Source organism: Crassostrea angulata, chromosome 3 (genome assembly GCF_025612915.1).
Source record: "Crassostrea angulata isolate pt1a10 chromosome 3, ASM2561291v2, whole genome shotgun sequence".
NCBI lineage: Eukaryota > Metazoa > Mollusca > Bivalvia > Ostreida > Ostreidae > Magallana > Magallana angulata.
Window position 1 is genome coordinate 50940972 of NC_069113.1, and position 144179 is coordinate 51085150.

Genomic DNA, 144179 nt, shown 5'->3' on the forward strand with positions numbered 1-144179 from the left:
GGATAATGTCAGTTTAAAAATTTGTCAAAAGGGTGTAGTTTTGATTTAAACACAATTTCTTAGACAGTCCTTCCAGCAACAAGGGATTAGGCACCAATAACATTTGTTAAAACTCTTTAGAGCAAAAAGAATTACATACTTGAGCCAATCAAAACAGCGGATTGAGTTAGCTCCGCCCCCTTTATTACCATTTTGCCAAACTTGTCATCCGCTGTAATATTTATTGCATAATATGCCTTCAGATCATGTGATTAAACAAACAAACATACTTTAATATTTTATGCGCTTTCTTTTCATACCGTTAAGAACATGATTTTTTAAAATGATAACATTCCGATCAGAACCGTGATAATGAGACGGGTAGGTATTTTGAGATCTTCTGAAATATGATCGTGTGTAGAAATATTACGAAAAAGTAATGAAAAAATTGAATAATATCGCTATAAAAATATGGAGGAACCGAGATTCCCCAATTATAATTATTATGGGTAAAAGGGAATTTGAATGCGTGTGTGAAATAAAAAAATCCGTAAAAGAATTGTGCAGTTGTAATAAATATTCAAGTTTCTTGTCATTGAATTGAGAAACATTAATGAGTGATCTTTATTTGTTTTTCTTGTCAATAATTCAAATAATATTTACAAATTAAGATGTTTACGGGTACAAATCCATGAATGTAATCAAATAAGAATTTACTTCAAATTTTTAGTTTTATGTTTAAATATGCATAAATAATAAATATGTTTAAATAATAAATATGTTTAAATAATAAATATGTTTAAATAATAAAAATAAAATAAATATCTTAACATGATAGCAGAATAATTTAAAAAAAAGAAATATAAAATAAAGCAGATTTGAAACTCTTCTTTAATAAATTATATTTACTTAACCTTTACAGTTGTATTGCAGAATTCTTTCCCTCTTTCAATCGAATTTATGAAATATCCATGGTTTTTCCTCCTTAATTGAAAATATAATAATGAAGGGGTGTATTAACCCTATGATTTTGCACTTAATGTTACAGAAATATTTCAAGATTTGATTTAAAATTTAGATTATTTTTTTTTATTCATTTATGTGATATGCAGTTTGAAACTAAAAATGCCATTATATTGGAAAAAAATGTCTTTTCAGAAAAAAAAAATATATCAAACTTTTTAGTTTAACCATTTTACATAGGAATTTAGAATGAATACGTAAGGTAACGGATGAACAAATTAAATCGGGTATTTAGCCCGAACATTGACCAACTATCGCCTATTAACGATGTTGTGACATGGTTAAGAAAACAAAATTGACCACACCGCCTTGACACGTCAATCGGAAGGTAAATCCTGCAAACACTTCAATCTGTAGGTAATTAAGATATCTCTATTCGAATGCCAGGTAGTTTGTTTATTTTCACCTGAAGAGGTGTAAAAGAGCACCTTGTCGCTATCATTTCTTATCACATAAGTCAAAACAAATAAACATTCAAATAATTTATTTATCAACCTTCCAATCAGGTGTTTTAGAAATATTTTGACTGTGATTTTAGTTGACGGTTCATTTGTGTGCTGTACAAATACACTTGCCACAATGTACACACAATCACATTTTAACGAGGCTCTGACAATTTCACTTTGTTAAATAGTCCATTATCTACACCCCTAGCGCTCGGGAGTCAATGAGTTAATCCGAACAATTAGAAAATGACATTAATCCAATCCACTAGAAATCTCAAAAGATGCTCAGAGTTAAGATTTAAGTAACTCAAGCAAATTTTTCTACTTAATTCGCAAAACGCAAAAAGAAAGTTAAGTTTATTCAACATAGCAAAACGCAGAAAATATCGCAGCAGCTGACAAAATAACAGGATTTAATGTTCATCAACAAACTATATTTACCCTTTTAAAAATCATATTTTGAAACAAAGCTCACAGAACGTCAAATGCATTTTTATTTGGTTTCATGGGCACAATTAGAAACAAATAGGAATGGGAAGAGGCTTAGAAGATCCCGCCGCTATTCCATCTTTCTCTCTCTCTCTCTCTCTCTCTCTCTCTCTCTCTCTCTCTCTCTCTCTCTCTCTCTCTCTCTCTCTCTTACATTTTTGTACAAAATACTAAATTGTTATCACGTAATGCATTGAAGTAACAAAAACATATGTGTCATCCAAGCAAACAAATATTTACAGCTGGTATGTATTTATATACCTTCTAAAAATCTTTAATATGCGTTTGCGATGTGGTTTATAAATTTATTTCATTTTTTAAATCAATTATATTGATAAAAGTGCTCTTTCGGATATTATCATTTCTTTTCATTTCTAGAATTTTGCACTGCAAAAAAATATACATTGGACCATATATTTCATGTTTCGTGTACTTGACATATTAAGGGTTTGTGACACGCCCGAGTCAAATTTCCTGGAGAAGCAAGTGAGCGGACAGGTCGCTTCAATCTATTACCCATTGACCGCCTGGGAGCTCGACATAGTTTCCTAGACATTAACTTACCGTTGTAAAACACCAATAATCCGCAGTCGTTGGAGCGGTATTACAGCATCACTATTACAAAAGCGGAAGTCATCAATATTGAAAAGTAAAGATAATCACTAAAAATGGATCGAAAAATTATCTTAAGAATTGGTAACTGTGAGAAAAGCAATAAAACGCAAAGATTGTCAAGTTTAAAAAAGCTTTGGCTCTATATCAAAGGGATATTCCTTTGAAGTAGTAATTGAATATCAGTGTAGTAGCGGCCTTTAATAATTATTGCAGCAATGACATTAAAAATAACAGGAACTTTCGTTGACGCGGATTTCGGATTTGCATGCACACCACGAAGGGTCATATAGCTTCGATATTGACTGATAAATATATGATTTATGTATACTGGGTATCGTTAAGGGACATCCTTTTTCCTATCTTTTTTCTCTCTTTCTGTCTTTCGTCTTCTGTTTCTTAATTCTTCATTACAGGTTACATATACACGCGTGTTAATGAAAAAAGGTTATTTTCTATAATCGTCACATCTATGCGATAAAGGAATAAACTTGACTGTTTTGCTTGTTTTTTAATGGTCCTAGATTTTGATTAAAAAAAAACAAGATTAAAAAATTACTCTTTAAAATATGAAATGATTATAACTGCAACAATTGTTTATTAATCAGAATAATCTCTGCCTCGTTATAATGAACGTACACTAACTTGTAATCTTGCAGCTTTATGAAAACATAGAGTTTTAATACCATTGATCTCAAATATAAAGAAAATTAGGTTCTGCTTTTGATAAAACAGCAAATAATTCATTGTATTCAGTGCCTTTTCTGTGCATAAGTCAAAGATCATGTCTTAATTCCGTTGAAACAATTTAACATAAAATATCTTGTTTGCCATCCTAAAATTAATTCTTTCACCCTCTTATTCTTTCTCTCCTTTTCAGAATATATTTGCATAAATCTCATTTCCTTAGCTGAACTCATCTGATATTGCCCAGTAATCCCCGTGTTTGAATAATTAATGAATATATTAAACATAAAAAACAAAGAGATCTTCCGGGTTTTGTTTTCGTTAATCGCATTTGTCAATTTCTCGTCCTCTAAATCTCACTCGGAGATCGCTTAGATAACATGTACATCAATTGATTCGTTTGCCTAACGGTAGAGATAACAGTTTACAAGATGGACGAGAATGATAACGTGTCGGCACACCTTGAGCGCTAAACACATTTCTCTCATAACGGCTTCATTTGTAAGATTAAGTCCCCAGGTAAAAAGGTTTTATTTACTTTTAATGAAGGTGTTAGTATGTAATAAGTATGTAACAGGGTTTGGGAAGAGCCCGTATCAATATACAAACGCAGCCGATCGGAGTTATGTGAATTCCTATAATGTAATAAAAATAAATAATCGTATAGTTACCTTTATCAAATTAACATTAGATCATCGTAATTCATCAGTTCCTTGATCAAATTTACAAGTTTTAAGATAGAATTTACTTTAGAAATCAAAGAACCGGAATTTATCTGATACATAAATCTCGGGACTTGGTCATTGTAACAAGATTGTGCCTTATTTAGCTCATGGGATTGACGTATGTTTTATATAATCGATTGCCGATTTACAGAAAATGAGATGTATGCAAAGACAAATAAATGACAAATTCAAAGTTGATGCATTTTGACAGCCATTTCATTACCAACTCTCGAGTAATTTCACATCGCGCCAAAAAAAACACCAAGAAATACCGAGTCATGATTGAGGAACCTGTGAATTATAAATACATGTATGTATTCAGGTATGTATCCAGGTGACTCAATAGCTTGTATAATGAAGGATGCGGTCTGTAAGTTTTACAAAGAAAAGTTTCAAATAAAAAAATACCGTGAGAGCGCATTAGCGACATACAGTATATTGTTATTTTGAAATCACGTGACAAAAACTTTGACAGTTGTTGAACAAAGAAAATTTCCCAAAATTTTTACATTTGAAGTGTTTGAAACAAACCTTTTTTTAACTGTGTATTTCATATAGTTTTGTAAAAAGGACGTATATATTTTCTTACATACAAAAGACAATTAATTGCTTTACACAACAAGGAGACATTCAATATGCCAAATCATGGGAATAACCAATTTGATAAGACATATAGACTGAAATACGTAAACAGGCAAACCTCTTCTTGAATGCATGAAATTATTACACTATGTTTTAATTTTGTTTGCCTATCAAATACTTTTCTCTTGAATAATTATGCAAATAAGAAAAACTTGAAAAAGTGGTATTGTACATTTTACATTGTTGTTATGGTGTAAATTAATGAACACATTAGTAATTACAAAAAAAAAACAAACAAGAAATTGTGTTTGTCAATTAGAACTAACTGGTTTGGTATATTATGTACTCTAATTAAATAAACTACGTTCTGGTAGAGGCATAAGCTAAATGTGGCATAGATTAATATAAAAAAACCCACCAACAATATTAAGTCTGAAACATTCATAAACTTCATAAAGGAGAATTTAGTGTAAATGCTTACGGAACAATGCAATATAAAGCGATTTCAATATTCTTAAATTACAAGAAAATCTATGCAAATTGTAAGCACGCAAATATTTTGATTCATTGTATAAAAAACAATTTCATCAAATTATAACATTGATATATCGCTTATTGATATTCATTCTAATTTCAATAAAAGGGTCAAATTATCTTTGTTTAAGAAATTTATGCATAAATATTTTTAAGAGTTCGTTTCTTATAAAACCAACGACGTTTTTATTTAATAATTTCGTTTTTTCCTAAAAATATATGAAAAATATACCAGCATATGCATAATTATGTATTTGTTAAATAAACATAAATACTAAGTAAATTACATTACTTAACGATATTTTACTACTGGATTAATTGCATGTATTTATTATCTGATTTACTTTAATGAAGCAAATTCTTATATACATGTATATTCTTATTCTTTCTAATAACCAGAGAGAAATTTATAACAAAGAAACACTAGCAAAATAAAAGTGTCATAGTGCTTTTAAATTTCCTTTTCTAGATGGTTGAAATACTGTGATTTTGATGGTATTTTTCATAACAGATTTCAAAAGAAATCAAAATTGGAACGTGAGAAAAAAAAGTATTTTTCATTTGTGAAATCTTTCTCTTATCTCATCATTTAATGACTGTGTACACAAACACATCTTGTATTTTCAAAAGAAAAGTAAAAAAAATCACTACATCGTTTTATCTTGAGGGTTACAATCCCTAAAAGTTTTGAAAAAAATCACAAAAAATGAATTTATCATATTTGTATCATTAAACATGAAATTATAAACTACGGCGATGGTAAAATCAGATATACTCAAATGGCTTAACATTACATCTGGCTAGTGTTTCCGGTGTGTTGTGGAATCTTTTATGAGGATTAAGGAGAATCGCTGTATGATCCTGTAATAAGACGACCCGAGTAAATGTGACCGCGATACGATCAGACCATCTTTGTAAGGACCTCCGTAATACCTGTCAACGTATCGTATAACGAGTCTCATGATGACGGCTTAATATCAAATTATGCTCATATTTAAGCAGAGGGGACCAAATTTTAATATCCACCCTTTTACTACTTTTCTTTTGAATTGTTATGATCAGTATTTATACATTTTATTTATTTTCAAACACGTTAATAGAGTATATGTTAAATGAATTGGGGTTCTTATTCATGATATGGTTAATATGATTTTGTTGGTACATGTATGCAATTACAGAGACGAAAATGAGGGGTAAATATTTTTGTAATTTTGGTTTACATTTTTCAGTTTAAGTTACTTGAATTTGATGGTATATATTTACAATAAAAATATTACAGATTATATTTAGATCGATGACATGAAATAATTAATACTTTTTGTTCTTTATTGTAGAGCAACTTTGATTAATCATTTGAATATATCACACAACTGATAAAAGTAAACTTCTGTTTAAGTAATATATGAATGAGAAATGAAACAAAAGATATGTTTTCTTAGATGTCTTCTATTCATGTATAAATACAAAATAACTACAGAGATCATTTTCGCTGCTGCCTCAGAAACAATCTAGCCAGTAGTCACCATTGTTTGCATTACATCATAAATTGTCCACGTCGGTCACCTTATTTTGAAGCATTCCAAAACTTGGTGTAAGAGCAACATACAATCCAAAAAAACCGACCTACCATTCTCAAAACCATGCATAATGGAACAATTCATGACGTCATATCGAAACAATCAAACTGATACAGTATTGTAACTAACCGTTAAATAATTCGCAACAATTACTACTACTTTGGTAGAAGATAACGCAAAGATTTTTTTGTCTCAAATTCTTTTTTTCTATTCATTAAAACAATAATTCTTTAGACTTGTACGATTTATTTTTCTAATATGCACAATGATTTAAAAAAAACAAAACAAAACAAAAACAAAACAAGAAAATAATGATCAGACTATGCAAATTGATTGTAAAAATATACTTTTGATAAAAAAAAAAGGAAAAAACCAACACAATAAGAAGTTCTTTTCAGTTTTCAAGCATTAGTTGCCAATAGATTGCATGACTGTGCGGGGGAAACAATGGAACATGGTGGGGGGAATGACACAAAACCCCGCCAAAATGTCACAGCATTGCAACAGAATAATGCAGCCGGACACATAAGTCCATCAATTAATTTCTTTTTATCTGTTCCATGATGAACTAAAGGTCTTGGCATTTGAATTAGAAACTTACGACAGAACATCATGCATATCGCCATTATGCTTGACATTATAAATAAATTAAATCTTAAAGTTAAAAAAAGCGTACAATGTACATTTAAAAACAATATGAAGTATAGATTTAACAACAATAACAAATGAACATCCTACTAAAGCTTTATGTATATATTTCCATAAGAAATGTCGATGAATGCAATGTAATATTTGCAATATTTTCATTCAATTTTTTATAGCAATCCGTAGAATGCGATTTATAGAATTGCACGTTCCTTAATCTTATTCTTGACAAACAACTGTACCATCTCGTCAGGACCAATTATTTTGCTCTATCGAAAACATTAGGTCAACATGAATTCCAAATAACAGGAAAAGAAATAGAGAAAGAGATTGATGTTTTGCTGTCAATTGCAAGAACCGCTCATACGATCAATCTAGCAAGGTCATATGGTATTTTGTAATAATGATCATTATATGTTATTAATATAACCATATTCTGGGAATACCTTATCAGATTTTGTCCACAGCTCTATCGCTAATGTGATCTTTGTCTGAAACTTAGCCATAAATCAATGCAGTCTTAAGAAAATGGAATATAAAACAATTCGATGTGTTTTCTGTAAGATTGCAATAAGCGTTTTCGAGATAAGCAGTACTCGTGTATCGAAATTGTCAGAGGTATTTATTGTCAAGGGAACAGGGTGTATCACTGACAGATAGTCATCGCTGCTGGTTATGTAACTAGCTTTGGTTGTTTCATTGGGAAAACAAATCAATTGTACCGTTGCCTTATCCACAGAATTACTTGTACATGTACTCTGATAGTTTATACAGAAGTAAAACGTTGCAATTTCTCATGCAATTTTTGTTTACATTTTTGCTTATTTCATAATTTGGATCTGAAACATTTTGATGCTTATGCTCATAAATGTGTATCGATTAATACACATCTCTGCTTGCAGATACTTGTATATCGAATATCTGAAGAACAATCCATATCAAAACTCGAAACATATTTTGACATTAAACCAATTTTCTTTTTGGAGCATTCCATAGTAGCAAAAACACAAACAGATGATTGCAATTCAGCTGTAGCAAAAAACACAAAAAGATGATTGCAATTCTGCTATAGCAAAAGCACAAAAAGATGATTGCAATTCTGCTATAGCAAAAGCACAAAAAGATGATTGTAATTTCAAAAAGATACATATGAATTCACTCAGCAAAATTATCGCAAATAAATTTTATGTTATAAATGTATCTCTCGAAAAAAATATGATCATGAAAAAGTGTCATCGAGTGGGCGTATGGTACAGAGTTTCTGGCACCTCAGGGGAAAAGTAAGAGCATATTTTGTAGTTTTATAACGCCCAGTCATTATTTGGTTAAACTCTTCATTGACTTGAAAGTGGACCCTAAAATATTATTTGTGGTTAAATTGTAGAACTGACAATAGATGGCCAAATCATTGCCTGAATAAGAGGTCCAGCCATCTGCCCCAGTGAATGTAAACTCAAAATCTAACAAGACAGGGGTCGTAAATTTCACAAGCATAAAAATTACATTGCATTCGTCAGACTCTGCGATAGATGACCAACATCAAAACACCTAATCACGCAGTATCAAACACACTGATAACATCTGATAAAAGCAACCACCTGCGTATAACTTGGTTTATGCAAAAATAAGGAAAACCATCGTTTCTCATTATTAATGATATTAAGATTTCATCAATTGTGATTCATATCAAAATGGCATCCATAAAAATTAAAATGTACTCGATGGAAATCCACAAGATTTTTAATCTCCTCATCATTGTCAGGTGTTTATATAAGATCAGCAGAGATAGGGCGAGGAAGGGGTCAGCAAATGTTAAATTTCAAACCCGACTTAAAAGGAAAAATTAACACCCCTTATTGTGTGTCAGAAGCATTCGTGGAAAATATGCGATTTGTGGATAAATTCAAAATGTAATTTCTAGTTATATCTGATAATTATCTGGTGTAATCTCTGCTAGCATCTAACTCCCACTTAAAACTGTTCATTTCAGCGACTCTCAATGGCAAGAGTCACTTTTGACAATTACACCAGCTACAAAAGTAACACATCAGATATTTTAACAATTTTAAGTTTTGATCTCAATCTTCAATTTTATTTATAATGCATTTTCTTGTTTTTTTTTTGTTAAAGATTTTGACACCAAAACCAGAAAATACATGATAAATAGCATTTTCTATCATGCTTTGTAACAGGCAAGATAATTTCACATGAAAACTTGATAAAAACATGTTACGGATTTAAAAAAATTGGAATATGCAGTTAAGTAATGTAGTTAACACGTTAAGATAAAGAATCTTATACTGAAAATATTGAATAATTGACGAAGAGAAGAAATTAAGTTAATGAAGTGGAGGAAGCAAAAAGGTAAAATAATTAACAAAGATGTGCCATTTGAAATCATTACAAATTGGTATTCAATACACACTTTCAGCACCCTGAGATAAAAGGTGATACATTTACATTTTATGCACACCTCTTGTGATTCAGTTTTCTAAAGGTGAGCATTGCACAACAGCGAGGTTGACTCCATTAACTTGCTATCGTTAAACTTGCTGGGCTCAATGGACGCGCGTGTTTATGTCATAAATAATACAGTCTTGTAAAGTTAGCTATATCAGGTTAAGCAAAATTATTAATTATAACGATTTTTCTAACCCTTCATTTTATATTTTAACAACTTATACACGTGCAAACGTGCAAATGCTTGAACAGTTTACAACAGTCGAGGGATATTGATCGGCGTTTTGACGTCATAGTCATTGAATGTGAATGCTTAACAAATGTTTTTTACTAAAATAAAATTTACTAAAGTAATAATATTTTTAAATTTAATTTTAAAACATAGCAAATAAGGAAAAAAAATATAAAATACAAATAATAAAATACCAATACAATTATTGTAGGTATTTGTTTTAAAGGTTTAAATGAAATTCTATTCGTGGGGAGATATTATGTAGTCTTCTTTGACAATTATTTCATTTAAAAGATATAATTAAAAGAAAAGGTAAGAAATAAATAAAGACTAATTAAAAATAATTTTAAAAATATCTTTAAAAAATTATTTGGGCAAAAGAAATTCCATGAATCAATATCTGCATACATCCAAATTTACAGTTATATTATAGAGCACAACCTTTACTGTTATAGAAGGAAGTACATAAATTCCTATTAATTTACATTAATCAATAATCTCAGTTTTTAACATGTAATACTTTGTATTAATTTATTATTGTAAATAATTCTTATTTATTTTTTATTTGAATTATAATGAAATTTATATAAAATGGTATTTTTCTTATATTTATATTGGATAAACAAAATACATTTCAAATAAAGTGAAAAAATTAATCAAAACAAATTGCTAAAATAAAAAAGTTAGAATAGATATACATTTATAAAATCTACTGAGTATTCTATTATTATGAATATAAATATTACATTTATATTAGCAATTAGATGAATTGCAATTTAGTACATGTTCATTTTATAAGATACATTTATTGGTGGCTGAATAAAAAAAAAATACATGCATCTTTAGTACATTAATTTAACAAAAATAAATGTATGCTGGTAGCTGATTAGAATACCTTTTATATATATATAAAAAAAAATTAAATAGCAAGTAAGTGTACACGTATTTAATAAACATAATATGCATATGTACAGTATATAAATTTTTTATTCCAATTAGTATCCATTTCACACACAAATAAAACCCCGAATTAAATTTTTCAGACGTTTTCATTAACGAGTGAGACCACATAGTTCTCTGGATTGATCGGTCTGTCACAGACAGCTGAGGTCAAAAGGTCAATGAAATTCTAAACATACCGATTATTATTGTGTATTCATCGGTACAAGAATGGCTGGTTCTGTATTTATTTGAGTTTTTCTAAAGAGAAAATAATATTTTGCTTAAAATTGAAATATTTCTTCCATTTAATTTTAGAATTTTATTTCAAAAAATTAAGTATTTGCTACTGGGGGATCTTCAGAATTACTCTATTGAAATAAAAAAGGGATAAACTTTTAAAGCTATACCAAAATTGTGCAAAATCAACATTGCTGTTTAAACATATTTTACCTAAATAAAATCAAAATTAATAGTAAAATTATTTTGAGAAACGGTAAAAAGAATTCTCTTTCAAAAATATTGCAAATGTAATCCCTTTTCAAAGAAATTCATCTATATTCTTTTTCATAAAAAATTTTCATTAATATATATACTAAAATTATCTTTGAGCTTAGACAACCAAATTTTGAGTCTAAAAAAAATTATAATTGATAAATATTTCTATTTCAGTTTAATTTTACATTTATGACAAATTTGTATACATCATTAATAAAAATCGGATGAGCTATTCTAAATATATTTTTCCATTTTCTGAAGATTAGAAAGTAAGTTTCATGTTGTCATTTGTTATTTTTTTTTATAATCAGTAATATATTCAATATCATTTACAATATTCAGACGTAATTAAACGATAAAGTGATAAACGATCAAATTAACGATAAAGTGTTTACTTTTAGCGACCAATGTAACATGTAAAGTTTACACAATAAATGCAAATTTATGAGATTTCAATTTCTATAAATTTTTACATTCAACATAATCGTGACAATTTTTACCAAAATGAAAAATAAAATGGCATTGTTTAATATTTGAATATCAATATTTTTCTATGATGCAATAAATGAATAAAGGAATAATAATAAAAAAATATATACAAATATTGTTTGAAACACCGCATCATGTCGCGAATTAAAATTTAAAAAAAAATTAAATCTTGTTTAATATTCTTAGAAACAATATCTTTTCATATATCTTATCATATTCTTTTGTACTCTGAAAAAATATTGTGTTATTAGGGTTAAATCAAAACTAAATAGAGAAGCTAATACTGGGGAATAAAGTTCATTCTTTTGTCGGGTTACAAGTAAAAGTTACAAAGTTATATAATCACATTTCAATACTTTGTTTCCATCTATGATCACAATCTCTCATAAGCCTTTGATGTAGTTCACAAATAGAAATTTACTCTCATTTTAAGTGAAAATCTGCGGCTTCTTTCCTAACTGAACAGATTGTGTTTAGATCTTAAAGAAAACTTGTCTCAGAAATTATAATTTCTTTGAACATCGCCTGATATAAAAGAGTCCGTCGTTTATTAAAAGCCCTCATCGCATCTTTATCGATTTGAACACAAAATTAAAGAATGAAAGATTTAGTGGAACATATGCTCCTGAGTTGGTCTTTTTTCCACCTGTCTATTGGTATTGGTTTGGAAGGAGTCCCGTCAATGCGTTATGCACAATTACCTATTAAGTTGTACCGCTTATCAGCAGTATATATCTAAAATAATCTTGTCTTGTATTCAGCAAACTGTACCTATACAAGATCAGATAAGATCTTTCATAACATCAAACACATTCGAGAGGTTATTAAGGTATTGTAAAGAAAAATGGCTTTGACTAAATTTGTTGGACGCTTTAGTGATTGTAAAAAGCACAAAAGAGATTTCTAGATGCGAATCTCCACGTTGCGATACTAAAAACGTTTAATTTCTGTTAACCCCTCTCTTTTTGTATCGCTACCAATTACTTTTCCCCGATCTGATCGCTCGCCCAACCATATCCGGAATGTATTTATCAGACATAGGAAATGTACATAAAATGCTAACTTCTAAGAGCAAAGCACAAGAGCAACCGATACCCATTGCTAATCAGCAAAGATGGTACAGAGCAACTGCTTTCAAATATTTAAATCTTATCAACAAATCCACGCTTGAAATCATATCGAACCACGAATCTTTCAATGCAAGAACAATTAATTCTTTTAAATCTTTGGAAATTCAAATTAAATATTTTTTGGCTAGAAAGTCATTTCTATCGGACACCGGTTTCAGTTAAATTAATTCGCGTTTCCTTTTAACAAAAGACGTGTAAAAGTATCAACAATGAAGCCGCAAAACTAAAAATATGGTTTCTTTATCGTCTAATTACATTCAAAAATGAATTTGTTTCAGATGCACATCAGATTAAATCTTGCTATCTAATTTGCATCTCTTTGCAAGTGTCGTTTATGCTTGGCAAAGTATCAGAAAATTCCATATGTGTGAAAAAAATGATAAACAAATGCACCATGTAAAATATTTTTATCGCACTGAAAATTTGAAACTAATTCTGGCCACATTCAATAATAACTTTAACTGCTTTGGTGTCATGTGATGAAGCGGTTTCGAAGGCTTTAACAGAATCAGGCAGAGAGAAACGGTGGGATATTAGGGGCTTAACATCCACCACGCCCTTTGAGACAAGTTCTAAGGCAGTTGGGTAACTGAAAAAATTAAATAAATATTTCAGTCTTTGGATGCATCTTGCACTGAATTTCTGGTTATCTTTGGTATTTTATCAAACTTTATTTTTCTACAAATATGGCAACATGTTTACGATAAGAATTAGTCAAAACAGTCGTTTGCCCGGCTAATTAAGTGGTCATATAGGTTTCTAAAATTTCTATAAATATATATCACAATAGAACTATATTTCCACGAAACGACCTGAAATGATAATACTGATTTTTGAGAATGTCCACAATTTCATGGAGTGATGCTATAAGAGACCCTCGTTTTACTTTTGGCTTCTCGGGTACAATAACCGGATGGCAAATAAAGAAAAACTTTTCATGTTAAACTAAAATCATTAATAGATGAAAATTTATTTCAGTAGGGGAGAAAGTTATTATTATTATTAAAGTGCCAGGTGCAAGATTTTTATAAAATCAAGATATAAGTTGCTACAGGCTCATAGGACCTATACAAACCACGGGAAGCTATACAATTATAAACTTCTAAATATTTACATATTAGAATAGAAATAAGCGTACCATAATAAACATATCAAGTAAAAATTGTATACTTATCTTGAAAACTTAACATGTTAAAACTAAACATAAAAATGATTCTGTAACGATAATATACAGTCATTATCAAAAAATCTATCTATATCACATCAACTTTTTCAAAAATACTCGCTAATTGATAATATTTACTGGCGTTTACTGCTTCTCTGTGTAATAAACGGAACAGAAACTAATTTGTAGGATTAAAGACTACAACATGCTAAACTATTTAAGCGATAGAATAATTTTTGTCGGAACATTAAAAATGTACATAAATTTAGAAGACTGAAAACCTGAAAATCAAAGGAAACCGACGGTATCCACCTTATCTAAATCGTTAGACGATTAAATCCCAGAAAGGAAATATAAACAGGTAATTTGATTTTCTTCATATTACAAGATGTTTACTACAGATAAGTACTCTATCCGTCAATACATCTCTCTGTTTATGCAAATAAAACGCAACAATGACTTTGGGTGAGTGAAATTTAACAAATCGCTTACCAATTAGCATATCTAAATACTCCGGTGATATCTATCTCTTTCGTGAACGCCAAATTAAGGGGGAACTCTGCGTCGCCAGGGACCCTACCAACCATGACCAGGCAGCCACCGGGGAGCGTTGCCTGACAACACAAGTAAGACCAGATCTCACTTCAAAAACAACCAACCGAGAGAAAAATATATTAGAAAAGACAGGATTCAAATTTGATCATCCAGATCGCCTAGATTGGCGCGATATAAAGGGAGAACGCGCACTGAAACATGCTTTTTGGACTTTTATGTTTGCTGCTTTATGCCCATTGTTGGTGGAAGTTTTGACGCATTTTGCAGCAAACAACGTTAAAAATTATGCCACTGCTTCTCATTCTTTTCATAATTTCGTTTGTGAACAAATTATATAAAGATTAGTAGATTCTAAAACTAAAGAGTATTTATTATATGAATTCGATTGATTATTTATTTTTTCATAGGATAAAATTATGATATCTTGAAATTAAGCCCTGAATTTGAAATTATATGGTTCATCTTGAAATATGGCAAGACGCGTACGCGTAGAGGTTTTGATATCGTAAAATTAAATATAGAAAACAAAATAAAGAATCTGAATATCGCTGAATTTGTTTTAACTAATAAAAAATAATATTAGTACTATTTCAATATGCTAATGCAATCATAGGATATGATGTTTCAATAAATTTATAGTATTTACATTCATATAAATTAAATGAGTGAAATCTATATAACATGGTAATTTCTCCGTTCAGTTAACTTAGGCATAGATAAATTTGTAATGAAATTAATATTGATAATGCTGGAAAACAGTAAAACATTTACAATCAGTATTTGCAAAAAATGTATTTATATGCAGGATAACTATATCAATAAGATAAAAAGATTTAAAAATCTACACCAAAAATTTTAAGAATTTTTTTCATCTTAGTTTTTGAAGAAATTCGGACAGCTTATCGCGTTTTTGTATGAATCCGTCCTTACTAAAGAATGGAATTTCAGCGAACAAAGATAACGCATGCTTCAGTGACAGTCTTATTTTGTAAAGAACGAAAATTTCATTGTTAATATATTATGTAGGTGACATTCCTCAAGTTTTTTCTGATGTGGCTATTTAACGTATAGATGTTATTTCACGTAAAAAAAAGGTTGTATGTAGCATCTTTGTAAAATATTATGAAATATCATTGACTAATTGTTTCACATCTTACGTATATTCCTGTTGAAAATCCAAAGTTAGTACCACTGCACTCAATAGTTACGTCAGGATGATCACCGAGGATTTCCGATATATTTGTGGCCAGTTGTTCGGGTTTCTCGGAGGACACCCTGATTGTAAAGTCAGCCCCAAGAGACTTTGCTAAGGCCAGTCTTGTCTCGTCGATATCTTTGAAATATGCAGAATATTTCAACAAACAAAACAATATATAAGACTTGGAAATACTTGGAATTATTAAATAAAAGTAAAAATCACATATGACATAAAAACATATTATCAAATAAAGGACTAGAAGTTATATTTTCTGCTGTTTAATTCGCTGAAATGTTTAAAAAAGAAAATGGTTCAAAAAACAAAACAGGGGCTAATTTATTACTATCCTTTTTACAGAGTCGGTCCCCTTTTAGACATGTTATTTGATTTAGTACATATACCTGTGATTACGTGTTATTAGTACATGTACCTATAATGACTTGTTATTAGTGCAATACCTGTGATGTCTTGTTATTAGTACATGTACCCTTGATGTCTTGTTATTAGTACATGTACCTGTGATGACGTATTATTAGTTAATGTTCATGTGATGTAAGGGGCTATTTTATTACTATCTTTTTACAGAGTCGGTCCCTTTTTTGACATGTTACTTTATTTAGTACAGGTACCTGTGATGACGTGTTAATACACGTACCCGTGATGACGTGTTAGTACAGGTACCCGTGATGACGTGTTAGTACAGGTACCCGTGATGACGTGTTAGTACATGTACCTGTGATGACGTGTTATTAGTACATATAACTGTGATGACGTGTTTTTAGTTCATGTACCTGTGATGATGTACATGTACATTTCATGGCGTGCAATAAATACATGTACATGTATCTGTGATGACGTACCTTTGTTGGTGTGTTACAAGTACCTGTTTCTGTGATGACGTATTAATAGTACCTGTACCTGAAATGACGTGTTATTAGTACATAAACATGTAATTATGTGTTAGTAGTACATGTACCTGTGATGACGAGTTATTAGTACATGTACCTGTGATGATGAGTTATTAGTACATACACCTGTGATGACGTGTTATTAGTACATGTACCTGTGATGACGTGTCATTAGTACATGAACATGTAATGGCGTGTTATTAGTACATGAACATGTAATGGCGTGTTATTAGTACATGTACCTGTGATGACGTGTTATTAGCACATATACCTGTAATGACGTGTTATTAGTACATGTACCTGTGATGACCTGTTATTAGTACATGAACATGTAATGGCATGTTATTAGTACATGTACCTGTGATGACGTGTTATTAGCACATATACCTGTGATGACGTGTTATTAGTACATATACCTGTGATGACGTGTTATTAGTACATGTACCTGTGATGACGTGTTATTAGTACATGTACCTGTGATGACGTGTTATTAGTAAATGAACATGTAATGATGGGTTATTAGTACATGAACAGGTGATGACGTATTAATAGTACATATACTTGTGATGACGTGTAATAAGTACATATACCTGGGATGACGTTTAATAAGTACATGTAACTGTAATCACGTGTTATTAGTACATATACAAGTACCTGTGATGACGTATTTTTAGTTTATTTACCTGTGATGACGTGTAATTAGTACATATACCTGTGATTCCGTGTTTTAGTTCATGTACCTGTGATGACGTGTTATTAGTACATGTACCTGTGATGACGTGTTAGTACATGTACCTGTGATGACGTGTTATTAGTACATTTTTTTGTGTAATGTGTTATTAGTACATGTACCTGTGATGACGTGTTAATAGTTCATGTGCCTATGATGACGTGTTATTAGTACATTTTTTTGTGTAACATGTATTAGTACATGTACCTGTACCTGTGATGACGTGTCATTAGTACATGATCCTGTGATGACGTGTTATTAGTACATGTACCTTTAATGACGTGTCATTAGTACATCAACATGTAATGACGTGTTATTAGTACTTTTTTTGTGTAACGTGTTATTAGTACATTTTTTGGTGTAACGTGTTATTAGTACATGTACCTGTGATGACGTGTTACTACATGTGTAACTGTGATGACGTGTTATTAGTACATGTTATTAGTACATGTACCTGTGATGACGTGTTATAAGTACATGTACCTGTGATGATATGTTATTAGTACATGTTATTAGTACATGTACATGTGATGACGTGTTATTAGTACATGTACCTGTGATGACGTGTTATTAGTACATGTACCTGTGATCACTACAGTTGTGGCACCGTTTTGTTTCGCCACCATTAGTGTTAGAATTCCGACTGGACCTGTAGAAGAACAACCAAAGAGGGTGCATGGTCCCTGAATTTTACAATTACACTGTATATGTATTATCAGCTTTAATTAAAGCGATTTCATTCTTTATTTCAATCAAACCTGATCCACAGATAAGGAGTTTGGTTCCCAGCCCGACTTTGCCTTTACGACAACTGTAAACGGCCACAGCTAGAGGTTCCAGCATCGCACCTTCGTCATCAGTCACGTGATCCGGCAACCTGAAGAGTATAAAATTATCTAATTTTCTAACATATTTAGATCACGTCTCTCATTTTAGGATGGATCCACGTCGCAAAATGTAGTCACTGGATAAATGTTAAATGTTTGAACAAATTAAAGACAAAATGTGTCACCCTACCCTTTCGGGTTAAATGTAAAGGTGAGGCCACCAGTGCACGTGGACATATAAATGTGTAACAAATCCGAGTAAAACTGGGAAATTACAGTAAAATGTCTCCAGATTTACGCTTAATTTAACTGGCAAGTTACCATGATACCGATTTTCAAAAACCGTGTTCTTTATAACTAATATTGCAACATAACCTGCTTTTTTCAAGATTTAAGACGAAATATTTTAATAAAACCTTTAGTTAAAATTTGAAGACTGATATTTTCTTTTTAATAAAGTTTGTGAAATAAAGTTTTGCCGCTTTTAAACTGTAAAGACCCACATGAGTGTCTTTATGTTATAAATTTAGAACAACATAGGTCTACTAAAAGTTTGCGACGTTTTTAGTTCTAATTTTAATTCGTAATCAAGATGTGCTAAAACCAAGAATACTAGTAATCAAATGTGAATACAGTATACTTATTTTGAAATATGAAAAGGATTATTTTGACGATTTTATCTCTAATAATTTATCTAGAAATTACCTGAAACAAAAAAATCGCCATATTACAGAAAAAATTAAAACAAAACATATCTTTTCCTTGACGTCATATTGGCATTGACATACAAGGGTGACCAACTGTCAAATGCCGATGCCACCTTTAACCATTGAAATCATTTGATGATACATTTTGTATTTACATATCATGTTTTACCGGAAACAGAATTGTGCGGAATGCTTGTAAAGCCGACATAGGTTCCCGTCATCCGGCGGCGTTGCGCAGAAGAAGATGCGCGGACAAAGATTATAGCGCCCCGTCTTACACAGACGACATACTCCACAGGAAACGCCCGGCTCTATCGCCACTCGGTCCCCTGAAATGTAAACAATAAAAAATAACACTTAGGACAAGCCATAAAAAACCTAGGATTTTGAAAAATAAAAAAACGGTGTACATGTATTATAACTTCGATGAAATGAAAAGCATAGTCGTTCTTAATTTTTCGTCTGCTTTACATAAAACAACGTCTGATATACACAAAGTCTACATACATATATATTTTCATTAAAATTCCTACAAGTTTTTACCTTCGTTTACTTTTGATTTCCCATGTTTTGTACAACTTGTAGAATTACGCGGTGTGCAGAAACTATGGCATAATACGCATAAAACTGGGGGGGGGGGGGGGGGGGTCCTGGTTAAACGTACTCGTATACGTACACGTTTAAAAACTTAATCTCTCCAACAAGACTTTTTATGTGATAATTTTACTTTTTTCAAAATTTTAAAAGGATTCATTTGCCTTATTTACCCAAATTGTTCTAAACTGATACAATGTGTCAATGTAACATGAATTGCTACCTGGGATCTCATATCAAGTGTTATACTAGTATTAACCTTATGATAAGGAAAACTACACGGACGAAATAAGCGGTCGTTCGGAAATAATAATTTATTCGTTATTGATTTTATCTGAAAACCATGCAGGATTTTACATTGAATGTACACATATACAAGTTTGTACAAAGTAATATTCCCATTGCTGGAAAGCTGTGAAAAGAACCAAAATTAACGTGTTAATGGGTTATTAACCTTCTCAGAGTATAAAAATATTTTTTTAAAAATACTAAATTTCAATAACTTGAATGCTTTCATCACAATTGAAAATACGAAATTGTAAGGAAAAAAAGGGAGTTGATTTCTGTAGGAGTATCTTTTTAACCAATGGTTTTTACCCGTTTTTTTAACCTGTACGAAACAAAGTAATTGCCGACAGATTTATGTAAGTATGGAATTAAGAAAAAAGGAAAAATTAGCATACATTTTACCCCCCTCCCAGAATTAGATTACACTATTTTCAAACATTGGTTAACTGAGCCTGCATGCAAATTTGGTCTGATGCATATCTGTCAATAATTTGCAAAAGTTTGTTTTTAAAATGCTACAAGACCTATATGGTCTTGTTATGAATTTTAAAGCCTGTTAAATATTTTGATTTACATTCATTTTATGAATATCATTTGGTTTTTTTTTTTTCAAATATAAACTTCAAATACAAGTTATGCTTTCAGTAAAAACAGCAACAATCCAATTTTTTTTCTTCAAAGAACTATTTTATGTTGTGGATTTATTAATCAAATGAGTGCACAGATCCTCACCAACTCCAGTGCGAGTGATTGTTTAAATCAGTTGATTTAAAGATACAACTCCAATGGATTAGGATAAATCTACATATAATGCGATTGACTTTCGCGTTGGATACGCGCATGTGCATCAACCCAATAGGATCTTGGGTAGAAATCATGTCTAAAATAAGTAGGTACGCTGTATATGGTATCAAATAATGCAAAATGTGGCGTTTACTATATGATTGCTACATGTAGTATATACAAAATATAGGAATATTGTTGAAAACTTTTGAATGTGATTGATTTAACTCTACAATTTGCAACACTTTTTTTCAATTAATATATAAGTCTCTCAAGGCATATCGCTTTCACAAGAATAAAAAACATCTAACAAAGTAATTAAATATTTTCAATCCATTAAATAGATTTATTTAAATCATCAATTTATAAATCTCCCCCATACTTTAAAAAAACCCGATGCTACATTCCTGTTCTACCATTTTTTATGCAAGTATAGTACATTTACTTCTGGTATTCGTTATACATGCAGAAAAAAATCAATATAAAGCCCGAAATATGCTTGTGATATTTTCATGAATATTGTTCTAAATTAAAAAAAAAAAACAAGAAAAAAACCTTGAGAAACCACACTAGGGGTGAAAAATCTGCAGTAACTATCATGTTTAATTTATAGTTGCAGTTTCACTATACCTAGAGAATGGGTTTTATTCTCAATTATTTGTAAAAAAAAAAAAATGTCGGAGGGTAGGGGTCTATTATTGAAAAAAAGCTACGAGACAACACATGTTCCCTCGTCCCACACGGGGATTCGAACTCCAGACCCAGTTTTCCCTTCAACTATGATTAACAACGAGACCTAACGCCTCATAATTATATTATGACGTAATGGCTAAAAATGTCTATACTTTGTGGTTGGTTATCAATGATGTCAAAGTTTTCATTTATTTAATTGGTTGAAATGCAAATCAACGTAAGGGACATAACTCAATCTTTAAAAAGAGACAAACACCATCAACAGATATGCTGTTAATTTTCTATAGGGGTTTTTAAAGATTTTTTTTCTTCATAATGTTATCATTTTTAGATCATTTTTTTGTTTGCACATGTTGCAGAAATACGTTTTGAATTTGTTTTTAGAAACTGTTGAAAATTCTCTATATACATGTATTTCTATCATTTACATATATTTTCCAGCATATTTTGAAGAGCTTAGAAGACTGAATTTACAAAGATGGCATAACTTTTTAAAGTTTAAGCTTAACTTGTCCTAAATAATTTAAATATTTCACAAATATTTACGATTTCATACCTATAACATTTACAGTTTTTTTTCCAAAAATAATTAATTCTTGAACAACGCAAATATTGCATCCCCGATTTGAGCCACGTCACGGTATGTTCTTGGATTGTCAGTTCTCCACGGTCATAATTAATCTCTGATCTTAACGACTGTAAATATGTACACATTACATAAGTTGCTTCAAGTTTTTAGGTGAATTTATAGATGAATGTAAATTAATTGAATTATAATATCATTTTTTCTTATTAAAACCTAGCTTAGACTGTGTTGATTCAGCTGATAATAATCAGTCTGGTATCTAACCACCCCCCCCCTTCATAAAAACAATAAAAAAAAAAACAACAAAAACCAGATGGATGAATATATCATCTTTTTTCAACGTCACACCCAAAGGGGCATAACTCTAGGAATGTGACAAAACACGTGCCAGTTTAAGTTAGGTATTCAGGTCAATAGGACGGACGTCCCCTGGACTCCGTGTATGTTGATTAATAACCCTGCTAGTGTGGTATGCTCTTTAAGCATATTATGAACTTTTATATGTTTGCTAGTCGAAATGTTTTGGTCAACAGTTTAAAAATGAAGGAAAATAATACTGCTTTTACAACTAATTCTTTTTTTATCCGGAAGGGTAACGACACCGACACGTCGCCAGTTCAATGTACACGTGCTGTACACGTACATAGCTTGGCTAATCAGTTATTGAGAACTAGGCAGCATTTGTTTTTCAAAGTGAAATAATTATATACGAATCAAGAATACTGTATACCTATATATATATACGCATGTATTTTGAAATTCATAATATGTGCAAGAGTTTATACCGTGTTGAATTATTCATTTCAGTACAGATCATTTCTTCTGCATTCACCTTTTACAAGGTTCACCTAGTTGTGTCAAATGCGTTTGAAAAAAGATTAAATATTCTACACACCAATCATCGAAACACTCTCACGGTTTTGCAGGGTTTTCCCTGTATAATCTTAATACACTGCCACCACCCCCACCCCTACTACCCCAACCCCCACGATCAACCCCTCCTATCAGTTATTGTTTTCTTTTCCATCTCCAACCGCACCCTCGATTCAATAATTTAATTTTTTTATTTTCTGGTTAGAAAAAAACCCCCACAGGATTTATCCAGATTTGCCAAAGTCACATCTTCGACACATGCATCCCCATAACTGGGGAGCGGAGTGGACCGAAACCATTGGCTATGCCAAAGCCCTTGCGTCATAATAACCATACAAATCATGTGGAATAAATGAAATTGTGTTCTGTAGATGAAAAAGAAAAAAATATCCTTATTCATGAGAAAGTGAGATTTCGCAAATGCGGAAAAAAAGGTTTTCCATTTTACATTTATTACTAACAGCGTGCCAGTTTGCTTGTCAGGCCGTGTTAAAATTTTGTATGCTGATTATTATATTAATCACCCATTGGTTGTTCGATTTCTTTGATGTGAATGCTAATTTGAAAATCAAACAGAGAACCCAGAAACGCACTGACCAATGACATTACATGATGTTTTGGTAGTGAATATCAACACGTGGACAGTCCGCGACGTTCGTTAAACAAGTTAAAACGGCGGAGGACGTCTATTTCATTTGAATACATTGTCCATCTTCCCCTTTCTAGCTTTTTGTTACCGATATGAAAATGGATGAAACAGTATGTAACTGTTAGTACTCTATGCAGAAGACCCCGTCAAGGAGGTCCGAGTAAAATGGTGTAGGCATACTACTATAAATCACTTATTTCTAGGCATATATATTTAATACATTTAACAAACAACAAGTTTTGGACTGTCCACGTGTTGATATTCACTTCCAAAAAAAACCATGTAATGTCATTGGTCAGTGCGTTTCTGAGTTCTGTGCTTCATATGCAAATTAGTATTAACTTCAATGAAATCGAACAGTCAATCGATGAGTGATATGATAATCAGCGTACAAAATTTTAGCACGGCTCGACAAGCAAACTGACACGCTGTTAGTAACACGATAATACTAGCTCTTGGTAGCGACTGTAAATAAAGATTTCTGTTTGTCGATCTTATTATTGATATTATGACGTCCTTTTGTAATTTTAAATTATTTAAAGCATGTGTATTCTATGCAGGGAACGTTTAAAAAAAGAGAATGATTTAAACAAATGATTCAGACAGATGATTTACTGTTACAGCTTGCAACAACCGGAGTTTGGTGGCAGATTGATGGTTTAAATATCTTAAACTGTGACTTTTATAAAGTTATCAAAATCACTAAGCCGTTCATATTAATGCCCTCACACGATTGGTTGAATTATTGCCGTCTTTGTTTTCAGCTTACTGTTTTTTCATGCATTTAGAGTACACTCATAAACTAATCACTTCATGACATGCATGGCTGTACCTATTTTTAGATGTTTGACCCCGGATCCGACCTTGACGACCTTTCCGCTTCCCTCGTGGCCCATTATCATGGGCTTTTCCAGGCTGAACTTTCCACATTTTCCGTACTTCCAGTACTTTAGGTCTGACCCACAAATCCCCACCGAGCACATGGACAGCAGGACCTCTGGAAAGGAAAAACTCAGGAAGTTGTATAAACAAATATATGTAGATCTGATGAACCAATCCTAATTATTCATTCAATAAATTCGTAAATGTACACAATTATGCTTTAAATATGTTCTTACGATAAGATAATAAACATGTTGTTTTAAATATTTCCCCGTTTCTGGCATGGTTCATGACCATAAACATGTAATATATTGATTTGCGTTGAAAGAATAGGGTAGTTTTCTCTATCCTACATTCGATTTACTTTGACTTAAGGATTCTTGATTCCCTTGAATGCACTGCATGTACAAATATAAGAAGTACTTTTAACAGATAATCATAATTATAATCAATTTACCATTGTCTTTAATTTCAGGCACAGGAATCGATTCCTGAAAACAAAATTATGAATAATAGATATGATCAATAAGATAATTTAATATATAGATAACCATCATCATTATTTAACATTGTATCAAAATGACCCGGCCAAGATGATATGGAAACGAATTGTCCTATCACCGTACAACTACACCTGATACTGCACAATGGGATATCCCATTCTTTTAACGCCACAAGATAACTGATCTACGGGTAAAGCTCGGCGAAAACAAATTAATAAGGCGTTTTTTGGCTCAATGTCTCAAAGAAAAATGAAATTAATTGTTTTAAAATCTTACGACTCGCAAATCATTCGGCCCATGCAGTACAACAGCAATGTTCGCCATGACAGAAAAGATAATGAATTTAATGTCCTATATAGTTGACACCTTACCATCATATCAAATGTTAACGTTCAAATCTTCAAAGGGCCAAACGATGCTTTATAATTAACTAAAATGTACAGAATATTTACACGAGAAAATCAATAAAAAATATTAAATTGTTAATTTTAAAATTAAACTCTTAATCATTTCTTTTACTAAACGAATATAATACACTTAAACTGAGGCATGTACTATAAATAGATAAATGCATTGCATAATATATGTGTTCAAATGAATCGAAATGGACGAATATGATCTCTAAAGATAAACAGCGCCACACGCGTGCATGTAGTCGCTGAAATGTCGTGCATGAAGTTCCACGATGTCAATCTTCTCTGCTACAGTGCATGTATTACGTCATCAGAGGAATATTAAGCTAGCTCTCCATCATGTATTTTTTTAAAAATCCGTTTTTCATATGCAAAGTACAAACTATTTTTTACATGATTTGTTTTTCCATTCTAGGCCGCGAGTAATTTTGAATGTGTTTATAGCTAAATGCATGTTCACAATATGTATACTGAAGAGGGAAATTGTATAGATGTTGGAAGTCCCATTCTCAATGTCATGAAATAATCAAAAAGACCAGACGTATTTAGATGTAATGATGTGGTGTTAAAAATGATTTTTATAATTGCAGAAACGTGTTTTCTTAAATCATCAGGGTATATGTATAACCTGATCTGACGTGGAATCAGCAAATTTCTAATACGGTTTCTTTAAAATTGCGATAGAATTAGGGGGAACAAATGATAATCAAACATCCCTTTTACAGCGGGATAGTTAACAATATATCTGTCAGATTTACATTCTTTATAATTTAAAGATATGATAGTTTTAGTCGGTTAAAAAAGAAAAATTGAATTTTTAGCGTTGAAATTTGAATGTTATTCTACGTTATAGCTCTTCTTCACAAGGAGATTCATTTAGTCTAAAAATGACAATATACCATCATGCGCGGATCCAGAAAATTTTTCCAGGGGGGGTCCGAAGGATAATTGTGTTTGCCAGGGGGGGTCCGAGGCATATTTTCGTGATAATTTTACTATGTAAATTCAATAAATTTTCATTTTCCAGGGGGGGTCGGGACCCCCCCCCCCCGACCCCCCCCTCTAGATCCGCGCATGACCATCGAACCGTCTTAATTCATCAAAGCATCAATGTAAACTACAGTAGAAGAATCATTAACTTTGCTCCTGATGAAGTGCACAGCCTATAAAGTAATGGTCCCTGAGTGAGACAACGCTTACTTGTTAAAGTCACGTGGGAGATACATACCAGTCTGGTTACTCTTTTTGGACAAAGACAAGTCGTTACTAGAATTGCAGTGGCTGGACGCGATTTGAACCGACGACCTTTCGCACACAGATTAAGCAATTTATGTATACCCACGCCTACAATACACAGCATGATATATACATTGTGAACAATAGACAGACTGTGAGTCAGATATCTGAAACAGCTAGATTTTTATGAATGTAAGCAATTACTTGAAACTAGACTCATTGAGGTAAACTCCCTTCCCAGGGGACATTTTGATTCACTACCATACGGTTGAGTGGAACAACGGAATATCGGCATTCATAAAATTGCATCATATTTTAGTCGTGACGTTCAAATGTTTGATTAATCTACGTCACAGAATAGACAATTTTTCTAGTTCCCCCTTTAAAAAAGTAGCCAAAGTTAACTTGAGAGATCAAGTTATTGAGGGGGATTCTTTGGCAGTCTCGTCAATATTATAATGTTGATCGCAATGTATGTGGAAATTAATTGAAATAAATAAATAACATGTATGTTATGTTTATGCAAAAGGCTAAAGAATAATCTTGTTCTTTGTGAATCGAAGATAAAACATGGTCATTGAGGGACATATTATTCAATTTGACCATACAGTGTGAGATTTTGTTCGGAGAGTTGAAATAAATCAATCTATTTCCTCCGGAAATATTTTATTCATCCGTTACATGACACAATCATAAAGATTTAAGAAATTAACTTGTTTAAAAGAAAGTGAATTATGTTTCACGGGAGATCAAAGACGTCGGTTGTTGACATACCCCTGTGCAGTGCGCGACCTGTGTAGTGACGTTTGACCGTTGAGGTGGTTGGGCAGAAATTGATTACCCTCCACCGACCCAACACCTTCAGAGACGTTTACGGCAGGTCGGAAACAAATGGCGTAACATCACCGACAGGGATTTCTGACCCCAAAAAAGGACCTCGGCCATTGTATAAAGAAACCTTATACCCTGCAGTTGCTTAGCTTTGCCTTTGTAATTATCTTCCTTTATTTTGCAAATTTATTTAAATATCGTCTGTTTCCGATGATTGCACAAAGCCGCTGTCTTCCATCATGCAGTGTACGTGTACGCTTTGGATTTCGGTTGTCGTGATAATTTGCGGCATTCCTTGGGTTTGCGGACATGGATATCTGATGGAACCACCCCAGAGATCCTCTCTTTGGAGGCACGGATTTGGGGGTCAGGAGAATTATAACGACAACGGACTGAACTGTGGTGGAATGAAGGTAATTGGACTTTAAAAATAGAAGTACGTACAAGACTTATTACTACTAGTGGACATATGTAATTAGGTAATTACAAAGGTAATTGGTACAGAATATTTCCTCATGCACTCTGGGTTTAAAACGCATGATAGTAATTTTAGTAAGTGTTAATTTTTTCTTGTGTATTGGAGCCAACGCGATAGAGTTTATATGAAATTTAGAATTTTGTCTTGTGCATTGGAGATAAGCGTTTATAATATCAAGAATTTAAAGATAAGTGTTAATTATAACAAAAACTGTATTTTTTACTTACATGTACATGTGGGGTATTGAGTTAACCATTAGTAAGAGAACAAGTCATGATTACCATTTTTCCTCCACTACATATATAGCCATAATAAGCAGTATTATTCATCTTACTTTCGTGTATTAGAGAAACACTAAATTTAAAGTTGTATTTATACATGTTATAAGATTGTATGTATTAGTTGTGTGTAACTTGTAACCTTAGATAAAGGCTTACATAGGCTCCCCAATCCAATTATGTGTAATACATGTATGTTCAAATCGAATCATTATTATTTGTTACAGACGAACTCAAGTGTAAAACCTACAGTGTTTGTGTTTTTGAAATAAAATGCAATATAACCGTTACATGTATAAGGCAAATGGAAAAAAATATGAAGTCATCAATTGATTTGAGTTATCATTCAATGCTTAATGTATCAAGTCGTCGATTTCATTTAGTTTTCTCTCTATTAATCTGCAGTCTTGATAATCCTAAACTTGATATTTTACTTCGATTACACTTAAAATTCGTTTTTGCTACAATTCACATACGTGTAGAATTGTGTGACGGTCAATAATTGTCAGTCTTTCGTTAATTCCTGATAGGTGTAATTACTTATTACTTTTCGAAAACGTGAGAAATAATGTATGTGTACCAATTAGTAAAAACATCGCACATTTTATGAAAGCAATATCGATTAAAAAAATAAAATAGCACCATTACCCCTACCCCCCCCCCTCCTCCGGACTTTTTCTCTCAAATACAAGGGTAGTATAGATGAACATACCAAATGAAGTCCATTTTCTAGTTAATTTATTGGCTTTGGTGAGGATATAAATAAAGATAAATAGAATTAATACAAAAAGAAGAAGTCCACGGAATATAAAGTACCTCCATGACCGTGCCTATAGTTTACTTCTATACCGTGGAATTAACCCCGTGCCTTCTGAATTAATTATCTTCATGTTGTTGATTGATGTATACATTAGATGCTCTGTCAAACCGTCCACTAAATGCGCTCCAGGAAAGACGCACAATGGACTATTTTTATTTGACCAGTTATATATAGTGTGTGAACATGTAAATTGAAGAAGGAAGATGAAATGTAGTTACCACTCCCATCTGTTTATATAGAAATTGTTACTCCCATTAGCTATCGTTTAGCTTGGGCAAACAGTTAATGATTATTACATCTTATAATTTTCTTAAAGAGGACTAATTATAAATGGCATTTATAAATTACGGCTTTAATTGAGATATTTTAATTCAAGGCTGCTTTAAGGGATAACTTGACCGACAAACAGTTTCTATCGAAGTTAATTGCGTGTGAAAATCTGTCAAATTTGTACCCCGAGTATTTTTACCCTTCGTGCATTACATTAATATGCCTTATAAAACTTGATTGATTGAACATTGAGAAAGCAATTATAAAATTTGACTTAAGACTATTGTTTTCGTAGTCTTTGGATAGAACAAGATCAGTTTAAGCTGCTTGGTCAGATTTTATATCAAATCTTTAAACGATGAATTTTCTTAGTATGTTTATGATAATAGGCATTGCAGTAATTTTCCCGACCGGTCAATTAATCATCAATCTGGGGGCGAAACCAAACGATTCCCTTTCCTAAACATGCCCATGATGCATTTGCTTTAAAAAAAATTGGAGTTTTTTTTGTGTGTTCCAATAACAGAAATTATTTTCATTTCCTCTGAATACGACTATTTTAAAAGAAGACCGTTTCTGCTGGTGTAACTAGGTGAAAGTCTATAACTTTGTAAGATAGCTGTTTTTATGGAAAATTATTTAATACTGATATTTAGCAAAAAAATTGACCAAGCAGCTTTAACTAGATCTTTATTGATCTACTATAGTTACATGTACAGCTGTACATAAAAGGACCAAAGCCACATTTGAAAAAACAGGAGAAAGGACTAGTCACGAACTGGTTTGGTTCCTCTGGAATGCCAATAATTTGCACCTTAAGCATGCACACACAACATGATGTAATCCTATTTGAATTCATTTGATTTGAGAGCTGCGCAATTAAAGCAAAAATGAATCCTTCATAATTAGATAAAACCAACAAAATTAAACCCATACACACTACAAAAGATCAAAAACGTACAGGCTACCGAGAAAAGCAGAAGAATCAAATATTGTTTATTTTAACCTTCTTTTTTACTTTTTAATAGACGTTTTCACATATTTTGTCTTTAAAAATCAGAAATCGTGGCAAGTTCCTTTCTTGGTTGCCTAGTTGTGGTTAGATCCATCAGTCATGGCAGGCGATCAGATAGTTGATGGTTTATTATAGTACATTCTCCACGGTTTATCCTGTGTGGTTAAAATGAAATTGAATGTACACTAGACTACATTTTGATTGGTCAAAATAATCTAACTTAACATTGTATAGCAAAATGCATAAACATATTACCTTAAACTAAACTTTAAAATGTAGCAAAAGCTGAAAGCATTATTCCTAGATGGTACATCATATAATGTTTGTAGCTAAGATAAGAGAATATCTGCTAGAAAAATAATATCCAAACTTTGCCTTAACTTTGCATGAGCTATCTGAAAAGAATCAAATCAACAAGTTAACGTTTTCTGTTGACATACATGTACATTTTTACGCATGTCGTGCAGCTTAAATATAACGCTTTCTGTGTGGTTTAGTGAGAATTTAACAAGAGAATTATAATTATACAGTAATATAGTAAATTTTACATGCCATAGAAAGAATACTTCATGTTTGTAATAGCAACCGTCTGAAGACTTTATTTATAGTCAAAATTTATCTTATAGTATGGTCTACCAGTAAAATTGTTAACGACTTGCCTGCATGTATGCATGTCTCTAAATGTCTCCATTTTAATAAAGGACCAAGAGTGTGTGGGGGGGGGGGGGGGCGGACCCTTACCCCCAGAAACTTCATTCCTATAAAATTAATCAAAAATAGGCATCGGACACCCCTCCCAATTATTCCGCCCATGTTGTACATGTATGTTTGACTACTTCGAATTCGACATTTTTTACAACACAATGCGTTTTGGGACAGTTGCCTTGTGTTTTAAATTACCAGTATTCGTAATTTATTTTTTACAGTATTAATTATTAAAATTTTCCGAAACAAACACTGTTTGTAGATTATTCAATGTGGACTTCTATTTTCAGAGACAGTGGACTCAAAACGGAGGAAAGTGTGGCATCTGCGGGGACGCCTACGATCTACCCCCACCCCGTCCAAACGAGGACGGAGGGGTATACGGTAGAGGGATTATCATGAGGACATATCGCTCCGGTGACGTCATAGACGCCGTTGTAAACCTGACGGCCAATCATTTGGGGTGGATTGAATTCAGACTTTGTCCCCATGATAAGTATGACCAAACCGTTACTCAAGAGTGTCTAGATAAAAATGTGTTACGGATTATGCGCAGCAGTATAAGCAAGAAAAGTACCAAAAGACTGTATGTTAAAAAGTCGCATCTTATTTCAATGAAACTAAAATTACCACACAACCTTTCCTGCAGAAAATGTGTCCTTCAGTGGAAATATAATGCAGGTAATATATTCTGTATGTTTAAAAATTTGTACTGATTTCATTGTCCTATTTATTACATAAAAAATTTGTTACAAATTTCAATATTAAATTGGCCTCTCCAACTACGAAACCACAAAGTTATCATTTGCAAAGAATTGTGCATTGAATTTAAATCAGTTTTTTTGTTTGTGAAAAATTCGACAGCCTTGTTCAGACTTAACAAAATTTTGGAAATGATTTTATCTTCATGACAATGTGTTAATAACTTTATTTGATATTTAGGTAACAGTTGGGGCTGTGACGACAGTGGTTGTGGCATTGGGTTTGGTCAACAGGAGCAATTCTATAACTGTGCCGACATTAGCATCTTACAAAATGTCAAAATCATTCAGAGAGACTCTTCTGAAGAATCGTCGGAAGAAACAACGCCAACCAGGGGTAAAGCATCGAAAAAAGAAATCAGTGAGTCGTCAGATGACGACAAAAGCTTCATTGCGAAATACGAACTAAAAGGTGAAGCCGGAAGTGTATTGGAAGTGGTTACAGAAAAAACTGAACTAAAGTGTAAGCCAACCAAGCGTTGGCGCACTGTTTCAGGAATGAAAAAGTGGTGTTTACAAACTTGTCCAAAATGTCCGTCAACTCATTGTATATGTAAATAAGAAATATTTGTAGCAGATGCATGTGACTACAATGTAAACATATGTAGCAGATACATGCAAATTAATGTAAGGCTTAAATTAAAGTTATTATTCCAATATGTATGCAATAAAAATCAAACTATATGTGTAAACGAGACATTCATTTGGTTTTTTTAGACTGTGCGTGCAACTAGAGAGTATCGATACGTTTTTCAGTCCATTTTGTAATTAATGTTTTCATTTTTTTAAATTAAATTCATTGATAAAGAATTTAAAAATTATCAAAAGGTAAATCACTCTAAACTGTCATTCATTGGCCCATTCATCATATTTATACACGATACGTTAAAAATAAAAAATTGTTACTCGTATCAGAAAACACAGGCGTTGAAAACAGGTTGTGATTTTAGAAATCTATGGTTAATTTTAACTCAAAATTAAAATTCCGAGCTAATAATAATTACAAAACCATCATGATTTTTTATTCATAAACATTTACGTACATTAAAATTCATTAAAACATTATTAAGGATTCAGGTCAAATGATCACTTTTCTTAAGAATTGCCTGTAATGCCAATCAAAATCTAAAAACAGAGTCTCTCGAGATCTTTCATCTCAGTTTTCCTCCCTCTAATAATATCTAATTATGGCAAATAAGAATTAATTAGCTTAACCAATAATGATCTGACCACAAACAGAAAGCTTTCCTTCTGGCCTCATTAGTATGTAAGTCAGCTGTCAGGCAGGGAATTTGAACCAGTGACAATCGCAGTCAGGAGGATTTGTTGATCTGACTGCAGACTCTGCTGACCGTTCCAGGATGCCGAGCGACAAGGTATGTACTACTCTATACATCCCCAAAAAATTGTCTTAGAAATATTTCTTTCATTCGTCTAATGGAATTTGAATCGTTTACGCAGAAGTGAGTATTGCAAACCGTTCTCTTGGATTTATTATTATCAATTTATTATAAAGTGCTACTAATTTGAATTGTGATCTGTGTGCTTCTTTTTTTTTTGGTTAAACAATGTTTGTTCATCGAATGGTCTACGGTGATAAATTGATCCATATCTACATCAAACTTATTTGAACAAAATGTAAAACTAGTTTTTGAGTAAAAATTTAAAGAAACAACGCCACACACTTTGTAAAATTAGTAATAATGATATTTTGTATTCCTTATTTATTAAAAATGAACAACAAATTATGAGTTTAAAAAAGAATCTAGACAACGTTATTAATTAAATTGTGAAGTTCTAATTAATCTTCTCGACATTTTACTTACATTTGTATGAAATTCAGTCTGAGATATCATAATTATAACAATATAATCAGATTTAGTAGATTTAGTCTTAACAGATTTTAAGACTGTAAATTTCTTTTTATGACTGTAAAATATACCCGTCATCTAAGTGAGTAAATAAAACTTTCATTTTAATTTTTCACTTTATTAACCTCGTTTAAAAAAAATGTACAAGAAACCGTTTTCTTTCATTCTTAAATAATTTAGGTTTTTGACACAAGTTTTACCCTCCATCACCTGCTCTTGTGTGTATGAGTGGAGATTTTAAGGATACGCGCATGTACATGCAAGGGCTCAAGTGATGCTAATAAAATTAAATCTGGATTTTTAAAACGCAGTTTTAAAACGAATTTTACATAAATAGGATACTGTAGTACCATTTATTAATTTTTAAAAGCGTTTAGTTGCATTTATATTCTATATAAAAGTTAAAAAATGGTAATCTTAAATATTAGTATGGAAGTTAACAATGATCACGTCGATCACTAAACTTAAGGCAGTTCATTTCAGGTGCACAATACCCCAAAACATTTTTTTTCAAATTAAGTTTAAAAACTATTAAAAATAATTCCATGGTTTATTACACATGCAAATTATTATCCATGCAAAAATAATCATCTGTTACTAAGAATAGGTCTTTATATCGGATTTATATTCAAGATATGACAATCAATTGTCAGAGAGGTCAAGCACTCCTGTCAGTGTGATTAAAGGCTTTAAATCATTCAATATAATTAACTTGTTTTAATTAAAAGAGTCATAATTTGATCGACTCTAAGAAAATTAAGATATACACCCACATGCTTTTCAACAATGAACAATTTCGGTGAGAAAACATCACTTAATATTCATCCAATGTATTAAAAGATGTTGTTTCCACTCATATACGTTAATTAATTTTTAGACACTTACATTATACATTTTTTTTTACATTTGTAGATGAGCGCCCTGGTAACCTTTGTCTTGCTGGTCTCAGTCTTCATAAATGGCGTCTCGACAAAATCACCAGTGACGTCATCAGACAACGACACAGCTGTAGATGATTCTACAGTCCAAGAAAACAAAACTTCAATCGATATACATATAAAGGAGTTGCCAATTCCTGAACAACACTCAGAAAACAGTTCCGTAAACATTGAAAATTCATCGATTCTCAACGTTTCGAAGTCATTCATTGTCAATGAAAGCAGGGATAAGTTAGACACTGAGGATATGATTGATAACGAACTGCTTGTAGGAAGGATTAAAAGCAAAGATGACATGAAAAAGAGGACTCTCCGACTGAAACAAATACGGAAAATTCTAAAACATATTTCCAAATCAACAAATATTTTACAGAAAAATAACACAAATGGACATGAAAATATGACTGCAGAAGAAAATATCATGGATGTTTCAAAAGCTATTTTGCGTAATATTCTTACAAAATACGTACAATATAAGGAGCTTGAAAACAATGCGACGGAAACGAATAATGAGACATTAACAATGGAGAATTATGATGATAATTCTACAGTCCGAACTGAAGGCAAAAACACTTCTAATGTGTTAGTAAATTTCATTCGTTTATTTGAGTCCGACAACCCAGTAGTCCGCGAAAGAATAGGTAACTACGATGATGATGCAGACGACGATAATGATGATGATACCGATGACGACGATGATGATGATACCGATGATATCATTCAACTTGTTGAAAAGATAGAAACTGTAGAGAATAGAGAGGACAACGACTATGATATATCGGATTTTATAATCAATATGTTGGGAGGAGCTCATAACAACGATTGGGACCTTAACCCGGACAATGACTTAGAATCAAGGATAGATTATCCTCTTGATGGTATAACAAATTTTAACAACGAAAAACAGGCCCTGACCACTGATGTGGTACAAGATCACATACATAGTCCTAATTATGTTCCCCATATTGAACATCCAAACACTGATGCTAGTGCCGGGAACTTAGCAAACGGCAAGATGGAAAACTTACTCTGGAAGGACTTTTTCAGTTTTGAAATTCCAGACAAAGTTACCAAAAAACCGAACAATGTTCCAGATGGGAATAGCCCTAAGATGGTAGCTAACACGCACTTTCACAAAAAACCTGCCATTGATGGTAAATACGATTACGAAGAAGAGGATGATAGCTGGGAAAGTTATGAGGACTACAATTACCCCGAGGAAACATACACCGATTACATTGATGAATATGACGTTCAAGTCCCAAAGATTGGAAAAAGTAAAACAGTTGTACCCCACGTAATTGAAACAAACAAACTTTATCCCGCTCACTCCTCGCTTAGTGGTAACCTATTTGATCATAACATAAATCAAAGGAATTTTCACCGCCAGCAAGTTTATGATTATGTCGATGAAAGCAGAGAAACACCGTTGACAAGTGCATGGAATAACAATTACATCGGCCTAGGAAATGGGAAGCAAAATGGTCACACGAATTCACACCAGAAAACCTTCTATTCTTTACACTCAGGGATTGATAAAGAGTCTAGTGAAGAATATGACGACAACATGATCGTAGATGCCATGCTGCCTCATTTAAAAATCGGAAAACCATCAAATAAGAAAACAACTACATTTGTTGATAGACTTAGTCTATTCAGCAGAGATAAAAAGTACTCATCTGATCATGATGACGACAGCACAAGCCATGATATTGAGCGCGAGGAAAGTGACAAAGTTCCTGTTGGAATAAAACGTTTGTTTCACAATAAAAAAATGAAAATACATTCAGGTTCACAAAGCTCTGATTCATCGTCATATTCATCGGAGAAAGTTTCATCTTCATCTGAAGTCGACAGCATTAGCAGTGAAGAACAACTTCATTACAAGAGTCGCACTAGGAAAGGTTCAGACAGCAGATTAAATTCTTATAGCAAAGAAGATCATTCATATTCATCAGAGAGTTCGCTACCAGATCGGATTACAAGTTTGTTTCACAATAAGAAATCGAGAGTTTATTTGGGATCACACAGCTCCGACTCATCGTCATATTCATCTGAACAACTTTCGTCTTCATCAGAGGAAATTGACAGCATGAGTAGTAGTGAGGAACAATCACATCTTCTGCGTCGTGCCAGAAAGGGATCAAGTTCCCATTCTAGCAGCACAGAATCTCAATCACATTCATCAGAGAGTTCTTTATCTCTCAGCGACGAAATCTCTTCTTCTTACGAAGATTACAGCACTGAACACGCCAAGAAGTATTCGAAAGAAAAATTTTATTGGCCTCATCAGATGAATAGAGGGGGATCTTCTGGAACATCCGAATCTATAAGTGATGAATACAGTTCAGAATCTTTCAGCAATGAAAACTTTTCATCCTCTGATGAAGATAGCTTAAGCAGTAGCAGCGAAGAACGCGTTCCAGTTGTAAAAGATGAATCAAGGTTTGTGCATATTCATAAACCAAAAAGCCATGTAAAGCCTTTTAATCATTATTATACATTCTTCAAAACTCGTGATTGGAAAAGATTGGATGAAAACAGATACGTGGAAGAGAGTAGAGCATACCACAGAAAACACTTCGATGATGATGACAATATTAACGAGGTCACAACCCCCCTACCAAAAGTAAATGTGGAACAATTGTATGTTAGTAAAGTAAAACAGGACGTTCCAAAACGTCCTCCGCAACCATTTGTACTGCTCCAAAGAACTGCAATAGTTCGAACGACGCCACCTCCTCCTCCGACACCTTACATTCCAGTACCGACCCAACCACCTCCTCCTCCGACACCTTACATTCCAGTACCAACCCAACCACCTCCTCCTCCGACACCTTACATTCCAGTACCGACCCAACCACCTCAACCTCCGACACCTTACATTCCAGTACCGACCCAACCACCTCCTACCCCGACACCTTACATTCCAGTACCGACCCAACCACCTCCTCCCCCGACACCTTACATTCCAATACAAGTAACCAGACCTCCGCCACCAGCACCTCCTGTTGTCAATAGAATACAAATTTTGAAAACTGTTGTGCCACGATACCAACCACCACCGCCACCACCTCAACCACGGCCGGTACCTAAAATACACATAGTCAGAACTAGATTTACCACGCATAGACCAATAACAACACCACCACCACCGCCGCCTCCACAATTTCGTCCTATACCAAGAGTGCAGCTACTTAGAGTTCCTGTGTATCCAACCCCTGCTCCAAGGCCAACACCAATACCTACCCCAAAACCCACACCAAAACCTAACTACTTGCAATGGCTACCAATCATTTATAACAAAATAATGAATTTCAGAAAAGAGAACAAGCCAAAACCTAAACCCGTTCAGCCAAAGAAGCCGACGTCATATGATATTTTACAAAATGAAATAATGCAGATTGACGTACAGAAGGCTTGGACCAATAGCTATCAAAGTAATGTAAAGAAAGGTTCTTACGCTAAAAGTTCCTACAAAAAGCCAAATACTTATAGCAGTGGATATCAGAATTTGTCATATAAGAAACCAACGTATGGAAGATATGGCAATGCATATTCGAAAACTCAACCTCAAAGAAGTTACGGAAAGTATGGTCGGGCATATGCTCAAAATTCATTCCAAAAAACAAGGACTGGCTACGGATACAAAAATAACGAGAGAACTGGTTATTTTAACAGGCTTTACAGAAAGAAATATTCTCCAAAATTATCGAGATTTAATGTACCTTATCAGATATCGAATTCAAACAGACACTATCGATCAAATGCATACGGACAGTTGCATAAACATCCTGGACATTCTGCAAAAGAAGATTGTGATACAAATGGTGTGCCTAGAAATATACATTTCTCAGCAAACAAAAACATTAATGCATATTCTGGTTCAAGCATGAACCGATTCCATCCGACATTTAACAAATGGAAGTATTAAGTGTTGATTTTTAATTAATTGTAACGATTGCCTTTTTTGTCGTACCCTATATGAATCATTCTGTTTTAAATTGGATTGTTATTTTTTTGTATGTTTATATAATATATTAAACTTTATTTATTAGTTGATGTCAATTTCTGGGTTGTTTTTTTTAATTTCATTATTAAAATGAAAAGTATATCAACACTTTTGGTCTACAAATAACACAGGTCAGGAAAATAAGAGATCGGACTTATCAAGAAGTCCATGCCAAGCTCTCTATTAACCTGTAAACATTTGTGTTATATAATCACAAAAAGAAAATAAACCGCTTTATTTTGTGTGATAATTAACATCTAATGTGCTTTTTTAGATGAAACTGAAATTGTATTGGAAAATTAATAACATTAAAGCGTCATGAGAAAGCATCCTTACGTTTGCTACAACGACCGTAAAATAAAAAGAAGGCATTGTCATCATCGCCTATGAAATAATCTCAAGAAATGGCGTTTTGTTTGTTACCATTACACCTAATATTTTAATTTCATCTGTTATAATAAAGATGATTATCACTTTCAAAGCATTTTTTTTTTTACAATTAATTATGTATATTTACGTAGGTTAAGCATTTGACCGTGTATGTGGTACTAAGAGAATCCCCTAATTTACTGCGTTTTACGTCATCAATTTTGCATACCGCGTTATTCTACAAGTTGTCAAGGTCGTGTTATTCAAAACTACACGTAGGTTTTTCAAAAGTATTAGGATTTTTTTGTATGAAAAATTTATTTGTTTTTAAAGAAGAGTACAAATTTCATACGATTGTCTCTCTATTTAGATTGAAATGAGAGAACTATAAGTTAAAATATATTTGTAAAATTACATATTGTTAAAAGACGGCCATCTTCAAAGGAAGTTTCTTATTCAAAAGACTTCAGTTTCATATTTGTAGCAATAGAGATCGACACAACATATTATCAATATACATTTAAGACCGCATATATATTAATTGCAATTGTGATTAATATTATCATTAAATAAAGCTAGGGTGGGTGGGGGTGCACGTATATGTACATGGTGCCGGGTAGGTGGGGGTGCACGTATATGTACATGGTGCCGGGTGGGTGGGGGTGCACGTATATGTACATGGCGCCGGGTGGGTGGGGGTGCACGTATATGTACATGGTGCCGGGTTGGTGGGGGTGCACGTATATGTACATGGTGCCGTCGCCCAATAACCAGACTCAACTCTCCTATATATTAATATTTATATTGTCATTGTCTTTACCTGTGATAACACTACGTGTCGATTTTTTTCTGTACCGTTCAATAAATTCAAAGACGTATAAATAGGACGCAAGAGCGGTGTTTGCTTATCTATATTCAAATATTTAATGATACAATTGCTTAAAATTATATAAATATTAGTACTAAAGAATCATTCTTTAAATTTTAAGAGTTAGGGCATATTGGATTTGATTATACTTTCATTTTAAATACTGAAATTTGATTAGTTTAAACGCAGTTTATTTTCCGTTATATCATCCTCAGCGTTAGCATAACACTTAGCAACGAGGTCACACAACGAATTGTTACTTGCGCGTACGGTTTCGCCCCCAAACAGGTACTATTTATATATGATCACGCCCCGACCAAAATTATCACCTCATAATACTCAAAGAATGATTCCTTATTCATTAGTTAAAATTTCATGTATGAATGATCTGCTATACCTTGAATTAAATGTTTTTAATAAGATTACAACTTTTTATGTACCTGCATATTCAGCAGTGGGAGCGCTTGATAATTCCCCTCTATCCTTATAACACAGATTTATTGAGCTCTCACTAGCCTCTACTCTGCTGAATCGAAACTACCTCATATTTAATTGTATACTGTAGTATGAACAATACTGCGGAGGCAAAGTCGGGGGCGGCGAGGGGGTGCTTGCATCCCTTTTTATGCAATTACCTGTTTAATTATTTTATGTTTGTTCTTATTTAAGTTAATTCTCTCCTTTATTTTTGATTTCAATATAAAATGGCATTCCTTGTTTTATTATAAGATGAGATTTGAATTTGAGAATCGACAGGAAAAACTAAATAAGGATAAAAACGATGATGGCGTCCGTCCGTCCGTCTGTGTGTGTCTCCCTCCCCCCTCCCTCTCTCTCTCTCTCTCTCTCTCTCTCTCTCTCTCTCTCTCTCTCTTTCTCTGGCAACAAAGAGAATGGAAGAAGTATTGAGAAAAGAAGAACTAAAGTCACAGAAGGCACAATTCGACATCGAACGGGAGGACAGACTCTAAACGATGGAAATATAAAATAGGACAAAATTGCGTTTACTGATAAATTGAAAAAAAACTACAAACAATAAATGAAAACAAATCACTGCATTCTTTGATTTTGGTTTTTTCCTCAAATTATTTGATTAAAACACAATTGTTTTGCTTGAAAAGGTCTACTGCCATTTATTAATTCAGACAGTAATATAAGATAGTTAAAGGTATGCAGAATTAATACAACATGGATTTGAATTGATGCTAAATTTGTAAGTGAGTTATTCTAGGCCAAATATTCGTGTAGAAATGGCGGGGTTAACATATATAGACGGAGTATACATCACCATTTCCTTTTGATCCCGCTTTTGATATGCTGGTGCATTTGTTGTTGAACACTGCTTTCCGTAAGCATACCTACAGCATGACGGCGGCCCCCAGTTGGACCAAACATATGAGCTGTCATTCCGTCAGGTGTTGTAATACATTGGAATATAAGACCATGTACTCTTTTATGACCCTTGAATACTAATTGTTGATGGAATTGTGGTCTACATTTCGGCCTCACAGTTCCGTCGATAAAACTCCAGCAATTCACAACAGATGCTCCACAATTGTTGGCGGCTGCGACTATTTCGTCAAGTTTCGTATCAATCTAGTTAAAATTAGATTTTTGATCCGCTCCTAATAGATCGCTACACAAAGTAGCGTGTAGCGATCTATTAGGAGCGGATCAATAGATCTAATTTTAATTAGATTGGTTTCGTATGAGACAACCAAGTATTCTAGTCTGTGTTTGTGCATTAAATTGATAAGGTCCAAAACTTGCTAAATTATACAATTTATGATATTCCAGCCGTTCAACTTCCAAGCACGTGTTAAAGATCTTGAAATTCATTTATGGGTGTTAATCTACGTATAACGCCTCTATTCCCGAACATACAGTTCTATTCTTGCGAACAATTTTGATCAGTATACCTAATGCGTCGCACAAAGCACATATAACTTCTTTTATTAATATAAATAAAGTAAGGAGTTGCTCATCTATGAGTTCATCTATCTCTAACTTATGATAAATTGATGATTCATACATAAAAGAAGTAAATAATCATCTTCACCTTCTAGCGATGCAAGCAACATCAAAGTTTGCGCCATTGTTATTTACAATTGAACTTATAAAACACTAATTGTAATTAGTTTATTTAATTTTTAATCAAATCAAATATTTTGTGACATTTTTCTCTACACGTACGATTACACGCGCAGTTTGTTAAACGGGACTGTAACAACCGTTAATGATACAACGCCGCTTAATGCTATAAATAGCATTAAGCGTTGAAATTGCAACGCTTAATGCCATAAATTCTTGCATTAACAGTTGACATCTTCAACTGTTAATGATAAATCGCCGCTTAATGATATAATTGTATCATTAAGCGTCACAATTGCACAGCAGCCCTAACGCTTAATGAAACAAGCAAATATCGACATCCTCAACCGCTAATGATACAAACTTTATATCATTAAGCGTTGCAGTCGCACCCTTTAATGATACAAAATTGTAATAAAGAATGTAAAAACATCTTTATCTTTTCCTCAATTGGCTCAACAATTGTACATTAAGTACATTAAGTGGTAGATAGAATATATATATATATATATATATATATATATATATATATATATATATATATATATATATATATATATATATATATATATATATACTGTATATATATATATATATATATATATATATATATATATATATATATATATATATATATATATATATATATATATATATATATATATATATATACTGTATATATATAGAGAGAGAGGTGAGATGTAGAGAGAGAATCGATATATCAGACACAAATAGATAGATAAATGGATCGATGCAATGGTAGATGGATTGATGAACGGATAGATAAAATGATGAATGGACGGGTGTACAGATAGATAGATAGATAGATAGATAGATAGATAGATAGATAGATAGATATTTAGATAGATAAAAAAACATCAATAAGTATAAAACAACAGAAAATAAACTGAATCAAACTCATTTTAATCAAGAGAAATTAAAAACAGACAAAATGTGAAATATATTCTGAAACAAAAACTTAAAAGATTAAATGTTGTTCAAGTTATTTGATAAACTGGCTTTTAAATAATGTTTAAACATCTTATCATTGCTTTGATATGGCCTAAAAAAAATAGCACACGCAGGGCATTAATGAGCATCAGTGTTTATTAAGACTCATGAACTAGCATGATATTGATGAAAAGTTTTATTATATATGACCCCCAAGTTTGTTCTTTGAATATCTTGTTTAAAATATTCGTTACAAAATTGGAAATGTCTACAGCTACTGTCTGGAAGCTGGGTACATGTAAACTTATTTCTTTTTTTCATATTTTGGTTTTTACTTTACTACCGGTAGTGTCAACATGCTCTGTTTCTGTATTTAATGTCTTGAACCTCAAACCATCGATTGTCAACCTCTCGAAGGTTAAGCCACGCATGGTGCCAAAATGGGGAAGCAATAACTCTTTTTAACTCTAAAACAAGTCCGCTTCCAGAACCTACAAGTCTTATTATTCGACGCACACTTACAGGTGAAGGGACAGAATGCAAAACATTTGGAGAAATGTACACCATTGGACATGGTGTGTCGTCAATGATGGTACGGAATAATGTGTTAACATTCCTAAGACGAAACCTATAACTAGGTTCCCTATCCAAAACAATGTGAAGTATTTTCCACCATATTTCTTTCGGCAATTCGATAGACGCGCCGTGGATATGGCTGTTATTGGTTTCCTTGTTTGATTTCTTGGAAGAAGTACTTGGACACATTTCATTGTCTGAGACATGGCGCTGATTGTTTACACCAGGGAGCATGTTCTCGTTGCATTTGACAACAGTAGTGGGTGGCCTTTTACATGTTGAGGGTGTTTCTTTTTCCAGTCCGTCAACAGCATTGTCACAGCTTTCATCTGACTCTCTAGGATGGGGACTATTGTATTCATCCGAAACATTTGGTGGACTGTTGGGGTCAAGTAGAAAATCTTTACTGCATTCGTCAACAGTAGAGGGGATACAATTACTGGTTAAATTTTTTTCTTCTTCTATATCACCAACATCATTGTCACAGCTCTCATCTGACTCTCTTGGAAAAGGACTTTTGTATTCATCCAAAACAGGCGGTGGACTGTTGGGGTCAAGTAGAAATTCTTTACTGCATTCGTCAACGGAAGAGGGGATACAATTACTGGTTAAAGGTGTTTCTTCTTCTATGTGACCAACATCATTGTCACAGCTCTCATCTAACTCTATAGGAGAAGACCTATCCTCGTTAACAGAAATGTTACAGGCTGAAAACGTGTCATTTTCCTTCTGCTGAAAACTGTTTTCGCTCATCAACTCGTCTACACGACCATTCTGTAGTTCGTTTTCATTGTGTGTTTCAATATTTTCTATGATGTACTCTTTTGTTTGAGGATGTATGTCAATGCTGACATAGTGTTCACCCTGACCCTCTGGGAAATATCCAATACAAAGCACGTTTAACCCTTCATCAAATTTTCCATCATTAGAAATAATTTTGCAATGCATTAAGCCATTTGCAGATATAATCAAAAATTGCAGATTTAGCTCTCGAGCTAATGCCTGCAAAGTAAGATTATCACCATACTCTCCGTTTTGTGACATTTTTTGAATATATTCTGCAAAATCTTGACAGACGAACGATCTATAGAACTCGCCATGCTTCTTTAAATGATCCACAGCACTTGTGCGGAGACTAGAAGCTGTTCTAAAAATGCCAATCATTGATAGTTGATGAACTACTGCCTCAAATTGGCAGTTACCATCTCCCTTAGGATCAAACAAAAGTGTGACTGAATCGTTTTCTATTAAATCTAGGCCTTCCAATCTGTCTATATGAGAGAAAGGAATAAGATATTTCTTTCTGTGTTCATTGTTCATCGTATGCATTTTTCTGAACTTCTCTTTCTGTATTGTCTCACTTGTGATATTTTCAACCCCTACCCATTCTGTTCTAGAAGAACTCGACCTTGGATCTTGAAACTTAACAAGGTATTTATGAGATCTTAGCCTCCTTTCTACTATCCTTCCGGACAAAATATATCTGCGTCTTGGAATCCTTGATTTGCCTGTGGGGAAGCGAATCAGAACCTTTTCTCCAATCTCATACATTGATGGTAGTGACGCTTTCATTCTATATCGTTGCATTCTGTTTGCGCATCTTGCCGTCGAGTTTCTCACCCGTTGTTTCAATAATGAAATGTTTGGAGTAGCTTTGTGTTTTTTGTGCTGTCGGCCAAAGTATATTTCAAACGGCGTCTGATAATTGAGAACTTCCATTGCTGTTGTGTTCATAGAATGCACGACTGTTGGCAGATCTGTTACCCAATTTGAACCTTTTGTCGAGATTTTGAGAAATCCAAGTTTTCTTCTTAACGTTCTATGAGACCTTTCGCACTTTCCTTGTGATTCTGGGTGATAAGGGCGACTAGTAATTTTCTTAACTCCCTTTTTTAATAACAGTGAGTCAAAGGATCCTTTAAATTCAGTCCCATTGTCACATTGAAGAACTTTTGGAGTTCCATATTCTAAAAAGACATCATTCATTGTTTTGCATACGAGTTTGCTTGATTTGTTTTGCAAAGGTCGACAAATCAAAAACCGGGAAAATACATCAATGACAGATAGAATGTACTGGTATGTCTGCCCATGGCATTGGACTGGTTCTGATCTCATATTTATGAGATCGATTTGCCATCGGTCACCGATATTTTTTGAAATGATTGATTTAAGTGGGGGCTTGTTGGTGAACTTAGCATACTGTCGTGCATATATTTTGCTTTTCGCTAATTCACTTTGGATACGATGTTCACTTATTCCAGTGAACTCTTTTTGAATCCGATGGTTGAGCGCTCTAGCGCCACTGCCTTGAGCATCATTGAATTTGTTTTTAACAATATTTTGCAAATCATCTTTTAATAAGACTCTCTTGCCTCGGAAATGTAAAACGTCCCTCCTAACAGAAAAGTCAGATTTAGCACGATAGAACTGAAGGACAGCTCTTTTCTGTTCTAAGGATCGTTCTTTGACTGCCACATTAAATGATTTGTTTATAAGTGATAGAATGGTATTATATCTTTCTCTTGAAAACGGACGTATAGATCGAGTTTTCTTGTCCATGGCATACTCTGTAAGAGTTCTGTCAAATAAAAAAAAATCAAAGATTATTACACAACCACTAATGCTTGATAGTAATGTTATAGACAAAAACATTAAAGAACTAATATTATGACAAAGGTAATTCCTTGTTTTTTCCTGCCAAACACATTTTAATGACCAATTTTTTTTTTATTTCTAGTAACAGTTATGTGTATTTTATGTCTAACAAAAGGACTTATTGTCTATATGCAATTTTTTTTTTAACATGAAGAAATAAATTACTTTGTGATTGACATATCAAATGAAATAACGTACATGAATGTGAGTGTTAGCTATATTTTTACTACAGTAACTTGATCAAAGGGTCAGATTACATGGAGTTGCCAGACGCGGATCATCAGATAAGAAGTAACCCGTAGCGTCGAGTTTGATTTAATGATTCGCGCCTTGCAACGAGACGTGATCTGATTCTTTGGAACATGATCCCCTATGATAATAAATTCATTAGATACCTTTTTGCAAGGTAAAATACAAAACAAAACAAACCATCATACTTATTGAAAACAATTTAATTCAAAGTATATATTGAAAACGGTCTAACAAGCAAAATTGATTTATTGGGTACCACGTCATTAGCTTCAGAGCGGTGGTATAATGTAATACATGTAACTTCGCTTCGCTTCTTGTTTGATCTGCTGATTCACCCCTTGCTATTCCACATGATCCGAACCATTAGATCAAGTTATGATCATATATACTGTAAACCAAATTTTATTCGTGTCTGCTTTATTTCGCGATTAACTTTAGATAAACTGGTTTGCGACGACTAATGTTCGCTACCAAGCCTTATCAAGAACCCGTTGTTATACATGTAACAACCATACAACAACAACTGGTTTTTAGCGAGAAATATTCGCGACGACGAGGCTCTTATTACTTCGCGAAAATTTCTCGCACGCAAATAAATGTTGGTTAACAGCATATGCAATACCGGAAATATAAATCTTTCGCTTTTTAAGCCGTTAGCGAATACGCTAGACGCTTTGTTCCAACTAACATTTGTGGTTACTAAGGCATGGAATGTATCATCTATGTTAGAAACCTTAAAGTAGCCCGAGTATCGCACTACGTCATAATATTGTTTCGACATTTACATAGCGTTTTAGATTCCCGGTATTGATTTTGCTTTACATCGCTCTTGTAAACAAAGGCAATAATAAGCAATTAGAACGGTAATATATATATTCTATGAGAGATAGAAATGATTCATGTTGAGAAACTCGATTCTGTTAAAGTAAAATGAAAAACGAAGTTTCTGATTAACCAGGGTCTCAGTTATGCTTATATCTTAGAACTTTGTTATGATGCCCCCCCCCCCCCCCCGAATTTTTTTTTCTTTTACTAAAACCGGTTTAAATTTAGAGACAGAAGCTATTTCGAATTTAATCCATCGTCAATTAATTAATGTTTAAATGAAATCTAACATTGTTGACAGATCTAAGCAGAAAACTGTATAAAAATGTGATTTTTACGGATTTTTTTTTCGTCAGGGTCTACTTGGTTTAGAGCTTACATGTATAGCGTGAAAAGTAATCTGTCAACATATGATTTATTCTAGCAAATCTTGTCTCTAAGATGTCAATCTATAGACAAAAATTTAAGTTTAAGTCCATAAAATAGTAAAAAAAATGACCAAACACGATGCATGCATCTCATTTTTTAATTTTTTTTTTTTTGATACATCAGGTCCATAAGGCATACTTAAATTTACTTACAACAATTTGCGCAAAATTATTGATGAGATATGGATTACATAAATGTTTATACTCTATTTTGTATGTCCAGTTCTAATTTTCCTAAAATTTGTAATTATTTAAAAACGGACGTCTGGCAAATTTCATTATTGTCAATAATTGTTGCAAGGGGAGAGGTGATAGAAAACAAACTAGCATGTAAACATACATATTGTCCTATGTATATGTATTGCTAGAATGTATGTCTATCATTTAAAACTAATCTTTTAATGATTGATCCCATTAAGTGCCAAGGATAGGACTACCTTAAATAAATGGATGGTAACGACCCGCATTAGTGGATTATTTATTGGAATACTTGTTGCAATGATCAATTATTCTAAAGCAAGTATAAAATACGAAACATATATATCAATGTTATTATCCAGCTTCCTATCTACCTGCGGTTTTGATAGAAAGTTCACATAGGAAATGAGACGCAATATTCTGAGACGTTCAATTTCCTATGAATGCACTTTGCTAATTCATGCGCCATGAGCACAAACGTCACCACGTGTTTTGAGTATATTTATTTCGGTAAGAATAACATTTAATGAAAAGTTCAACCTTATATAACCAATTGGATATGTACTTTTGAAAAATTATCAACATCGAATTATATCTACTCCTAAATTAAAAAGAGTTTTCTCTACAAAGTTTCTGGCACTATATTATAGCCGCGGAAGCGTACTTAATAACATGCTAATATGGCTATTTCATGTATGTTTCGTATCCCTGACTGAGAGCGTATATAATGGCTTTACAGCGACGATAAACATATATTTCATACAAAAAAAACCCAGTATGAATATAAATATAAGCATTGGATGCTTATTTTTGGATGTCGTCGGTCCTATGACACACCAATGCGGGGCAGACAAATTATCATACCGCGCTAGCGCGCGGTATTCAATTTGTCTGCACCGCATTGGTGTGTCATAGGACCGACGACATCCAAAAATAAGCATTCAATGCTTAAAAATACAATCGTAAGAGCATTTATTTCTTCATAAAATATCAATCTTGATTCCAGTGGGTTTTTTAAGCGAGTTCTGTGTGTTTGTGTGTGTGGAGAGAGAGAGAGAGAGAGAGAGAGAGAGAGAGAGAGAGAGAGAGAGAGAGAGAGAGAGAGAGAGAGAGAGAGAGAGAGAATCAAATTGATTCATCAATCAATATAATAAAATCTCAATACTGTTAACACGTTTACGGTTCTCTACATAATCTAATGAAATTACTAATAGTGAAGAAAACAAGTTTTACGATGGAATATGCCTTGCGAATACCATCCCGCTTTCATGAATATATATGCGGTTTATCTGTTTCTATACATTTGTTTATTTATACTTGTCTTTAAAGAACAATAAATAAATAAATATATTGTTACCTGCAGGTTTTATACGATGTCCAAATCTTGTACTAGAGGGTATCTTTGAAAGTGTAAATGGCGTTCTCTGGCGTTTGGAAGTGTTGGTGTTGCGCACTGCATAGTCAATTTGTTCCGGTCATTATTCGATGTCAAAAAAAGGGGGTCATTGTTTAGAACACAGTTCTATATATAAGTAATACATTTTTAGTTGTAAAAAGAAAAATTAGTTTGATTTTGTTTTGCGATTTTGAACAGCGTAATACGATCGATTCATCATTGCGGTGTGTGTGCGTGTGTGCGTGCGGGAGGGAGGGGGGGGGGGGTGACACATGCTCAATGATTTGATTGTTTCAATATTTCTAAAATTAAAAAAGAAGATTTGATATGTTTTGCTTTGTATAGTATAAACATTGTACTAAACTAAAATTACCTAATTAAATTAAAGTTGCTTTTTTTATCGTTGTAACGTATAATGTCTAATATGCATGACAGAAATCCGAATTAAATATTACGGGGAGGGGGTCAATTTTGTTTTTAATCTTTTGACGGCATGTGTGAAGAACAATTCTTACGAAAATTTCAAAACATAATCTACACTGCTTACATTTACATATACGAGGATTGTCCAAACAAAATCGAGGACACATGTAATTTTATTCAAAATAACGGCACTATTATCAGGAAAGCATTATACTATTATGATAAAGAGTATATTAATGTATATGTATGAAAATCAGAGCAATGTACATTTTTGTATTGGAGTTATCATTTTATATACATTGCCTATACAGTCTGCATGTTGAGTTATAACGACGTCCTTAAAAAGTCGTAGTCCTGGGTTTACCCGAGAGTGATTTACCGCATTCACAGTCTGCCCAGAAGGTACAATCGAACGCTCCATAAAAATTGCTTGTTTCACTTGTAGATAAATTAACTCGAAATATTCTATGTTTTTTCCTGTTTCCAGCATCATTTCTTTTTGTTTCTATTTGTGTTTTACTAAAAACAAATAGTGAAACGGACATTCCATACTTCAAAGAAAGTCACTATCCGTTTGAATCCTCACTGAAGCCGCGTTCCTACCCCCCCCCCCCCCTCCCAAGCACACACATATCTTACTCATTGATTGAATTCAATTTGTATCCAGTTGTCATATTGTAAGTTTTGAAGTTTAACTCACCAATAGTAATTTCGAAATAAACAAACTGAAACAAAAATATAAGGTTATTTTAATAGTGAAGAAATTCATAATGATTCCATGTAGCAAAAGAGATAGACGCCCACCCTCCCTCCATCAAAACCACCTTAACGAACTCCGATCCTCAGCAATTTTCTATAACTCTAAATTGTCCAGATTTCTTTTTTATTCGTACCATAAATCTGCCATTTATATGTACAAATTTAATTAGACTTGCAGATTTAATATTAACCACATCTATTGAACGATCTGCTTGGCTTGGTGACTCCACGGAAACCTAGTACATAATGGTAAAGGGGTCCGAGCAACCGATGCACCTGTAAAACCGGGTTTTTTTCTTATTTGTCTCAACTTGTATATTTGTTCCATCATATCCATTGTAGCAAAAATTTTAATAACTTCATAAAATGCATGGATATCATAAAAAAAATTCTTTTTATTTTATTTCGTTTTTAAAGTTTGAAGGATAAATCACATTTTTATAATGAAAAAAAAAATAGTTAGCCTGCGTTGATGTAGCCCCCCCCCCCCCTCCCCTCTCACAAAAATAAATAGATAAATAAATAAGACTAAGAGATACCATTCAATACCCCTTCTTTATAACACATGATCTATAAATTAGTTCGTAAGATTAGCGATAATAGATAAGTCCATTAGTTATATTACAAGAAAAGCTTTCCATTCGGCTCCCTTTAAGCAGCGGGCCTCCCATGGGCAATCACGCAAAAATCACGCAGTTGTTTTAAATAAGTTCATTATCAATGTTTTTTGTATTCGCTAATTTACCTGTGTATATAGGCAATCATGTGAAATTGTAAATATATTCTCGCTTTTTATATTTGACACAATATAGCATCTGATTTTTTTCAATGTACATCGTATGAATATGATCTAACAATTTGTAAAAATATTGTAAAAAAAAAAAGCTGTTAAAAGATTAATTTCACGCTATGAATTGTGAGCAAAGTGTATTTCAGCTAAAACTGATGTTACAGGCATGTAGCACCGTTTTTAAAAGTGGGGGGGGGGGGGGTGATAAAAAAATTAATAATTCACCTTGAAATATTAGATCTGCCTTGTTTAAGCAAATATTCATCCCATTGCTTTATGAACACAATAATATTTCAATCATTTTTACAATTTTGTATCATTAAAGGGTGCGACTGCAACGCTTAATGATATAAAGTTTGTATCATTAGCGGTTGAGGATGTCGATATTTGCTTGTTTCATTAAGCGTTAGGGCTGCTGTGCATTTGTGACGCTTAATGATACAATTATATCATTAAGCGGCGATTTATCATTAACAGTTGAAGATGTCAACTGTTAATGCAAGAATTTATGGCATTAAGCGTTGCAATACGCAAGATCGCAAATGTCTGTTCCGGCACGGTTTTAACGTTTACTTCGTCAGATTGAAATCTCGCGTTACCTAAAAAATGCGAGATTTTGGGCATATTTTGTTTACTAGTTTCTAAGGGCAAGCAGAAGACGTATATAACTCGATGATACTGTCGTTTTACGATGGTTCACTATCACTGTGTTGCAGTAGGCTGTAAAAATGACTCGCGGAAGAAAGGTAGACTTCACAAATACCCAGATATGATAGACAAAAACGGTAATGCGGTTGAGTTTTTCCCACTGCCGTCAGCTGTAAAGTATCCAAAAGAGAGAAAAGCTTGGATAAACTCAGTCAGGCGTGCTGATTTTAACCCCGGACCTCAAGAATACTGGCATAGCATTTGTTCAAAACACTTTGTTGATCATAAACCCACGAAAGAAAACCCAGTTCCCACTCTCTTTTCCTACAACAACTACAAAATAAAACAACAAAGGACAACTAAAAATAGCAACGTGCCGTTACGTAATCAAGACCAGTCCATTAACAGGTACAGGTATAAAATATGAATAATTTATTTTATCACCGAAAACATAGTTTGAAAAGTATATACCGGTAATATATATATAGTTTTGTTAAAAACGAAATTGAAAAAAAAAATCTGACAGTATATAATTACTGAAATTGGCAATAATGAAAATTATTTATTTTGATTCTTCAAAAGTGGGACCCAGCATAATCTGGTTACACCTGCCCATCTTCAACTGAAACGCCTTGTAGTCCCTGCTGAGGAAATTTACAAAGGAGTTCAGTGTGAAGTAACACTCAGTACAAGGAAACCAAAAACAAGTGAAGGTTCATTTATAGTTTATATATTTACATGAATATTAATAAATGCCTACTATATTATATACTATCAACTATCTGTGTGATTTATAAACAAACTAAGTTTAAAGAAAAAGATGGACTCACAATGAATATATAGCATTTGAACAGTTATTTATATATTGTTTTGGAGAAAAAATATTTCAAAATACATGTACTGGTACGTGTATACATGTGTAAAGTGAATACAGGGTGTATGTAAGTTAATCGTTTAATCCTTGTTTACAGTACTCTTGCCTGTGCCTGAATACACTCAATACCCTACAAAGGAACATTCATACTCTCTTTCTGATGATACTAAGAATGATGAAAGCAATGAAGGTCTCTGTGAGACAGATGTAAAGGCAAAGTTAACATTTCTAACTGTAGAAAACCATCAGTTAAAGGTATATTGCTAACACTAATTTAACTAAACCACTGACTTCAGCTGAGTACTTTTTTTAAAAAATATATAACTATGTACACTCGATCATGAATATTAAGAAATTAAACATATAAACATGTGGCTATGTACACTCATGAATATTAAGAAAAGTTTTTCATGCATTTGAATATTTAATTGATATTTTAAAATTTTGTCTTTTCAAAAGGAAACATGTAGAGGTTTGGAAGTGCAAGTGAAACATCTTAGAACGCAATTAGTCGACCTAACAGGCAAATTGAGGGAGTCCAAGATGCAGACAGATGCACTTAATGACAAGTTACAAAATAAGGACAAGCTTTTCAGAGAAAATCTTCTAGAGCGACTGACTAATTCAGATCAAAATGTAAAAATATTTTTGGGGTTGCCTGGTGTTGTTTTTTTAATGGGTCTGTTCAACATTCTGAAGACAAATGCCTCAAAAATGAAGTACTGGACTCGACAGTCATCAAGCCTGGATAAGAGCTGGCAGCAAGGAGGTAAACGAAAACCTGGAAAACCACGGAAATTAACTCTTTTTCAAGAGTTTACCTTAACACTTCTACGGCTTCGACTTGGATTAAATACATATGTTCTTGGCATGCTATTTGGTATTTCACAGTCACTTGTCTCATCAATCTTCACATCATGGATTTCCTTCATGGAACAAGAATTATCACCTCTTTTAAAATGGCCTTCCAGAGAAAAAATTGATAAACACATGCCTCTCTCTTTCAAGAGAAAGTACCCAAAACCAGAGTCATCATAGATGCCACAGAGTTCTTTGTACAGCGTCCTCGAAATCCCACAGCTCAAAGTCACACCTGGTCTAACTATAAATCGAAAAACACATTTAAAGCACTTGTAGGCATTACTCCAAATGGTGCATTTTCTTTTGTGTCAGACTTATGGTCAGGAAACATTTCAGACAGATGCATTACAGAGAAAAGTGGATTTCTTGACTATATTGAAAGGGGGGACCATGTAATGGCAGACAGGGGTTTTCTAATTAATGATCTGTTGCTGCAGAGAGGTGCATATTTGAATATGCCACCATTTACAAGAGCATGTAACCATGGTAAAGGCAGGTATTTGACCTCGAATGAAATTAAACAATCAAAAAACATTGCATCTCTAAGGATACATGTGGAGCGTGCCATACAAAGACTGAAATCTTATCAATTTCTTAGTGGAACTATGTACATTAACTCAATTTCAGTTGCAAATCAGGCTTTGAAAGTGTCTGCTATTTTTTGTAATTTTATGAAACCACTTGTTAACAAAGTTAGCAAGTAAATACAATGTAGTTGCATTTTGATGTGTCTTAATTATCAAAAATGAATAACAAGATTATCAATTTCTTTCATCTTCCTTATTTTTATTACCATGACGGACAACTTTTCTCATTAACAATAATGATGACAAAGTCACGGACATAATTTTGAATATACATACTTTTTATAAAAGCCAGCTAATTTATCTGTAATTTTCTCCCAAAAACTTGCATCAAAATTAACTCTGTGGGTAAAAATACCAGAATGTGTGTATATTACCAAATCACACCATTCCCTCTTTGTTACAGCAAGTTGACACTGAATTTGGCAAAAATATGGAGAAGACTCTTTTTTGACTAAGGAAGGGACACCTTGAATAATTTCAAAATTTTTTAAATCATGACAAACAGCTTCAAAGGCAGTGTTTTTGGCATATAAAAATGGACATTTAATTTCTATACAGCCTTTTCCACAACAATCACACTGAACAAAACCATCAGGTGATGCCCCAATGTATGGGATTTCTCTACTGATTACAAAACCACTTAAGGGTGTATTCTTTTGAATATTCGCGCGCGTAAATGGGGTTAATCAACGGGAGGTAACTCTTGAGAGTGTCGTAAATTATACAATTCGCAAATGTTTCGTATGTCAATAAGAATGTAAAAACATCATCATCTTGATAAAAGATAAACAATTAACAACTAACCAAGGCTTTGTTTTATCTTATCAATTTCAATCAAGAGACTCTGGAATTTTGCGACATATCAATGTAAACAGCAGACGTCATTCGGCAGATATGTCACTTCATCCTCTTCTGATTTCATGGGTAAAAAATTGAATAGGGGATTTAAAACAAAAGAACAGACATCAAGATTGGTTAAAATTTCGGCAAGTTTGGCAGCCCGGCAGAATTGCATCAAGGAAGACAAAGAAAGGGAGGGGGGATTGAGTTTTGCCGTTATAGCAAATGATCACACATACAATAGATCAACAAACAGCGAACGTGATACAGACGTCCCGATTGAAGAGGCTACACAACGATTTAGTGATACACACAATTGGAGAGAAGGGCGAAGAATAGTAGAGCTAGATATATTAGCTCAGGGCTTATCGGGTTGTAAAAAATGTGGAGTCCCACTTCAACTTTCCCATGCAATTGACATCAAGACATGTGGCCTTTCTGCACTTCTGAAAGTAAGTATGTTTACGATTGTTTATAATGTGAGGTCTTAATGAAGCAACAATTTGAAAAATACAGTTGTGCCACAATTCACAAACTTTGAACAAATTCCAAGTGGACGGAATTGATTGGCATTTATAATCAGAGACATACATGTAAATAACATGTTATATTTATGTCTCTAGCATAATGTAGAATTTCCTCATGAAAAGTATAATGAAATTTTCTTTAAAAACATAATGTAGAGATTTATCGCAAGTTTATCAGTGTTTATCACAAAACTAATTCATAAGATCTACATGTACTTTATATATTTGCATATTAATTATAGTTCTGATTAGTAGAAATTATAGTTGAGTTGCTTATGACATACCACTTAAACCCTTTTCTTTAGGTTCCCTGTTACAATACAAATTGTAATTACATCAATTGTGTACCCACTGGGAAGAGGCATAATGGCATATGGGATGCAAATTCAAAGCTTGCAACAGGTAAACAGTGATAATAATATAGACATAACAGTTACACATTTGATTTTGATTTTAAAACACATGCATGCATCTGTATTGAAATATCAGAAAGCGGTATAGCTCACTTATAGTCTGTCCCAAGTTATTGCTTCCAGCGTTTTTTGATGATTTTTAATGAAAATACACATATCTGTGAAATCAATAAAAGGGAAAATATCCAAAATATCTTCATTGACGCATTATCTTTTTTCAATCATAAAAGTTCACAGGAACGAAATTAAATTTCTTACGGAGATTTATATTGGGAAATGTTTACATCTTTTCACCATTTGGAACTCACTTGGAATACCTCGCACAATTTTTCAACGTTACCATCTGGGCTTAATCATGAGTATTGTAATGTAAAACCCATGTCGACTTTTGTATTTTGGGTTGTGTTTTGAAACCTGAAGCGTTAGAGAGGGCATTTCAAAATAGATAATCTGGACATTTTCCATATTAGTGGATGAACGTAGTTTGAGCTCAAAGGTATTAATGATTATCGAAATATCAAGCGAAAAGTGTTGGAAGCAAAAACTCGGAACAGAGTATAGAACACAATTTTGTGTACAATACATATAGATTAAATACATGGCATATTTTATATTGCGTCCTATATTAGCCCGAGAACCATCATAGTGTAGGCGAAAAAATGAGAAAAATGCTCTATACTTATTTGAGAATTACATAATATTTTATGTGAGCAACTGTGACTGATCAATCAATCTGTTTATTTTATATGAACACAACATGGAGGAATTCTTCTCAGGAATTTCACATATATTTATAAAATACATGGTTACTGTCTGGAAATATAAGCTATATTTGGGCGAGGGTAAGAAAACGTGAGGGCGAGGCTTGTGGAGTCCTAAGCCTTGTCCTCTTTGACCTGAGCCCAAATATCGCTTATATTTCAAGATATTTATCATGTATTTTGTTTACCATGCAACATAATATCACATTTTGCACCCTAAATGAGCTTTATTTGACAAAATTTGTTGCATATCTGCAGTTGAAACCATGATGCCATGGGGTAGAGGCAAGAAAGATGATGTCATAATTAGTGCATTTGAACGTCGGTTGAATGCACGAGGCTATATTGAGGCATTGACTGAATATAGCTTTAGTTTATTAGGTTACTTTTATTAGGTCAATGCAAGGGGTTGTTGCAAGATAAATTGAATTCAGTTGTTACTAATTAAGTGTATTAACTCTCAATAATCTGAAAATGGAAGAAAGTATCAAATGTATCTTGCATGAAATACATAAGAATAAGAAAGCTGCTGTCTTTGTAATTTAAAGTATTTGTTGTTTGAAAAATTAAACCTTCTATTTTATAATTTCTAAAGCAATGGTTCACAGTGGAATTGGTGGAAGGCAAGTTAATAGTTTCTTGTCAGCCCTTAATATCCCACCAGTCAGCAATACCCTCCTTTCCAAAAGAGAGAAGGAGATGGGAAGTGCAATGGAATGTGTTGCCCAAGCCAGTGTTATGGAAAATTTATCAGAAGAAGTGAAATTGTCTAAAATGTAATTTTGCATTTCTGCTACATGTACATGTATTTATAATACCATTTAAATTTAAAACATTTATATCTGAAAATACTTGTCAGCATAACCTCATAAAAATATGCTTGTTTTAACTACCGGTATTTTAAAAAGTTAAATATGTCTCTAATAACTCATTAGGCCACACCAATATAACTTCTTTTTCGTCTGACATCCGGTGAAAGGTACAAGCGGGCGAGCGATTAAATAATAAATTAAATTATTATTTCTTGTAGCCAAAATTTTTAGGCGGTACATGAATAAATTTGTGCTGATGGTTATATTTTTTCTACTTGTTTCTAATTTATAAATTAAAACTATTTAAAATGTGAAAAATAGAGCAGAAATAGAAAAGAAAACAACACAGAGTTTCCTTGGTGTGATTTATTAATAAAAAATTATTTAGATAGTTTTATTTAAATACGAGCATGCAGGGACAAACAAGAAATTATATTAGTGTGGCCTTAATGAGTGAAAAATTATGAAATCTACAAGTTTTATTTGGTACATAGATGTTACTTTCATACCCTTATATAAAATTTTCAATTGAAAAAATTATATTTTTGTAATATTTTTTAGAGATGAAAATACTGATGGGCTAACTGTAAGTGTTGATGGTGCATGGCAGAAGAGGGGAAGTGGCAGATCATTTGACAGTCTTTCAGGTGCTTATAACTGAATTTAAAACTATATACATATAAACTTGATTCAAAGTACAAACTCAAACAATGCCAATTAAACTTTGCTAGTATATAACTGACGTAAATTAAAATCATGTCCTCTGACTACTATTTTATACATTTTACCCAGTAGATCTCATTTAAAAATTTGACTTTGTAGGTCACTGCTCAATGATTGGGGCCAAAACAGGAAAAGTTGTTGGATATAATGTGCGCAGCAAGTTCTGCAAGACCTGTGATAATTCGGCAAAGAAAGGAAAAACACCAAATAAGCATGACTGTCGGATGAACTGGAGTGGAAGTGCTAAGGCCATGGAGCAGGATATGGTGGTTGAGATGATGAAAACATGTAAAGAAAAAGGAGCCGTGGTAGAGACAATCATTGCAGATGATGATACAACAACAATTGCCAGAATAAAACAAAATGTTAATCCATCCATAAAGAAAAAGTCTGATAAAAACCACGTAAAGAAAAATATTGGCAATGCCTTGTACTCCTTGCGAAACAAGCACAAGAAGTTGCAAAATCCAAAGGTTTTCAAGTATTTGCAGAAGTGTTTGGACTACATGCTGGCTCAGAACCAAGGAAATTCAGATGGTATAGAGAATGGGTTAGAAGCAATCAGTAGACATCCTTTTGGGGACCACTCATTTTGCCAGTCTTCATGGTGCCATCATATAGATAACCCCAGCAGAAAATACTCTTCATTTCCTTATGGAAAACCTCTTCGAGATATTCCCCTCCAGACAGCTCTTGGAGATCTGATGCATAGCTACAAATCCCAGAGTCAAAAGCTTTCTTCAATGGGTAGCACTCAAGCCAATGAGAGCTTCAACAAAACAGTTGCATCAAAAGCTCCTAAAACACAGTTTTACAGTGGATCAGCCAGCTTGAACAGGAGGATTGCATCTGCTGTTGCACAAAAGAATGATGGACAAAGTTACCTACTGAAGGTAGAGGGATTTTTGATTATACATAAGAAATATATTTTAATATGAACCAACAATTTAAAACAAGATGCCTGGCTATCTTTCTATATCAGTATGTTCTTTGTATTTGAATAAATTACATTTCATATTGAATGCTATCATAATTACCAGTATTTGCAGTTATTGAAGATTGAAGAAAAAAAACATAAGCCACTAGCTAGGACCATAATTAAGGTTATTTTGGCATTTTAGGTGTACAGAGAACTTGGACTCTCTCCTGGGTGCCATACACGAAGACTTGCCTTACTGCGTGACATGCAGGCCAGGAAGAGAAAGGCGATATGTTCAACATGGAAATATAAACTGAGGAGAATTCAGCTCAAGAACAGGAGGTAAACATTGATCACTTCTATACCAAAGAACTACTGAACAAAATGAGAACATTTTCAGATAATGGTTGGTGTTTGTAGATATTTTATAAACATAAGTGAAATGTTGAAATAGTAATCAAGTAAAAATTATTTTTGTAAATCTGTAATAGAAATACACTTTCCTACTTAAAAGGAAATCAAAACTGGAAAGTTCTTCAGTTTTATCATTTATATTTAGAGTCAAGTCAAATGCAGTGAAAGAACTGAGAGAGGGAGACAGCTATGGCAGTTCTGTTGAGCTCATGATTCATCAGGACATAAACGAGATTCCTTCCCCGAGAGTTCCACCAAAGGATGTTGGGATAAAGTCAGCTTCAATACCTGTATACTTTGATTTAGAAACCACTGGATTAGGTAAATGATATACAAATGTTGACTTAAGGTTGAGGGCAACATTGATAATGTTAGACACTAATGAACGAAGTATCACAGACTAGTGTTTATTTATGTCACAGTCAATGAATCTACAAATCAGAAGTGATTTATTGTTACTGTGAGAATATCCTCTCATTATTATTCTAGCTGGTCTCTCGCATATTTTAAGAAAATCATTAACTGATCAATATTTTTTTGACAAGCTAACATTTAAATTATTGATATTTGTGTAATATGTAGAGCTATATGTATCATGAAAACATATTTGAATGTTACAGCACTAATGCATGTATAGGGCACAATAAATCTTATTATTATGTATAATTATTTCAGTGTTAATGATTAATCTGTTACACAATGACAGGAACATTCAACCATTTAAAAATGTATGTTCTACATTTCTAGCCCTTAGTGGAAATCTATGGGTAATAACTTTTCTTACTTATGTTTATCAGGTCGTAATTCCCACATTACCCAGATGGCTGCTGTATGCGGAGAAAATCAGTGGCAGTGTTTTGTCAAGCCAAAAGTTCCCATTTCTACCTCAGCATCTGATGTGACAGGCATAACGATGAGAAGCAGTCAGATGTTCCACAGAGGCAAACCTGTCCATTCTTGCAATCTGTCCTCTGCTTTAGAGTCCTTTGTTGAATTTATTTCTAGACAAGGAAAATGTGCCATCCTTTCTGGACATAACATCAAGTCTTATGACTGCCATGTTTTATTTAACGCCTTAGAAGCAGTTGGGAAGATGGATACTTTTAAAGATCATGTTGCTGGATTTGTCGATACCAAGCTTTTGTTTAGGTCACAATTCCCAGGGTTGCCATCTTATTCCCAACAGGCTCTAGTTTCATCGTTCCTTCACTGTGACTACGCCGCTCATGACGCATTACAAGACGTCGTGTTCCTTCAAAGACTTGTACGGTTAGTTAATTTTGATGAACATAATAGACTGAAGGCGTCTTTCTCTCTGCCATGTGCAACTTTTTCACATGAGAGCTTAAGAGTAACAGCCCACAACCTACCATCTCTTCAAGGACTTGTCAATGAAAAAATAATTACTAAGTGCATGGGTAGAAAAATTGCCGCAAGTGACTTGAACTATGCAGCTCTAAAGCTTGCATTTAGTAGGGGAGAGGAAGAGGGCATACGACAGGTTTTATCAGAAGAATGTGGAAGCAGACCAAGAGTGACTAAGTCATCAAAAGTCATACACTCCATAGCTGAACATTTTAGAAGTACATTTCTAAGTGAAAGTTAATTACCCGGTAAGCTCATATTATGACAGAAGTGTATATACTGCCTTTGATTTTCATTTTCCCTGAACTAGATATTAGCTCTAGTATGTACTGTATGATGTAACTCTCCCCAGCTCTCCAAAAAATCATGTAGATATATCAATATCAACTTTTATCACCATTGTTTCTCTCTATGTTCTCTCTACAAGGATGGAATAGTTTCATCATTCAGAGAATTTTTATACGACAAATGTTAATTTTTCAACTGATCAGATTTAGTAAATTGTTGCACATGTAACCTATTTATTTCAACAGATAAGGCAGCATTGTAATACCACCATGCATTGATGCAAGTTCGTTTACCATAATACCATATAACTCACAATTTAGTAAAATATATTATGAATGTATGAACCGGGTATATAAACTATCAGTATTTGCTTTCACGTAGATCTTTCAAACTACCAAAAAGTTGAATTTAGAAAGTATGTGCTATGTATACTGGTATATTGTGTGCCATTGTTGCATTTATTGTGTGCTACTGAGAGTTTTTTTTTATATATTTCTTTTCTTCCAATCATTTGAAATGCATATACTGGTCAAAACTTATCGATCAGACATCAGTTCTGAAGATGCATGTTTTGTCGACATATCATTGTTTGTATTCCTTGATAATCACTGTCAAATTATAATTAATGCAGCCAAATTCTTTGTTTTTAAACAAATATCAAATGCATTTTTAATTTTATATTGAATGATTACATTATTATAAAATACTTTAATAAACTAGAACATTTCATGAACTAGAAAAACCCTATGTCATTCCATGTTATTCAAGGTCGCATCCAGAAGATTGTCTATAAGTACTAAATACACCTCTTTGTCTTATTTTTTTATGTTTAATTGGTTGTATGTCTACTGTTTGTTCATTAAAACCTTTTCTTTACATAATTACAATTGCTGTTAAAGATAATTACACCAATTTAAAATTTTTGGTGAATAAAACTTCATGTTTTTCTCCAAATATGGCTTATTTTGTTTCCATAAAATGCTTCAACTGAAATAGGGGGTGGGGATATAACCAACAATATTTTTTTCTTATATGCACACTAACCCCCACTTTTTATGCCTTCATTTGGATCAATAATATGTAGAGAAAGTGTACTAATATTTTCATAAAAAGTTAAATTGTAGAAATCCGTCTATCTTTGGTTTATTTATCATATTTGCAACGAAAATGATGCTCCAATTTTACTTGAGCAACATACATTTTTGGGCATAACTTATCAAAAAAATTATTTCATAGTCTAAATTGTGCATAAAAATGAACTCTTGAGATGTTTTTAAGTAAACAAAACTTAAAGAGGTTGAAATCTCCCTTTATTTTCTTAATTTTAGGGAATTTCTGGTCAAATTGCACTTTCTATGAGAATTTCCATGCACCATTTTTGGCCCATGTTCTGGGGGTCGGATCTCTCTTAAATGAAAACGAACATACACTTTTCTTGTTTTCAATTTATTCCTTAGGAATAGCACTTTTAAAAAATCACAAGCATCTAAAAAGTTTGATGTAGGTTTTTTTTCGTGAATGAGCAGAATACACCCTTAAATCACAATTAAAGTTACCATGACATTTTTGTTGTTCTTCTATGTACACATCTCTTGCTTTAATTTCATACTTCTTACCATGATTTAAAGAGGCAACATTAATGCTTGAGTTATTATACTGGCCTAGAATTTGTTTAATAAGAAAACCATTTTCATTTCTGCCTGTAAAATGCAAACAGCTATGTACAATAGATGCTGTGATTCTCCCTAAACGTTGATAAAACCACGTATCAGAACTACTCTGTGACTTACTGTCCTGAAATATTTGCTCACATACATCTCTGTTATAATACATTTTCAGAACATTGAGAAAATTTTCAAAAGTATAATTCGCAGTTTTTGCTAGATCAAGAACATTGTCATGAACAGCGTTTTCAAATTCATACTCTGATTCTGAGCTGTCTGACAAGGTGTAAGCAGCGCAGGCTTCCAATTCTTCAGTTTTCATCAGTTTGTAAACTTGTTTTTCTATTGACCTGTTTTCCTGTTGGGGTGTATAAACTGGTTTGTAAAACTGGCCAGTTGGTTTGGTTGGGGTTTCACCATTGGGATCCCTCCGCAGGTCAAGCTGTATGACTTTGACTGGTCTGGATGATCGCGTAGGATTCGTCCATTTGGCAAGCTGGTCAGTCACACCGATAGCTGACCTGTCTGTCAAGCTTTGAACAAATGCCTGTAGTCCAAATAAAAGGGCAGCAACATGCTTACAGGTACCATCACCACTGCAAAAAAAAGTTGATTTTATTACATTGTATTTCTATTTGCTTAAAACCATATTTACAATGCAACTGCCAACACACATTCCTTGATTACAATCATACTCTGTCCCGAGTTTTTGCTTCCACCACTTTTTGCTTGATATTTCGCTAATCATAAATACCTTTGTGCTCAAAGTATGTTCATCCACTATTATGAAAAATGTCCAGATTATCTGTTTTGAAACGCCCCCTCTACCGCTTCAGGTTTCAATACACAACTCAAAAAAGAAAGTCTACAGAGATTTTGCTTTGCATCAGCCATGAAATAGCCCGGATAATAATGTTAAAAATTGTGCGAGGTATTCTGAGTAATTCCAAATGGAGAATGTATGTGTATTTTTATTAAAAATAATCAAAAGGTGATGGAAGCAATAACTTAAGACAGACTATAGCTCTCTTAATGCATGTCAATCATTTCGAAAAATCAATATTATTTAGATGTATAAATTAAGAAGTAGCACCAGAGTCCAAGGACATATGCATAGACATTATTCTACTATTCTGGGTGTACATGTCATGTGAGAATTCAATCATGAAATTATAATCTGCAGAACCGTTTACAGTCAATTTTATTCAAAATAGATACATACGCTACACATGTGCATTCTCCTGAGTTTATCACTCCATCAACATCGATTAAAATCCAGATGTCATATGGGGGAGCAGATTGTCTTTCTTCTGGTGTACACTTAGCCCGAACATAACGAAACTTATCATCAAGGGCTACCATCTCCACCTGGCTGATGTGTCCATTAGTGTGTAATCTGTAGCTATTGTCATTCTTGTATGACTTAAGGCGATCGTTCGTCCACATACATTTACATTTCAGATAAAATTGAACATCATAACTCTCAATATTCGGGAGACATGATAAGTCATCTTTCCAGCTAAAATTGCTGCGCATAGGATGGGGGTAAACTTTTCCTTTAACTGTGCGTCGTAAAGTTTGAAAGCTCACTTCATCTACATAATGATCTGTTTTTGTTGGTATACTTTGTAATTTAGCCTCCCGTGCGATGTCTAAAAGATCATTCTTTTTGTAACCAGTAGTTTTCACCCCTCTTTCCGACAAAAAATGCTTTAACTGGGGAAGAGACATCGATGACAAATCAAGCGACGCCATGGTTGTTTACATTGGAGAAGATGCCCAAGGCCGATGAACTTTTTCAGCCTCCTTTTTAGGAGAGTTACACAAACGTAGTATTTGCGATCTTGCGTATTGCAACGCTTAATGCTATTTATATCATTAAGCGGCGTTGTATCATTAACGGTTGTTACACGGGACGCAACGTTGGATACGTGTACTTGTAATCTTACTTCTAGCTCCACACGTACGCGTACACGTAAACGGACAAATGCTCAAAATCATTATTATTATAATTATATATATATCATAACCCTTATCAACAAGAAAGATAGCTAAAATGTATTCAGTGACAATGTGCCTTTTCAATGATCTATAATCGTGATATATTGTTGGCTTTTTCTCTAGTTTTATCTGTAAAGTAAATACACAAACATCAGTAATCATATTTATTTTATCATACTATTTTTATCAAAGTACCGAGGAAAACAATTTGACTGATAGCATAATATATTTTTGAAATATTCGTAAAATTTAATAACCATAAGTATGTTGGCCATGTATTTCCGGCGATATATAAAATTAATGTGTCTTAATTACGATGACTGTGAAAGATTTCACGGATATATAATTTAGTTGATTTGTGACATTTCGTGACATCTAATTCCATTGTTGAAAAAGTACCCCCATCTACTGCATATTCTGGCCGAACCATTATTTAAATTTTTGATTTTTACATAGAACTGATATCAAATTCTATTACCGCTGTTACTTTTAATCAAAGCGCACTATTTCATAATATCGCGATTCGAAATAAAACGGTATGACAGTGGAAGGTTGACTATTCATAACTCATTGGGAATTGAACCTAGGCGATAAATGATTTTTAAAATCGGATGAATGTTGCTTTTATAAAACATTTAGCAAAATTGCTGATATAGAAGACAAAGCAAGGAACAATAAAACGGAAGCAACAATATAGCTTTAAACTGTTTAATCATATAAAACAGGCTAACTTAAAGGTTAAACAAAGGCTATAACAACATTGTTTTACTGAGTTTGAGATAAACACTAAAAAGGGAAATGATATGTACAAAATAACTGAGTTATAAATGGATTTATGTATATAACGAAAATATGCACACACAAATTTTATATAAATACCTATGGTATGTAAAAATTAATACTGGGTAATAAATTAATTGAATGCATATTCAAAAAAGTATTACCATATATGGGACGGAAGAGGGATTGCCTTGTGCTTTACTAATTTTTTTATTAATATCTAAATATATTCTTTTCGAGAATGTAACTTTTCAACGATGTAATTTGCAATTTAAAAAAAAAATTCAAGCAATGCTTTACGAAAATCGCTGTTTAAAGAAAATATGTCTCGTGGCTAAAAAAATAAATTCATTAATCATTCACGCTCAGGTAATTAGATCGAAACTATACATGCACTTGGAAATGGTTACATGATTTAAAATGCAAACTATTATAATAAAATGTAGCATATAGTTACTTTGTAATTCGCGATTATAACTTACTTAAAAATGAATTAATGCAATCTTTTTATTAGAATTGTTGGTTTGTGAAAATATATCTCTTGATTATAAGATAAATTCATTATATTACTTTATTCACCTTTATTTAATAATAATGTGTCGAAATAAAAAAAAATTAATGTTAGAAGTTGTACGTGGGGATTTTCTTTTTGGTACCTTATGACAAAGTCTCCACACAGTATACATTAGGTGCTTTCTTAGTTAGAAGTTGTTTATGTTGATCAACTCACGGTAAGTTGATTCAGAACCGGTTGCATATTTCGCAGTTATTACGGCATACACTTGTTTTGGTTTAGTCAATAACAAATACTCAGTGTCACTTGTTTTAAAATTTTGAAGAAGATCTGAGAATCCAACATCAGATCCAAGGTAAACAATGTAATAAGGTTCCATTTCAGTGGTCAAGCTGAATACATCTGTCCACGTTACCAAAACGTTTCCATTCATTGTTTCATTAGCTAAACAAGAGTTTCCTAAAAATAAATATATGTAAAACTTTAAAACAGAGTATAAAACATTTACGTAAATTGCTTCATGGATATCTCAAGGACTACATGTACTAGTAATTGATACTGAAACTTACCGGTTTGTACAGGAACAACGTTTATAACAGATATTGAACCATTTATGGGGTCACTAGTTCTCCCTCCAACGTTAGTCCCTGATACAAGCACAGTATAGTTCCTGGTCGTGGTGAGCAATATTTCGTCGGCTGAGAAGTAATTGTGTCTACCTATGCTTTGCCAATCATAAACCACTAAGTTGTCGGACTTTATACAGACACTATATTTTGATATTCCTGAAATGTCACTAAATACAGGCCAGTGGATATAAAGTGTCGTAGAAATCCGTTGAACGTTCACTGAGTTTTGAACTTTGACACTGTTTACAACAAAATGTACATCTTTAGAAAGTGGTCGAGGAGAATCAAATGAGACAACCACGGGTAAATTCCTGTTTAATACTCTTTGCAAACCAACTCTGTTAAAACATTGCACCGAAGGAAATACGTTTGACCCATGTGGAATACTAAACCTCGATTGACAAGAAAATAAATCCCTAGACATTTCCCAGCTTTGGAGATTTTGTAAGGCTACCTCATTCCCTAAAAGGTAAAAAGATTGAATTACAAAATATTAAAACATTTGAAAAATGATGGGAATTAATCGTGCATTTTAAAATTGTTCATTCATTTCGTAAATTGGGATAAACTTTCATATATAATTTGCTTTTTATTTATTATTTACCAAAGGCACATTGGCAGTATGCAACTTCACTTTCGTTTTCATCTAATTTCCAGTCAACGGTTATCAAAGTCAAGGTATCGCCATTTTCGTCAACATAACTGACAGAAACATTCTTAATATGTAAATTTGGTGGTGTGTGATCCCATACAATTGCATTGGAATAAAAATACTTTTTAAAGCCTGCATTATTTTCGGCCATGGCGGATATATGCAAAGTTGTTCCGTGTGAAATTGGCATAAACACTTTGTGAATTGTAAATGGAGAGGTTGCTTTTATTGTTTTGAGCTGTCGTCCCCTTGAGTGAGTTCCAAAATACATCTCTACGTGTCGTATTTCACTTTCTTTATCCATAACATTTGCGGCAATCGTCAAAAAGTTTGGAGAAATTTGTCGAACAACTAATGCTTCAATATCACCAATCTCTGAAACTTTACATTCCAACATAGTAATTCTTAATGATAAGCTCTGGTTTTGCGGAGAATTAACGTAGACACCCATGTCTGATGTTGATGTTTTCGACATAAATGATATTTCAGAGGATTGTTCGTTTAAAGCCACCTCATATAGATTTCCATCAATATCTATTACCATATCGTGTATATCTATATCTAATTCTCCATCGATTACAACTTTATACAGTGTAGAGTGATTCAATCGAAAAACATCTTTTATCACTTGTTTATGATTTGTTAAAATTTTTGTCGTTACGTTTGAGTGTTCCAAAAACGTTTTGCATAATATTCCTTCCGGCATGGTCTTATCAACAGTGATGGCTTCAGATCTAGAAATATTACTGATGTGTCCTGCCATATCAACTGCTCTCACATTTATGAAGTAGCTCATCCCATGAATGAGTAAAAGATCCGTTATAGTGTATTTGTTTAAAAACCCTACATTGAGGTCTTGTACAATAACATTTTGGTCAGCATCTATAACTGAAAGAATGTAATGATCTATAGATGATTCAAAATCAGTAAACCCTTCCCAGGAGGCACTTATCGCTGACGTTTCCTTAAGCCACCTTTCATTATGAAAAAAAATTAGTTGTAAACACAATTCCAGAGTCCGGAGGGGTAGAGTCAATAGTGATACCGTCTGAAGTAAGTTTAGTGGACTGACCAACAAAATTAACAGCTTCAACCGAAGAATAATATTTTACTCCTGGCTCTAGATCAGGAAAATTCCAAGAAAAATTTGTTGCCAGTCCTACACTTTGAATTCCAGAGATTTCATGTCCTCCGGGAGACACACCAATCATCATTCTGAATTCTTTTATTCCTGACTGTTCATCAGCAAAAACGCCTTTCCAACATGTTTTTAAGGCTTTATTGTTTGCAAATTCCTTGTCACGTATACACTCTGCGTCTGAATCAATTATAAACCTTCCCCTACGAATGCTTGGCCGTGTTGTGTCGATTATAATTGGTTTTGATTGTGTTAAAATATATTCATTTTCCGTAACCCAAGTCCTTAGGTATGCAACATACTGTCGTCCGTTTAGAAGTTGTCTCTTTTTTGGTAAGCAGTAGGCAACGCGAGTTTGTAAGCTGATATCATGCCAAATTTGCTCGATTGTGGTATCAAATATTCCATAACCATAAGGCATATGATTTTAACCAATGCTCCATTCGTACCTTAATACAGTTATATTTTGCGAATGCCATTCAACACCCAAACAGCGAGTTGAAGATGTCCAGTCATCAGAAGGTGATCCCAAGATACGTAATGCTATTTTAGAGTTGACCGACATCTGTGAATTGTTTGATTGTGTGCATTCGTGTGTATTTTGAATATGATTGCATTTCCCACCAAGTATTGTGCATGTGCATTCATTCGTACAATAAGATACACTACACGAATGTCTTTCAACTATAAGGTTACCGCCAGTGTTGTTTTGATCATTGGAAACTGCGATAAAAGTTAGTCTCCTTATTGTTCCGTTCAAACTCGCCTTATTTCTTGCCCATATAGAAAAAACAATTTTGTCTCCAGATTTAATCAATTGCGAAATGTTGAAGACACCAGTCTGTATTGACTTTTCATCGCCATTGTGTACTACATTGACTATACCCCTACTGATCTCCATGCCATTGTGGGTTTTCCCAATAGTTATGAAATACGAACTGATTCCAGAGTCGGGATCATCATAACTTTTCCACTTTAATATTATTGTAGAGTTTGCATTTGACCACGTTCCTCCATCAAGCACATGTCCATGTATTGGCGGTGTTCCATCAAACACAACGGTTTCACTTTTGATCGACTCGCACAACCCGGCCATGTTACAGGAAGTTACAACAACATAATAACTGTCCCCGTCCTTTAACCACTCCTTCGAACTAAGGGACTTTACAAACATGTCCTTACTGTTTACAACTATGTTATCAATTTCTGAATGAGCTCCATCTTGAAGCCTTAAGGAAAGCAGAGTCATCTTAATCGGACTTTCTTTATCATCAAATCCCCACTCAACTCGTACAACAGATGAATCATATATTGATGAAGCATCTTCACTGCTTATGAATATCGGTAATTTAGTAACTGTAGGTGGAGTATCATCCACTCTAAAACTGTGAGAAGTTTGTCGCGTTGAAAGACCAACCCTATTTGTGGCCTTTACGACGGCGTATAAGTCTTGGTTAGTTGGTAAAGCTAAGTTCAACAACAAAGCAGTCTGTTCTAGTCGGACATTTTTCCACCGCAGTATGTTGCAATTAAGTTTACTAGTTCCAACACAAATCTCATAATGCACTATTCCAGATTGAATGTCGGCAAAATTTCCCCATTCCAGAGCCAAGGATGATCTATGTAAATTATGAAAATAGAATATTCAAACATTCATGTTGAAAAACAATTTTTAAATATGTTTATTGTTTCTGAGGGAAATAAGTTTTGAAATTTATTAAAAATAAATGATATGTAAATTCAAAATGAAAAGCGTTTCATTTTAAATTATTGTTTGTATCAGGAACTTTTTAAAAACAGTATGTTTTTTAAAATTTTGAAAAAATTTAATTTAACGGTAATTGGTGAGAGAACATCTTTTTTGAAACAAAGTTAAAAATTATTTCGAGTTATTATTTAATTTAGAAATATGGGTTGTTCTATAAAAATTGCGATTCACAAAGAACTATACTAGAAGTTTGCAGATGCTGTTTTTTACAGAAGCTAATTAATGAAATGAAATATCAGCTTTATCAAGCTTTACGATTTCCGTTACTTCTAATAGTTTATTCAAACACGTTACACACAAAGTAATGTATTGTATAACGTCATAGTAACAAAGACAATACCTAACATAAACTTTAGTGGTATGATAATTAACTAGTTATTACTTAATAATTTAATTTTGATTGTAAGGCCTCATTTGATTGGCTAAACAAATTCATATATATCGTATAACATAACTTGCCTACGTCACAATAAGACGCGCGTGTGAAACGTATTAATCCGCTTGACGTTACGTTTAAATTTTGTACAAATTTACATATTTTAACTATTTAATGGGCCTTATTGTCTAATTTAAATAGTAGAAAATTAAATAATAAGGAATAAATTTAATTTCTACCTATGTCATACGATATAACATAACTTGGGGCAGTGTACGCTTTATAAATATTTTTTAACTAGCTACCAATCTTTCATTGTTTTCTTTTGTTTTCTCCATTTCTAAAATCGAATCTCACCTTTGTGGGATGTATTTGACATTTTCGGCTCCAATAGAAACGAAGCCCGGAACAGGGGGAGAAGAGTCAATAACAATACCATTGGAAGAAGTCTGGCTACACAATCCAGCCATGTTACAACCTTCCACTGTCGAGAAATATCGTTTTCCCGGGATAAAAGACAATGTCCATGTCCACTCTAAAAATCGCGATTTGAACTGATGTAAACATTTTTAGTTAAACAAAAAGGACACAAAGATGCAAAAAGGAATATAAAATGGTGTATCAACATTGCTATTCTATTATATAAAGGACCATTTGTCATTTTGACAGTTTTTCATCTATGTAAAATTCGTTTACCTTGTTTTTTACCGATATAGATAAAATTATGTATATCTAATAGACCAACTCCGGAGCCAAGACCGATTCTGTAGTAGTCTATTGGTGAATGCTTGTCTACAAATTCCGTCCAATGAATATGTACTGTTGAATCGGTTGTGTAATCTTCGTCTCTCTGTTTCATGAAATTCAAAAAATAAATATAAGGAGACTAATTTTCCAGTTATGTATCAAATAATTTGTTATCTTTCAGTAGTAAATGTATACATAAAAGTTCTTCATAAATCTTTGTTTTAAAACATAATAATTTGTCTTTAGATAAGATACCTTCAGTGAATACTTAATCATATGTAAAAGTACTAGCAGGTTTGATAAATTGTCATTATATGTTTAAATAAAATTAGTTTTATGAATTCATCATAATAATTTTATGATATCATCCATTAAACAAAATTCTGTTTGATTTGTTTTGGTAAAGCTTCGTAACAATTTCATTTTTTTCCGGCCAAATTATACAATACCCGCATCGTTATTTTGTACAAAATAGAACCTTTTTAACAAGGCCTTGGATTTTCCGTTGGACGTAGCTACCATTTCTTGCGTCAAAACATGTTAAAAATTACGCTGGATTCAAGTGAAATATGCACCGATTGCGTAGTCTTAGCTCAAAAGCCAGACAAATCGTGTTGATTTCAATGAGCTTTCACTGAGTGGGCAGCAATGAAATAAACAGGCATACGTCACATTGCTGTTTGACACAACTACCCAAAGTCCAAGCTCCTGTTATAGTGGTTCTAAACGATAGGATAGGATTTACAGAATACACGCACGATACGATAGGATTGATAAACAAAAGGCAAGCATTATTTATTGATATTTCATACAGACAATTCAATCTGTTACTTTGTTCCTAAGAATTTCGATTGTACATTTAATAATCGTTTATTGCTTACAGATTTGATTAATTTTGTTTTTTTAAATGTATTTGGTCTTAGGAAATGGAATACGTATAACATAATTTTTTTTAAATTGATAGAATGCTGGATAGAAATAGCTCTTAATAAGGCATGAAACGATTGACACGTTGGGATAAACGGAAAACCGATAGGATTAATGCACGATGAAAGATGTTCAATGCTCAGTTAAACACTATTATTACACTTTTGGATAGGATTGTAAAATAACTTTGCGGGTATCGTATTTAAAAATCTTTTGATAATTAGTGGTCATACAAGGGCCATTCATAAAATATTGAAACGTTGGCATAATAAAAAATATGTAATTTTTCTTGTATGTTATTAACAGTCCATTAGTATGATTACTCAAATTTTAACCATATGCATGAAGTCTTCAAATTAAGCTTTGAAATGCGCTTCTGTGTTTATATGTTGGCATAATTATTTTATATGGTAGAAATACTGAAATGACGTGGAATATTTTTGAAGCATCAGAAATAAAAATTGTCAAAAGGTACTGCTATTATTGTTACTTAAACATCAAGCAGATCTGTTTGTTTGTATGTAAAGCTATCTGTATGTCTGTACAGTTACACTTTCAAGCCTCATATAGCTGTAGCATATTATTTGGTTTCCGACGCTATAAGCCATTCATTACATACAGACTATTTTGTAGACCGTTCTGCTGCGAGGAAATGCACAAGTTTTTCGACTGATTATCAAAATTTTAAGAAATTAGCGTTTAATCTGATAAAAAACTATTAGCTCTTAATTTCTTACGATCAAGCTTAAAAAATATATCCTGATATGTGATTATAAACTATTTGTTTGAAATGAAATTACCTGATTGTGAGCATGCCCCTCTCTTACGACGCCTTTTTCTGGTGGTGAACTATCGAAAATAAATGGGTTAGAAAACCCAGACGTAGATAAACCAGCATAATTCCACACCTGCAAAAAAGCGTAGCATGAATTCAATGATTACTGTAAATTCCTAATTAAACGCGAGGAATAATATCCGCGTAAAATCGCAAAAACCACATCCACGAATTTTAATATCTCGCTTTTTTTTTATATATGTAAACTACGTGAAATTATGATAAAAATTCGGCATTCGCGATTATATGTTTATGCGATTTGATGAAAAACGGTAGAATCGCGGAATTAAGTACTCGCGTAAAGTAAGAAATTTAAAAAAAAATACTTTAATGTTTAGCGATATCTATATCATTGTATAAAATTAATTTAATTTAAAAAACTATGCTGCTTTTGAAACGACTGGATAAAAAATGAATTCTTACCACAACTATGATGTAATATACATGACCGTCAAATAAAATATTATGTGCTGGTACTTCAATTGGTGTATTCGTGTAGTGATGGTCAAACAACGGAAATACGTCAGCCGACTCTTTTGTGCTTCCTACTCCGATCTCAAACTTTTCAATGCCACTTTCATGATCAAGAAAACCAATACATTGAACTAAAAGTCTACTTGGTTTTACATAGGATTTATGATTAAGGTAATAACCAACGTAAACATCTCCATGGGTCGGTGGCGTTTTATCAAAAATATATGGTTTTGACGATCCAGTCATGAAATTGCCAGCATGGTCGTGAGCTAAAATTGGAGAAGTCATTAAAAAGTTGTTTGGCTAGTGTTTACATTACAGATCTAGTTAATTTATCGTAAACTTACCTTTAACGGAAAAGTAATAAGAGGTCCCTCCAACCAAAGATGTGTTTGAAATTGATATTGCCGATAACAATCCAATGTTCTGAAATGTTAATACGTCACCAGTTTCCTTCTTGGTACCTTTAAAAAAATTAAAAACACACTAACATTTAAGTTGAATAAACACACCCTTTGATATCACTTTTGCTTACCAAAAACAAAATATTTACCAATTGCAATTTCGTAGAATTGAATGCTTGATGGATATCCCAGATTTCTGAATTTGTTATCGTCGGTAAACCCATGCAAGTGTATATCAAGTCGAGAATCATCTGTTATGTATCCGTTCTTTTTTGTTTTAATATATACTTCTCCCTTTGAGGGTGGATCCCGATCAATTATGAAGCCATTGCTGCACTGACTGCTACTTACATTAGATGTAATGTTGACACAAATGTAATACATAGTATTATATTCCATGGGTAATTTGGACGAAAATTTCACTAGGCCACCTGTTTCTCTCTTTAATTCTAAACACGAGTCGTCCTCCTCACATCGCATAGGAACACGGGCAGATTTGGAGATACACCAAACATTTATCGTTTTCCCTAAACCGATAATAAAGGCACCTGGTCGGAAGAACTGTGTTCTATAATTTATTTCGTTGGTGTGCAATTCTTTTAGCTTGTTTCCGATATTTCTGGTATATTTATAAGCATCCAAGGCAGAAAAAAATTCCGACCGGGCATCCAGGTCATAAACAACCCGTTTGTTATAATAGTTCGGATCCTGTATAACGTTGATAAAAGTACACGTCTTAGATACTTTCCCTGACCTACAGTAACCTTCCAAACAGGCACGCAAGGCTCGATGTGGATGACCAGGCATGCTTATACATGTTCTTATCTAAAATTGCAAAGAAAATCAACAGAAAATATTTCTAAAAATTGATAAAAGTGGAAAATAAAATTAAGTATCAACATAATTAACATTTAATACTTCTCTTGTGTTGTTGATTTGTATTTTGTAGTCAGTTAATTGTATCGATCCATCTGTGTCACCATCGGTGAATATCGCCCATCTATAAAACTTTGCAAAGGTATCCAAAGGATATGAACAACGAAACTCTTGGAAGTGCAATTGAATATCAACACATTCTTCGCTATCTGAATCCAGCTCAGCTGAAAAGCTTCCAAACTCTGGGTCAGTCGATTCAAGATAAAACCCGTCTGAATATCCACCAGGAAAACATTTGCTCCGGAAGCATAAACGAAGCAAAATTTTGTAATATCCCTCTGTAAGAATATTATGCACTTCCGTGAACATGTAATGTTTTTGTTTTCCAACGCGTTTTGAAATAACTGAATTGCATACTCCGTTCATTGAACTTCCACATGACATTAACGATAGTTCGTAATGGCTTATATGATGGTCCAAAGTTGAATTTATAAACAGATTGGCACCAATATCTGTAAACTGATCTTGTATATCCACGTCTTCCTCACATCTGAATAAGTCAACAACGTTAGATTTTAAGTCTGTCAAACTGACAGAAATAGTAAACACTGGCAAATGACTAAGTGGCATAAATGTGAATGAGTTGTCCGATTTTGAAATGATGGAAGCCTCTTCTCCTTTTATTGAAATTATATCAGCTGATGCATTTACAAATGCCGTATAGACAGATCCAATAACGAGGGGCAATGATGTGTTTAGGATAACATTTGTGCCACTTAGAACAAGATTTTCTTGCAAGACCAGATTTGTTGATGTACACCCTGGACCATCATTAATTTTCAGTAAATTTTCGAAATCCTTTTTGTTTATTTTTACAAAACCATCACTTGATAAAGTAATACTTCCTCCGGAACTAGACCCTTTCAATAAGACAAACTATTTCTGATATGGTTTTAACTTTGAAGTGTTTTCACAAAAATATGCACCATTGTTAAAGAATGACCCATTTACACGATGCAATGATATTACATCATCATTTGCTTTACTAAGTCCAACTCCTAGTTCATAAATAAGAGATTCCAAGTGATGTATGCCTTTCAAGTATACACAGAAGGAATCCAATGTAAAAGAAGCATCAATATCTTCTACATAAGCATCTTCCTCACTTGTAACAACATCAACATCATATACCATTCCTCGTGTTGGACGAAAAGGAGAAGGAAGAATAATATCCTGAGAGAGGATATCGCAAAAATGTCCTGCTTCGTTGTAGGCGTGAAACTCAACTTGATAAACCCGCCCACTTCCCATATCGATATGCTGGATTTGAGATAAGGGGAACGTGACGCAATAGCGTCCATTAGAGCATAAACTATGGTTTGTCCATTTTGCAAAGTCGGTCCTTACCATTGAACCTTTGGAAACTGAAAGAGTAGATTTCAATTAAAAAATCATTTAATTTTCACAATTTTAGCATTAGTCAATGAAAGTTTTTAAGTCCATCTATGGTAAAGAGTATAAATTTTTCATATTTTTAAATATCATATCCGTTTGGGTTGGATTTTGATAACTGAAAAAGGTTATTCGAAATATAGAATGCAAAACGATACTATTCAAATATTTTTTTAAATTTGTTTTAATGTTAACGGATGGTGACTAAGAAGAAAAAATCATAAAATAGCATAATAAGGACCTGACTGGTACAAATTGTATGTAAAATTTACCAAGCCTGTAGTAGATTGTCTTTAGGTTTCCAATTTGTTGATTATCTTCAAAGTCGTCAGTAGACCAAGATACGATTACCGAGTCCTTTGTTAAATCTGTTGTTGGTTTGAGGCATAACGGCGGAGTTTCGTCAACAATAATTGGCCCAATTGCCACAGCCGTCTCTTTATTCGCTTTATTAACGGCTTTGATGAAAACAAATACAATACCATTTCCACCTAATCCAGAATGTCGAAGACGATAGAACGTATTGTGGTGAGTTTTGGAATATCCGGAAATATCAGGTGATGAAATAGAAGATTGTGAAGAACCAATTCCAATAAAAACTTCTTGAATTTGACTTTCAATATCACTTATATTCCATGAAATATCCAACAAATCGTTTCCAATATAAAGATACTCATTTGTGAAGGCAGGCAACAAACAGACGTCTTTAGTAGTTTTACTTTTAATTGGGTTTTCTGGTAAGACATTTATCAGTGGGTCGTTTGAACTGCATGTACTATTGCATGCTACTTTTGTCTTTATTAAATCCTCGTTCACATACCAAAATGAACCGTCTGCACAACCAATAGACGGGTTTATTCTTAGATTTTTAATCGAAACATTTGAAATAATTGGTGGAGTCCTGTCCACAAGTATACCATCGCTACATCCTACTTTGGAGGGCTCCATAGCGTTATTGAAAGCAATTACTGACGAATACATTTTTTCCTCTGATGATATTAATACATGCATACTCAACTCCTCTGTGTCATGGTACTCAACGTTTGAACTATTGGGGTGCCATAACTCTTCTAAGCTCAGACAGGAATTAGAAAGTCCTAGTCGATAAAATTTTATACCACTCTCGTGATCTATAAATCCTCTCCAAGAAATGGTAATGTTTGGTTTGGAAATATAATCGATATCAGAGGAACCTTGACTCCCTTCTCGAACAACACCCATTTCTGGTGCTGATTCGTCAACAAGAATGGTAACGCTTTCTGTAGTTCGTAGTGCAGCATGATTTACTACCTCTAACTCGATTACGTATTTTCTATGATGTTCTCCAATATGCGTGTCATTTACAACCAGGGAATTCATGACAAGAGTGTAATTCATTAATTGGCACTCCCCTATTGAGGGACAATAGCAGTGTTTACTGATGGCACAATTCTATGTAAAAATGGGAATTAGAATCGCATTATTACACATAAAATGTGATATATCTTTTTTCAAATAATTACTAACAGTAAAGAAATCACTATAAAAAAGAAATACTTACTGCAATGGAATATACGCCAAGAGCCCCATTTCCAAATACAGTATTGTCGTCTTCATTTCGTATGGACCAATGCACACTGACTAATCCACTGTGAACATCAAATGCCTTGAACTGTAATTTCATAGCAGATAGGTCCTTCATATTATGAACAAATATTTCTCTTATACCGTCACGTATTAACCACGCATTGCTAATTTCTGGTGGGGAGGAATCAATGTGATGAACAACACTTTCCTTAATTTCATGACCAATAATGTCATTGGCGCTAATTCTAAAAGTTATCGTGTTCCCATCATTTACACCAGAAACTGGGACACAAATATTTTCCTCGGGAAAATTTGGTGTTAACTGGTCACTAACCATATCTATCAGATCTTTTTGTATCGTATAACGAAAGCTTGTAATGCCGTGAATATTTGCTGTTCCCGTCACTGGGAATTTACCTGTTGTCTGTTCATACACCCCAGTAAAATGGTTGTGTACGCCAGCATCAATGGGACTAAGAGGATTGTAATGCACAAATTTATTATTATAATATCTATTGGTCCAGTTATAGCACAAGCTGCCGTGGTCAGTTTGCCAGAGAAAATTTGTTTTTGCAGATGCTGATGTTACACGCAAGTCATAATGTTTGTGTATTTTCATTTGAGATGATGCATCATATAGAACAAATCTTCGAGCCTGTCTTGGGTTAAGAGCGACGTCCACTACTTCTACTACAACGCCATAGAGAATAGGGTCATCTGTATGTGTAATGTTTATAACAAAACTGCTGCAGTTGTGGCAAACCGTCTTAGGGATTTTCGAATTATGTTTCATTTTAAGGATACCATTGCTATATTCCATTTCATGAAGAGTTATTTCCAAATGACTTATTCCTGAAGCAAATATTGAAGATGTTCCATCAATATCTACATCTGACCAACCAGTAAATGACACTGATAAAGTTGAAGCATTGGTTATATCAACAGAAAGTTGAAGTGGAGAATATGTGCATGTCCCCAAGTCTGAACAATGACGCGGAGCTTGGTCGTCATAGAAGTAACAAAGGGTCCTCTGGGCTGATGATCTTCCATAGTGATAGGTCTTTGACTCGAACATTACATTTCCGCCAACTTCTGTATCATACTTCAAACACAACCTATTTTGAATTACATTTACTTAGATAAAATAGATTAAAAAATGACTAACATATTAAGGATAATCTTTTCTCAGAATAAAAAAAAAAATACTGAGGATAATGTAAAATCATTTATTGTTTGTTAAAGACCTTTGGGTGTAGTGTTATTTTTATCTCTCAAAAAGTATGTCATTGACCTCTTTTCTGAGTTAATGCTCATTGAACATTTTTTCTGAAAAATAAAAAATAAAAATTTGCGCACCACTTTGTATGACATCATCTATAAATGATGGTTAAAATAATGTGTCAATTATGGTTTTTTTTGACAATCATTTAATGTAAAATATTGACTTTTAGTCACATATTCTACGGATAATATATCAATTCTTTGTTGATATTAGTGAACTTTGACACTCACTTTTAATGTCATGAAAAACATAAATCGATTAAAAATGTAACTATTTACGAGATTACGTTTCAAATATTTCGGCAACAAATTCGAATAATTAGGTCACCTGAGTCACTTAGATTATCTAGATTATATGTTTATCTAAGAACTATGATACTTAGGTGACCGTCAAGGTCTGTTGTTGACCTCTTGTTACTTTCCAAAAGTAAACAAAACGGCTTTGCATCAATTTATAAATAAATGTAGAATTTGTTAAGATTTTAACGTATTTTCTAAATGCGCGTGAGAAATGTGAAATCATTGTCTTTCAGATATGTTATAATATATATCATTAGCTTGTCAAACAATTACTAGTACTTCGTATGTAGTTAAAATATATGTAACTCGTGAAAATCACCAAAAATTAATACAGGTTATGATTTGTCGGTTTGTTTCAAATTGTATGCGTTGTATAACTTCTTATCACGGAAACAAAGCATTTCAAAATATGATTTTTCATCGTAAGACATTTTTACTCCCTAATGTCCATTATTACTTTAGTAATAAATATTGGTGGTGATAATTGTGTGTTTTAGGCATAAGAAAATATAGCTATTATATATTTATCATACACTACCTTTCACTGTCAGAAAACTTGACAGAATTTGTCAGGTTGACCAATCTAGAAAAAAGGCGTTGATAATCACTGGAAATCTTTATAGCATGCCTGCTTATAGCTATGTCTGTACCTATGAAACAAAATACCTTTCATAAGGATGGCTCAAATATAATACAAACTTATTATCACCATTGCAATTTGCTAGTAAATGGGTGTACCTGATTTTAATTTTTTAAGTAACTCAACGTGAGCGGTAGCAACACCAAAATGAAAATCTGAATAGGCTAGCGTTGGTCGAAATCCTTTATTTTCACCGTCTATCATCACGTCAGTAAATATAAATTCGGGTTGATATTTTCCGTAAAAATGCTGTTGGTTAAGGCAGTGCGATGAACCAATGGTAGGAGAATGAACTTTTTCACCAAAACTGTCTTGGATTTCCATTTCGCACGTGAGTATTTCCGGCGGAGAGTAACCTGTGAGCAGTTTGTAAATAAGACAAAGACCAGTAGTTATAATGGTGGTTATTTCCTATAATGATAATAATATAAGCCTAATAAAAGAAGAACCAAATAACTTTAGAACAAAGTTAGAAAAGACATCACTTTCTTGACAAAAACATCTTCCTTAAAAAAACATTTGAGTGCTTTAAAAACCAAACTTCTATCATTATTTACAGGTAAATAAAATTAATATATGTATAACTAACTGTTCTACATACCACAGCGGTTTTAGTTACAAATCCTAAAAATTATTTTATATGAGACTGCATTCTAAGAGTATCTCTTTATCGTACTTGATATAAATTACCTGTTTGTGTTACCTTTAAAGATTAAAAAAGAAAGAACAAAATCGCGAAAGGTGGGGGCTGAACTCTCCCTGATGCTTTTTATCTAATGGTTAGGTCTAACTTTGCAAAAAAAAAGTGGAGGAGGGCCGAGCTTCCCCCCCCCCCCCCGCCGGTTGCGACGCCTATGGATTGCATGATGCAATGACGGTATAGATGTTTCCCCACTTTTTGCTGCTCTAAAGTAGATAGGTTAGGTCACATTTAAGCCGATTATCGAGCGAACAATTTTTTCTGGTATCGTCGACTTTACAAACATGATCGCACGATAATATTATCTTACGACGCGGGGCAGTCACATTAATTTCTAGAACATCAATATTCAACAGTTTGAATATACAATAAAACACGCTTATAACGAAGTCCCAGGAACGGGCAATATTACTTCGTCATCAGCGTAATTCGTTATATCCGTCAAGTTTACAACATGAAATAGAGACTTGGGGAATGAAATTCACTTCGCTGTAAGCGTCAATTCATTATAAGCGTGTTCGCTATAACCGTGTTTTACTGTATATTATTCGATAAATAGTCGCTCGATCCTCGAACGTTAAGGCCATACTTATTCTTTTCGGTCGGTAGATTACAAAAAACAAGTCCGAGATTGCCGAATATTCACCGGTAATAACAAGGGCATCGCATCAATTTAAAAATAAAAATATTTGCAGCAAGGTGTTGTATTCCGCCTGGCAGCCGATTACCAAGCGAGAGACGGTAGATATATAACGTTAACCGTATACGGTCAGTCGTCCGTCAGCCGATGTGTCAAAATTGCTCGACAGACAAGTCGCCCCTCGGTCGATTTTTGGTCGTCGATCGGTACTGGAAATTAAAGAAAAAACTAAATGCTAAAATGGCAACTGTCAGACGACAGAAGAAAAATATAATATGGCCCTATGGATACAAAATTGGTCGACCAACGAAAAAAAGGTCGACATCAACCAAAACAACAGTTGATGAACTGCCGACTGTCGCCCGAATGATCCATTTTCGCCTAAAAAAAGTTGGTCATTGTTCGCGTTTTTAAATATGACTGAGGTTTTATGATATATTTCATTAAAAAGATAAGCCTTACCTGTACAAAGACCGTTAATTAGTTTTGAAACCTTTCTGTGAAGATCAGTGTAATCGTTTGTTGATACGTGGTAGTCTGTATTTGGGTTTCTTGCAATCGTCTGTAGATTGTTCGAGTCTATAACGGCTCCGATTCCCATTGCAAACGTATATACACCAGCCGAATGAAGTGCTTGCGATGCATACACGACATCGTTATTTGATTTTCCGTCAGTTAAAACTATTACTATATCAAGTGTGTCTGCTTGGTTTGACGTCATCAAATGTAAAGCATTCTGTAGAGGTATATAAGTGTATGTTCTTATATCACCTCGATATGATGATCCAATGATTGAAGACTTTATCTGATTTTTGTCAAAAAACTGACTAAAAGTAAATCGTGTCGAAATAGTTGAACCAAACGTCATCATTCCAACTCTCACGTCATCGGGTCCAATCGTAAGACAATCTACCAATTTGGCTGCAACACTTTTAGCGTACGTGAATCCTGAATATGAAACACTGCTGGAGTCGTCGATCAAGAAAAGGATGTCAACCTTAGTACACACTGGAAACATAATGACCCATTAAGCAATTGTTTATTTCTTTAAAGCTATCTTCAATATCCTGGTCAATAATATTTTCTAAATATCGCAAACATTTCAATCTTGTTTTTTAAGAATAATTTTTTTGTTGATCGTTGATTTTAAGTGTTGAAAATCTGTGTTATGTCATTATTGTTTGAATTTTAGAGAAAACAGCAAATTTTTTATGTACAGGGTGATCCAAAATATCTGATACTGTTTTTAATTCCCATATGTATCTCAAAAGAATTGTAAAGGAATTTGATAAATGTCTTTTTTTTTACAGTAATCTACAAAAAGTAGATATATATATATTTGAGTATTAAATAGTAGGATTAATTGCTGTAATAAGACTTTATGTTCACATTATTTTTGATAATTTATTATTTTAAGCTTCTATCATACATACTCCGCTGTCCGACAAAAGAGCCTATTCCACAATTTGTTCCATAGCAAGAACAGGTCGACGATAGAGGTGAACGTGAAAGCTTTGGATACTCTAAATAGTAACATAATAGAACATCATTGCTTATTAGGTTTATTATACACAAAAAATATCATCTTGTATAAGACTTCAGTTATGTTAGTATTTGATTAATATAGACGAAAAGTATCATTATTTATAATAATTCAAATATAGAAACAGAAGCATACTTGTGAATTTTAAAACAATAGAAAACATTACATTTATTCTGTACTCTTAAATTATACACCATCTTGTACATGACAATGTGTCTTTTAACCCCCGTAAACTCCTAGTATTACCCCAGTGAACCCCAATGATACTCCAATGATACCCCAATAAATTTAAATATCAAATGAGCCCCAATGATACCCCAATAAATCCCTATTATACCCAAATGAACTTTACCATATCCAACTTTGTCCTAGTTATATTTCATTGGACCTTATGATAACCTAATGTAACAAATGACCCCCATTAGTACATCAAAAAATTACAATGGTGCTCAAATAACCCCAAAGATACCAAATACAGCATCTTTGTTCCTAGAGAACCTTAAGTAGACCCAGTTTGTGGTAATTATACCGAGAATAATTAACATGTAGTATTTTCAGTTCCTCAGTGTTCATTAATGAATCATACTGTAATAGAAATACCCTGATGCTGCTTGTACAAAAAAACCCTGAAGAAACCTAATGAGGCACTGAGAAAACACTCAGACACCCTGAGGTCGGCACTGAGGGGACTAAGGAAACTCTGTGTGACCATAAGGTTGGAGCTGAGGGTATTAAGGAAACAATGAGGGCACTTTTTATTTATTGTAAAACAAACTTTGGTAATAAGAATAAAATTACCAACGCTATGTTAGTTCTAATATTTTATAATAAGAGAAGTGTATTAATATGCAGCAACATATATGTCGTATGCATATTTTTGGGATTCATCAATGTATTACTGGGACTTATCACAGGATGAATGACCATCTTTAAGTCCTCCTTAAAGATAGCTTAAAGGTGTTTAAAGGTAGCTTAAAGACGATCTTTAAGCCACCTTTAAGCTATATGTGTTGCTTAAAGGTGGCTTAAAGAAAGCGTAAAGATGGCTTAAAGGCAGCTTAAAGACTATCTTTAAGCCACCTTTAAGCCACCCTTAAGGACAACTTATAGGTCCTTATTGTCCAAACTTCTTTAAGCCACCTTTAAGCTACCTTTAAAATTTTTTTAATTCAATTTTGTGCTTAATTTCCAACAAAATGTATTAACTTTATGAAAAAAAGGTATTAAAACGGTTTTTGTTCTAGAAAAAAAAATGAAAAAAAAAACAAAACAAAAACCGCCCACGGCGAGAATTGAACCCGGGACACTTAGTTTACTGGCATCACCACGCTTCCTCTGCGACACGACAACTTACATATTTATGAGCGTTTTTATATCCTATATATCAGTGGATATTGAATCAATGTATTGAATGTGTTTTCTTGAAAAGAATTTGACAAACCATTCAGTTTGTAACAATCAATTATATCTAATTTATAAATTACATGCATGCATGTATTTAGAATGAAATACGGAACTTGGTCTTCAGTGAACAAAAATATATTATACCTAAATGGAAACCGTTAGGTTCACTAGTAGGCTTTCTTAGTTAATAAATTTAAACCGAGTAGATATACGTTCATCTAATTTATAGCTATAAAAATGTGAGAAAGAAAATGAAATCATTTCTTTTATAAAATGCATTGATACTATTAGGGTATTTGTTCAATTTCCCGCAATTTCCCGGTTTTCATGATCGCGGCGCCGTTCCAATATGTTTAAATATTTACATGTAATTGTATGTACATGATTTTTAAACTATCAATTCTATAACAAACAATATAACCAATTACCGGTGACGTATTTACTGCATGTGGCAATTGCAAATGATGTATACATATACTTGTACATACAATTGTATGATGTGCCAGGCCGGGTATGTGACATATTTACCCTTATACATATATTTAAATAATCAACCCTATTTATGATCACCGGTACATTAATTAATTAGCCTCAAGATTTTACTCTTACATACATGTATCGTTAATTTGTAGACGTAACATTTTTGAAACCCAGAGCTAGGAAATAATACTTTGAAAATGAATTACAAATATAAATTAATATTTATTCACCGACTTATCGTATACTCGTACATACTAAGATTCAACGCCTTTAGAAACCCTGACGTGCACCTGGGCACACGACACACCTGTTGTGTATATATCTTGTATATTCTGTGTTAGTTCCAGGGGTTTTCTTAAGTTGGACAAACAATAGACTTTAATTAGATATACAAAAACATGCACCTAGGCACACGACACAACTGTTGTGTATATCTTGTATATTCTGTGTTAGTTCCAGGGGTTTTCTTAAGTTGGACAAACAATAGACTCTAATTAGATATACACAAATGAACAAAACTATGTCTAGACAAGCAAAGCAGTAATATCCTGCCCGTTATAACAAAGGCAGTTGAGAGTCTTTTCATCTTTATCATGTATCTAGCAGATCTAGAGTTAGAAATAATGAAAATTGAAAAAGAATACAAACCTTAAACCGATTATCAAATTAAATCATGCATTTTTGGTTCATTATCTTTATTTTGTTTAATAATCGGATGAACCGAGAGAGAGAGAGAGAGAGAGAGAGAGAGAGAGAGAGAGAATTTTTTCACTGATTAATTTATAATGAGAACAAACAGTCTTTAATTAGTTTTATGCACATATTAAGATACAGAGACTGCGCTCACCCCTACAATAATTTTGAAACCCCCAAAAAATTATAATGAATTTTATAACGGCAATCTGTGTCCATCGGAGCGGTGCTGATGATAGCGATCTGTGTTTAATGGAGCGACAATTAAAACCGCCTGGAACAACCCCCCCCCCCCTTCCTTGGATATTATATCATCACTCGGATGACCCCATCCCATCCCTATAAAAGAGCTTTTGCATTTAATATATGTTTTTATTGTTCAGCTTGATCAAACTTGACTTAAAGGGAACTTAAAGATGGTTTAAAGACAACGTAAAGGGAGCGTAAATGCCACTTAAAGATGCTTAAAGGTGGCTTAAAGATGGCTTAAAGGTGACTTAAAGAAGTTTGGACATTAAGGACCTATAAGCTCAGCTTAAAGGTGACTTAAAGGTGGCTTAAAGATTGCATATCCTTTAAGCCACTTTTACGCCACCTTTAAGCCACCTTTAAGGACTTGCTTAAAGATTATTTTCGCCCTGTGTATTTAAGTATCATATAGTATCATTGGGCCACTTTATTATTTGGGTTATGGTTCATGTGGTCAATATTTTTGATTGTGGATTCTTTAAACAGATTGATGTTTAAATGGAATTTATTTCTTTATCATAATAAGTTCATTAGATAACATTACATGGGACAATTTTAGGTTTATTTTAGGTAATAACATACCGGTATTCGGCTCATTGGGTATCATTGGGGGTATCTATTTAACTAGTTTGTTAGGATATCATTGGAGTTTTCTTGGTAGTCATTGGGTATAACAGGTATAAAATACGTTGTAGTGAAATTGAAATTTGGTAGTTGAATTACATTAAGGATATTATGTATGCACCTAAATAGTATTATTCAGCTTCATCAGTGCTTGTCGGGATATCATTTGTGGGTACGTTGAGGTTATCATTGGGGTACATTTGAGTTTACTGGGGTTAAAAAGACTCATCCGTAAATATAGAAATTATTTCTCATTTTTTGCCCGTTTGTGAAATTGCATCTTTTTAAAGTTCAAATATTCACAGAACATACTACATGTATCTGCGGGAAGAAACAACTAATCCACAAGAATAGCTTTCTATATCAAAATTATTGATTTAAGTTTACGGATGGTATGAAATACTTAAACATAGCAATTAGTATTGTTTCTTAGTTTACCATTTTCACACATTGTTCCATGGACATGCTCAGGACAGGAACAGGAAAAGCTGTTGATATTATCGAAACACGTTCCGCCATTTTGACAAGGATTGCTTGCGCACTCGTCTATTTCTGTTAAACATGTTATTTCAATTTTTATTTTATTAAAAATGCATAGCTTAAAAAAAAGTTAATTTATATATATATTTGCAATCAACATTTGTTTTGGTCTGCAAAACAAGCGAGGGTTTCATTCGTAAAGTTCTATTGAATATCTATATAATTAAGAGAGTGTTTACAAAATTAAATAACAGATACAGTGTTTAATTACAATGTACAAATTATATTAAGAAAATGTGATATGTTCGTTTTAAATTTGAACTTCTCCTTTTGAAATAAATAAACCAAGAACTCAAAATTTCATTATTTCTTTCTAATAATTGGTTTCAATATCAATAAATTCCTCTTGAGTTCTCGTACTAAAATATATAAAAAGATCTTACCTTCACAACCTACTCTGTATCTGTGCAGTTTGCTACAGTCCTTGAGAGTTGTGACACATATATATCCAGGTGCACAGTAAAGCTGATTGCATAATCTGTTTTTCATCCACGCACACTGCAGCATTGAAATGTCGTGATTGTACTAGTGTTTTATTTGGTTTAATCTACTATGTAAGCATTCATATATGTCAATATATATTTTATGTTGTGTGCTTTTATTTCTCTACATCCACTCACCTACTGCACATTGCAAATTTGTATGTATATGTACTATAGTTTAATTCAGCTCAAAGACAATAAATTAAATTGAATTGGATTGAAAAATTTGCCATATGTATATAGTTCACTATTTTATCCAATAACTTAGTCTCTTTCACTCAGTGATCAAACACTATAATTAGCATTATTACCACGTCACTGACGCCAATTTCCCTTATCTCTTCGTAAGAGCAACCTCCTGATTCGCTACATTCTTCATTGATGCCTCGTTTGACACGTTTAGATCTTCCTTGGAGGTACGATGCCGCTTTTTCTTTTGAGACAAAGGGTCCAAGTTCATCTGCAATGACCGATTACATTTCATAGCCTATTTTTTAAACTCTTCTTTTTCTACCATTCCCTCGTTTTAAAACGGTTGCACAACTTTATTTTTTGACAACATGCATTTTAGTGAAAAAAAATCCCGTAATAACGAGATAATTAACCCTTAATAACGAGATCTTCTCTTGATATTACGAGATCTTTTCTTGTTATTACGAGATCTTTTCTCGTAATAACGACATAATTAACTCGTAAAAACGAAATCTTTCTGGTAATTACGAGATAAAAATATGTTTTATGTGGCCCTTATCGTCTTTCGTATGAAAAAATGACAATAACAAACTGTCAACCATCTAAAAAATCCCTAAAACGAAATACAAATTCATAGCAAAGCAAGATGAACCTTTAAAAAGATAGATGTAGGATCAGGTGCCATGGAGGAGTGAGCATCCTCTGCTGACCGGTCACACCCGCCGTATGCTCCTTGTCGTAATATGGGAAAAAATGGAAAACTCCATAGACAATTAGGTGATTAATTATGGTCTAACAATTAGTATGAAAAAGTCAGTCAGCATGCGACCCAGTGGAAGATTGTATTTGCTGACAGGGTCGTTGTATCGACCATAGAACTTACGAAAAGATGACATCAAACGAGACTGTTGATAATCCTGTTTTATCAACTTCTTTGCCTTAGAAACTGTTCGTACGAATAGCATGCCCTTGTGTATCGAATTAACTGAGAGACAAAAACGCCATATTTAGATGATAAAGGTACAGTGATGTGCCATTAGTGATCATCCAAATTCATTTCTATTACGTCACCTTTAATTTTTGGTTGCGTTTACCGGCGCTCTGGTTTTTAATAACACCGTCCATATTGACAAAGCCTGTCTATATTTAACACGTATTCACGTGACTGTCACATGTCACAATTACGTATCAATAATATTTTCGTCTGCTGTGGTTTTCCCTTGTAAACAACATGGCTGCCGTTCGTCGAGAATTGAGTACCGAGTTGAAAGAAGTTATCGTTTCTTTGTATCTATCAGGGTTAAAACATTCAGATATTGCACGAAGGTTAGAGATACCCAGAGCTACAATTTCATCTATAATTGACCGATATCGCAAGCGGGGAAGTGTTGAAAACAATCGTCGGAAAGGGAAGCATGCGAAGTTGAGTGACAGAGACAGTCGTAAACTCTTGAGGTTGGTGAAGGAAAACAGAAAGAGAAAATTATCAGACATCACGGCTTTGTTTAATGAGAATAGGGACTCTATTGTTTCAAAAAGAACTGTTCAGCGAAGTTTGTACACGCAAGGATATTTTAGACGAGTTGTTCGGAAGCGCATTCGAATTCGAGAAGCGAACAGAAAAGCCCGGCTTTCGTGGTGTAGAGGAAACATATTTAAAACTGTTGACAATTACTGGCACCGAGTTATATTCAGTGATGAATGTAAAGTGGTTGTTGGAAGTGATAACCGTATATTTGTCTGGAGAAAGGTCGGCGAAGAGTGGATGCCATGTTGTCTATCGACACCCCCGACGCCCAAGTTCAGTTTAATGATATGGGGTTGCATTACTTTCGATGGTGTGGGTACTGTAACTGTTCTAGATGGTAATATTAATGCCCAGAAGTATATCAATATTATTGATGAACAACTATGGCCTGTTATCGCTCGTCATTTTCCAAGGAATAATTACATCTTCCATGACGACAACGCCCCCATTCACAGAGCTCGAATCGTCCAAGAATTCAAGGTGCAGAACAACATGCATTCGATGGTTTGGCCCGCTCAGAGTCCAGATTTAAATATTATAGAAAATATCTGGTTAAGACTCAAACGTGAACTTAAAAACGGCAATAAAACATTTATGTGCAAAAATCAACTGGAGGCGGCCATTCGACGCATCTGGGTAAACATCCCAACCGACTATGTGCAGAGCCTATATAGATCAATTCCTAGACGGATACACAGAGTACTAAGGTCAAAAGGCTACATAACAAAATATTAAGGTAATTTAAAGTGTTTTTCTATTTTATTTCATCGTTTTCTTTTTCCGAAGCGTCATGTTACTACGGCGGCCATTTTGAATTTGGATGATCACGAATGGCACATCACTGTATATTGCTACATAAGTAGTTGACTATGGAAAAATTGAAGTCATTGCGTTTATCATACAGTTTTGTTGTTAGGTTACCATTAATGTTAATTTCCAGTAAAATATCCAAATATGAAATAGATGACGCAGACTCAGTGGTATCTTTTATTTCAAGTTCACTGGGATATATCGGGTCGACGTAAGTATGGAAATAACAATTGTTAATTGATTATACGTATGTATATCTAGAAATGTATATCTATTTTAAGAAAAAATGGAATTTCTTTCGCATTAAAGCGTAACCCAAGACCACCCGATAGTAAAAAAATACAACTACATTTTGGAAACAAATCGACTGCATATTTAGATAAACTTTATAGCCCTCTATCATAATTGTAAATTATACCACCCCCTGATTTTCCGTACACTAGTTGCTAACATACTTGGTCAATTTGGAGACAAGGGCGATTGTTGAATCGTGGATGAGGACTTTTTTCTTAAAGGGACTTTCACTTTAAAACCTGCGTAGCGAAATGAATATTGCATAATTCATGATCATGTCCAATATTCAGTTAAAACTCATACATAAAGGGTTACCTTTTTATCACCCTAAATTAACATATTCTATATCTTTGAGAATTGCAAAAGATATTGTATTGGTAAATTGACGCCATGGCTGCCTTATAGCATAATACTATAGGTACATTATGTCAAATTATCATTACATTATGTCAAAGTCCATTACGTGGTGTGAATATATCTTTACGCTAGGTCAAATCGTTATTACGTGATGTCAAAAGCACGTTAGGTGAAGTAAACATGTCTTTACATGATGTCAATTTTTTACGTTGTGATGTAAAATCATCCTTACGTTATGCCAACATTGTACAACCAAAGGTCAATACATCATGACATTATTTCGACACTGTATTACATGGGGCGAATGTATCCTTACATTATGTCAACATTTTATTACATGCTTTCAATATATCCTTACATTATATCAACACCGCAGTACGTATCGCGATTCTATCCTTACATTATGTCAACATTTTATTACATGATATCAATGCGTTTTTACATTTTATCAACACCTTAATACATGGTGTTAACTCATCCTTTCATTATGTCAACACTTTATCACTTTATGTCAAAAGTACATTACTTGATACGAAAATGTCTTGACTTTTTGTCTAAACTTTATTACGTGATGTAAATAAGTCTTTACATTAGGCAAATTCTCTATTCCGTGATGTATACGCTCTATTACTTTAAGTCGAAACATCATTCCGTTATACAAACACGAAATCCTTGGTCTTTGTATATTTGTCATGTTTTAAATACAAAATTTACTATATAGAAACGGTACGCCGATTTATCCAAATGGACCCAGAAAAACCCCAACAGTAGATACTAGTAAGAAGCAGTGATTTAATCATACAAGAATGAAAATATATATAGGCCTATATATAGGTCTTCTGAAAGCTGTAAAAGACTTACCGTATAACGGGTATTTTCTGCGGTTGTTTATTTTCTGCGGTATTTTGCGGATAAGAAAAATCCGCAAAAATTCAAAACGCAAAATATTCTTTAAAAAAATCACTAATTTTGACACTATTTAAAATACAAGCTATAATTTTCAAACGTGATCAGTCCGTTATTAGGGGGCTCTGCGTCGTATTTCACACCTAATTATCTCATGTTACCTGTGTGATATCAATTATAACTGAACAGATATATGGACTGTGTGTTTAGTCGAGTATGAAATAAAAATGATCAAAGAAAAGTTCACAAGCAGTATTTAGTAGACTTGTAAAACATTTGAGAGTTGGTTCTCATTCACCGTGAACGCGGTAAGAATGTCGATTTTAAGATATGTAAAGCGCGGAAGTATTCTTCCAAATCCTAAGAGACAGTTATCGGCAAGTTTATCCACTAGATCGATCCAAGAGTGTAACACAAGGGTGTCTGAAGTTATGGATAAATTTACAACGCCAAATTCGAGAAAAAACGTGGTTCATATTCGACCTATTCACCCAGGGACCGAGCCATAATCGGGAACTGCGCCGCTGAACATGGACCTGCCGCAGCTATGAGAAAATTCAAAGCCGATAATTCAGAATTAAAAGAGTCCACAACAAGATATTTTAGAGATTCATATAAACGCGACATTACAAACAGAAAATGAAAATAAGACTTTGAAATAAAGAATTGAAATTGAAATAAAAACGCTACAATATTGTAAGTTTGGTTCTCTAGTTTACGTTCCCTATTAAGGCAAATCGGGTAAACATATGTATTTTTTGCGGTCTAATGTAACCGCAGAAATTGAAAACGCAGAATATAATTTGATACTTTTTAGGGGTTAAACCGCAAAAATTTCAAGCCGCAGAAAATACCCGTTATACGGTAGTTGCGGACAATTTAATTTCTCGCGAGTGAATGAACATTTACGTATTTAAACATTTAATTTATAGTTTAGATAAACCTAAGTTATAAGAATAAGACTTAAAATCCAAGTTTTCTCCTGCTCATCGGCCCTTGAATATTTAAAATGAAATGGATATAAAATCTAAAAATAACCCCTTCATTGGTTTTTTTTTTTTTGGGGGGGGGGGTTAAAATTTTATTTTTGATTTATACTTTTTTTACTTCAATAATATTCAAATTACGTTCGTTACTACACACTCAGTCATTTAGCAGTCAGGGTTCTTTATCGTTCCAGAGCCTGTACAGGTGCAGCACGTGGACTCAAATCTGAAATTGCATGATGGATACAATCACAGTGTACCATATTCTTTTTATGAATACTAATTTTATGAATATTTAGTATTGGATATCAGTATATTTCACATAAGTGTACGTTAAATTACGCCTTAACGCCCTCTCTCTCTCTCTCCCTCTCTCTCTCTCTCTCTCTCTCTCTCTCTCTCTCTCTCTCTTTCTCTCTCTCTCTTCTGTAAGGTGTTGTGCGATTAGACGAAGCCGTACGCGATGTAGACTTTTTCTTTTGTCGTGAATAGGGCATGTCGTTTTCTACCCTGAGTTAGTTAATCACTACATGTATACACAGAAAATGATCGTGACTTAAACTTTATATGTATACACAGGAAACGCATACTGACATAACACGTTATGATTACATGTGCTTTAACGCAGCACCAACTTTATATATGAATGATAATTTTATTATTGAATTGAATAATAGATTTATTAGTTGATTCCCGACATTTGTTCATTTCTCAATTTAAAACATACACATGTATTGACAGTTTACGGCGCTATGCGTGTCAACTTATAAAATGAGAAGATGAAATTGCTCTGCATTGATACGAGTTCATCTAATGAAAATATTTAATTTTAAGATTGTTATAAAAACAGGATTATCAACTAATAGAAATAATAACTGAAATAAGCACGTCAAATACAAAGATATGTGTTCTTAATTATTTACACATCACAAAATTTAACAGCGTAATAATCATGCTATGTTGTAATTCGAATGTAGTTTCCGATTTCATGAAATTCTATTTCATAAATATAATTTATTAATTTTATAATAATATGGACCACAATTTATTTACAATGCAGCTGTTATGCTTACATCTGAAGTTGCATATTTGACGTGGATTTACACGACCCGCATTGCCTGTAATGTACAGAACAGGTAAAGTAACAACACCAAGCAGCAGCAGGAATAACGGTAAATCACACCGTCGCGGTGTCATCACGGTCGCAATCCATACCGCGATCAAAAACCGCGATGGTGTATCGCGGGAACGATAAAAATACCGTGACGGTAACGCGGGCCAATACGGGATCCGCGTTGCCTGTACTGTATGTCGTGGCGCAGACACCCAGTGCATATTTAATTTTCTAAAATTTAGTCTCAAAGTATTTAGTAGTTAAAATAAAGTATTTAGTAGTTAAAAGTAAACGTTGCTATTGCTATCTTAAATTAAGGATACTGACCCTAACTACACATGTAGGTATGGCCGTTCTGCTACAAAATTATTATGCTATGAAAATGATTTTTTTCTTATTGCTGCAGGGGGGGTGGGAATGGTGTTTGTGGAGGGGGTACGCTACGTTCCTCTGAATAAATTTTCTCCTTTTCATCCAAGAGGGCACTTGATAACTTATATGAAATAAAATCTACAAATAAATTACAAGAGATCTTTAACCCATTTAAAGACCTTCTCCATCTTGATATAGATGTTTTTATGAAATGTTTGTTTTAGGTAATTGTTCAGACAGAGGGTATAAATCAGAAATATGTCATAATAAAAACGCACACAAATAAGAGAGGGGAACTGTATTCGCCGATTTCAGAATTATTATAAAGAAAGGCAAACACTTTTGGTAGAGTCGGTACTGTCTTCAGGGTTTGCCCCATACATGTAACTTACTAATTTTTAATTAAATGAAATAATTCGACAGCATGAGTGATGGTTTTTGTAAACGGTTAAATGTATGATCATGTTACATATATTTTCGTTGTAAGTATAGAATAGGCGTGAAAATAGGTTGAGAAGGAAATTTACGCTCATTCCGTTCTGTTCCGTTGAATACCAATATCCACAGGGGTAATAATATATTGCGGAACGTAACGGAACCAGAATCTTACAAATAAGTCAAGTACTGCTGACATTGTAATTTTAAAGATGGTATGCTTTGGAATGCGTGTCGTTTGTTTTAAATCTCTAACTAATAGAGAATATTTTTTGCTAGCTTAAACTAGTTAGTAAGTTCTGCCGTGAGAATACTGTAATATGTTAATGTTAGAGTAGTAAGTAATATAATTATGTATATTTTTCTTTAAACAACGAATTTAAACAATAAAATTAAAGATCAGTCTTATTTTGAAATGAAATGAATAAAAACAAAATAAATCATTATTTTTAAATTTCAATTTCCCCATTGGATGACCCTTTACTGGTTCCGTTCTGATCCACAAAGTTTCAATAACCCCTGGATACATTTGGGTAAGCTTACCGTTTCCTTGTATATAGAAAGGCCGATGTATCCGTGTTCGCGTAACGAAATGATGTTTCACCTTAAAGTAATGGAGCATGTACATCATGAAATAGAGAAATGACCTACAGAAAAGACTTATTCACATCACGTTATTAAGTTTAGACATAACGTCATAAACTTATGACATCAAGTTATAAAGGTTTGACATAATAAAACGATATATTTACACCATGTAATAAAGTGTTGATAAAATGTAAAAATGCATTGATATCAACATAAAAAGTTGACATAATGTAAAGACATGTTTACTTCACCTAACGTGCTTTTGACATCACGTAATAACGATTTGACCTAGCGTAAAGATATATTCACACCACGTAATGGACTTTGACATAATGTAATGGTAATTTGACATAATGTACCTATAGTCTAATGCTATAAGGCAGCCATGGCGTTCCATACGCATAGTAACTAATATTAAAGGGCCGTGAATCACAAACTATTTAAACAGAATCTTTACCAACGAGGATATAAATGACCCTTATTGATTTCAGAGTAAAGATTGGGAATGATTTTAAACTGACTGGGTGCATGTAAAATGACACTTCTGGAATTTTAACGCGACCTATAATAATTAGCAATACATTCAACCTTTTTTTAATTAAAAATGATGGTACGACGTATTTAACATACCAGCAATAAATCTGATGCATTCAAGCATGCATCGATGGCGTACCTGAGTAAATATCAAAACGGAAGTAAAAAGAAAATTTACAAAAAATAGACAGAAGAGTGTAAATCCCTTTTGAATTGTTGTGTATGAGACTTGTTACAACTAATGTTTTGGCAGTTATAAATATATTCAGTCAGTTAACTGATACTTTTAGGTCCCCCATTATTAGATTTTACTCATAAATTGAAACTATTAAACAGGAATTTCAAGCAGACTTGAAATTACAAACTAACTTTAGTTAGTTTATTCAGCAAAAATTCCAGAAGCATGCGAAAGAAAGAAATGAAATAGAAAAAGAATTCTTTCCCAAAATACCAACACCAATTTGTATCTTACTTTATAAATAAGAAAAACCAATAAATCAAATAAAATCATTATTAGAAATTATCGAAAACAATATATTTTCATCTCGTTATAATAATACTTAAGCAACCAAAAAGTATGATGTTAGTTGCATTTTGGATTAAACATGTTTAGTTTTACTTTACTTCACAATAATTTAAAGACAATGAACTGATATACATATGTGTTTTATTACAATGTTTCAGATAGTTACAATGACAGGAGTTCTTGATTATCCTTTTTTTGTATTTGTTGTAATTGATAAATTTTTCTTCATTTTTTTGTTTCATTACTTCGCAGTTCGAAATTTTTTTCAGTTTCGTTTAAAGATAAAGTTGAGATAAAGTTAAGAAGCCATTACACATATACATTAAAACTTACCTTTGTCACATAAGTGAGTGTTTAAAGACATTAACAGGTAAAGAAAAACAAGGCATCCTTCAGTTTTCATTGCTGTAAAAAAATCACAACATTCTAAAATATATTTTAAAATAATTACTTCTTCCAAACTGCACCTTAGCCAGCTACATAAGAACTGTAAATGAAACTTGATAAAGAGAGCTTTAAATATAATATATAGAAGACCATTCTTGCATATTTAAAAGACATTCTTGAATACACGACCTTGCAGTGTTAACCGACTACGATAAACCATTTATTTGCTCCGTTGGACATGTACTTTCGGTTTCGTCAAAAATGAAGACAAACTAAAAACTAGTTTTATCGTTGTTAACCTTTCTTTTTTGGTCATGTGACTCAATAAATTGATTTCGTTATCATTTCTATAAAAATAACGAATTGTAAACGTTTTAATACTGGAACACATTTTAGATGTGATATGTAGTTTATAACATGGCATTTTTAAGTCACCTGAATAAACTCAGGTGACCTATTGCTATCCGTTTTCGTCCGTCGTCGTGCGTCGCACGTCGTGCGTTAACAATTTTACATTTTTAACTTCTTCTTAAAAACTACAAAACTACTTGTTACCAGTTTTGGTGTTAGGTATCTCTATGGTAGGAATCTAAATTGTGAAATTCGTGGGTCTACCACCCCCAGGGCACCACAAATGGTGCCAAATATGCAAAAAAAAACACCACCAAATTTTCAAAACTATTCTTCTCTACTTCCACACATGTGAGGAAAAACTGGTTGCATGGTTATAATGTCCATGAAGCCCTCTACCAAAATTGTGAAAGTCATTGCCCCTGGGTCAGGGGTTCAGGCTCTAGGGTGGGGCCAATATGGCCATTTAGTAAAAATGTATTTAATCTTAAAAAATCTTCCTCTTTACTTCCAAACATGTGGGTAAAAAACTGAATACATGGTTATGATGTCCACTTACTCCTCTACCTACCTGGGTCAGGGGTTCAGGGAATCGGGAGGGGGGGGGGCATTATGGCAATATAGTGTTAATGCATATAAAACTTTAAAATCTTCTTCTTTATTCTCACATATCTGTATGAAAAACTTACTTCATAATTATGTTTAACAGGAAGTCCTCTACTAAAAATATAAATTTCATGTCCCCTGGAAGATGGGTTTTGACTCTAGGGCAGGGCCAAAAAGGATGTATAGGTGTTAATGCATATACATGTAATGTTTAAAAATTATCTTCTTTACTCCCACATACCTGAAGGAAAACTGAATTCATTATTTTGTAGATCACATCTTTAAGTTTTTCGTCAAAATTATAGGTTTCTTAGTTAGATTTCAGGCAGGGAGGTGGTTGTCATTACAAATTTATAATTTTTCTTCTCCAGAATGAATGCAGCAGGAATGCTGAAACTTGTGTTGAAGCATTCTCAGGTAGAGAAGATTCAAAGTTGTGAAAATCATGACTCCCGGGGAAGGGCGGGCCCACAATTGGGGGTCATATTTTTACATAGTAGGTTATAGTAAACAGTCTGTTTAAATCTACTTCTCAGAAACTAATCGACCAGGAAAGCTGATACTTGTTTGAAAGCATCGTCAGATTATGTAGATTCAAGTTTATTCAGATCATGATCCCCGGGGATAGGATGGGGTCACAACAAGGAGGGGGACAAATTTTTACATAGGAGTATTTAAAGAAAAATCTTAAAATCTTCTAAAAAATTTTGCCTAGAAAAGCTGTAATTTAAGTGAAAGCAACTTCAGATAGTGTGGATTTAAATTCGTTAAAATCAAAAGGATGGGGCCAAATTTGGGATCTAATTGTACAAAGGAAAACATTTCAATTTATTTACAAAAACTGAAATGTTGTCATTTGTGGTTTTACTTATATGCAAGCATTTTGACATATTGCTGATTCTTTTAAATTGTTTAGACTTTAGCCCCTGGACGATTCTTGGGCATCAAAAGGGGTTCTGATTGTAATGTAGGTTTAAATCCCGTTTATAAACAGTTGATTAGGATCTTTTTGAGAACTGCAATGCTCAACATGTGATATGATTATAAAAATATCTGGGACTGGATCATAAACACAAGAATATCCGGGGGGAGGGGGGGGGGGGTGTTTATACAGGATATAAATGTAATATACCACATTGTCCACATATTTTTTATTATGACTCCATTAAGCTGAGCGATGTGGCCCATGGACCTCTTGTTAGTATTTGATATATTGAAATATTCTTTTTAAAAAAAAGACAAACCATTTCCGTCATGATTTTGATCATCTTATCAAATTCACGTGTGTTTTTATCTATGAAAAAAGATTCCACGTTTCTATCAGAATACCATTATTTTGTTTCACTGTATTCTATATTTCTCCATAGTGATATCGATTTGAAATATGTATATATGCTGATGACGTCATATTTTTTTGGCGAAGCTTTCAAACTGTCGATCTTTTAAATGACGAGTGCACTTATGGGCCCCGGTGAAAGTTGAAAAAATGAAGATTCAAATTAAGCATTACTTTTTACCATCACCTATTGATATCTAACCCATAAGAATCAGTTAATTTTGGCGCTGAATTTACTGTATATAAAAGCTATAAAAAGCACGAAGCTTTACAACATAGTAAGGGTCAGCCGACATTAGTGGTTTTGAATACTTAATTGAGGAAGGGCATTCATTCATAGCCTTTGTTTACTGTCAGCCTAACCGAGTACAAACTATGCATTATGCATTTAGAAAACTCCTGTGAAAATAAAAAGTTGTACTAAATTAGGCTGGTACCTAGAAAATGGAAAACGTATGAAAATTTAAAAGTTTTTTCATATAGCAAGCAAAATCTATTACCGGTGTAACCCATGTTTGAACCCACGCATGGAATAAATTATTTCAGACAATCATGGGGGTTCTATCCAGGTAGACGTTTGCCAAATGTGCCCACTGTAAAACATTGACACGTTTTAAATCGCTTTCCATCATCTTTGTATGGTAAGGAATGTTTGTTTGATCACTATGGTAATATGCAACATCAAAGCTTTATTCGAGGTTTTTTTCAGACGTAAAATAATGCATTAATCATAATTCAGCAAACTCGCCAATCGATCAAACAACAGAATAATGTTGATTTCAATGTCTCCTCCCTCTGATTTAAATAGACACAATTCAAGTAGGTTCAGTTCGATTTTTCCGGATTGAGATTATTTATAGGCATTAAAAAATCCTTAATTTTTTAACTGTATGCTAATTTTGGTATATTTAAGCGTGCATATAAATCAGAAATATCCATCAGGGCTTAACTAGTACGGAAAAAAATTGTTGATATTTTCTACATAAAAACGGCACTAAAAGAGGGCCCAGTCTCTATAGCTTAAGAGCACGTTTTCTTTGTACATTGTGTAGTGGCTTTAACCAGGCTAATTACGAAGCTGAAGCCTGTTTAAAAATTGGACAATGCATTGGAAAGACATCGCCTGACAAAATCCACTATTTATTGCAATTTCATTCAGCCGTATTTGTTTAGAACATACTAAACTATGTAGAGTTAATTGAAAGAGACAGTACGGCGCATTTTACAAAAAAACCGACTTGAAAAATTTTTCCGATCGGGTTCGGTATTTTTATACTACTCAGGAATGTATTAACTTTCAGAAAATTACAAATTTCTCCATGAAATAAATCTAATTGTTTCATAAAAATTAGTAATTACGTATTTTTCCATGAAATAAATCTAATTGTTTCATAAAAATTGATAATTACGTATAACCTATACATATATATTATTTATACATTGCAACGTGTTATGGGGTTCAGCCTTGTAAACTACAAGCTTATCTTTTAAAAAGATTGGTGAGCTAGCGCTGTAGCCATCATAAAACACAGAAGCAGATTTCTAAAACATTGGTTTAAATTTCTGAATCGATTAAAATTTAGAATTGTGATTCTAGAGTGGACTTCACATCGGCAATGGCATAGCTTATTGACTGTGCCTTAATAATTATAAATCTACTGTTATTTCAATTCCAAGGTGAACAATTTCAAGAACCATTGGTACTCTTTTTTAGCAATCATATATTTTCGGGCCTTACCGGCAAGCTCAGAAAACATTTCCTAGGTTGTTTTTCGAGCTTGAAGGAATGTAATTATTATTCCGTTGACTAAACTTTGATCCGTGCGTGCACAGGTTGGAATTGCATATGATATCGGACATTAACGTAATTGTTGGCATTTACATAACCAAGCTTTAAGCCTACAATAATACTATTAATTTCACTACACTCTGCTTGGTAAAAATAATCTAAATGTGTCTCGGGACAGGCCTTCACCACAGTTAAAACGCCTCCACGTACCTGTAATGTAGCAAACAATTGCTGAATCGCTCCCAAACTATTTTTGAGAAAATTAATGAAGCTGCATTGAAAATAACAGTCAAATTATTCATAACAAACCATTTTGAGGCTGTAAATACCTTTCATCTAAAACTTTATTTATATTAATGAAGAATTCAACACTTTTTCACCAACGTTTTTTACTCGCTTCGAATCTACACACCATGTTGACATTCGGAACTCTCGGGATTTTTTATATTTAATGCACTGAGTTAGAGTTATCTCCCGTATTTCCTTTGATGAGCAGAATATATGACAAATTTTCAATAAAAATATACACGTATTTTTAATATCGTTTGAGTTTATCCATGTAAATGTGATATTGTGGAAACATAAAGTAAAGAGCCTCCCATGATTTAGCGTGAATGTAATGCGCAAGATTGTAAAATCCAAAAAATCCACATGATTTCCGGATTTTTAAAAGGAATTTTCGTTGATTATGAATAAGGGAAGCTTGATTGGGAAGATATAAAAACAAATTGGTAATCTTCAAGTACCAATGATGTTTAAAATATATAAAACAGAAGACAGTTCTCTTCCGATTTCTCGGTATTAAAGCCCAAAAACTCGAGTCTATTATTCTAATATAGTAGTATAGATTATGTAAAAAGGGCAATCAGGGTCAATCAAATATATTCAATCATAAGCTATTCCTTGGGTGTGGTAAATGTCTCAAACGTTTTGATGACCATGTGATGAGTCAGCAGAATTGACGAAGGGTATAAATAGGAAGCGCGTCGGCGCATAGTTGTCAGTCTGCTGGAAGACGCAGAGGAGAAAAGATCTCATTCAGAGAACAGAGATACAGCGACAATAGCAGGTACGGTTTATGTTTCATTTGCGGGACCCCAAAATACTGCGGGTGGACAATTTGAAACATAAGAGTATATCATATAGTCCGGGAGCATAGGCTCAGAAATAAATAAGTTCGGACTAGGTTCAGAACAGGGTCTGAAACGGTGGTCTGAAACAGTGGTTTCAGACCAAGTGTTGTACAAGGATAGCTGAAGGAAAATTATACGTTATAAATCAGTTAGAATCATCGTGTTTGATTTAATTTGATGAAAAGTGTTTAAGAGTTGATTTTACTCCAATCATTTAGAAACGTAGGAAACGTTTAGGGAAAATTATTATCCATGGTTTAAACCCACATTACACGTTACAGGAATTTAAGATAAGACAAGCTTTTTATTATAATATTTAAAATAGCTTTGCATTATAAAACATAACCCACTGTTACTTTTTGACATTTACAATCAAACACAAAACTTCATGTGAAGATTATAAAACGAAATTCAAATGAGTTTATCTATAGTAGTATGATAGTCCCTGAATCCCCTTTTATGGAGTCGAGCATGCGTATTCCAGTGAAAAAGACTAACGTATTTGCTAGCGCTCGAGAGCGCTAGCAATTACGCATGCATGTTTACTGTAAACAAAACACATCAGTGCTCTTGAAGATTTTCCTTGACACGTTTGTTGATAGATATATCTCTTTTCTACTTCTTCCAGGTAATAATTGATCATAGTTTTTAAAATTACCACAATTATAATTATTTTGTAAGCATGTATTTTGCGTGTTTATCACAGGAGTTGCTACAACCTAAATTCATTTTTGTAAGTGAGGCCCCCTTAGGGGTTATTTGACATATTTATGTCTGTTCATTTTAAAATGAACCGAAATTGGTAAAATATCAAAAAATTATTGAGAAAGTGATGATATGTTCCGTTTAGAGAGGCCCTTTAACCTCGTATACCATGATGACCGTAGTCGGACAAAGATCTATAGTTTTCAGCCAGTGTCAATTACTTTCAATCAAAATCCACGTAGTACAAATAAACGATATAAGATTATTCTGGTTTGTACGACCCTTAGATTTCCGGAATCAAATAATTACGTAAGTTAGGTATTTCAACTATTATAATGAACGTTATTTCTTATTCCAAAAGATACAATGAGTAAAATTGAAGTTATTCACACCTGTGTTTTCAGCTGTATTGTCTCTTAAAGGTGGCACGCAACATTATGACGTACGATATATCGATCGAAATAAAAAAAAATAAAAATAAAATAAGAATTTTATGATTATTTTCTTTCATATTGCCATTTATCTCATTCGTGTGATGTATATTACCCGTGTGATAAACCTTTGCTATATCACACGGGTGATGCTATATCAAATACTTCCGGTTGGAACTACTTTTGACACAGCCCCTTGCTTCAACGCTTCAGTGACCTATTTTCGAAGATTTGCTAGTACTTTGAACATAACTATATCAACTATAAAAACTGATATAAAATGGATTTTGTGAAAGACTTCAATTACTTACAAATATGAAGGAAAACACATAACTGCGTAGCATAGGCGTCGGAACCCGGGCTAATATGGGGGGGTGGGCTTAGCCCCCCCCCCCCACTCAACTCTTTTTACAAAGTTATACTTTACTGTAACCAAAATACCTTTTTTCTTGTTTGTCAAGATTTTTTGATAAGTTTAGCCCCATTCACATTTTCAATTTGCTTTGTGTAGTTTATAAAACTGCAAATTACGTTAACTATCAACGAGTTCATCCTGACGACGCGATGGAAACATAGCGTACTGGTTGTGCAAATTGTGTTTAAGACCTTACCGAAATAATGTTTCATAAGACTTTGATTCCACCACCAGTAAGCATCCTTATTCACTATTTTCAATCCCTAATCATTAGGCTAGTGTTTGTGTTATAAAACATCAACAACTGTTCCTTGTTCGAGTCAATTCAAACTAACGTGCATTCGCAACTTTGTCTATGTCAACAAACTTGATAATTCAAGTCTTCTGATCAGTATTTCCATTTAATCAAATGAATAAGCTCTAAGAAAAATTATTAAGAGCTAAAAAATCATTTCAAGGTTTATTTCAGTGATACTTTACATTAAAACAGCTAGATTTGTCTCAGAAATGACGCACTAAATTGCATTGCGCAAGGTCACAATAACCGGATAACACAACGTTGCATCATCGTTTTTAATCTTTGAAAAAAAAAATCGGGTCATATATGGGACTGTCTCAAAAGCTTCATAATATAAATCAAATTGTATGAGATAAATAGAACATCTATAATTGTGTGATTTTATATTTGCTTTATCCAACTCGTTGAAATGGTTATATTCGCTCGGCAAGCCTCGCGAATATATACACCATTTCATCTCGTTGGATAAAGCAAATATAAAATCACACAATATAGATATTCTCTATATAACAGCCGTCTAACAGCGTAGCGCGATGGGTTAGAGGTTAGAGGGCTCACTGGATCTGTAAGAAATGAGTTCGAATCCCACTGGAGGTTTTAAAATTTTTATTTTTTCAGAAATGTTTTTAACGTAGTTTTTGGTAAAATTATTTTAAAAAATTGAAATTTCTAAACCTGTAAAAGTATCCTATTAATATGTACTTTAATCCACATTCAAATCGACAGATGTTGCATATCATCTGAGTTCTTACCTTAAAATATTCCGAAAAAGTTATGTCGTCTCTGGATCATTCGGATTTTATGTAAAGTCACCTTAGTTTATTTCGTTTATCTAATTTTTAGTGATGTACCTGGAATCATGTAAAATTTTAAATTGTTTTTGGAATCATTAGCATAATGTATTATTAAATAGTGCTCTTTTATAATACAAGATGGAGTTTTAATCAAGCTTTGCTTCTAAATATTTGAATTATTTGCTTCGTGTTTAAGGAATTATATACTTGCCATTTTGTTAGAATTATTTTGATTTTTAAAATTCAAATACTTGCTCTAATAGAAACTTTCGATATGAACGAATTAGCCACTCGATGCTTACACTCCATCCTTGTTATTTAGTATGTTATTTTCAGTTCAATAGAGAAAATCGTTTAAGCAAGGAGATTACCCTGTATATACCAAAAGGTTGGTTTAGATTAAAATATTTACAAACAAATCAATTATCTAAAACAAATTAAGATGGATTTTAAAAATTTGTATTACGGACAATGACTTTCGTTTGGTGTTTACAAGATAGGTCTAAAGCATGAAATAGTGATTCAAAGGAAAATAAGTATTACTTACATAAAAGCAGTCCCTTTTTGTTTTATTCAATATAGCCGTTTTCTGTCCAATATAGAAACCATTATTTTTGCACATTTATTATACTAATTAAAGAAATTTAAAGACATCGTTTTGTATTGAATTTCCATTGCTACTGTTTAAAATAGTCTTTGCTCTATTATTGTGTATTTTCATGCCATTTTGAGTTTTCTAATTTTATCTACCAGACTTGGAAGATATATCATAAGAGAGTGTATCGGACAACCTACCTGGTTTTTAAACCAGAAAAAGTAATGAACAACTTTTTTAAAGGTTTTTTGTTAAAAAAAAATTACACAGAAAACTTATTTTGTGATGTATGTCTATTACTAATGATTACTAATGTTTATATAATATTTGGATTAAATTGCAAGATACCATCAGTTGGTAAGGAAATATTACCTTCTGAACTTAATCCTTTTCTATTCGACATAAATTGTAATTTCTTTCACAAAACATCGCACATATTCTTCAGCGCACATGTCCTATCTTTTCAACCAAACGAGTCATAAACGCAATAAACACAATATAAGCTTTAAAATCAAGATTAATAACAAATTTAATTTTGGAAAACTGACGTTTAGCAAATTGCTTTTATCAGCATTATGCCCTAAAATCTTTTTATAAAAACATATGCATTATTTAAAAAACGTAAAATATAACAAACAAAAAAACCCACAAAAAACCCGGATGATTGTTTCATTGCTAGAGACGTAAGTTAAGCCAAAAACATTGGATTTCTGTTGAAAAGCACAACTGAACATTTTAATTAAATGAAATTGTTCTAATGTTAAGCTCTAATAACCAATTACATAAACATCCAATATAAAACTGTATTCTGATCTTAATTTGTGAAAACCAAAACTTTAACTTTCAATTCATAAAACAAAAACTACAAAAACAGAAAAACACACTCAATCCTAGCAAGTTTGTAATAGAAATTCTAAGAAGAGAAAGTCGTCAATTGAATGTACAAGAAATTACATTATGAAGATAGCCATACATTTTTGATTTGAGGAATGTTCTCGAAATTCAAATAAGGCAACATATAAAAAACAAAGTGAAATGAATTATCCAAGGTGTGCACATATCACAAAGAAATGAGTTTGCCCAATGAAAACTGATTTTGATGTAATTATATTTCCAAAAAAGAGTTGTCTTTGCAGATGCTGATGTTGCCCACCAAATTTTATTTTGCTGATTTTTCGATGACGAATTATAAAAAACGAACAGTTGAGTCTGCTTTGAGTTTAAAGCAACATCAACCACCTCTAATACAACACTATATAGTACAGATTCATATGTTTGAGGCAGATCTATTACAACACTGCTACAGGTGTGGCAACATGTTTTGGATGTTTTACAGGTGTGTTTCATATTTAGGATACCATTGTTATATTCCATTTCACAAAGATTGATTTTAAAATGACTTATTCCTGAAGCAAATATTGAAGCTGTTCCAGCAAAATCCACATCTTCCCAACCTGGAAATGAAACAAATATAGTAGAAGTATTTGTTATATCGACAGAAAGTTGAAGTGGAGCAAAACTGCAGGTCCCTATGTCTGAACAATGAAGTGGAGCCTGGTCGTCATAGAAATAACAAAGGTTTTTTTGGGCTGCTGTGGTTCCATAATGATATATTTTGGTCTCAAGTTTTATGTATCCACCAGCATACGCTTCATATTTCAAACAAAGCCTAGAAAAGAAAATCAATTCATATTAAAGTAGGATAAAACCAATGTCACGGTATACAAAGAATAATCATTCTCTTGTTACCATCTATTTACTAGTATAAAATTTAAAATTATTGAAATGAAAAAGGACAATTTGAAAACATTATTTATTCTGTAAGCAAAATGATTTAATTGTTTTATATGTCACAGGACTATAACTGGTAATATTTTAAAAGTTAGTAAATCATGCATTTACTCATTTATTCATCCATTTATTTTATCAGCTAATCATTTATTGTTAACCATTAACAGATCATGTGTTTTGTCACGTGAATGTGTATTTTAGTGTTTATTTTCACACATTATGATGTGCTAAATTGTGCCTACATGTATGTTTAGAATTGCTAGATCAGCTGAGTATGGATTGACAGTTCGCAAGAGTTTTAACACTTTTTTTATAATGTTTTGCACATATATTTTAAAATATAAATAGTATGCCATCACAATGTGACTGTTGCAAAACTGTATATTGAAAAAATTAATAAATCTTTTCACTTAAGGTCGCCTTCCTACGAGTACAGCTATTATAAGCACAATAAATATTATTTTCTTTTAATTATGTACAAGGATTAATGACCCCATGACAAATACAGTTTTCATCTATTGAGCGTACTGCATGTAGGAACACACTAGTTTGGAAATATTCAATCAATCAAAAAATAATTTGATTCTTAGATTTTTTTATAATGTAAATTCCAAATGTTCGTGTTTGGTTAAACTTTTCTTTAAAAAATCTGTTAACAGAGAATTCCAAAAGTTAAAGCTATATACACAATATAACAGCTTCTTTACTCATCGAAATATTACTAAATGGAATATTTTCATTGAACTTTAAGTGTTTCAGGTATTACCTTTCACCATTATGAAACTTGAGACTATTCGTCAGGTAGACAAATTTTGAAACCAAATGCTGGTAATCACTGGATCTGTTTATTGAATGTATACCTAGTGGTATATCTTCACCTATCAATTAAGAAATAATGGAAATTATGGTTTCATATATTAATATAAACGCATTATTACATGGCATGTTTTATATTAGCCTTCGGTCTAACGTCTCTCGGGCTATTATACATCGACCGATGGTTAATATTGAATGTGGTATAATTCAAAAATGCCTTGTCATGATTTTCAACTCATATACTTCTAGAAAATGTCAAAGAAACAGTTCAAAACATCTTTTTGAAGAACAATTAGTAATTGTTGTCAACAAATCGATCGGTGTCAATTAGGCCTACTTTGAAAATTTATAAACTTTCCTGTCAATTTGCACCAGCAGTTTGTATTTAGGGCTTCACGGGATTTAATCAAGAGACCAACCAGGTTCATATCCCGGTGAACACTTTTAACTTGCTGTTTATTTGGGCTTCCCAGAATTTGATCAAGAGACCAACCAGGTTCATATCCCGGTGAACACTTTTAACTTGCTGTTCATTTGGGCTTCCCAGAATTTGATCAAGAGACCAACCAGGTTCATATCCCGGCTAACACTTTGAATTTTCTGTTTATTTGGGCTTCACAGAATTTGATCAAGAGACCAACCAGGTTCATATCCCGGCTTACACTTTGAATTTTCTGTTTATTTGAGCTTCACAGGATTTGATCACGAAACCAACCAGGTTCATATCCCGGCTAACACTTTGAATTTTCTGTTTATTTGAGCTTCACAGGATTTGATCACGAAACCAACCAAGTTCATACGAAGATCAAAGGATAATCTCCTGTAGTAATCATTGTGACGTCATTAAAAGGTTCACACAGAATTGAACGTTTTCGTTATTCCATAGGTTCATCTAGGGGAACATATTTGCAAATGTAAATATACGAAATTGACATCGATTTAATCATTTGACCATTCGGGCATTGGATTTAAACAGAGAATACCGATCTCTACGTTATACTAGCCGATATTTAATGAAATGGATTTTATATTGCAGGCAAACATTGCCAGAATGAGGTGTACTAAAATGTTATATTACACCTATAAGGTTTATATTATATGGGTAGGCGAATTTTCATTTCACATTGCAAATGGCGGAAAAGTGTATTATACTTAAGTATACAATATATAAAATACAATATTCTATCACAATACGCTACCAAACCCATGTACCTGATGTCATTCTTTTAAGTAGTTCAATATGACCGGCTATAATACCAAATTTAAAATCGGTATAGGACAGGTTAGGGTTGGATCCTTTATTAGCACCATCTATGGTAATGTTAATGAAGATAAATTCTGGCTGTATATTTCCGTAAAAATCCATATGATTAAGACAGAGCGAGGAATCGTTGCGTTGATAGTGTGTATTCTCTCCCAAACTGTTTTTGATAATTGTTTCGCAGGTAAGTATTTCCGGAAATTTGTATCCTGTGAACATGTGTGTGTAGATATTTAACAATTATGACAAAGAAATAGCTAACGTAGGCAATTTCTAATTTTAAAAAAGTGCAATATCTAAATGTATTTAAAGTAAATTTATGTTCCTTTTATTGAACAAATGCAATCTAATAAATCCTTACCGGTACAAAGTCCATTGATCAGTCTAGAAACTTTCCTATGAAGATCATTGTAATCGTTTGATGATACGTAGTAGTCTCTAAGAGGATTTCCAGCAATCGTCTGAAGATTTGATATATCTAAATCGGTTCCGATTCCCATTGCAAAAGTATAAGTAGCTGAATGAAGGGTATTTGATATATGCATAATATTACTATATGATTTTCCATCAGATAAAACGATCACGATATCGAGTCGATCTGATGGGTTTGAATTTAATATATGTATAGCTTTAAGCAGAGGAAGATGCATAAAAGTTCTTATTTCGCCTCGAAAAGGCGTTCCAATAATTTTAAACTTCATCTGGTTTTTGTCATTTAATTTGTTAAAATCAAATATGGTCGAAACAGTTGAACCAAACGTCATCATTCCAACTCTCAAGTCATCATGTCCTATCGTAAGACAATCCACCAATTTGGCTGCAACACTTTTAGCGTACGTGAATCCCGAACTTGATACACTGCTGGAGTCGTCAATCAAGAAAAGGATGTCTACCTTCGTACACACTGTTAACAGATGATAAATGACAAGAAATAAGATAAGTGGTGTTTTGAAAGTTTTTCTTCTTTAATCATAATAAACTTCAAACAACTTCGCTTAATTCCTTAACAACATCGCTAATTATAACATGATCTATTTAGTTTTGAAACAGACATAATCTTTGAACAATTAAAAAAAACACAAGTTGAAAACTAAACTACGATATACTTTAAGTTTTTGAAGTGGTACAATATAATATATAATGTTCCAAACAAAAACAGATTTATTTATGTTTTATTATACTTACTCTGTTGTCCAAGGATTGAGCCTATGACACAATTTGCCTCTTTGCATGAACAGGTTGGAAAAAGTGGAGATAGTGTAAGCTTTGAGTTTTCTGAATTAAAAGAAGAATTAATGTTCCTGAATTCATATTCCTCTAAACTTCAAAGAAAGGTTCCGATTCTATCAGGTTTATTGCAATTGTTATATGAAATAATACTAGATACAAACATATCATAAATAATATTTTTAAGATTTCTTCTTTGGGGGGGGGGGGGGGGGGCATTCAGTTTAAAAACTAAATTTTGAATATTTTGGAGGGTTTTTATACATTATCAACTTGTACAACAATTTAACAAAATCAAAACATTATAAACTAAATCAAAAAAAGGGTACATTTTGAATTGGTGTCAAATCGGTGTTAAGATACTATATTTTCAAACAAATTTACCTAGGAAAATTGATAATTTACAAAAACTAACTTTTACTTAGCTGTGTGAAGAAATTCTTCATATGGTTACCTTTATGTAAGTCAATTTTTCAATTCATAATGATACGGTTTACACACGACAAAACCAATGATACTTTAAAAATTTGTTTACTCAGGGTCTGATCATGAGTTGTCAAATTGAGTTCAGTATCATTATTGAAACTTGATCTTAACACAAAAAAGTATTTATAAAAGGATTTAATAGTGAAATAACATTCGATATTTTTACTATATTAGGGAGTAAGGTTCAAACAAAATACACGTAGTTTGTATGTCTGTTTTATGTCTGTAATTTATAAATGATTTCACTAATGATAAATCATACTTTTACTTTTAATTAAGCATTGAATCATTATTTTTGAAAGATATGGTCTGATAACTGCAATGCGCCAACGCGTTATGAAAATTGTTTTGCACACACATCTTTAAAACAAATAATGATCTAGTAGTCATATTTACTTTTTTACATGTATTTCCTCTATGCAATTATGATTTTTTTTTCAAAATATCTGCCTCATTATACGAGTAATAGCAGAGACACAAATAACATTATTTATGTCTCTGGTAATAGGCAATAAACGTTTGAACAGCCAAAGTATGCTGGCAAAACAGTGCAAAAGACTATATTATTGATAACACGATTTTAATTTTTAGTCATCTAACCGAGGAATATAACTTACTAAGTTGAATTTATTTATCTGAAAACAAATATTAACATAAATGAGATATTTCTTAGCGTAGGTATAATATCAGGTCATGATCCGGTTTGAAGTCGCGATGAGACAAGTTCATCGAAAAAATACTGAAGGAAATCGATTCAGACGTTCCAGAGGTGTGTGCAGAAGATCTAGAGAGCGCTCGCGAGCGTTCGCCTAACTTTGTGTTGCAGGTATAGGGAATTTTGGCGGGCGCTCGCGAGGGCTTGCTATGTTGACACACCTCTGGTTTTATTGGATCTTCTGTGTTATGCATGACTATCACTCAAATCAATTACTGTAATTCAATAGGAGAAAAGCAAGTAAATGTAAATATAAGGAGATCAAATACTCTAAGAGGTGATTAAATAAAAACAATAGCGGTTTGAAAAACTAGAGACGAGCTCGTTGCAAGCAACGATTAGGTTTTCCGTCGAAGCTGCGTCATACTTGTGACGTATTACAAAAAATTGATAGCTGGCCATAGTACAATATTAGATGTGTAAACACTGAGAAACAAAGTCTTATATTTCTGTGACCGCGTAGATTTTACGGTGATAGAGAATTCGTCTGGATCTGCATCGGTCGTGTGCAGTACGAACCGGGTGAGGGAATGTTGGCGTAAAGTGTATAAGGTAAAAGGTTGGGGCGCGCTGTGGGCCGTAAGCTAAAACGAAGGGTATGTTTGCCGTATTCCCGAAGGTCCACCAGTATACAGTTCCAGAGAAATAAACAGGCAATTGATGCAGGATTCCACATTATTGGACGAGACTCAACGATGGCAACATTATAACAATTTAACAGACAGACATGTTACAAACAAGTCGGATATGGCCAGAAGTGGCCTCCGGACTCAAGACTCTGGGATAGTCGGACGTGGCCGGGGCTGGCCGCTGTATTCCAGACTGCGCATTGACAATTGTACATAACTATTTATAAGAATCTTAACAATGAGTATAAATTGCAATTGAAAGGTAATGATATAAGTTAGCTGAGTGAAAGGTTCACAGATATAAAATAATTAAATAAACTCAATGAGTCTTTGATGTCCAAGAAATGAAAATCTGATAATTGCACAATGTTGTTTTAAGAGATTAACAGTCCTTGAGACATGACACTCTGTCTCTTTGAAATCACATATAAAGTCTGAAAAGTGTCAATCACTAATTAAAAAAAGTAACTATATAAGAAATAAACTGAGAAAATTTTACGAAACAGATGTTGAATTTTACAAGTAAAGTAAAAAAAAAATTATAATTGAACAGTGCATTTTGCACGATGATACTACATGTTTATAAGCAAATATGGATCTTAACACGTTGTCTCTAGTTTGATTCGCCGCATTTTATTCACAGACAGGGACTGTGGTTATGCCCGGTACGAAGGTAAAAAGACCATTGGCAAACGTTTTACACGCATTTTTATCGAACGCAAGCGCCAATGAATCTCTTAGTATATATGCGGAGATCCTGGAAATTTTACAAGGGGTTTTGAGGAATAATTTTGTATTTCGAGGAGGGGGAACATGCGCGGATCAGAAAAATTTTCCGGGGTGGGGGTTAAAAAGTCAGAAAGTTATTTGAGTTTGCCAAGGGATGTCCGAGGCATATTTGGTAAGTTTATAATGTACACGTAATTAAAAGAAATTTTGCTGGGGGGGGGGGGGGGTCTGGAACACTTCCCCTTCTAGATCCGCGCACGGAGAAGACCGATGCCGGTAATTTTAACCATTTTTATTTAATTATTCATATTCATAATTATCAGAAAACCAATATTACCTTTCAAAGCAGTTAAAACTTAAAACTTAAGATACGAACCATTTAGTCTCGGTGAGTATTGCGTCCGCGTCAAAAAAAAAGGCAATTTTCAAGAAATTCGGATAGACGATCTGTGTCCTAGGTCGTCCATCCGATTCTGTTTCTGACTAAAAGCTACAGACCTGCAGTTAGAGATTGTCAAACTCTTATTGATTATGTCAATTTGTTTGTCTCAAAGAATCATTTTTTAAATCAAAAAAGTTTTACCTTAAAAAAAAGAAAGAAATCGGGCACAATTTTCAATGTTAGAATTTTACAATTTTATGGTCTAATAAAATTTCAAAAAACAACTCTTCATTGCTTTATCCGAAATATTGCATGAAAAAAAATTACATCGTATTTTTTAAATTACAAAAGGATATTCAAAATGAACTTTGATTTACCGCTAACAAACAGGCATAAAGAGAGACTGAGAACCAATTTCTTCTCTTTTTTTTTACATCAAAAGAAATTCAAAAATAAATCAAAATAAATTTTTTCTTTGTATGCGTTAATGAAAATGTAGATCAGCAAGGGGTTCTTTGTCGTGCAAGCACCTACTTAACCGATTGTTACACGGGTCTACAACGATGACAAATATCGAAAAGGCAATATTGTGGGTGAAGGATGAATGTGTAGTTTGTTTTTTAAGTTTATTTTTGATACATTTAATTATATTTATCTGGATCGGTTATGTTTGTTAGTTTGTTTTGTTTATTAAAGAGGGGTATAAAGAAATGAGTAATTTCCAAGCACGGAGCATCGTTTTTGAAAGTGGGGGGGGGGGCAAACTCATCCAACAAATTGACAAGCAAAAAAATTTTTTTTTTTTTAAATTTTCTAAAATTTTCAAAATTTCACTCATAATTTCATGATTTTCATACCATTTTTTTTACATGCTACCAAAATGGGGGGGGGGGGGGGCAACTCCATGATAATTCAATTTTTTAATGTAAATTTTATAAAAATAGTTGCTTCGAGAAAAAGTGGGGAGAGGACATCTTAATGTCATATAACATGTGAAACTGATTTCATTCCACCCACAAGCTTGAAATAATGCAATAATTTTAATGAAAACAATATAAATAGACGTCATAAATCCCATATCAAACGACATATTACCACTTGAATCTGCGCGTCTTTTTAGTGAATTTATAAACAGCGGCAAATTCTAAAATGTATTTTTAAAGGTAATGTTAGCTGCAAGTCTGTAGACCTTGTGTGAAAAATTTCGGATGGTAGTCAATTTTTCCGGGATACAGACCGAGCGGTACATATATGCAGCTAAGGTAACTAAGAATGATTCCAATAAAATACTTTGTTGAGTAATGCAAGCTTTTAAGAAAGCAATACTTATATTTGTTTAAAATATAACACCCAAATACTTCGTCTTACATTCGCTATTTGTAGAACAAGCAGAACCAGTATCAGTCTGACCGGCCTCACCATATACATTGTTGGAATTTTATTGTCCTAGCATTGCATTGCTCTGCATGTACACAATTTCTGTTAAAAATTAAACACTTAAAGTGTTCATCTATATGGCTACACATAACGTACACACGTGATTCAAAATAACCCAGACGGAAAACGGTAAAGAATTCAGTCATTGAGTCTACGTTTTATAGAACTTGTAAGAAAACACATTACGGGTCTGAATGTTTGTCGATATGTCAATCTATCAATATACAGTTTGTTAATTATTTTCGATTTGATGAACATTGAACAACATTTTTTCCAAGCCACTTTTTTCCATGGAAGATAGCGAATACAAGTATAAAGCATTTATAAAATTTATTTAATTACCTCTTTAGAATTGTGTATGGAATAAATAATTTATAAGTTTCTACTGAAGGTTGTTTGGTATTTTCGTTTGTAGATGTTTTGCAAGTAAAAAACCTGAAACGTGGGGCAAGTCATAATTAATATCCCTAATAACCGTAACTTAAAACTAGCGGCTTTGGATTCAAATATTATCGTATACGAATATTAAGTTCACTTTTTAAAATCATCTCTACGATGATAATTATATTATATCCATCGCAAATCATTATTTTTTTTTTGCTTTAAAAGAATTGTTCTATCGGGAGCAATCCCGCGTTCGTTTAAATTGCCAGCGTACATTTGTCATGTCAGTAATACACATTGTGCTTTATATGATGGCCGTGTATACGTATTGTAGAAAAGTTGAGTTTAATTACCATGCATCGGAACCATTTTATTAAAACATCTCCCAGTACTGAAACAATTCAAAATGTCTCTGTTACAGTAACACAGCGGGGCGTTAATCGTGTACGTCCAGCTCTATAAGCACATGCACTGTCGTCTAGGCTACGGCCTAAATAGAGCTAGCGACTCTCCTATCGATCGGTTACCTGAGTCTCGTAATGCATCTAAATATAGACAGGGGCACAGTTATGAAACAAACAACAAAAATAAGATCAACGAGGTTTATCTATATGAAATGAAAATGTACATATGTATAAAAACATTTGGGAATTTTATGTGGAATTATTTTTGCGCGCTACATGTATCAGTTCGTGCATTACAAGAAGCCCTTTCATAACCTCATAAACGTGCGCACCCCCACAAAAATGGACCGAACTGACAACAATTCTTTCTGCAAATACTGACTATAAATTACGAAAACATTAAATTGAATACTATAGAAAGATTCAAAATAAATTTCTTTACAACTTTGCTTCAATAATGCATTAGAAATGTTTATTCCTTTTTAAGTTATTGACAAGAAACTTTGGACGCCTCTAACTCCCTAATTATAAGGGCCAGCCCCTTTTTCGGTATACCGAATGAAAGGTCTGGGTAAGACCAAGAACTTTTAAAATACATGCTATAACAAATTTTTATCAGGTAGAAAACTAACACGGAAAATACGCGATTTTCTTACCTTTGTTTGAACATCTATACCACCCCTTTTATTTGCATTTAAATAATAAATAAAATATATCTCGCACAAATTCAATGTATTAGCTTCCAAACCAGACCATCTTTGAGACTCTGCCAGTCATCGTTAAAGCTAAACCCCCTGGACAAAAGAAGTCGTTAAATTTTACTAAAAGGGGAATAACTCAAAACCAGATAGAAATTTTCCTCAACTAAAATATGCAACGACAACATCACGCGGCATGTTATCAGTCCTGAAAATTTCAAAACAATCGGTGAACAAACGAGCGAGATATTAAGGATCAAAGTTGGCGTCTAGAAGAAAAAAAAATAATAAGAATTTTGAAAAATTTTCAGAATAATAGTAAGGTTTTCCGCTGAGAGCGGAAAACCTTAATTAAGAAATAAAATAAGACACCACGACAGTCCTAAATCTTTGTTTTTATGGTTACCGAGTTCACAAACCGTTCCATGGACGTGTTCAGGGCAGGAACAGGAAAATCTGTTGACGAGGTTCGAACATGTACCGCCATTTTGACACGGATTGCTGGCGCACTCGTCAATATCTGTAAGATTCGTAATAGATATATGCCAAAAACAGTTCTGTGTGAATAAATGTCAGTTAGTACTGTATAAATTAGTAACGGTCTGAAATTAACAAGCTCAATTTTACTCGGATTGTCACATGTAAACTTTAAGACTGCTAAATCATCATGCAAAATGTAAACGTATAACATTTGGCTGTGAATTCTATTTGCCGTTTTTTGCGGAAAACGGTGTCAGCTAAATTACATGTAAGTACATTGCCAAATGTAAAATACATAACTAGATAAATAGGTACTTTCAGAAATGCGCTAAATCAAATCCACAACTTGCTGAAAAATCTATTTCCGCCAAATATCGCTCACGCTAAATATAGTACGTTTACAGTATATATTGTATTATTTTGCACTGGTCACATTTAATCCTAACTTTCAATTAACATTGTTATGAGAATATAATATATCTTATGTAAAGTAATAAGTTGTAATATATTTAATTTTCTAATAAAAGGTGACATTTTTCTTCAAAACGGTCATTTTAAAACCCAGCACCCTACATATCCGTTGAACTTACATTTCAAATACAAAAAAGTAATGTAAAAAGATAGCTGTACCTTGACATTCTACTTTGTAAAAGTCCAAATTAACACAATTCAAAGTTGTAGTGATGCATGCAAACCCAGCCGCACAGTTAAGCTGCCAGCACAACCTTCTTTTCATCCAACCACACTACAAAATTAAATTAAATTTCCTCAATAAATAATTTTGACCTGTTACAGGTCCTTTATCCACGTAATTTTTATTTCTTACGACACGATTAAAACGCAATGGGAAACTTATATCCAGAAACTTCTATGTCTATTTATTTAGCTCAATGGGTATAGATTCGATCGTTCAGGTTTGGAGTTTGAATACATTTTTAAAAGTTGATTTTCTTGTTAATTAAACCTTAAGTTTTCCCGTCACCTTTCAAGTCGCGCATGCCAGAAATCCAATCCTCCAAGAAATTAGAAAGGACTCTTAATAAAACATATTTAAATAGGATAGTTACCACGTCAGTGACTCCGTACTCTAGAATTTCTTCGATCCAACAACCGTCTGTTTCCCTGCATTCTTCATCGATGTCCCGTTTGACTCGTCCTGCCCGATCTTGTAGAAATGATTCTGCCTTTTCTTTCGCCAAAAAGAGATTATTTTCTGCTAAATGAAAGGAATGTTTAGATATAAATCCCTTTCTGATTATGAAATAGAGCTTTATGGATGTTTGTACAAAAATTTACTTAAGGTTCTCCGATCTTCAACCCAGAAGTATTTTTTTATCATAAAAGTGTTATTTATTCTTGTTACTTTATAAATAAGAAATAATAAAAAGAAATAGTTTGATGACATCACTTACATAATAATAGTTAGAATCAAAAACTTTTGTCCCATTTTATCCTATTTTTGAATACTTCAATAACATTTTTAAAAAATGAAAAATGATTTAAAAGGTGTCATTATTTTCGAATTTTTTTAAATAACTCCTATAGCAGTCACGTATAAAATGTACATATTTTCACGAATTAATTTACATTTCATCAACATGAAAATTTGAATCCCTACACTTTGATCTTTTATTGTTATTAAACAGGACCGACAAAATCATTGGAATTTCAAGAGAAATAAACGGCTTAAGTACTATAATTCATTTGCGCGCTATATCGAATAGACCCTTCCTAAATGACTAGCATATTTTGTACGGAAACAGAAAACCTTATATTCGAGTTCATTTAGTGTAGATTCCTTTTTACACACCAGCACTTAATTTCGCGATTCAACTGTTTTGTATCAATCGCTTGAATATTAAATCGCATAAAATGATATTTCATCATAGTTTCGCGCGATTTAATGAGGATGATAATAGTTTCTCGCATTTAAATAAGAATCTACAATGCTCTTCAGGAAAATTATGAAATACAATCTATTTCTTTTTCAATCGTGTAGTGTTTAATGAAAACATCGTGAAAACCAAACATATTTTTATTATATAAATCATATCCCTATTCTTACCTTTGACACACAGGTGCATATTCAAAAATATTAGCAACTGAAGAAATAGCAAACATCCTTTGGTTTTCATCTTTGTCAAATATCAGATCACTCTACAAAATATTTAAAGCTTATAAACGCTGTAACTAATTTAACCACCTACTGTTAATCTAACAAAATACAGCCTTTTGTTAAAGTATACTATGGCAGGATTTAAATTTCTGCAAAGCTTTCCCGGATTGTTCAACCAGTAACATAAATCACAATGTAATCAATTGCAACTGAAAAGAAAATCACGAGCATGCACCCAATTTCAAGATTGGGCAATTTAAACGATAATAAGAAAAAGACTTATACATTGTATTTATTTCTATGACGTATCTTAAAGATAAAATCTAGTGACAAGAAAAATAAATAGGGTCTTGATTAGAAAAATAAGTATTCACAAAATAACATCATTCGATTATTACTTCTAACTTGATAAACTTGCATTCGTTCACTGACCCGGCGCACTGGTCGACTTACAGGGCATCATCTAAATGCGTCACATCGCTCCTATATAATAAACACCTACCCAACAAGCGGAAAATATGAATGTCTTCAATTATTGTCTTTGGTATACGTTTAGAAAGCACGAATTTACATGTTCTCTCCAATTATTTTTTATAAAAACTGGTTATTATTGTTACCTCATAAACGAATAACTAAAAAAGATATTTACAGCCTTTATGCACATATTTTAGGGCCGTTAATATCCGATAATGTGTATAAATTCTTGTAATATGGTTCATTTGTTAAGCAATTATTTACGAAGTTCTAGACCCTTTACAACCGTAAAGTGTGATTTGAAATTGTTGCTTAGTTTTAAAAATTGTTCTTCTAAGATCCTTAACAATTTTTACATTTTTTTCTACAACTTAAAATTCATCATCGTCGTAATCCGATTTCTTAGGTCTATTACAAATACTTTTACAATAACCGCATTATAACTTAAAACAAGTTGAAACTTGTAACAACAGTTAGTCAAATTAAATTTACCGACACTGTGTTATTATACCAGTCAAACCTTTCTACTTTTCGGGTACATGTCTGCACAGGATACAACAACCTTCAACTTGTTCTTGTAATATTTTTAAAAAAAACTCAATATGTTTTTACAATACTTTATTATCGTTGGTATTTGTTCGATTTTCACAAAAAAATCCGCCTATTAGCGCAACGGATATCTTGATCTTTACCAAAAAGAAACCAATGGAATATTCTAACACGATCAATTAAAGAAAATGATTTTTATTGATTTATCGACGTTTCAAAAATCAAAAACAAGGTATTTGCTGAAAACTGATGAAAATAAAATGATATTGGCATACAAACTTCAACAGAATGTTCAATATTATCATCTTTGACAGTGATTAACTCTCGATAGGTTGACTCAGTTCCTGTGGCATATTTTGCAGTTAATTTGCAATAATTAGTGGAACTTGTTTTGAAATGTTAAAGATCTACTAAACCCCACGTCAGATCCAATGTAAACTACAAAAGTAGGCTCCATTTCAAAATTCAAGTTGAATACATCTGTCCAGGATATCCAAATTTTTTCATTATTCCCAGCATTAGCAACGCAAGAGTTTCCTGAAAAAAAATGAATAAACCTCAGTTGATATAAAAACGCCGCCGTCGAATTTTGTTTCACTTATAAATCCACAGTGCTCATCTTGGAGAAAACATTACTTCTAAAAAGTATGAATATGCTATTAATTCTCTTTTCCATCTTTTGTTTAAATTGGACTTGTTCAAGTATATAACCAAAGTTTCTTATTTATAAACATGACTTGCAGTGAAATGACCTTTCCGTTCTAGAGAAGATATTTCAATTCATCTTTACGTTTAAGTTTGATTTCAATGTTGTTTCCGCGCCTCACCTCAAGGGGTCATGCCTGCACAAACACTACCTATATGACTTCTCATGTTGTTTCTTTTCATGAGGAAAACGTTTTACTTGATTTTCACAAGTATGTCTAATCTTGACTTTGCTTTTTTCCGAGGAATTAAAATGGACTTTTTGTATTTTACACATAATTTCAAGTTTTATCACCTGCTATTGTCTGCCTCTACAACCAGTTGAAATTGCTTATATTAACTTAAATCTTTATTTCTTGTATTGTATTCTTCCATTAAAATATAACTTATGTTGGCCTTGTCGTTTTTAAGAATAAGATGACAAGATTTTATTTAACAAATTTCTTTTTCTAATTTTTAAAAATAAAAACTTGATTTTTTGTTGTTAGCCAGTGTACCCTAAGGTTTAATGATCAGAATATATACCAAGGTTTACTTTCCAAATAGGGGAACAATTTTTAAGGTCGTTTTCTTGTTCTTTTCGAGGACAGATTGATCCTCTGCATTGGCCACCCCTACCCACGGGAATATACTTTAATCAAAACATCACCTCTGTATATATCATGATTTGTCATGACGTTATTTAAGAACACTTTTTGAAGATGCTTAAATATGAATATGACTAATTAAGGTTTTCCTATAAATAGAAAGTTATCAATATATTTTAATATAGAGCGTGATTCCGTATAATTGCCAAACCAACTTCTGGACGTTATGATTAAATGAACTTGAATTAACAATTTATAACAAATCTCCACTTAAGTCTATTTTTATATAGAACAGTATGTTACCCTTACATTATTTAAAACAATACAGTGACGACCTCGATAGATAATTGACTTCTTATCAGAAAAGCCCACTAAGCCCAATAACCTCAAGTAGCTAAACATCAGGTGCATATTTCTAGAAAAGTAAATTTTCTTACCAGTTTGTACAGGAACAATATCTATAACAGACATTGAATCATTTATGAGGTTCTCCCTCCAACGTTAGTCCCTGATACAAGCATTGTATAGTTCCTGGTCGTGGCGAGCAAAATTTCGTCGGCAGAGAAGTAATTGTGTTTTCCAATACTAAGCCAATCGTTACTATCAAGTTGTCACACTTTATACAAACTTTGTACATCGCCATTCCGGAATTGTCCCTAACGAATGGCCAGAGAAAATAAAGTGAAGTGGAAACACGTTGGTTACTGAATCTCGAACTGTGGCACTGTTTACAGCAAACTGGACTTCACCAGACACTGGTCGAGGTGAATCAAATGAGACAACTAGCGGTGATTTCCTGTTCACCTGTTTGCAGACCAACTTTGTTAAAACATTGCACGTTTGACCCATGTGAAGTATTTAACATCGACTGACAAGAATACAAATTCCTAGACGTTTTCCAACTTTGAATATTTTGTGAGCCAACTACGTAACATGATTTAAAAATTATAATTTCATTGTATTATGTTTAAAGCAAGATATCGTGAAGAAGAAAATGTATTATTAATAGAAATGATATCAATATTCAGTGAATATTACAAAAGATCAATATTTCACTCTTAAGTCCTTAGTTATCAACTTTATAGATAACAGGTACAAAATGTCCCAATCGTTTTTTTTTTTTTTGTCGTTTTTTTATGATTTTATAACTATTAATTTTTTTCTTTTTCTACAAAAATGCATTTTGTCTCATATGTAAGATACTAAATAAGCAACTTACCAAGAGCACATTGGCAGTATGCAACTTCACTTTCGTTTTCTTCCAGAGTTCAATCAATGGTTATTGAAGACCAGGTATCACCGTTTATGTCAATATAACTGACAGAAACATTCTCAATATGTACATTCGGGGGTGTATGATCCCAAACAAGGATTTTTGAGTAAAAATAATTTCTTAATCCTGCATTGTTTTCTGCCATTATGGATATGTGCAAAGTTGTTCTGCGCGAAATCGGCATTAACAATTTGTGAATTGTAAAAGGAGACGTTGCTTTGATTGTTTTAAGCTGCTGTCCCTTTAAGTGAGTTCCAAAATACATTTCTACATTTCGTATTCCACTTTCTTTATCCATAACATTTGCGGCAATTGTCAAAAAGTTTGGAGAGATTTGTCGCACAACTAATGCCTTAGAATCATCAATCTCCAAAATTTTACATTTGTACAGAGTCATTTTTACTGATACATTCTGGTTTTGTAGAGAACCAACAAGGACACTTATGTCTGATGTTAATGTTTGTGGCATAAATGATATTTCAGACGAGTGTTCGTTTAAAGCCATATCATAAAGATTTCAATTAATGTCTATTTCAACATTTTGAGTTTTGATATCTACATTTCAATCAATAACAATTTTATACATTTTAGAGTTAATCAAACAAAACACATCTTTAATCACTTGTTTTTCATTTGTTAATAGTTTTGTTGTTAAAATTGAAACTTCTGAAAACTTATTGTATTTCAATCCTTCCGGCATGGTTTTGCCTAAAGTGATGGGTTCGGATCTACTGTAACCCGCCATATCAACTGCTTTCACATTTATGAAGTAGCTCATCCCATGGACGAGAGAAAGATCTGTTATAGTGTATTTGTTTAAAAACCCTACATTTAGATCTTGTACAATAACATTTTGGTCAGCATCTATGACTGAAAGAATTTAACGATCTATAGAGGATTCGAAATCGGTAAATTCTTCCCATGAGGCACTTATCGTTGACGCTTCCTTTTGCCACCTTTCATTATGAAAAAAATTAGTTGTAAACATTATTCCAGCTTCTGGAGGGGTAGAGTCAATAGTGATACCGTCTGAAGTAAGCGTAGTGGACTGACCAAGGAAATTAACAGCTTTTACCGAAGAGTGATATTCTACTCCTGGCTCTAGATCAGGAAAACTCCAGGAAAAATTTGAACACTTTGAATTCTATAGATTTCATATCCCCTAGGGGATACACCAATCATTATTCTGTACTCTTTGACTCCACTTTGTGTGTCAGAAAAACGCTTTTCCAACATGTGGTAATGTTTTTGTATTTATAAATTCTTTGTCATGTGTAAAAATCGTGTCTGAATTGATGAAGAACCTTCCCCTTCGAATACCTGATGGCATTGTGTCAATAATAATTGGTTTAGATTGTATGAGAATATATTCCGTTAACGAAAGCCATTTCCTAAGGTATGCAACACGCGGGCATGTTAAGGCTTCCCGATGGATTTTACAGCGATGTGCAGAAAATCACTTGTGTGTACTTCATACTATATGACGTCATAATTAACTTTGACGTCACGATCTGCATTCCTGTCGATAGTTCTCGGGGAATGTATCTTAACGTTAAAAGTGAATTATATCAAACCAGTATAATACCGCATGTTTCCTTTACATAGGTGCTGTGGGTAATGCTAGACGTACAGAATTAATTCATATTAAAAACCAGTATCAAATAATGGGCAGTTTTAAAGCTTCGTTTTAAGTAAAAGACTATTTATAAACTAGTGGTTTGGAGACTCTCCCTGCTACGTGTAAACAAATTGAAATAAGAAATTTTAATGCATGTAAAACCGTCTTATTTTACGTAAAATTGGTAGAGAATATAAGTACCAGTGTGAATCGTGATTGGGAAACCTACGGATTTACCCCAATATTTTGTAAATCGCATTTGATTAGTAAAAATGTGCATTATTTAGATGATTTTGTGGAATGTTTCAACATTATCTTCAATAAACGAAATATCTATTTCTTTCCCAAGCAAGAACTTCAAAGTATATGACTAAACAAAGGATTTTTCTATAAAATATTTATGAATTAATGTCATTAATCACCTGCGCCGATGCGATTTAAATAGATCATTTGCAATATTAGGATTCGCCCGTCACGTGATTACAAGGTACATATGACGTCACAAAAATGCATCAAATATAATGTTTAACATCGGTGTCAATAAATGTAACATAGATTTTAAGAAATACTCCCGGTCAAAGTATTGTTGCAATGAATCAAATAATATCGTTTTCCAGTCGTATTTTAGCATCGGGACGCTTTAACATTGCTGCGCATATTCTCGTTCATGTAGATGTAGAACAATAGTATGTTAGTAAAGTGAAACAGGATGTTCCAACACGTCCTCCGCAACCCTTTGTACTGCTCCAAAGAACTGCAATAGTTCGAACGACGCCACCTCCGCCTACGACACCTTACATTCCAGCTCAGACAACTACAGTGATTCCACCAACTCAACCTCCAACTTATATACCAATTCAGACATTTCCGCCACCACAACATCCGAAGCCTTTCATACCAATTCAGACATTACCTCCACCTCAACCTCCGACACCTACATTCCAGTACCGACCCAACCACCTCCTTTTCCGACACCTTATATTCCAGTACCGACCCAACCTCCTTCTCCTCCGACACCTTACATTCCAATACAAGTAACAAACCTCCGCCACCAACGCCCCCTGTTGTCAATAGAATACAAATTTTGAAAACTGTTGTGTCACGATACCAACCACCACCGCCACCACCTCAACCACGGCAGGTACCTAAAATACACATAGTCAGAACTAGAATTACCACGCCTAGACCAATAACAACACCACCACCGCCGCCGCCTCCACAATTTCGTCCTATACAAAGAGAGCAGCTACTTAGAATTCCTGTGTATCCAACCCCTGCTCCAAGGCCAACACCAATACCTACCCCAAAACCCACACCAAAACCTAACTACTTGCAATGGCTACCAATCATTTATAACAAAATAATGAATTTCAGAAAAGAGAACAAGCCAAAACCTAAACCCGTTCAGCCAAAGAAACCGACATCATATGATATTTTACAAAATGAAATAATGCAGATTGACGTACAGAAGGCTTGGACCAATAGTTATCAAAGTAATGTAAAGAAAGGTTCTCACGCTAAAAGTTCCTACAAAAAGCCAAATACTTATAGCAGTGGATATCAGACTTTGTCATATAAGAAACCAACGTATGGAAGATATGACAATGCATATTTGAAAACTCAACCTCAAAGAAGTTACGGAAAGTATGGTCGGGCATATTCTCAAAATTCATTCAAGAAAACAAGGACTGGCTACGGATACAAAAATAACGAGAGAACTAGTTATTTCAACAGGCTTTACAGAAAGAAATATTCTCCAAAACTATCCAGATTTAATGTACCTTATCAGATATCGAATTCAAACAGACACTATCGATCAAATGCATACGGACAGTTGCATAAACATCCTGGACATTCTGCAAAAGAAGATTGTGATACAAATGGTGTGCCTAGAAATATACATTTCTCAGCAAACAAAAACATTAATGCATATTCTGGTTCAAGTATGAACCGATTCCATCCGACATTTAACAAATGGAAGTATTAAGTGTTGATTTTTAATTAATTGTAATGGTTGCCTTTTTTGTCGTACCCTATATGAATCATTCTGTTTTAAATTGGATTGTTATTTTTTTGTATGTTTATATAATATATTAAACTTTATTTATTAGTTGATGTCAATTTCTGGGGTTTTTTTTAATTTTTTAAAATTTCATTATCAAAATGAAAAGTATATAAACACTTTTGGTATACAAATAACACGGGTCAGGAAAATAAGAGATCGGACTTATCAAGTCCATGCCAAGCTCTCTATAACCTGTCAACATTTGTATTATATAATCACAAAGAAAATAAACCGCTTTATTTTGTGTGATAATTAACATCTAATGTGCTTTTTTAGATGAAACTGAAATTGTATTGGAAAATTAATAATATTAAAGCGTCATGATAAAGCATTCTTACGTTTGCTACAGCGATTGTAAAATGAAAAGAAGGCATTGTCATCATCGCCTATGAAATATTCTCCAGAAATCTCCTTGTTTGTTACCATTACACCTAAAATTTTAATTTCATCTGTTATAATAAAGATGATTATCACTTTCAAAGTATTTTTTTTTTACAATTAATTCTGTATTTTTACGTAGGTTAAGCATTTGACCGTGTACGTGGTATTAAGAGAATCCCCTAATTTATTGCGTTTTACGTCATCAATTTTGCATACCGCGTTATTCTACAAGTTGTCAAGGTCGTGTTATTCAAACCTACACATAGGTTTTTCAAAAGTATTAGGATTTTTTTTATGAAAAATTTATTTGTTTTTAAAGAAGAGTACAAATTTCATATGATTGTCTCTCAATTTAGATTGAAATGGGAGAACTATTAGTTAAAATATAATTGTAAAATTACATTGTTAAAAGACGGTCATCTGCAGAGGAAGTTTCTATTTCAAAAGGCTTCAGTTTCATATTTGTAGCAATAGAGATCGACACAACATATTATCAATATACATTCAAGACCACATATATATTAATTGCAATGGTGATTAATATTATCATTAAATAAAGACGAGGGTGGGTGGGGGTGCACGTATATGTACATGGTGCCGTCGTCCCAATAACCAGACTCAACTCTCCTATATATTGATATTTATATTTTCTTTGTCTTTACCTGTGATAATACTACGGGTCGATTTTTTTCTGTATCGTTCAATAAATTCAAGGACGTATAAATAGGACGCAAGCGGTGTTGGCTTATCTATATTTAAATATTTAATGGTACAATTGCTGGAAATTATATAAATATTTGTACTAAAGAATCATTCTTTAAATTTTAAGAGTTGGGGCATATTGGATTTGATTATACTTTCATTTTAAATGCTAAAATTTGATTAGTTTAAACGCAGTTTATATTCCGTTATATTATCCTTAGCGTTAGCATAACACTTAGCAACGAGGTCACACAACGAATTGTTACTTGCGCGTACGGTCCCCCCCCCCCAACAGGTACTATTTATATATGATCACGCCCCGACCAAAATTATCACCTCATGATACTCAAAGAATGATTCCTTATTCATTAGTTAAAATTTCATGTATGAATGATCTGCTATTCCTTGAATTAAATGTTTTTAATAAGATTACAACTTTTTATGTACCTGCATATTCAGCAGTGGAAGCGCTTGATAATTCCCCTCCATCCTTATAACACAAATTTATTGAGCGATCACAAGCATCTACTCTGCTGAATCGAAGATACCTCATATTTAATTGTATATGTACAATATAGCGGAGGCAAAGTCGGGGAGCGGCGAGGGGATGATTGCATCCCTTTTTTGCAATTATCTGTCTAATTATTTTATGTTTGTTCTTATTTTAGTTAATTCTCTCCTTTATTTTTGATTTTAATATAAAATGGTATTCCTTGTTTTATTATTAGATGAGATTCGAATTTGAGAATCGACAGGAAAAACCAAATAAGGATTAAAAACGATGATGGCGTCCGTCCGTCCGTCCGTCCGTCCGTCCGTCTGTCTGTCTGTCTGTCTGTCTGTCTGTCTGTCTGTCTGTCTCTCTCTCTCTCTCTCTCTCTCTCTCTCTCTCTCTCTCTCTCTCTCTCTCTCTCTCTCTCTCTCTCTCTCTCTCTCTCTCTCTGGCAACAAAGAGAATGGAAGAAGTATTAAGAAAAGAAGAACTAAAGTTACAGAAGGCACAATTTGACATCGAACGGGAGGACAGACTCTAAACGATGGAAATATAAAATAGGACAAAATTGCGTCTACTGATAAATTGAAAAAAACTACAAACAATAAATAAAAACAAATCACTGTATTCTTTTATTTTGGTTTTTTCCTCAAGTTATTTGATTAAGGGAGCTCCATACTCGTAAAATTCTCTGAGGAAAGTTGAAAAACCGAACTGATTTCGACTTAATAGACTTGAATGTCATCAATTGTTAGGAAAAAATATACATGTCATCACACTTTTTAAGATGCCAGATAAACATAAACGAAAGCATATTTTAGCATTAGAAAAATGTATTTTTTTTTGTTAAAAGGAAAATCTTCTAGGCAGAAATTTGTTTTTCTTGTTAAGTTTTAATGTCAACTTTATCAGAAAACTGAACTTACAAAAATATTTTAAAATTAATCGTTGGAATAAGAAAAACTATAGCATTTAGACATGCAACTGAGAGAAAAGTCAGAAAAAGAGTTATTTCCCCATTGCATAGATAAAATATATAAAAATTTGGAAAATAAGTATAAAATTAAGTGCGAAAATATCTTGAACCTACCAATAATTCTAATTACATCCATGTGATTATATTCACATAAAATAAATAAAACTATCTTACACAATTTTTAAAGAATTCAAAGTTTTCAAAAAAGTGTGTCATCACAGAACACTGGATCTACTTTAAAACACAAATTGTTCTGCTTGAAAAGGTCTATTGCCTTTCATTAATTCAGACAGTTATATAAGATAGTTAAAGGTATGCGGAATTAATACAACACAAGACTAGATTTGAATTGATGCTAAATATGTAAGTGAGTTATTCTAGGCCAAATATTCGTGTAGAAATGGCGGGATTAACATATATAGAGTATACATCACCATTTTCTTTTGATCCCGCATTTGATATGCTGTTGCATTTGTTGTTCAACACTGCTTTCCCTTAGCATACCTGCAACATGACGGCGGCCCCCAGTTGGACCAAACATACGAGCTGTCATTCCGTCAGGTGTTGTTATACATTAGAATATAAGACCATGTAATCTTTTATGATCCTTGAAATCTAATTGTTGATGGAATTATGGTCTGCATGTCGGCCTCACAGTTCCGTCGATAAAACTCCAGCGGTTCACAAGAGGTGCTCCACTGTTGTTGGCGGCTGCAAATATCTCGTCCAGTTTCGTATCAATCTAATTAAAATTAGATCTTTAATCCGCTCCTAATCGATCGCTACACAAAGTAGCGTGTAGCGATCTATTAGGAGCGGATCAAAGATCTAATTTTAATTAGATAGGCTTCGTATGAGACAACCAAGTATTCTAGTCTGTGTTTGTGCATTAAATTGATAAGGTCCAAAACTTGCTAAATTATACAATATATGATATTCCAGCCGTTCTACTTCCAAGCACTTACAAGATCTTGCAATCCATTCATGGGTGTTAATCTACATATAGGAATACATAACGCCTCTATTCCCGAGCATACAGTTCTTGCGAACAATTTTGATCAGTATTCTTAAAGCGTCGCACAAAGCACATATAACTTCTTTTATAAATATAAATAAAGTACGGAGTTGCTCATTTCTGAGTTCATCTATCTCTAACTTATGATAAATTGATGATTCATGCATGAAAGAAGTAAATAATCATCATCACCTTCTAGCGATGCAAGCAACATCAAAGTCTGCGCCATTGTTATTTACAATTGAACTTATAAAACACTAATTGTAACTAGTTTATTCAATTTTTAATCAAATCAAATATTTTGTGACATTTTTCTCTACACTTACGATTACACGCGCAGTTTGTTAAACGGGACGCAACGTTGGATACGTGTACTTTTAATCTTACTTCTAGCTCCACTCGTACGCGTACACGTAAACGGACAAATGCTCAACCTCATTGTTATTATAATTGTATATATATATATATTATAACCCTTATCAACAACAAAGATAGCTCAAATGTATTCAGTGACAATTGCCTTTTCAATGATCTATAATCGTGTTTATGAATAATCAGTGGCGATTATTGTTGGCTTTTTCTCTAGTTTTATCTGTAAAGTAAAAACACTAACATCACTAATCATATTTATTTGATCATCATATTTTTATCAAAGTACCGAGGAAAACAATTTTACCGATAGCGTAATATATTTTTAAAATATTCGTAAAATTTAAAAACCATAAGTATGTTGGCCATGTATTTCCGACGATAGATAAAATTAACGTGTCTTAATTACGATGAAGGTGAAAGATTTCACGGATATATAATTTAGTTGATTTGTGACATTTTGTGACATCTAATTCCATTGTTGGAAAAGACCCCCATCTACTGCATATTCTGGCCGAACCATTATTTAAATTTTTGATTTTTACATACTAGAACTGATATCAAATTCTATGACCGCTGTTACTTTTAATCAAAGTGCACTATTTCATAATATCGCGATTCCAAATAAAACGGTATGACAGTGGAAGGTTGGATATGCATAACTTATTGAGAATTGAACCTAGGCGATAAATAATTTTTAAAATCGGATGAATATTGCTTTTATAAAACATTTAGCAAGATTGATGATATAGAAGACAAAGTAAGGAACAATAAAACGGAAGCAACAATATAGCTTTTAACTATGTTTAATCATATAAAACAGGCTAAATTAAAGGTTAAACAAAGGCTATAACAACATTGTTTTACTGACTTTGAGATAAACACTACAAAATAATACTGAGTAATAAATGGATTTATGTCTATAAAGAAAATATGCACACACAAAAAATTCTGGGTACCAGATGAAATTTTATATAAGTACCTATGGTATGTAAAAAATAATACTGGGTAATAAATTAATTGAATGCATATTCAAAAAAGTATTACCATATATTGGACGGAAGAGGGATTACCATGTGCTTCACTAATTTTTTTTATTTATATCTAAAATATACTTTTCGAGAATGTAACTTTTCAACGATGTAATTTGCAATTTTAAAAAAATTCAAGCAATATTTTACGAAAATCGCTGTTTTAAGAAAACATGTCTCGTGGTTAAAAAAATAAATTCATTAATCATTCACGCTCAGATAATTAGATCGAAATTATACATGCACTTGGAAATGGTTACATGATTTAAAATGCAAGCTATTACAATAAAATGTAGCATATGGTTACTTTGTAATTCGCAATTATAACATACTTAAAAAAAATGAATTAATGCAATCATTTTATTTAGAATTGTTGGTTTGTGAAAATATATCTCTTCATTATAAGATAAATTCATTATATTACTTTATTCACCTTTATTTAATAAGATGTGTCGAAATAAAAAAAAATTAATGTTAAAAGTTGTAAGTGGGGATTTTCTTTTTTGGTACCTTATGACAAAGTCTCCACACAGTATACATTAGGTGCTTTCTTAGTTAGAAATTGTTTATGTTGATCAACTCGCGGTAAGTTGATTCAGAACCGGTTGCATATTTCGCAGTTATTACGGCATACACTTGTTTTGGTTTAGTCGATAACAAATACTCGGCGTTACTTGTTTTAAAATTTTGAAGAAGATCTGAGAATCCAGCATCAGATCCAAGGTAAACAATGTAATAAGGTTCCATTTCAGTGGTCAAGCTGAATACATCTGTCCAGGTTACCAAAACGTTTCCATTGATTGTTTCATTAGCTAAACAAGAGTTTCCTAAAAATAAATATATGTAAAACTTTAAAATGGAGTGTAACAACATGTACTTAAATTGCTTCATGAATATCTCAAGGACTACATGTAATTGATACTGAAACTTACCGGTTTGTACAGGAACAATGTTTATAACAGATATTGAACCATTTATGGGGTCACTAGTTCTCCCTCCAACGTTAGTCCCTGATACAAGCACTGTATAGTTCCTGGTCGTGTCGAGCAATATTTCGTCGGCTGAGAAGTAATTGTGTCTACCTATGCTTTGCCAATCACAAACCACTAAGTTGTCGGACTTTATACAGACGCTATATTTTGATATTCCTGAAATGTCACTAAATACAGGCCAGTGGAAATAAAGTGTCGTAGAAATCTGTTGAACGTTCACTGAGTTTTGAACTTTGACACTGTTAACAACAAAATGTACATCTTTAGAAAGTGGTCGAGGAGAATCAAATGAGACAACCACGGGTAAATTCCTGTTCACTACTGTTTGCAAACCAACTCTGTTAAAACATTGCACCGAAGGAAATACGATTGACCCATGTGGAATACTTAACCTCGATTGACAAGAAAATAAATCCCTAGACATTTCCCAACTTTGGAGATTTTGTGAGGCTTCCTCATTCCCTAAAAGGTAAAAAAAAAGATTGAATTACAATATATTAAAACATTTTAAAAATAATGAGAATTAATCGTGCATTTTAAAATTGTTCATTCGTTTCAAAAGTTAGGATAAATTAGTTGTCTTTCATATAAAATTTGCTTTTTATTTATTATTTACCAAAGGCACATTGGCAGTATGCAACTTCACTTTCGTTTTCATCTAATTTCCAGTCAACGGTTACCAAAGTCAAGGTATCGCCATTTTCGTCAACATAACTGACAGAAACATTCTTAATATGTAAATTTGGTGGTGTGTGATCCCATACAATTGCATTGGAATAAAAATACTTTTTAAAGCCTGCATTATTTTCGGCCATGGCGGATATATGCAAAGTTGTTCCGTGTGAAATTGGCATAAACACTTTGTGAATTGTAAATGGAGAGGTTGCTTTTATTGTTTTGAGCTGTCGTCCCCTTGAGTGAGTTCCAAAATACATCTCTATATGTCGTATTTCACTTTCTTTATCCATAACATTTGCGGCAATCGTCAAAAAGTTTGGAGAAATTTGTCGAACAACTAATGCTTCAATATCACCAATCTCTGAAACTTTACATTCCAACATAGTAATTCTTAATGATAAGCTCTGGTTTTGTGGAGAATTAACGTAGACACCTATGTCTGATGTTGATGTTTTCGACATAAATGATATTTCAGAGGATTGTTCGTTTAAAGCCACCTCATATAGATTTCCGTCAATATCTATTACCATATCGTGTATATCTATATCTAATTCTCCATCAATTACAACTTTATACAGTGTAGAGTGATTCAATCGAAAAACATCTTTTATCACTTGTTTTTGATTTGTTAAAATTTTTGTCGTTACGTTTGAGTGTTCCAAAAACGTTTTGCATAATAATCCTTCCGGCATGGTCTTATCAACAGTGATGGCTTCAGACCTAGAAATATTACTGCTGTGTCCTGCCATATCAACTGCTCTCACATTTATGAAGTAGCTCATCCCATGAACGAGTAAACGATCCGTTATAGTGTATTTGTTTAAAAACCCAACATTGAGGTCTTGTACAATAACATTTTGGTCAGCGTCTATAACTGAAAGAATGTAATGATCTATAGATGATTCGAAATCGGTAAACCCTTCCCAGGAGGCACTTATCGTTGACATTTCCTTAAGCCACCTTTCATTATGATAAAATTTAGTTGTAAACACAATTCCAGCGTCCGGAGGGGTAGAGTCAATGGTGATACCGTCTGAAGTAAGTGTAGTGGACTGACCAACGAAATTAACAGCTTCAACCGAAGAATAATATCTTACTCCTGGCTCTAGATCAGGAAAATTCCAGGAAAAATTTGTTGCCAATCCTACACTTTGAATTCCAGAGATTTCATGTCCTCCGGGAGACACACCAATCATCATTCTGAATTCTTTTATTCCTGACTGTTCATCAGCAAAAACGCCTTTCCAACATGTTTTTAAGGCTTTATTGTTTGTAAATTCCTTGTCACGTATACACTCTGCGTCTGAATCAATTATAAACCTTCCCCTACGAATGCTTGGCCGTGTTGTGTCGATTATAATTGGTTTTGATTGTGTTAAAATATATTCATTTTCCGTAACCCAAGTCCTTAGGTATGCAACATACTGTCTTCCGTTTAGAAGTTGTCTCTTTTTTGGTAAGCAGTGGACAACGCGAGTTTGTAAGCTGATATCATGCCAAATTTGCTCGATTGTGGTATCAAATATTCCATAACCATAAGGCATATGATTTAAACCAATGCTCCATTCGTACCTTAATACAGTTATATTTTGCGAATGCCATTCAACATCCAAACAGCGAGTTGAAGATGTCCAGTCATCAGAAGGTGATCCAAAGATACGTAATGCTATTTTAGAGTTGACCGACATCTGTGAATTGTTTGATTTTATGCATTCGTGTGTATTTTGAATATGATTGCATTTTCCACCAAGTATTGTGCATGTGCATTCATTCGTACAATAAGATACACTACATGAATGTCTTTCAACTATAAGGTTACCACCAGTGTTGTTTTGATCATTGGAAACTGCGATAAAAGTTAGTCTCCTTATTGTTCCGTTCAAACTCGCCTTATTTCTTGCCCATATAGAAAAAACAATTTTGTCTCCAGATTTAATCAACTCCGAAATGTTGAAGACACCAGTTTGTATTGAATTTTCATCGCCATTGTGTACTACATTGACTATACCCCTACTGATCTCCATGCCATTGTGGGTTTTCCCAATAGTTATGAAATACGAACTGATTCCAGATTCGGGATCATCATAACTTTTCCACTTTAATATTATTGTAGAGTTTGCATTTGACCACATTCCTCCTTCAAGCACATGTCCATGTATTGGCGGTGTTCCATCAAACACAACAGTTTCACTTTTGATCGACTCGCACAACCCGGCCATGTTACAGGAAGTTACAACAACATAATAACTGTCCCCGTCCTTTAACCACTCCTTCGAACTAAGGGACTTTACAAACATGTCCTTACTGTTTACAACTATGTTATCGATTTCAGAATGAGCTCCGTCTTGAAGCCTTAGGGAAAGCAGAGTCATCTTAATCGGACTTTCTTTATCATCAAATCCCCACTCAACTCGTACAACAGATGAATCATATATTGATGAAGCATCTTCACTGCTGATGAATCTCGGTAATTTAGTAACTGTAGGTGGAGTATCATCCACTCTAAAACTGTGAGAAGTTTGTCGCGTTGAAAGGCCAACCCTATTCGTGGCTTTTACGACGGCGTATAAGTCTTGGTTAGTTGGTAAAGCTAAGTTCAACAACAAAGCAGTCTGTTCTAGTCGGACATTTTTCCACCGCAGTATGTTGCAATTAAGTTTACTAGTTCCGACACAAATCTCATAATGCACTATTCCAGATTGAATGTCGGCAAAATTTCCCCATTCCAGAGACAAGGATGATCTATGTAAATTATGACAATAGAATATTCAAACATTTATTTTGAAAAACAATTTTTAAATATGTTTATGAGGGAAATACGTTTTGAAATTTATTAAAAATAAATGATATGTAAATTCAAAATGAAAAGCGTGAGTAACGATAAAGCGTTTCATTTTAAATTATTGTTTTAGGAACTTTTAAAAAACAGTATGTTTTTTAAAATTTTCAAAAACTGTAATATAACGGTAATTAATGAGAGAATATTTTTTTTTAAACAAACTAAAAATTATTTCGAGTTATTATCTAATTTAGAAATATGGGTTATTCTATAAAAATTGCGATTCACAAAGAACTATACTAGAAGTTTGCAGATGCTGTTTTTTACAGAAGCTAATTAATGAAATGAAATATCAGCTTTATCAAGCTTTACGATTTCCGTTACTTCTAATAGTTTATTCAAACACGTTACACACAAAGTAATGTATTGTATAACGTCATAGTAACAAAGACAATACCTAACACAAACTTTAGTGGTATGATAATTAACTAGTTATTACTTAATAATTTAATTTTGATTGTAAGGCCTCATTTGATTGGCTAAACAAATTCATATATATCGTATAACATAACTTGCCTACGTCACAATGAGACGCGCGTGTGAAAAGTATTAATCCGCTTGACGTTACGTTTAAATTTTGTACAAATTTACATATTTTAACTATTTAATGGGCCTTATTGTCTAATTTAAATAGTAGAAAATTAAATAATAAGGAATAAATTTAATTTCTACCTATGTCATACGATATAACATAACTTGGGGCAGTGTACGCTTTATAAATTATTTTTAACTAGCTACCAATCTTTCATTGTTTTCTTTTGTTTTCTCCATTTCTAAAATCGAATCTCACCTTTGTGGGATGTATTTGACATTTTCGGCTCCAATAGAAACGAAGCCCGGAACAGGGGGAGAAGAGTCAATAACAATTCCATTGGAAGAAGTCTGGCTACACAATCCAGCCATGTTACAACCTTCCACTGTCGAGAAATATCGTTTTCCCGGGATAAAAGACAATGTCCATGTCCACTCTAAAAATCGCGATTTGAACTGATGTAAACATTTTTAGTTAAACAAAAAGGACACAAAGATGCAAAAAGGAATATAAAATGGTGATTCAACATTGCTATTCTATTATATAAAGGACCATTTGTCATTTTGACAGTTTTTCATCTATTTGTTTACCTTGTTTTTTACCGATATAGATAAAATTATGTATATCTAATAGACCAACTCCGGAGCCAAGACCGATTCTGTAGTAGTCTATTGGTGAATGCTTGTCTACAAATTCCGTCCAATGAATATGTACTGTTGAATCGGTTGTGTAATCTTCGTCTCTCTGTTTCATGAAATTCAAAAAATGAATATAAGGAGACTAATTTTCCAGTTATGTATCAAATAATTTGTTATCTTTCAGTAGTAAATGTATACATAAAAGTTCTTCATAAATCTTTGTTTTAAAACATAATAATTTGTCTTTAGATAAGATACCTTCAGTGAATACTTAATCATATGTAAAAGTACTAGCAGGTTTGATAAATTGTCATTATATGTTTAAATAAAAGTTTTATGAATTCATCATAATAATTTTATGATATCATCCAGTAAACAAAATTCTGTTTGATTTGTTTTGATAAAGCTTCGTAACAATTTTATTTTTTTTCCTGCCAAATTATACAATACCCGCATCGTTATTTTGTACAAAATAGAACCTTTTTAACAAGGCCTTGGACTTTCCGTAGGACGTAGCTACCATTTCTTGCGTCAAAACATGTTAAAAATTACGCTGGGTTCAAGTGAAATATGCACCGATTGCGTAGTCTTAGCTCAAAAGCAAGACAAATCGTGTTGATTTCAATGAGTGGGCAGCAATGAAATAGACAGGCATACGTCACATTGCTGTTTGACACAACTACCCAAAGTCCAAGCTCCTGTTATAATGGTTCTAAACGATAGGATAGGATTTACAGAATACACGCACGATACGATAGGATTGATAAACAAAAGGCAAGCATTATTTATTGATATTTCATACAGACAATTCAATCTGTTACTTTGTTCCTAAGAATTTCGATTGTACATTTAATAATCGTTTATTGCTTACAGATTTGATTAATTTTGTTTTTTTAAATGTATTTGGTCTTAGGAAATGGAATACGTATAACATAATTTTTTTTAAATTGATAGAATGCTGGATAGAGATAGCTCTTAATAAGGCATGATACGATTGACACGTTGGGATAAACGGAAAACCGATAGGATTAATGCACGATGAAAGATGTTCATGCTCAAATAAACACTATTATTACACTTTTGAATAGGATTGTAAAATAACTTTGCGGGTATCGTATTTAAAAATCTTTTGATAATCAGTGGTCATACAAGGGCCATTCATAAAATATTGAAACGTTGGCATAAGAAAAAATATGTAATTTTTCTTGTATGTTATTAACAGTCCATTAGTATGATTACTCAAATTTTAACCATATGCATGAAGTCTTCAAATTAAGCTTTGAAATGCGCTTCTGTGTTTATATGTTGGCATAATTATTTTATATGGTAGAAATACTGAAATGACGTGGAACATTTTTGAAGCATCAGAAATAAAAATTGTCAAAAGGTACTGCTATTATTGTTACTTAAACACCAAGCAGATCTGTTTGTTTGTATGTAAAGCTATCTGTATGTCTGTATAGTTACACTTTCAAGCCTCATATAGCTGTAGCATATTATTTGGTTTCCGACGCTATAAGCCATTCATTACATACAGACTATTTTGTAGACCGTTCTGCTGCGAGGAAATGCACAAGTTTTTCGACTGATTATCAAAATTTTAAGAAATTAGCGTTAAATCTGATAAAAACTATTAGCTCTTAATTTCTTACGATCAAGCTTAAAAAATATATCCTGATATGTGATTTATAAACAATTTGTTTGAAATGAAATTACCTGATTGTGAGCATGCCCCTCTCTTACGACGCCTTTTTCTGGTGGTGAACTATCGAAAATAAATGGGTTAGAAAACCCAGACGTAGATAAACCAGCATAATTCCACACCTGCAAAAAAGCGTAGCATGGATTCAATGATTACTGTAAATTCCTAATTAAACGCGAGGAATAATATCCGCGTAAAATCGCAAAAACCACATCCACGAATTTTAATATCTCGCTTTTTTTTTTATATATGTAAACTACAGGAAATTATGATAAAAAATCGGCATTCGCGATTATATGTTCATGCGATTTGATGAAAAACGGTAGAATCGCGGAATTAAGTACTCGCGTAAAGTAAGAATTTTTTTTAAAAAATACTTTAATGTTTAGCGATATCTATATCATTGTATAAAATTAATTTAATTTAAAAAACTATGCTGCTTTTGAAACGACTGGGAAAAAAATGAATTCTTACCACAACTATGATGTAATATACATGACCGTCAAATAAAATATTATGTGCTGGTACTTCAATTGGTGTATTCGTGTAGTTATGGTCGAACAACGGAAATACGTCAGCCGACTCTTTTGTGCTTCCTACTCCGATCTCAAACTTTTCAATGCCACTTTCATGATCAAGAAAACCAATGCATTGAACTAAAAGTCTACTTGGTTTTACATAGGATTTATGATTAAGGTAATAACCAACGTAAACATCTCCAAGGGTCGGTGGCGTTTTATCAAAAATATATGGTTTTGACGACCCAGTCATGTAATTGCCAGCATGGTCGTGAGCTGAAATTGGAGAAGTCATTAAAAAGTTGTTTGGCTAGTGTTTACATTACAGATCTAGTTAATTTATCGTAAACTTACCTTTAACGGAAAAGTAATAAGAGGTCCCTCCAACCAAAGATGTGTTTGAAATTGATATTGCCGATAACAATCCAACGTTCTGAAATGGTAATACGTCACCAGTTTCCTTCTTTGTACCTTTAAGAAATTAAAAACACATTAACATTTAAGTTGAATAAACACACCCTTTGATATCACTTTTGCTTACCAAAAACAAAATATTTACCAATTGCAATTTCGTAGAACTGAATGCTTGATGGATATCCCAGATTTCTGAATTTGTTATCGTCGGTAAACCCATGCCAGTGTATATCAAGTCGAGAATCATCTGTTATGTATCCGTTCTTTTTTGTTTTAATATATACTTCTCCCTTTGAGGGTGGATCCCGATCAATTATGAAGCCATTGCTGCACTGACTGCTACTTACATTAGATGTAATGTTGACACAAATGTAATACATAGTATTATATTCCATGGGTAATTTGGACGAAAATTTCACTAGGCCACCTGTTTCTCTCTTTAATTCTAAACACGAGTCGTCCTCCTCACATCGCATAGGAACACGGGCAGATTTGGAGATACACCAAACATTTATCGTTTTCCCTACACCGATAATAAAGGCACCTGGTCGGAAGAACTGTGCTCTATAATTTATTTCGTTGGTGTGCAATTCTTTTAGCTTGTATCCGATATTTCTGGTATATTTATACGTATCCAAGGCAGAAAAAAATTCCGACCGGGCATCCAGGTCATAAACAACCCCTTTGTTATAATAGTTCGGATTCTGTATAACGTTGATAAAAGTACACGTCTTAGATACTTTTCCTGACCTACAGTAACCTTCCAAACAGGCACGCAAGGCTCGATGTGGATGACCCGGCATGCTTATACATGTTCTTATCTAAAATTGCAAAGAAAATCAATAGAAAATATTTCTAAATATTGATAAAAGTGGAAAAAATAATTAAGTATCAATATAATTAACATTTAATACTTCTCCTGTGTTGTTGACATGTATCTTGTAGTCAGTTAATTGTTTCGATCCATCTGTGTCGCCATCGGTGAATATCGCCCATCTATAAAACTTTGTAAAGGTATCCAAAGGATATGAACAACGAAACTCTTGGAAGTGCAATTGAATATCAACACATTCTTCGCTTTTTGAATCGAGCTCAGCTGAAAAGCTTCCAAACTCTGGGTCATTCGTTTCAAAATAAAACCCGTCTGAATATCCACCAGGAATACATTTGCTCCGGAAGCATACACGAAGCAAAATTTTGTAATATCCCTCTGTAAGAATATTATGCACTTCCGTGAACATGTAATGTTTTTGTTTTCCAACGCGTTTTGAAATAACTGAATTGCATACTCCGTTTATTGAACTTCCACATGACATTAACGATAGTTCGTAATGGCTTATATGATGGTCCAAAGTTGAATTTATAAACAGATTGGCACCAATATCTGTAAACTGATCTTGTATATCCACGTCTTCCTCACATCTGAATAAGTCAACAACGTTAGATTTTAAGTCTGTCAAACTGACAGAAATAGTAAACACTGGCAAATGACTAAGTGGCATAAATGTGAATGAGTTGTACGATTTTGAAATGATGGAAGCCTCTTCTCCTTTTATTGAAATTATATCAGCTGATGCATTTACAAATGCCGTATAGACAGATCCAACAACGAGGGGCAATGATGTATTTAGGATAAAATGTGTGCCACTTAGAACAAGATTTTCTTGCAAGACCAGATTTGTTGATGTACACCCTGGACCATCATTAATTTTGAGGAAATTATCGAAATCTTTTTTGTTTATTTTTACAAAGCCATCACTTGATAAAGTAATACTTCCTCCGGAACTAGACGCTTTCAATAAGACAAAATATTTCTGATATGGTTTTAACTTTGAAGTGTTTTCACAAAAATATGCACCATTGTTGAAGAATGACCCATTTACATGATGCAATGATATTACATCATCAGATGCTTTACTAAGTCCAACTCCTAGCTCATAAATAAGAGATTCCAAGTGATGTATGCCTTTCAAGTATACACAGAAGGAATCCAAAGTAAAAGAAGCATCAATATCCTCTACATAAGCATCTTCCTCACTTGTAACAACATCAACATCATATACCATTCCTCGAGTTGGAAGAAAAGGAGAAGGAAGAATAATATTCTGAGAGAGGATCTCGCAGAAATGTCCTGCATCGTTGTAGGCGTGAAACTCAACTTGATAAACCCGCCCACTTCCCATATCGATATGCTGGATCTCAGATAAGGGGAACGTGACGCAATAGCGTCCATTAGAGCATAAACTATGGTTTGTCCATTTTGCAAAGTCGGTCCTCACCATTGAACCTTTGGAAACTGAAAGAGTGTATTTCATTTAAAAAATCATTTAATTTTCACAATTTTAGCATTAGTCAATTAAAGTTTTTTGAGTCCATCTATGGTAAAGAGTATAAATTTTTCATATTTTTAAATATCATATCGTTTTGTGTGGATTTTGATAATTGATAAAGGTTATTCGGAATATGTAATACAAAACGTAAATATTCAAATTTTAATGCTATGAAAAAACTACTTAAAAAACGTACATGTTTTAATGTTAACGGGTGGTGACTAAGAAGAAATCATAAAATATCATAATAAGGACTTGACTGGTACAAGTTGTATGTAAAATTTACCAAGCCTGTAGTAGATTGTCTTTAGGTTTCCAATTTGTTGATTATCTTCAAAGTCGTCAGTAGACCAAGATACAATTATCAAGTCCTTTGTTAAACCTGTTGTTGGTTTATTGAGGCATAACGGCGGAGTTTCGTCAACAATAATTGGCCCAATCGCCACAACCGTCTCTTTATTAGCTTTATTAACGGCTTTGATGAAAACAAATACAATGCCATTTCCACCTAATCCAGAATGTCGAAGACGATAGAACGTATTGTGGTGAGTTTTGGAATATCCGGAAATATCAGGTGATAAAATAGAAAATTGTGAAGAACCAATTCCAATAAAAACTTCTTGAATTTGACTTTCAATATCACTTATATTCCATGAAATATCCAACAAATCGTTTCCAATATAAAGATACTCATTTGTGAAGGCAGGCAACAAACATACGTCTTTAGTAGTTTTACTTTTCATTGGGTTTTCTGGTAAGACATTTATCAGTGGGTCATTTGAACTGCATGTGCTATTGCATGCTACTTTTGTCTTTATTAAATCCTCGTTCACATACCAAAATGAACCGTCTGCACAACCAATGGATGGGTTTATTCTTAGATTTTTAATCGAAACATTTGAAATAATTGGTGGAGTCCTGTCCACAAGTATACCATCGCTACATCCTACTTTGGAGGGTTCCATAGCGTTATTGAAAGCAATTACTGACGAATACATTTTTTCCTCTGATGATATTAACACATGCATACTCAATTCCTCTGTGTCATAGTACTCAAAGTTTGAACTATTGGGGTGCCATAACTCCTCTAAGCTCAGACAAGAATTTGAAAGTCCTAGTCGATAAAATTTTATACCACTCTCATGGTCTATAAATCCTCTCCAAGAAATTGTAATGTTTGGTTCGGAAATATAATCGATATCAGAGGAACCTTGACTCCCTTCTCGAACAACACCTGTTTCTGGGGCTGACTCGTCAACAAGAATGGTAACGCTTTCTGTAGTTCGTAGTGCAGCATGATTTACTACCTCTAACTCGATCATGTATTTTCTATGATGTTCTCCAATATGCGTGTCATTTACAACCAGGGAATTCATGACAAGAGTGTAATTCATTAATTGGCACTCCCCTATTGAGGGACAATAGCAGTGTTTACTGATGGCACAATTCTATGAAAAAATGGGAATTGAATTATTACGGATAAAACGTGATGTATCTTTTTTCAAATAATTACTTACAGTAAAAGAAATCACTATAAAAAGAAAATTGGTTGTAAATACTTACTGCAATGGAATATACGCCAAGAGCCCCATTTCCAAATACAGTATTGTCGTCTTCATTTCGTATGGACCAATGCACACTGACTAACCCACTGTGAACATCAAATGCCTTGAATTGTAATGTCATAGCAGATAGGTCTTTCATATTATGAACAAATATTTCTCTTGTACCGTCACGTATTAACCACGCATTGCTTATTTCTGGTGGGGAGGAATCAATGTGATGAACAACACTTTCCTTAATTTCATGACCAATAATGTCATTGGCGCTAATTCTAAAAGTGATCGTGTTCCCATCATTTACACCAGAAACTGGGACACAAATATTTTCCTCTGGAAAATTTGGTGTTAACTGGTCACTAATCATATCTACCAGATCTTTTTGTATCGTATAACGAAAGCTGGTAATGCCGTGAATATTTGCTGTTCCCGTCACTGGGAATTTTCCTGTTGTCTGTTCATACACCCCAGTAAAATGGTTGTGTACGCCAGCATCAATGGGACTGAGAGGATCGTAATGCACAAATTTATCATTATAATATCTGTTGGTCCAGTTATAGCATAAGCTGCCGTGCTCAGTTTGCCAGAGAAAATTTGTTTTTGCAGATGCTGATGTTACACGCAAGTCATAATGTTTGTGTATTTTCATTTGAGATGATGCATCATATAGAACAAATCTTCGAGCCTGTCTTGGGTTAAGAGCGACGTCCACTACTTCTACTACAACGCCATAGAGAATAGGGTCATCTGTTTGTGTAATATTTATAACAAAATTACTACAATTGTGGCAAACAGTCGTAGGGATTTTCGAGGCATGTTTCATTTTAAGGATACCATTGCTATATTCCATTTCATGAAGAGTTATTTCCAAATGACTTATTCCTGAAGCGAATATTGAAGATGTTCCATCAATATCTACATCTGACCAACCAATAAATGACACTGATAAAGTTGAAGTATTGATTATATCAGCAGAAAGTTGAAGTGGAGAATAGGTGCATGTCCTCAAGTCTGAACAATGACGTGGAGCTTGGTCGTCATAGAAGTAACAAAGGGTCCTCTGGGCTGATGTTCTTCCATAGGGATAAGACTTT

General features: G+C 33.2%; 7 protein-coding genes and 2 pseudogenes across 8 annotated transcripts in view; 4 read left to right on the plus strand and 5 right to left on the minus strand.

The window, feature by feature from the left end:
* LOC128177544 (ALX homeobox protein 1-like) overlaps nt 1-107 on the minus strand; it is a 2970-nt gene extending 2863 nt beyond the window's left edge. Inside the window, exon 1 of the mRNA XM_052844281.1 lies at nt 1-107. This exon is cut by the window's left edge and continues 409 nt beyond it. The gene's annotated coding sequence lies outside the window, so the exon portion shown is untranslated.
* A 13331-nt stretch (nt 108-13438) lies between these two features.
* On the minus strand, nt 13439-25328 carry LOC128175073 (sorbitol dehydrogenase-like). Its single transcript, XM_052840483.1, has 9 exons — nt 25265-25328; nt 24943-24976; nt 24436-24600; nt 19307-19466; nt 18362-18480; nt 18187-18252; nt 15925-16100; nt 14705-14826; nt 13439-13636 (listed from the first exon to the last, which is right to left on the minus strand). Exons 1-9 carry the CDS (start codon nt 25310-25312, stop codon nt 13477-13479), a joined length of 1050 nt encoding a protein of 349 aa, XP_052696443.1. The 5' UTR covers nt 25313-25328; the 3' UTR covers nt 13439-13476.
* Nucleotides 25329-27506: 2178 nt separating this feature from the next.
* LOC128177782 (uncharacterized) lies at nt 27507-32479 on the plus strand. The gene is made up of 3 exons (XM_052844652.1): nt 27507-27881; nt 31325-31715; nt 31977-32479. Exons 1-3 carry the CDS (start codon nt 27708-27710, stop codon nt 32354-32356), a joined length of 945 nt encoding a protein of 314 aa, XP_052700612.1. The 5' UTR covers nt 27507-27707; the 3' UTR covers nt 32357-32479.
* A 646-nt stretch (nt 32480-33125) lies between these two features.
* LOC128177931 (uncharacterized) lies at nt 33126-38708 on the plus strand. Its single transcript, XM_052844852.1, has 2 exons — nt 33126-33171; nt 34579-38708. Exons 1-2 carry the CDS (start codon nt 33157-33159, stop codon nt 38536-38538), a joined length of 3975 nt encoding a protein of 1324 aa, XP_052700812.1. The 5' UTR covers nt 33126-33156; the 3' UTR covers nt 38539-38708.
* A 13024-nt stretch (nt 38709-51732) lies between these two features.
* LOC128176740 (uncharacterized) lies at nt 51733-54349 on the plus strand (annotated as a pseudogene).
* A 463-nt stretch (nt 54350-54812) lies between these two features.
* LOC128176738 (uncharacterized) lies at nt 54813-62751 on the plus strand. Its single transcript, XM_052843255.1, has 8 exons — nt 54813-55459; nt 55840-55936; nt 57304-57484; nt 58082-58167; nt 58343-59136; nt 59365-59504; nt 59722-59897; nt 60374-62751. The coding sequence occupies exons 1-8, from the start codon at nt 55088-55090 to the stop codon at nt 61180-61182; spliced, it is 2655 nt and encodes an 884-aa protein (XP_052699215.1). The 5' UTR covers nt 54813-55087; the 3' UTR covers nt 61183-62751.
* Nucleotides 62752-62769: 18 nt separating this feature from the next.
* LOC128176739 (uncharacterized) lies at nt 62770-64740 on the minus strand (annotated as a pseudogene).
* Nucleotides 64741-65593: 853 nt separating this feature from the next.
* Nucleotides 65594-118746, minus strand: LOC128176464 (uncharacterized). Its single transcript, XM_052842843.1, is given in 21 exon segments — nt 65594-66647; nt 66758-67279; nt 67422-70226; nt 71109-71286; nt 71448-71601; nt 73226-73333; nt 73684-74003; nt 74082-74198; nt 74288-74963; nt 75057-76438; nt 76739-77897; nt 78007-79147; nt 80152-80263; nt 80352-80609; nt 82056-82601; nt 83027-83116; nt 87025-87138; nt 87510-87624; nt 87920-88068; nt 96584-96655; nt 118595-118746. Coding segments are annotated over 19 exon segments (7953 nt in total). The 5' UTR covers nt 118665-118746; the 3' UTR covers nt 65594-66647; nt 66758-67279; nt 67422-69034.
* Nucleotides 118747-130729: 11983 nt separating this feature from the next.
* LOC128175492 (uncharacterized) overlaps nt 130730-144179 on the minus strand; it is a 21091-nt gene continuing 7641 nt past the window's right edge. For both annotated transcript variants that reach the window (XM_052841129.1, XM_052841128.1), the window contains exons 10-21: nt 143090-144179; nt 141813-142974; nt 140111-141492; nt 139342-140017; nt 139137-139253; nt 138739-139058; nt 138279-138386; nt 136515-136668; nt 136183-136360; nt 132492-135295; nt 131816-132337; nt 130730-131710 (exon numbers count right to left, since the gene is read on the minus strand). The exon at nt 143090-144179 is cut by the window's right edge and continues 51 nt beyond it. In XM_052841129.1, coding sequence (XP_052697089.1) covers nt 131439-131710; nt 131816-132337; nt 132492-135295; nt 136183-136360; nt 136515-136668; nt 138279-138386; nt 138739-139058; nt 139137-139253; nt 139342-140017; nt 140111-141492; nt 141813-142974; nt 143090-144179 — 8785 coding nt within the window. In that variant the 3' untranslated portion in view covers nt 130730-131438. The remainder of the gene's footprint in view (nt 131711-131815; nt 132338-132491; nt 135296-136182; nt 136361-136514; nt 136669-138278; nt 138387-138738; nt 139059-139136; nt 139254-139341; nt 140018-140110; nt 141493-141812; nt 142975-143089) is intronic.

Bases quoted from the DNA above. Each gene is read 5' to 3' on its own strand.
- LOC128177782 (XM_052844652.1), top strand. From the start codon at position 27,708: ATGCAGTGTACGTGTACGCTTTGGATTTCGGTTGTCGTGATAATTTGC. The intron at 27,882-31,324 runs GTAATTGGACTT...TTCTATTTTCAG, and splicing joins TGAACTGTGGTGGAATGAAG to AGACAGTGGACTCAAAACGG. The intron at 31,716-31,976 runs GTAATATATTCT...TTTGATATTTAG, and splicing joins TCAGTGGAAATATAATGCAG to GTAACAGTTGGGGCTGTGAC.
- LOC128175073 (XM_052840483.1), bottom strand. From the start codon at position 25,312: ATGGCGAACATTGCTGTTGTACTGCATGGGCCGAATGATTTGCGAGTC. The intron at 18,253-18,361 runs GTTTGATTGAAA...GTTCTTCTACAG, and splicing joins ACTCCTTATCTGTGGATCAG to GTCCAGTCGGAATTCTAACA. The intron at 14,827-15,924 runs GTAAGATGTGAA...TTGTGTTGTCAG, and splicing joins GATTTTCAACAGGAATATAC to GCAACGCTCCCCGGTGGCTG.
- LOC128176738 (XM_052843255.1), top strand. From the start codon at position 55,088: ATGGGTAAAAAATTGAATAGGGGATTTAAAACAAAAGAACAGACATCA. The intron at 55,937-57,303 runs GTAAACAGTGAT...TAATTTCTAAAG, and splicing joins AAATTCAAAGCTTGCAACAG to CAATGGTTCACAGTGGAATT. The intron at 59,137-59,364 runs GTAGAGGGATTT...TTGGCATTTTAG, and splicing joins GACAAAGTTACCTACTGAAG to GTGTACAGAGAACTTGGACT.